The sequence below is a fragment of the Anas acuta genome, chromosome 12 (assembly GCF_963932015.1).
Source record: "Anas acuta chromosome 12, bAnaAcu1.1, whole genome shotgun sequence".
In the NCBI taxonomy this organism is placed as follows: Eukaryota; Metazoa; Chordata; class Aves; order Anseriformes; family Anatidae; genus Anas; species Anas acuta.
In genome coordinates, this window is record NC_088990.1 from 20773823 (window position 1) to 20918001 (window position 144179).

General features: G+C 38.9%; 5 protein-coding genes and 1 long non-coding RNA gene across 19 annotated transcripts in view; 2 read left to right on the top strand and 4 right to left on the bottom strand.

The window, feature by feature from the left end:
* Positions 1–22915: 22915 nt before the first annotated feature.
* DUT (deoxyuridine triphosphatase) lies at positions 22916–34724 on the bottom strand. 3 transcript variants are annotated; one of them, XM_068696011.1, is made up of 7 exons: positions 34585–34724; positions 34142–34292; positions 31219–31310; positions 30105–30149; positions 24655–24729; positions 23714–23784; positions 22916–23268 (listed from the first exon to the last, which is right to left on the bottom strand). In XM_068696011.1, the coding sequence occupies exons 1-7, from the start codon at positions 34589–34591 to the stop codon at positions 23212–23214; spliced, it is 498 nt and encodes a 165-aa protein (XP_068552112.1). In that variant the 5' UTR covers positions 34592–34724; the 3' UTR covers positions 22916–23211. The 3 variants fall into 3 exon arrangements, with proteins under 3 accessions (XP_068552112.1, XP_068552113.1, XP_068552111.1); XM_068696012.1 differs by having other exon boundaries at positions 34452–34639; XM_068696010.1 differs by having other exon boundaries at positions 34433–34608.
* On the top strand, positions 34701–78430 carry LOC137863113 (uncharacterized). Its single transcript, XR_011100696.1, has 8 exons — positions 34701–36292; positions 36823–36951; positions 51603–51812; positions 52322–52422; positions 71291–71364; positions 73593–73741; positions 75097–75376; positions 75734–78430. It is a non-coding gene; the product is annotated as an uncharacterized lncRNA (long non-coding RNA).
* Positions 41489–93266, bottom strand: SLC12A1 (solute carrier family 12 member 1). 7 transcript variants are annotated; one of them, XM_068695985.1, is made up of 28 exons: positions 93127–93265; positions 89936–90534; positions 84135–84269; positions 83841–83916; positions 79188–79283; positions 78439–78534; positions 77643–77782; positions 77105–77215; positions 76365–76476; positions 75771–75898; positions 72462–72546; positions 70590–70741; positions 68857–68964; positions 67950–68073; positions 66936–67037; positions 64936–65091; positions 63150–63249; positions 62952–63063; positions 58925–59065; positions 57141–57247; positions 55697–55779; positions 53022–53165; positions 50563–50694; positions 50228–50339; positions 47899–47985; positions 45192–45327; positions 42826–42893; positions 41489–41736 (listed from the first exon to the last, which is right to left on the bottom strand). In XM_068695985.1, exons 2-28 carry the CDS (start codon positions 90344–90346, stop codon positions 41601–41603), a joined length of 3390 nt encoding a protein of 1129 aa, XP_068552086.1. In that variant the 5' UTR covers positions 90347–90534; positions 93127–93265; the 3' UTR covers positions 41489–41600. The 7 variants fall into 7 exon arrangements, with proteins under 7 accessions (XP_068552086.1, XP_068552089.1, XP_068552090.1 ...); XM_068695983.1 differs by lacking the exon at positions 42826–42893 and adding an exon at positions 42956–43115 and having other exon boundaries at positions 41528–41736; positions 93127–93266; XM_068695984.1 differs by lacking the exons at positions 42826–42893; positions 93127–93265 and adding exons at positions 42956–43115; positions 92950–93120 and having other exon boundaries at positions 41528–41736.
* A 2255-nt stretch (positions 93267–95521) lies between these two features.
* CTXN2 (cortexin 2) lies at positions 95522–111096 on the bottom strand. Of its 5 annotated transcripts, none has more exons than XM_068696015.1 (3): positions 110813–111096; positions 109565–109800; positions 95522–95970 (listed from the first exon to the last, which is right to left on the bottom strand). In XM_068696015.1, the coding sequence occupies exon 3, from the start codon at positions 95914–95916 to the stop codon at positions 95668–95670; it is 249 nt and encodes an 82-aa protein (XP_068552116.1). In that variant the 5' UTR covers positions 95917–95970; positions 109565–109800; positions 110813–111096; the 3' UTR covers positions 95522–95667. The 5 variants fall into 5 exon arrangements, with proteins under 5 accessions (XP_068552116.1, XP_068552117.1, XP_068552115.1 ...); XM_068696016.1 differs by having other exon boundaries at positions 109637–109780; positions 110813–111088; XM_068696014.1 differs by having other exon boundaries at positions 109637–109796; positions 110813–111088.
* Positions 111097–120426: 9330 nt separating this feature from the next.
* On the top strand, positions 120427–138349 carry MYEF2 (myelin expression factor 2). 2 transcript variants are annotated; one of them, XM_068696019.1, is made up of 17 exons: positions 120427–120754; positions 124462–124691; positions 125904–125956; positions 127213–127220; positions 127331–127424; positions 128279–128470; positions 129106–129259; positions 129699–129748; positions 129835–129898; positions 130045–130146; positions 130340–130390; positions 130469–130537; positions 130806–130904; positions 133972–134043; positions 135254–135462; positions 135578–135629; positions 137816–138349. In XM_068696019.1, exons 1-17 carry the CDS (start codon positions 120528–120530, stop codon positions 137977–137979), a joined length of 1890 nt encoding a protein of 629 aa, XP_068552120.1. In that variant the 5' UTR covers positions 120427–120527; the 3' UTR covers positions 137980–138349. The 2 variants fall into 2 exon arrangements, with proteins under 2 accessions (XP_068552120.1, XP_068552121.1); XM_068696020.1 differs by lacking the exon at positions 133972–134043.
* Positions 138185–144179, bottom strand: part of SLC24A5 (solute carrier family 24 member 5) — a 9095-nt gene continuing 3100 nt past the window's right edge. The window contains exons 6-9 of the mRNA XM_068695996.1: positions 143456–143736; positions 142532–142738; positions 139557–139658; positions 138185–139016 (exon numbers count right to left, since the gene is read on the bottom strand). Coding sequence (XP_068552097.1) covers positions 138694–139016; positions 139557–139658; positions 142532–142738; positions 143456–143736 — 913 coding nt within the window. The 3' untranslated portion in view covers positions 138185–138693. The remainder of the gene's footprint in view (positions 139017–139556; positions 139659–142531; positions 142739–143455; positions 143737–144179) is intronic.

The following is a 144179-nucleotide window of genomic DNA, read 5'->3' on the forward strand; positions in this document are numbered from 1 at the left end:
AGATGGTTTCTTACTGTACATATCAAATCATTCTTGTTGTGTATTGTAACTGTATCTTGTAAATTTGACAGCTGACGTGTATTTTGGCAGAACATGACTATTGCTACAGTCTCCCTTTTAACACTGACTTTCAAAGGACCCAAAGTGTTTGCTTTCTTACAGCAGGTCCCAGCGGGTCACACTCAGGTTTTCTCTGAAATAAATTATCTGCATGGTGATTCAAGTTCAGCTTTGTGCTTTGGAAGAGCTAATCTGGGCAAGACTCCTGAGCACAGACAGTTGTCAGCTGTTTGGGGAGCAAGGCACTACGACTGTCACCTAACAGCTGCCTACAACTCCTGGGACCCTGTTGGGGCACCTCTGGTCTCTGCCAGCAGCATTGCGACAGGTAAGTGCAGCACAAGGCAGCCTGCAGCTGCTCTAAACCAAGCTGGAGGGGGAGGCGTTGGCATTCTAAAAGCCTTCTTACCACCTTTAAAAATTCATGTTAGCTGTGAAAGAATCATTAGGATTCCCCATTTAAACTGATGCTGTACTGGAATCATCAAAACCTCACAGTACTCTTATGGGTCTGATGGCTTCTGCCAAAATGAGTCTGGTCATGAATGGTTATAAATGAGCAAGGTTAACAGCTTATGTTGCAGTGTGGTACTGCTACTTCCTGAGTAGGTATGGGAGGGGAAGGAGAAAGCTTCCCTCCTCTGAACTTCACCATTGTGACAAGATAATCCTGCATTTTGAGTTGCAAAGAGGAAGCCAGAGTTCAGCAGCTGTTGAGGCCACGGCTGCCTGTGGAGCCACAGGAGCTGCGTACCCATTTTGCAGTGGTCCTGCAGCTGACCTGCATAAGGTAGCACAGAAGGTAACAGGACAGACACACGTCTCAAAGCTGGGACGTCTGAGCCCAGGATCTTGCCTACTTCACCCTCTCTCTGGAGCAAGTCTTTAAGCTCAGTCTGCTTTGGTTGGCTTCATGCTTGTGGGAGTGGCCAGCAGCTAAGGCTAAGATAGAATGTACAGTGGGCTAATCCAGTAAATCCAGGTTGGCAGTGTCCTGCTGGAACATTTGCCCAGAATAAGCCCTCGTTTTTTCATGATGTTGGAGGATAATGCTTAGCTAAAACCGTTCAGAAAAACCCCAGGGATTCTAATTGTTGACAGCGGCCTGTGTTGGATGGCTGCAGAAACCCACGCAGCCCCTCTGGGAGCTCCTGCAGTTACACGTTACACGTTGTTGTGGAGGGGGCTCTGCCTGCAAGCCTGTGTGTTGACATCACTGGTCTGGGCATCATGTTTGATTCCAAGTGCCCACAGTCACACTTGCTCTGGGTGCTGTGAGAGCTAAAGAGGGAAACTTTCAGAGAGGGTGAGCATACAGCTCTATTTGAGGGAAGAATATGGCATCACTTATGCTAATGTAAATGGCAAATGATTGCAGTGAGTGCAGTAGTAACAAGAGGGAGGAGAATGCAGCAGTTATTCAGTTGCCCAAAACACCCCAATGCACGTGGCTTTTGCTTCCCCCACAGACTGGACCTGTGCTGTCCCTGTTACCTTGGAGGTGTTCAGAGGCAGGACCTCATGGTGCTGCTGCTGTGTTCAGGGAATGCCTTGCTGAGACCCTGGTGCCCCCAGAGAGACCGAGAACAATGGCTGGTCTCTCTCAAGTGGGTCATGCAGTTTGGTTTGCCTAAAGATGAGACCATCTCTTTTGCAGCAAAATCTTGAAGATGTTGATGACTTCAGCTCTGACAAATTCCAGCCATCTACTTCTGCTGTCCTTAAAACTTGCCAAATACTTCACACCCTTGTAACAAATGCTTTTGAGGAATACTGTGCCCAAGCCAACTCCTCAGTTCAGAGCAGCATTTAGGCTGGAGAGGTCACTGCAGTGTTGTTTAATGTCAGGCTCCCCCTTCCATTTCTAACGGAGCAGAGGCTGAGGCTGCTCGGGCACTGGGAGCGTGCTGGTGAAGCTGGGTCAAAGCCTTGCACTGGTGCAGGCAGGCCCACTGGGTGCTCTTGCTGCTTGTTAGCACACAGCCAAGTCTTAAACCTGCTCAGACACATGCTTACAGGAGTATGTAAAAATGTATATTTTTATTTCTAAAGAGTCTAGAGGGAAAACTTTCTCTCAGTGCTTCCAGTCTGAATTCACACTTGTGCTAACCTTTTGTTAAGTACCCAGGAAAGGGTTTTTCTCCTTCCCTCTCTTGGGCTGGACCCTTCCCTCCTGCGTGGCAGCAGCACGGGTCCAGCCCTCGCCCTGGCTCGGTGCTCACATCTGTGGGTTTGTTTGTTTATGAGCTTCTCTATGGCTCCCAGGGCTCTAGGATATGAGTGCCTCAGACATGCGTGTTGATCCTCACTACACTCTTGTGAGGTTAGGATGTGTTTGTCATCGTCTTTTACAGGGCAGAAACCAAGAACCAGATGTTTCAGTTTGGAAGAGCCTATAGGCCGTGGCTGTCCTGCCTGGAGCAGCTCTGAAGTGCTGGAGTGTCCTCAGAGCAGAGAACATGGAGCCACATGGGCTCATCTGCTGTGACAGCCCTGGCATGCATGAAGCCATGGGAATTGTCCAGCTGCAAAAAATGTCCCAGCACCAGTCCTCTGGGTTGGCCATTACCCCACAGAGCTCCACATGGGATGCTGCCATTGCAGGTGCTGCAGCACTGGTTAGAAAAATTCAGAATGGTGGTTCCTGGTAGTTTTCTGCTGGAAAAAGGATTCTGGATGAGCACCCAGGTCAGCAGAGTGCATAGAGGTAATCAGAAGTGACACTGTTGGTGAGCAGGGCCTGGCTCTGCCAGCTTCCCCTTTTCATCGCTAAAGCTGCTGGATGAACCAGCCAGGAAAACAGGGCTACTGCTGAGTTTTCTTTGGAGGTTGATTCTTTATTCCTATCATTCCTATGTGAGGTGCTTCAGGGTGATTCTTTTTTTCCCTGTGACAACCAAGAAGAATTTTAGTCTATTTTTTTAAGCGTCTGTGTGGAGCTCGATTTGATTATAGATGTAGCAGCACACTGTGTTATTCAGCTTAGACAGGTAGGAAAGCTGTCTGAACTCTAATGTTGTATGTATGCTTGCAGTTTTGTATAAATGCATTGTTATGTTAATCATACTAAATATTAGAGCCGTGAGAAACATCTATAACCAAACACAAAACAGGTGAAACTCCCCTGGTTTTGGGTTTCATTACATACTCAAGGCTCAGGCCAGGTTTGTTGAGGTTCATGAACCTCTCTGAAGCTGGGCTCAATTTCAAGCAATCCTGGGCCGAGTTTCAGGCAAATCTGGTCCAAGCTTTGAGTAAATTTGGAACAAATTTTAGGTGAATAAGAGATGATTTATGATTTTAGGTTGAAACCATACAAACTGTGAAGTCTTTGCTTCGTTTCAATCTGTAACCAGGAAACCTTGGCATTTTGGCTGAGTTTCACTTTGATTTTGAATTTTGGCTGAGTTTCACTTTGATTTTGAATTTTGACCCTAAAAGCAAAACAGCTGGGACAAGGAGGTGCGTCTTGAGAATAAACAGTGCAGAAACTGGTTCACTGGGTGGGAACCCAAAGCCCTGCACCACGCTGAGCACACACCTGTGATGGTCCACCAGCCGCGGGGCTGTTCCCACCCTGAAGGTGCTTGTCCCTGTGCATGTCCACTGTGCATGTCCGTCCAGCAGTCTGACACAGCCAGTCCTGCTCATGTATGTCCTCCAAATAACTTAGCCTTCCCCAACCTCTGAATGTGAGGTTGTATGTACAACTCCTAAGTCTGGAGTGTACTGACTTCAGGTTTGACTTGTGCAACAATGATCCAATCTATACTGCATGTTTGTGTTTTAAGGGGTAAATTCGGCTAAGAAATCTACACAGGGGAACAAGGCCCAGGGTCATCATCCCCATGCTGTGTTAAAACATGGCTTGCAACCAAGCTTATGGGGAAACAGACTTTCTACCTGTTGCTTCAATGAGCTCCTGAGATTCAGAGCACTGCAGCACTGGTTCTCCAGCCTGGAGATGTCCAGAGGGTCTAAGAAGTCTCAGCTTGCCAGTCCTGCCAGGTGGTCCACAGCACAGATACCTTTAACAAGAAAAAGAGATGAAAACTCTCTTATGCAGTTTTCTTCAGATTCATTCAGGCATTTTAAAGGGATCTCCAGACATAAACGTGTCTTTTTAAATAAAAAAGTATGTATCATCATTAAACCCCTTGATCATGAGATCCTTTTTGCGCCAAACATAAACTGTAGCTGGAAAATATTTGCGCAGGACCTGGCTTCAACTGTCAGGCAAAATATGAACAGCTGAACTGGGAATGTAAGTGCTGAGTCCAGAGTAGAAGGTGATAGCACAACTTGCTGCTTTGAGAAACACATGACTGGAGGGATGGGCAGGAAGGGAGAAAGAAAGTGCCAGTGCGGAGCAGACAAGGAACCGCACTGTCAGTCTATATCCACATCAGTGCAAAGCTGAAACAACAGGGAACTGGGAGAAGGGAGAAAGGGAAAGAGCGACTCAGCAGCGCTGGCTCTGCCAGCTGAGGGCCAGCTCTTCAAAGGATTTTTTGAGATGAATCCACAGCCACCTGCCCTTGTGGTAGCCAGCTCCACAAGGCTACCAGCTTTAATGTAAAGCCTTCCCCATTGTTTGGCACTCCGAAACCAACGAGCACTTGGAAGGACTGTAGAGCTAGTCACAGGGCTTTTTGTACCATGTCTGCACTAAAATGGATCCAGTGCGGAGAGCAGGGGCACTGTCCCATCAGTGACTGGAGGTGGAGCCTAGTGGGGAGCTCTGGAACTGCCTGGCTGTGGGCCCCTGGCAGTGACAGGGATGTCACTGGCCTAGGTTGTCCACTGGCAAAAGGGCGATGAGGATACTTCTCAGGCAAAAAGCATACTAAGGAAGACTGTTGAAATGCCCAGAGAGGAACATGGCTTTCTTTGCCTTGTTGTTTGTATAGCTGTATATGGCCAGGTTTCTTTTTGTGCTCAGTCCTGAAAACAATTTTCCTTCTTTGCTGCCTTCCTGCTGTGCTCATTCTTTTATGGATGAGGAAAGACTCAGGCTCACCCACCTTATCTGAATCCTGAGGCAGAGGTCATTGTTCTGGGACAGAAATCTCTTGCCTACTTACCAACTCCTCTCTGCACTAGCAAAGACACCGGAGAAGATAGAAGTAAAAATACATAGTCTCTTACTTAGCTGGGAAAGTTACAGATATTTCAGCTTGTCCAAGCACAGAGATGTAATCCAGGCATGACTGGGTTGATGTGTAAGGCAAAGTCCTTAAGAAGAGCTAAACTTGGTGCACATCCTTCCAGTGCAAAATTTGTCCTTCTGGGGGTAGTTATATTTGTGATATTGTGAGCAGAACTGGAAAATGTATTCTAGAAAGCATTTTCATATCAAGCAACTGCTTATGTGCAATAGCAGGAAAAAGGCTTTTTTTTTTTTTTTTTTTTTTTTTTTTTTATCTGCCTGTTGTGGTTTTGGGGCTGTGGGACTGTGGCTCCCCTTTGGAGGGTGTAGTCCATCTGTGGGGTGGTAAGAATTTACCAAATGAGCCAGACAGAAAAATCCCCAAAGCCTGTCAGGACCAGATCACTATGTGACCTTCCCAAGTACTTAGTATAGATTATTAAGTCCTTAAATACAATTTCTCATTTACTGAATTCAAAAGAAGGGTAACCAAGCAAGAAAGAATTTAACAGATTTCCCATTCCCCTTGTTGAAATGGTACTTGCCAAAGGCATAAATCCCCTTCACTGAAAGCTTTTCACTATCATTATTTTAATGCAGTTTTCAAATCTGCCACTGTAAAAGATGTCTCAATACTTTCTCAAGTGTTCTCACAGCACTTGGAAGAAGTAGCCACAATAAAAGATGTGAAGCGCTTTCCCTGAAGCTCTAATGTCAAATCACCATGGAGGCAAGAGGTTGCCACGTGTTCAACCAGTGACTGTTTCAACTCCTGGGGTGCAGCTGTGGAGTGAGACAATGTGAGGCCAGAGCTGGAGAATCCCGACTGGAGACTCAGGCCGAGAAAGCTGCTGTACAACACAGCACAGTTTGGGTGAGGGATGGACAGAAGTGTGAGAAAAGACTCCTGGGGTGACATATTCTTTATTTTCAAGCACCATATCACGTCCACCTTGCATGGATTAAGACTGAAAGAGGCACCCAGCAATGAAGGGGAAGAGAGGGGGAAAAAAAGGCTGAAAAATGTCCATGGTGCATGTTCTCAGAGCAAGGACAAGATGCTTCCTATTAGGAAATAGAACTGTATTACAGCTAAGTCAGATCTGCGTGAACTTGCCCATTGTTTGTTTGTCCCTGTAATTTGATTGCATAACTTATGAGGCTGAATTCACCAAAGATCATACTGTGATCTATACATAGGCCTACTACATACTCCTATATCCCTAAATATGCTGGGAACGAGAACATTTTCTTCTCCACAATGACAGCACAGATAAAACCATGGAAGGAAATTGTGGGGTCTCAACATGACCACTGGGCCCAGGTTGAAGGCCAAGTCTGGCAGGAGTTGCACAACCCTCTGGTGATAAAGGCCAATTAATTGTGTTGGGCTCATTCATGCTAACAAATAGCACAGTTCTGGGTTCCCCACAGACCAGCCTAGAATTCATTTAAAAAATAGAGAATTGGTAAAGGCTTTACTCAAGGGAATCTCTCCAGCAGGCCCCTAAGCATTAAACACCTCATGTCCCTTATGATCTCTAACCAGTCCTGTGAGAGAAGCAGCTCATTGCTTTGAGCAGCAGACAGGAAGGCGGGATGAAAGAGAGAAATCCTGGCTTTACTGGTAACAGAGCCAAACCTCCAGCCCTGCAAAATCTGCAAGAAACTGAGCACTCCATTTGCTGTGGGTTTTAGCGATGCCATCAGCTTGTCTCAGCCAGGCAGTAGGACACTGTTCAAACCTAATTCAAGAACAAAGTCCAGAAAAAATAGTTGTTATCCGAGTTGCTGTGGTTGTGCTAGAGTTGCAGCTTTATAGCACAGGCTGGTTCAGCATGGTCACATGCTGATACCTGCCTGCTACTTGTGCAGGAGCGATGTACCATGAGGGTCTCGTGCATCCACTCCAGAGATAGAGCTCACATGGCAGAGATTAGCTATGGGTGCAGAGACAGCTGTTTCATTAATGCAGAAATGGCATTTTCAAGGCATCGTTAGTCTAAAGGCGAGTGAGGTGCCTCCACCTGCCATAAAGAAAATGCATGTGAATGTACAGAATTCTGTTATATGTGGATGTGGATCCTGATACTAGTTGTTCCCCTTTTTTGTTTCCTTGGAAATGAGAATAAAAGTGAAGGGCAACAGTTATTTTGGGTACTCTTAGCATAGGTTTGTCCAGATCTGCTCTTCTTGGGTAGATTCCTGTAATGGCAGGTAGGTTTGATTGTGGGTCACTCTGTGCATGCTTCACAGCTCCAAAAATGTGTCAGCAAACAGATCGCTTGTGACCCAGTGTCCTGTTCAGAATAGCTGGATTATGTTTATAAAGTGAGTAAGAAAGATGATGGTTGATCAGTATAACATAAACTATGGCATGGAAAATGAATTTTGAATGAAATGCACAGATAAATCATTTATCCTCACCAATACCCTCTCTATCCTGGTAATTGAGACCATGTGTTGTGCTGCAAACAATAACTATGGGAAATTACTCATGATTCTTCTTTCATAAACTTGGGAAATGAAAGTGATGGGAAGTATGATCATCTTTTTTTTTTTTTTTTTTTTTTTTTTTTTTTTTTTATGTTAACAGCTCTAAATTATTGGGGTGGGAAGAAAATGTCAATAGAACATAAAAGTGCTTTGTATAATGTTCATATTTGCTCATACTTTCAAATCCACTGTGGCTTATTAGTTCATGGGAAAAATGACAAAAAGGAATAAAACCCAGAAAATGAATCCAGTATCAACATCTTGCCTCTATAGTAACAGAGAAATTGTAACTTTTGGGTAAAAAGTGACAATATTAGGAAATGTGTGTTGGGCAATTGTGGTGATTAACCCTCTGCATCCCCTGGCAGCTCCACCTTCCTGCTAGCCTAACACATTGCTGTGGATTAAAGAGTGCACATTGCTCTGTGCTGCTCCTTGTGTTAGAAGCCTGGAGCTAGTGAGGCCCTTAACCTCTGTTTCAAGAGTTTATTGCTCAGCTGTAAAAATTCTCCCAAGGCTGAAACTTGACAGAAAAATGTCTCCGCCTGGGAGGAGTTTCTGTTCTGAGTTTGGTTTGAATTAATTCAGCTCTTTTCCACTTGCAGAAGGACAATAGAGCAGGATTCCCTCTCTCTGCTTTTTTCTTTTTAAATCCTGCCAGGGCAGTATATGACAGGCGACTCAGACCACAGTCCTCTCTGCAGCTGTGGCACAGGGTCAGTGCTGGCCGCTGCAGCAGTTTCCCTGCCCTGTAACAGGGCAGACTCCATCCCTTTGCTTGCACTGATGCTGGCTCATACGGTGACTTATGCCTTCTCTGAGCCAAGGTTGCTGAAGGCCATCTTGGCTATGGTGCAAGCTGAGGAAGTCCACCCTTGCTGCTATTCCTCAAGGGACTGTCTTGCTGCAATGCAGAACCACTGGGGCCACACCTCCATGGGGCTTCTGACTTCTCCCAGAGCAGGCTGGTGTGCCAGCAGGAGCCTGTCCTCCTGTGGTGGAGGTGCCCTGGTCAGCTCTGGGCTTTCTGTGGGGTACTGGGTGGTCAATTTCCTGGATAAAGGGCTTGGCCCAGAGGAAGCAGCTCTCTGCAGACCTCTGTCCAAGCCAGGCAATTTGTTTAGAGAAGCAAGAGTGCTAAATCTATTACCCTTCTTGCACGAGCTGCCTGTGGGGCTGATAAATCTATCATAACAGTCAACTCTCTATGAATGAAGTCAGGCCCCACCAAAGTCAGTAGCTGAACTACCATTGATTTCACTGGAACAAGGTTTTACCCCGATCCTTGAAGTGCCCCTGGGAGCTCACCCATGCTCAGCGCAGCCATCCACAGCTCCAGCGAGGGAAAAGATGGCAGAGAGCAGAGAAGAGTCCTGGTGCTGGCTCAGCTGAGCCTGGGTCCTGCTCAGCCAGCTGTGCTGAGAATACTGCTTTGGTAATACCAATGGCCTGGGTGTGAGATAGGTGTCATGCATCTGAAGTTGCTGACGGAGACACCTTGGCACATAAGCAGAATTTTATAGGTTAGTGGAGTTTTGCCCTGAGCTCTCAGAGGGCCAGAGCATAAGTAACAAACAAATAAAAATTTCTATGGATGGAGAGATATCACACCCTCAGCTCTGTTCCAGTAACCCAGCATCCATAGAGACTTCTCTGTGTTTGACTGACTGAACAGCTACTTGATATCATCCAAAACAGCTTATAAATGTTATTAAACATAAGGGCAGACCCATAATACTTGCCAACATTTATTTTAATAATGATGCTATGTTTGCCACTTCACAGATCTGACCTGTCACTTGAGAACTCAAATGACCTATAACTTTAGCTTTATCCTCCTATAAACCCAGGCAGGTGTGTTTGCTGGACTTGGTGCATTATGTCATATTGTATACAACTTTTTTACAACCATTTGCTTCCTGCTCATACACTTTCTCATCACCTCAGCACGTGTGACCCCTCGTGACAATATTTTCCCACCTACACAAGTAAATGTCCAAGCAAGGACAACATCTTATTGCAGAAAATGGAGCTAAGGTAGTTAATTGCTATTACTTAAGTTATTTCACTGGTTTCTTTTTGGTTTGCTGACTTTCTCATGCCTTTTCATTTGCTAAGTTGACCATAAGGTTTTCTCCATATTGTATTCGAGTGACTTTTTTTCTTTGACAGATGCTTTAGAGTTGCCCTCCCACTGATCACAGGTGAGCTCATATATAAATTGTGCTGTGGGATTTCTGATAAGTGGAGGTCTATCAACACTGATACTGGGTGGAGATTTCAAATCTGAAATAAAAACAGCCTATTCTCATAAAGGCATGGCTTATACATGAACTTTTTGATGTCTAGAAAGACCCAAGGTTCAGTCAAGTTCAGTCCCTGCACAGGCAGAGCATCAGTAGCAGCTCCTTCCCAATCGCTGTGGTCTAATAAAGGTAAAGCTCACACCACATCCTTTCATTTGGGTGGCTACTAGTCCAGCTTGTCATTCACTGCCTGCTTTCCTAAAAGGCTTATATGAGCGTAGCAGATGTTACATTTACCACTTGGTTCAGTTTGGCTCAATTTGACCAGTGGCTTTGCACTTTTACAAGGAAACGTTTAGGCACTAATACAGAGAAAGCAACTCTGAGTACTGAAGTTGGCTCATGGATTATAGTCACCTTGAAAGAGTTCAACTGTCCAACATTTGCCACAGTTTTGATCACTATCCTAGAAGGGGTTCCTTTCCACTCCTCCTCCTCATTATAGAGACTAATCAGGAAAGTGTTTCTTGCTCTTTTTTCTTTGAATCTAAAGTGCTGCAAATGCCTTTTTTTTTTTTGGGGGGGGGGGGGGGGGGGGGGGGTTGGGAAGAGTCCTTTGACTACCTTGTGATGGGATACCACAGAGGTTTTTACTTAAAGCTAAATATATATCAGGATGGACTATGAAAATCCTCCCATTGTTTTTATTTTCCCTTTTGCTCTTTTGAATGCACTGTTTCTTTCCGCTTTTTATGGTCACTTCAAATGTTGTTTTCCAGTGTTGTATGGCTTCAGAATCACTGTTCATGGAATGAAAGCGTCCAAAAGCACAACATCTAGTCTAACACAAGAACTCTTTCAGCCTTTTCAGTGGAATCTATGGTATCTGGCCCCTTCTGGTCAGAAGAAGCAGGTGGCATAAAGTCATATTTATTTTTAGGAAGAATAGAAACAAGTAAAAACTGATCTTTAACAACTCTTAATACACTGTGGTCTAATATGAGTAGCAAACAAGAGGCACCTCCTTCTCCTTTGCAGAGCTGGCAGGAAGAGACCCTGTGTCTGCAGTTTGCTCTGGGACCTGATACATGTATGACTTTTTAGTTCCACCTGATCTTCATGACATTAATGTAGAAAACAGTCAGCATCTATGGATGCCACATGCATGAGTGGATAAGGATGGCCTGTGCTTACTGCACTTAGAGCTTAAGGCGCTCAAATAACTAAGCAGTCTATTTTAAGCAGCTGTTTGAAATGGCTCCTGCTCTGAAGTCTGGAGGTAAATGCAAAGTAGGAGAGCATGATGGGTTAAGCAGAAGGAAACGTATTCTATGTAGTCTAGAGGAAGTACACACAACTCTTGTGGCCCTGTCATCTATGCCTGATTTGAGAAACCGAATATACTTACTTGGCCATCTTGAGCAATGAAATTCCCTTTGACTTCCCTTGGAGTGGTCCACAATCCAGTGGTATTAAAAATTACCTTTTCCAAAATTAATTCCTTTTCTTACGGATGCCACTAGAGTGAGTTGTAGTTATAGACTGAATAAAGTCACTCTAGAAGGACTTCATTGATTAATATGTAAATCAAATGCTAAGGAAAACTTGCTGGTATTGCAATATCCAGAGAATGATCTACTTCAAAATAACTTGCTCAGATTTTATGGTTTAACATTTGGAAAAAATCTTTCAGGCAGTAGATTGTTATAGAGATGATTAGCAGCCCTAACAGAGAGGTAGGCACACATTTAACGAACCTGCCCTGCAATTTTCAATCAATGAGCTTAGGTCGTCATTTATTTTGTAGAAGTTTGTTTTGTATATTCAGCATGATACCTAAAGACTGTGGTTTTTAAAATTTTTGTAGAGTGAATCTTTCCTGCTATAGCATGGGAAGATGCATAAGCAAGAAATGGCTGTTAACAGCTGCAAATATTTATGAAGGTCTCCTGTGCTGGAGGATGCTGGCAATTGAAGGTAGCTAGCAGGAGGCTACCTGGTGTAAACATCTGCAGCCAATAATTGTAGCTTGTTCTCTCCCATTTGCTTTCTGAAGACTTGTAGGATTGTTGAGCTGATCTGGTGAGGAAAGCACTATCAGTACTATCAGGATTTTGCCCTGGTGAATATGTAAGTAGGTCTTGTTTCCTTCAAATGTAAGGTGTTGTTATAGCTGGAGCAAACTCTATCCTTGCAGATTATAAATCAGTTTGGTTACCAAAGACTGAGAAATACACAATGAATGATGTGAAGCCTTGGTTCAAGGAGCACTTCAAAAGACTATTCTAGATCAGGAAAAGATTTATTTGATTTTCTAGGACTGATATCCTTTTTTAGGGAAAACTTTTATTTACTGGTGAAGCATGCAAGGGGAAAATTAATTGCTCTTGATAGCTGTCACTGTCTAGTTTGTGGGCTGAAAACACAAAGTGAGAAGGCATGGTAGCCAACCTGAGAATGATGTTCCCCAGTCACAGTAAGGCAAACAATGCTCTGCAGTGCTAAGTCCCAGCTGCTTTCCTGTCCTTGGCCTGTTCCCCACAGCTGAGGTGGCACTAGCATTACAAATCTTGCTAAGAGATTTCAGAAGACCCTAATGTCTAGGTACATCAGAGCAAGATAAAGGTTGTGAATCCCCACCAGTACAGATTCCCTTTTTGTATTGTGCCTGGCTGCTAGATAGAGACTTAGTGTGCATTTGTGTGTTAATAATTAAAGTGTTTATGATGTTAAAGGACAAATCACCCTCTCCTGGAAATTAAAGACTCATGCTACAACCTCCTGATCCTCAGTGAGTATTGCATTAGTCAATTTGTGGCCAACCCAGTAACTCGATAGCAGCAAATTATGTAGTTATGTGGGAATTCTGGTTTTTGGAACAGGCTGAGGTTCCCAAGCTCAGGCCCAGCACTGCTAGGGTGTGTCATCTGTATGAGGCACTTAGTGGGAAGAAAAAGCTGTGATGCCACACTCTCTAGTGCTTTCTGGAGGACAAAATATAGCAGCAATATTACATTAAGGTAAGAATGGGAACAGACAGAACTATTTCTCCACCGAAAACTTTTCTCTACAGTGAGGGACAAGTTGGCTAAACGGGTTTTCGGCTGATATGTTCAGTTACCTGTTTTACTTATGACTATTTTAGGCTTCAAGATGATGAATCTGAGAGTGGATTTGGGCCAATTAAATGTCCTGTCTGTACCTTCAATTCCATGCTTAAAAGTTTTAGAGGACCCACAGTATAGGTCGCTGGAAAAGACTGCTGTGAGATGATGAGTGAAAGAAACTAATCCTGATTTGTGGTAGAAGCAAGTCTTACTCCTGGTGTCCACTTACACTTGTGCTGTATTTAGTCTACAGCTAGAATAAGAGTAACTACCAGAATTTTAGCCCAACATCCCCACCTCAATCCAGACTGAAGGAAGAAGGATAACAGGTGAGGGCTTAAGACTCAAAATATTTCTCTTTCAAAAGAATTTCTCTTTTATTCATTTTAAAAATAGTTCTGTGGTTAAATCCCAGCCTAAATGCCACTGATTTCAGCAAAGTCAGGATTTCTCCTACTGAAAATAATCAAGGCTACCATCAATACTATCGTAACAGTCTAGTCCTTCTTCGTGCTTTCTAATGCACTCCAGACTTCAAATTTATTCTGCCATTAGCAGGAACTTAGAGAACTGGATTATGATAGAGCCAACTAATAATTTACTGAAGTAATAAAACAGTCAAAAAAATACTGATATAGCTTTTAAAAATAGCATTTATTTTTTTATTTTTTTTTTTGTTACCAAGTGGCAGATTCCACTCTCCCTCAACTATCTGCACAGCTTGCTTTGCTAAGTATTGGGGATGCCTTTGTGGACCACCCCCTGCTTTCAGCTTTGGAGAAGGCTTCTCAACACAGCTGTTCTGCAGCAGATGGGAAGGTGTAAAATCTAAGATACCTTCTTAAATCACACAGTGGGGTGTGTTTGTGTGTGGTGGGGTTGAGTGGGGAATTCCAAGAGATATAACTCCTGAATTCTAAAAGCGATATCAGTATGTTGTGGGGCTTTTTATTATACTATACAATAGCAAAAGAGATGGCTTTCATTTTATGCTTAATGATGTAACTAAATATATACAGTATTTCAGACATTTCTTATAAAAGAGCAGTATGGCTGTTTCCAAGGCTGTCATAGCAAATGTTTTTTTGGAGCCAAGATTGTTATCCAAGAACCCACCCAAAAATTTACTGTATGAGATATGAAGCAATAATGGAACCCACTGATTCATCATTTGATGAAACCAGGAGTGCCCAGTATTGCCCAACAGAAGGTTACACAGGGTCCTAATGAAGCTTTTCTCTTGCATAAAAGGGAACAGATGTAGCCAACCTCATGAGAAACAGAGCTGTGACCTGCTGTGAGCTCCCATTGGGCAAGATTTCTTTCAGATCTGAGAAACTGTTCTAGCTGAGTCAGAATATTACTCTGGTACCACCATGCTTCTGCAGGCTACATTTCCAGATTCAGATCTGGGTTGCGGTAGGCTGTGTTCTACCATTTTTCACTCAGTTTCTGTATTGGCAGACTATCTTTAGACCTTGCCAGGCTATTGAATAGCTGACTGCTGGCTGAGGAGCTCTGCTCTATGTGCAGAAACACTGCACAAAGTTGTCTTGCTCTAGAGGCTAGAGGTGTATTTCACACTGAGAATCAAGCCTTGTCACCTTCCCAAGTTCTCAGCGACAAGAGAGATCACAAATCTTCCTGCTGTACTTTGAGATATAACTGTAATAGTGTTGGGCCCAGAAGTAACTCCCATGGCAACAGGGTAGACTATAAAATCTTGTCTTTCAACTAAGGAACAAACGTGATAAAATGGCTCTTGTAAGCTTGTACCAGTTTTTACATAAAGATGTGCTATAGCGAAAAGGAGGTAAGGCCTCTTATATTAACTTAGGTGGGCAGAGAACAGGAAAGAAATACCGACACTGCTGCTGGATTGAGGAGTTGTAGATGGATACCTGCATCTCCTAATGAACTGAGGACTTCAGTCTAGACTAGAAATGCTTATAAATCCAAAAAAAATCTTGGTTAAATAGTACAATAAGTGATTGCATGCTGCATTTCTTCTGCACTGAAGTAAGCAGAACACTGACATCCATTACAATTACTATACACTGATGCAAGTGTTTCAGGGCATCCTGGTATTAAGGCCCAGGATAAACCCAACTACCATGATGAGGCATGTTTCCATTGGCATTCTTGTTGCCTGTCACTTCATACTAGAGTTAGTTGCTCAGTAGTGTTAGCTATTCCAAGTTCAAAACCAGATCTTGATTAAAGCTTCCAGGAAAGCACTGTGGATGTCAACAGGGCCTTCAGCATCAAAAGCACAGAATAAAATTATAGCTGAAAAAGACCCGTTAGGTCATCTATGCGGCCCATCTGCCAAAGCAGGATTGTTTTCTGCAATGTGCTTTTTCCCTTCTTTGTCTGTATCAAGCCAAAGGGGTTTCCACAGCTTCCCTTGGGAGACTATGGCATAGCAGATTAGCTCTTGCCTTTAGGAGTAACTTTGAGTTTGTGAAATAACAGAGGCATTCTAAGTTTCATTTTGATGGAGGAAAGGAACTCTGAGAGAAGGTCCCTGAGTCTTAACGACTATACCGTATCTCAAATGTAATCCTATATTAATCACTACTTGTGTACAGATCATATGAGGCTAACAGTGTCCCACCCTACAGCTGTCTTTTTCAGTAATTATTCCTTAGACAGATTTTTGTCATCTTTCAGTAGTAACTAGTGCACAAACCCTAACAATTGCATTTCTCTTGGCAAAAGTTCACAATTTGCCCTAACTAGTGTTTGAAGCGTTCTGTCTGCCTCTTGCTCCTTTCAATTGTGCCAAAGTTCTTTGGCAATTAGTGATGTGATGTTCCAGAAACCCATGAAGTTATTCCAGCATATTTTCTTTAGGTGAATTAAAACCACTCAATAGATACTTACTAAAAACAACTACATTTATAGATAGAGGACTTTTGACAGCTATTGGTTTAAGACTCCTAAATGTTTTCATTCAAATTCCCTGGGTGCCTGCTGTTGATCAATCATAACTTTCTGACATCTTGATCTCTTCCTAGGAAATGCTTCTGGCCAAATATATGAAAGTGCTTTTTGACCTTGGGTATTGGGCATTAAGAAAACATGAATCAATTCTTTTTCTAAGGGAATAAAATACTTCCATGACTATTAAAACAAGCAACGCTCTGACTTTTTTTGAAGATCTATGTATGTATAGACTATTGAAGTTGACTATGGACATAGCTCTAAAGGAATGCCACTACCCTTAACATTTTGATGAGGGCTGTATTTTGGCAGTTCGTAGCCACTGAAAATCCTATTCAGTATGCAGGACAGCTATCAGAGTATAGCTGCAAAGCTACAGAAGGCTATGATTAGTATCCTTTTGTGATTGTTTGAGTTGTACTCTGCAAAATGAACAAGGATTCAGAAGAAGTGTTTGTCTGACTGGAACTTTGGGTATGAAGGAGGGGAAAAAATTTGAATACCCAAAATGTCTTTGTTAGCAGTTGGATATAATTTCTTTTTGTTTAGCATTTGCAGATGGCTTTGTGTAATGCAGTAATATAATAAGAAAGCTTTGTCAGCAACAGACCAGGAACTTGTGCAGGCTACTGAGACTACATAATGTACTTCACTGTAGAGCAGCCCTAGAAGAGGCAGTAACGAAAGGTTGTAACGAAAAGGTTTTCCTTGGGCTGTTGGCACATTCTTTAGAGTACTAAACCAGGAGTTTGCTCTTAGACCTAATTTTATTTCTAATGCCTAATTTGTGTGCACTCTTCCTTTGTATTGGTTAAATAGAACTTCCTCTACTGTTCATTAGAAGTGAGTCTCACATGAATCTTTCAATGAGCTATTCAAACACCCCTTATACTGCTTGCTAGCTAATAGCACACCTGGAAATTCAAAGTTTGCCAAACCAGAACATAGAAACCAATGAGCAAAGAGATAAGGGGGAAAGCTGCTATCCAGGGAGACCCAAGGAATCATGTCGTGCTGAGCAATCTTACCACAGTCAGACAGCTCCGGTTTCAGCATTGCATCAGGTTTTGCTGACCTGTAGCTCTAGTGGCACTTGGTATTCCCTTACAGTTCAAATATAAGGGAAGCTGGTGGAATAACTTATTTGTCAGGTAGATATCGCTAGCAAACAGCTTTATCAGTGTGCATTGTTGTGTACTAGCCCAACGCTGTGATAAAGGTAACAGACAGCTATGGGTATTGCTTCGTATGAATTTGAGTGCCAGCTTAGGCGGACCCTATTCCTCTCCTCATCCAGCTGTTCTAGTATTTTGGCAGCTACTCAAAATGTCTTGGAGTAATTGTAAATAAGTAATAATTTTTAATTAGCTTGTATGCAATCCTGGTACCACTGATCATTTGCATGCTTTCTTAATACATACACAGCTATGGCTTCAGTATATGTTCTGAACTTCTGAAGGTTAAAGAGTTGGAGTCCAATTCATTATTATTATTAAAGTCCATTAATTAATAGTAATTATTAAATAATAATTAATCAAAGTATTTAATGTGAAGTCCAATTCATTATTATTATTAATGTGGGCCGGTAACTTTTAAAGTCAACTGTATTAGTGGGAAATGGTAATGAAAAAATGAATAGGTCCTGTTGGTAAGCAGGTGCCCAGAATGCTCTTGTAGGAACCAAACAAGAACATGAGATGTGTTTTTCTGCTTGGTCTGGGTTGTTCCATAAATGGTAAGTATCTCAAAGGCCTTCCAAATAAAACCAGATGGCTAACTCTCCCACGCATCAGACTTCCAGCCTGCTCAAAATACAGTGGTGAAAGGTTGCCTAGATTTGCCTGTTGCATAAGTCAATCTTACTCAGCTGGCATTTGGGAAAGCTACGAACAGGAGGCTGAAAGCTCTGTGCAGGTGGCCTGGGGGCAGGACACAATCTATGTTATGGTTCCAAAAATAATAGAAATGTGAAGACTTCATTGCAGCTTCTCTTAGCAAGAAACTGAGAAAAAGATGCAGAGGGCTGCACTTGGGTGAGGACTAAAACTCTGACAAAAGTCCCAGTACCTTGTTGCCTCCCCTGAGCAGTGTTTTGGTTTTTCATTTGGCAGCACTCTTCCAGGCAGTGGGTTTTATCCACTTTTATAAGTGACATTAATATGGTTAATATTAAACAAAGAGCCTCACCAAGCTGACAAATGGGAGCCTTCACACCATTCTTACACAGCTGTTTCTTCCTCTTCACATCAAGGGAGGGCAATGAATTCTTTGTTGCTGGAGCCATGATTTCCCGGCTTTTTCACAACTCCTTTTTCAGTTTTCCCACATTGTTAATGTTTTAAGGCAAGTTGAGAAGAAAGGTAAGAATATGATTATTTCTTATTTTTTCCCCCAAACATAATACCTTCTTTTCTTTGACCGCTGCCAGCCTATATTGCTATGATACACTGTTATAGGATAGGATGGACAAAAAAAAAGCCATATTCTTGCAGATTGTGAATGGCCTGAATTAGCTGTAATAGCCCTGACAGTTTGGACTCACTGCCAGCAATAACTTCTACGTGGAATTATAGGAAAGTGATGCTTACATCACACAGGGGTTTTAGCAAGGCAGCACTAGATACATGCTGCCTTGCTCTCTAGACATGGTACACACAATCAGGCTTAGTTGCAAATGAAAGGGAGAAGTTTTCTTCCAACTAGGACACACAGTTATTTTGTCTTGTCGACTTGAGACGACCTCTCGGACTAGCTAGGAATCCATAAACCACAAAATACTCACGCTAAAAAAATCTGGCTAAAGACAATACTTTCATGACTATTTGTTTTTTCTTTTTCCTTTTACAAAACAAATTCCTTTGCAATAATCAGAAGTGATCAAAAGAACCTTCTTCAGTTCAAGGACACCAGCTTTAAATGTTAAGGCTACAAGCAATATTAATTGATACAAAACTCTAGTATCTGTTACAAAATTTACTATACAAATATCTTCTAAAAAGTCATCATTTTTTTTGATGTCACAGAACAGTAATATTAAAGTCTATGGTGAAACAAGCAAATGTGCATACACAGCTCACATTTGTTTAACTAAGCATAGTTTTGTATATTAAAAACAGTAGTTGCTTTCTGGATGAGGGCTCTTGAATTATAAAATTAATTTGTCAGGTTTTCAGACTTGGCAGGGCAAAAGGTTTTCTTGCTGTGTTCTAACAGAGAAGGGGAAAAACACCACTTCAGTAGTAAAGGGCCAAACAGCCACATAGTTAATGGAGGGAAAAATTAGGAAAATAATTACGTTAATTCACTTCAGACCTGATCCTGCAACCTTTAACCATGGAATGACATTCTTTGCCCAGCAGCAGATCCAAATTTACACTTTACGCTTTACAGAATAACATCCTTACTGAGGTAGAGATTGCCAAATAGCTGTTAGTGAGGGAAGTGCCCTGTGTGCCAATTCTAGAAATCAGTAAGTCAGTACAGTCTGCCCTATATTTCCAGACTTTTGGTACCTTACATAACTAGGTACAAAATACTCATTTTTATTGCAGATTCTTTTCTTTGGAAGTGCAGTCATGTGCAATCAGGTGGAATAAGTGTGCTGATAATTTTCCTTCAGAAACTGTAATGACTAGCGATGTGGACTCTTTTTCTCTTCAGGCAGAAACCATGAGGCACTGAAGCAAGCATTCACTTTTCTTGCACTTGAGGTCACAAATTTATGCAAGTCAAAAATGTTGGACCTGCCAAAAACATCATGCTACACTCCACCAAATAAAAGGACACTGTTATTCTTACAAGGAAAGGTTTGACAGGACAGGAAATAGGCAGGGTCATAGAAGTTTACTTAATACTGAAACTTATTTAACCATCTTTAAGCCAAAATACAATGATAGTTATAAAAATATATATGGGGGGGGGGGAATACAAGAGTAGTGGACTGAGCTATTGTAAGAGTAGCAACCAACACAAACTAGGGAATTTTAATAAAATTTCCCTTAATTCATGTTACTGTATGTTACTTGCCTTTACTGGGTTAACATGCATTAACTAAGTTTTAATTTGTCCTGAAGTTGCGGCAATAAGCATCTGATTTGGAGAATCCCAATACAGTTTATCAAGCTATACGCTACTTCTATTACAATGCAATCCTTAAGTAAACTGCATTCTACTTAAAGGAATGGAGGAAGGGGGAATAAGAGAATGAACATTAAAGATAGGAAAAATGTTGCTGTTCATTACAATTTTCCATTTTTGTTGAAACACAGCAGGAGAGCAAAGCCACAGGCTTCTCTACTGCTCTTGCATGCCAGGAGGGATTATGCAAACACTGCAACCACCCAAATCTTATTTAAATTACAGTCATTGTTCCCCCTTTAATGGTTATACTTTTGCCTGCTTTCACTCAAATATTGCTGCATCTTGCTTTCCGCCAACTTAGTCCCAATGGGAGTCATCACCTCTTAATTACAGATGAATAGATCTCTGAAAAATACCTCTAGAAAAAAAAAAAAAAGTAGAAAAGAAAGCAAACTTTAAGTGCCATCTAGTGGCTGATTTATCGAAAAACATTAGATAGATCCAAAAACTTCTGAGTGTGACACAGAGAGTAATATAACTGTAGCTGAACTGAGGAAGCAGTGCTTGAATTCACAGCCACCAAAGACCAGGTTAATACTTTGGGGAAACAAGAAAAGGACTAGAAATAAATGGTGTTATTTCCATAATTTTTCTTTTAAGCTTTTAGCCTTAAGTGGAGAGCTCAAATGGTAGGAATCATTTAGTGATCATCTGTTTCCTTAAAGACTCTCATCAGCTTATTGGAATGTGTAACCTTCCAAGTTGTCGTATGTATTTCAGTTCAAACTGGAAAACTGAACCCTCTCACATCTCAATGGTGCCTAAACGATGGTGGTGAAGCTGGACCCAAGAATCTGAATTCAAAGGTTAGCCTTCTCCACCAAATTCATCTGGAGTTGAAGGTCAGATCTACCTCTATTTTTAACAAGTCAAATTCATTTCTAACAGAAAGAAGGCAGACTGTTAGCAGCAATATCCTTTTCCTTTCCCTGCAGGAAAAAGCCACTTTCTGCAGTAGACAAGAATTCCCCCTCCCCCAAATTATTTCCCATTGTAAAAGGTCCACATTCCTTTTACACAATGAGATTCTGCAGTATCATTCCTCAAGCTTTGCCACTTCTACAAATAGCCGGTAGTTAACAGTGTAAACTTTAAACAGGTTCAGACAAAGCTATTTATTTGTGAGACAATGGAGAGCAGTCCAATAGCATTTTAATTTAATTTAATTTTCTTCCTTTTTTTTTTTTTTTTTTTTTTCCCAAATAGCATTTTACTTCTAAGTTGCTTCAGAGCTTTCCATCTCTTTGGTCTCATACAGTGAGCCTTGGGAACCACTCCTCAGTGACAGATTTTGGAGAAGAATCTGTCTATATATCTTTGATGTAAGACTTGCACATTAGTTTCTGGCTTCTTGTGAGGTGATTTAATCACACATGTCATTCAGTCAAAGACAAACCTAGCCAGCTTTTCACTGAATTACAGAACTAATTTATAACTAGTTGTTATATAGGCTAGTACTGAGCGAGATCAACAAGGTTAGTAGTCCTCTCTTCCTTTTGCTAATATAACAATTCTTAAACATTTTATTTTATTTTTTATTTTTATTAAAACAGGATCAAATGTGCTAATTAAAGCTTAAAATTATGAAGTTTAAACTTTGCTGAAAAATTACCAGTCTATCTTCTCCCTGCTTATAGGAAAGGGTAAGTCGTATGAGTAAAAGACAGGGGAATTTTAAAGAAAAATAAAATAAATAATAATAAAAAAATAAACTGCTCTAACAAGTACTCACAAGGAAACATTAAAATAATCTGGAGGGCATTGCTTTCCATGTTTATTGTAAATTAAAGTCTGCAGGACTCTTAAAAATAAGTATCAATTTCAGAACATTCAATATGCTGGTATGCAACTTGGTACCTTGTAGGAAGTATTTATCTTCTACAGCTTCGCTACTCATATTGAAGCAAGACCCCAACTCTATTAAAGGAATTATCAGAATGTTATCTAGTGCAGTGGTTTGATGCATACAGGGAGGAGTCTGGTGTAGAGATGAGCTTGAAAGCATTTCCAGTGCTTCAGTTACTTCCCTCTTCCCCCCTCCCTTCCCTCTTCCCTCCCCCCCCCCCCCCCCCCCAAGAAACCCTACTGACAATTACCTTGCAGTCATCTTAAACTTGTTACATGCTTCACGCTTCTCTAGATAACGACTGAGGAGACTGATGAAAGGGAACTCAACTATATACTAGTTTTCAAAATAAGTGAGCCTTTTTTGGTAAAGAAACCTACTGCAACAAGTATGCCCACTGGAAAAATGAAAAAAAAAGGTAGTTTATGGAGTGCTGCAGTAATTCAGAATCATTCTTTCATACAGTACCTTATTCATGTTGTACCTTATTCAGTACCTATTCATGTATTCATATCAACAAGCAGCATATTTCATAGCATTTATTTATTATAGAGAAATAATTTCCAGATGAGTTGTGTTACTTAGATCTTAGATGCCTGCTCTATTAATAGAAAGCTGAAAAAATGACTGAGGACGAGCTAAGGATCAAAGCCATAACATTAGCTTTGAGCAGAAACATGCATTTTTGACAGGTAGAAGATGCAATAGTATTTATCTTCACCTTATTCTGATTTAGGTCAGAGCAGGAAGTCATACCAGTAGCTGTATTCTATATTATCACTGATTCTTTATGAAATGAGCTCTCAGCATGAAATACTGAGATACATGAAAACTGGATTTCAGAAGATTAATATAAACTGACAAGGTAACAATCAGCAATTTCTGTTTAGGTAATTTAACCAAAGATGCGTAAAATAAAATCACATTGTTAAATTATTTTTAGATTTATTGCAGTATAATCAGCACAAACAAGTACTTATTACTGAGGACCAAAAAGCTACAAAAAATAAATCATCAACCAATCGATCAAGTCATTCATGCACATTTCCCCCATAATGCGGCTGAATTAACTGCCTATAAACCTAGAAAGGAGAACAAGTACAAAAATGCTGTATAAAACTTGAGATTATTTTTATGTACATCTAAATCCCACTCCTACCTCAAATGAATATTTAGGAGTAACAAAAAAGCAACAACACAGAAAGCATATTACAGTAACTTTCAGTTCTTTCCTGTAGAACCAAAGCCACCTTCGCCACGTTCTGTATCATCTAGAGCCTGAAAGACATCAATGATGATAAGCTGGTTTAGTGTTTTAACTTGCCTTTAATTTTTACACAGCAGATATCATCTACCATAGAGGAGGATATATTTACTCAGCTTCTTGCTAGCTATAACTCAAACTAAAATAAAACATTTTAAGAGAGAGTTTTGAATACTTTCTGTGCAAGTTTAAACAAATACCAAATGAAAATATTTCTCATGTGCCTTCTACCTCTGAAGACTTAAAATAAAAAAAAAAACAAAAAGAAAACAAAAAAACCACCCTCCAGGTAAATGCATAAAGATTTTTATTCAAAAGAGCATGATAGCGTTGCTGCCGAACACTGAAAGTAGTTTTAATACAAAGTATTTACATAAACCATGAATTTCAGCTTATATACAACTATCTTAAGCTACTGATTCTTGAAGATAGCAGAAATATTTCCTTCTGTCAACTTACTTGAACTTCTTCTAGCTCAGGATAGAAAATGCGTTCGCAGATGAGCTGGGCAATCCTATCCCCTTTCTTAACTGCAACAAAGTTAAATTATAATAAATTTCCTTTTCAAAAAAAAGCAAACAACCAATACATAGTTTAGACAATCCCTTTCTAAGAGTATGAGAATGTATTTAAGTTTAAATACTTATCTGAAGCTTAGTTACATTAATAGTCCCAGAAATATACAGGATGTGATAACTTGTGCTTGTGCCTCACAAATGAAGTTTCAACAGCAATACTAGCTCAAGAGATCTCCCCTCATTCCTGCTGCTACACCGTGGCATCTTAAGTGTTATTATGCATAAATACTGTAGATGCTGTAAGCAAGTTCCACGATGTAGCTCCCTTGTGAACTAGATACAGGAATTAATTTCCCTGGGGGAAAAAAAAAAAACAACCCGAACTGATAAAAGGAAAACAAAAACTCTGATTAGTACCAATTTGATTCAGAGAACTTCCGTAAGAATCTTGTAGCCTTTTCTGCCACTTCACAGCACAAATCACTAGCAATATGTTAACTGGGTCCTGAGGCTTAAAACTGCATTTGCAAAAGGAGAGCACGATTAAGGGAAAATTCTATCTTTATTACTCATACTTCCCAGAATCACAGACTTTTTATCTCAAATCTTTTTTGCTAAGCAAGGAAGAAACCAAAATACAAAGTTGTATTTCAGTAAAGCTCATGAATCTACAGGTTAGCTAAGTAGTTCTTTTCTGCACGTCACCTAATTTAATAGTAGAAACTTTTCAGGTTTCCTTAACAGGACATTAAGTTTACATGTTTTTGTTAATTGTAAAAATGTTCTCAGATAACTTTATCTCTGTGTAGACTTTTAAACAAAATTAGTTTCTCATTTCCCATCCGATGGCTGAAAACAGGCTTTGTCTAGCTCAACACGTACCTTCAAAAGTCTCCTTGCCAAAGTTGAAGAGTACCACAGCAACATTTCCCCTGTAATCTTCATCAATAACACCAGCTGACAAAGAATTAAGGAAGATACTCTGTTAATAAATGTTGTCAGTATTTTAAATAATGCTTGTTTAGATTAGTTCGGTGAATGCCATATCTCATAATGACATCCTTTATACTACTCATGCAATTAAACAATATATATGAAAACACTGACACAACTAAAACTGCTAGTTAATCTTACAAAAAGAACTGAAAAGCACCATCATGTATTAAGAAGTGTTTTGCCACTGTACTACTAATTTTAGTTGCAATACCCTATCTGAAATCAAGACAGCTGTACCAATTTTAGCCTCCATTTATTCTGCTAACTACAGCTCCTAGAGTGTCAAGCACAAATTTGTTTTCTTAACTCTAATACTTTATTTAGGAACTTACGGATTTACATGGATTCCAGTCCCTTATCTCAGGCAAGCTACAAGAACTAAAGCTTTAAGGAACTGAGGGCTTTCTCATGGATTAAAAGCACAAAGCAAAGCACAAAGGCTGGGAAGAACTGAGTTCTTGTTCTTCTGCTGTGAAAGGCTGAGGGTAAGGTGCATACCAGGGCAGATTCCTTCGTTTCAGAAGCAATGGGAGCATCCAGGGGAGGAAAATCCAGCTACATTCAAGTGTAAATACTGTATAAAAAGCTTACTATTGTATATAAACTATTAACTCTATATTCTGTAATCTTTAGAAAGGTAGTTCAGCAGATTATTTATCAATATATAAAAATTATCATTCAGTTTCTCTTTTCCCCTCTCAGATACAGTAAGTATGTTTCTAATATAAAAAATTGAAATTAGATTTCCCTGTGGACCAAAGTATGTATTTTGCATAATACCTGCAGAAATAGTAAAATGAATGTCCTTCCCAGGCATTCAAGGAATCGTACATACAAAATGCTACCCGTAGATCACAGATGTCAAAATAAATTGTACTATGACTATACTTTACTTTGAATTATTATTGCTGAAGCTCAACCTATACACATAAGAATAGAAACTGAACGTTTTTTTCTGTTTCTTCAGCTGTGTGAAAGCACTGCATTATATACTGTACGTAATGTTATTGTGTGATCTCTGCACTTGTTCTGGTATGAATGGTATTTATGGAGCTCTATTTCCCATGTAATATTTTGGATTAATCCAACCACATTTCTGAAAAGTAGCCTAATTAAGCTGCTAGTAAGACCAGGAGTATCCCTGAGTTCTGGAAAATCAGCAAAACATGCAGGTTTTTTTTTTGTTAGGTCACTGATATTTGTGTGCAATTGTTTAAAGGGATCCTACCTACAGAGTACTGTCAGAAGTAAGAGTCAACAAATTTTAGGGGTTGCTATGTATGAACGTTTTCCAGAATCAAAGTTTTTTGAAAAAATAAATAAATCCTGAATATAGCATTTGGTTTGGTTGATTCAAAGAGCCTGATGTACTGAAGCTACAGGTACAAGTCCTCCACTGTTTGTTTTAGGTCAGACCAACTTTCTGAAAGTCATCAGCTAAATTGAGCATCGCAATGCATCACTTACATTGGTCATCACATCTAAGAGGTTTCTTGCACAATTTCTACCACAGTTCAGTATTACAAATCAATATTTAAAACCTTTAAAAACTGAACCCTGCAAGCCTGTGTCAGTGCATAAGCAGCTGAACTATAAAACACCGTGAAAACTGCTTCTAACTTCTAGAAATGTAGTCTACCTTCCTCCTTTTAAAACACAAAATAATCTATAATCCTCACATAATCCCTAAACTAGGGGTGACACAAAGTGTTAGTAAGAGTGCTACACATATAATTTATACATACTACATATATGCATGACAAAGGGAGATTCAACCAATTGTTAATACCAGTCCAAACTGTTTTAAGCATCACTCAAGTTCTGTGGTCAGTTGCCCATTAATTTGGTGCCTTTGTTGATGTGCATCAATCAGCTGAGGAGCTGAAAGTCAGAGTTTACACTTGGCAGATAAAATTGTGTACGTATGCTCATAAATGCCCATTAAAAGATCATTAGCTCTTTGGATATATCCTTAATTTGACAAGCCATTCTCAAACATTTCTGTGCAGCTAAGAAAACATTTTTCTAGACTATACGCTGGGACAGATAATGTAATTAGAGACTGATAATGGAATTTGCTAGTTTAACATATCAAGGGCTAGTTTTATTTGTTATAATATAATCTGTTCTGATGTAACACAATACTCTAAAGTGATTATTAAAGTCTAATTCTATTTAAATAGATACGCTTTTGTAGGTACAGAATGTATCAATTGAAGCAATACCCTTAAATTTATACAGGCAAGAAAATACTGTCACATTTCTGCTGGGATTATCTAAAGAAAGTTTGTAGAACAATTGGTGCAACTTAAAGGCATTTTAATTTAACTTTTCTACCTCTGTATCTAACAGAAAACAAGTTTATTTCTACATAATGACAAAAATCACACTTGATGCATTGGTTAGTGCTTAACTGCTAATGATGCTTCTTGGTCTACCTGTCATTCTTAGTATTTTCTGGAGGGGGAAAAAAAAGAACTGTATCTAAAACTTAGCTTGTGTTGGAGTATCTGGAGCTTAACTGCATGTTAGTATTCTATCTTTTCTCAAACTTCAAACCTTTTTTTTTTTTTTGAAAGGAGTGATACTGACTATAATGGATATACAAATCTATAATCCATCTAGTCAGATGTGTTCCCTGACTTTTAAACAATGGCATTAGCAGAATCTCAGCTTTATGTATAGGCACTAAAATTTATTTTACAAGTATTGGCTGAAAAGCTTGTCATGAGCAGACACCAATTTCTTTTGACCACCTACTTGAGTACTACTAAAGAGACTGGCAATGAGTTTTGGGGTAATAATATGGAGCTATTATTTAAAAGCATACAGATAACACTGAGTTTTTTTTTATTTCTACACCTATCTTAACATTATTACTTTTAGAAATCAGGCTGCCATAACTCCTTCCTGCATTCATCGTAGCTTTCAGACTGGCTATCCAAGGGCCATACCCTCCCCACAAATATGTAATTTTAGATCAAGTTGAATATGTTTGTAAGAGAATCCTGCCCTTCAATGAATATCTATCATGTTCTAACACCACTCACTACAAGTTTGCCATGTGTTTAACCACTGTTGGCACGGTAAGCGAGTAAAATTCTTCTGAAAATTGTTCAAGCTTAAACATTAGGTAGTTTCTCTTAAAAGTGGCTTTTCAGCAGTGGCCACTTTAATTTGAGAAAACTGAAATTTGTAAATATCACTTTAAAATTCAGGCTTCCTTCTTTGTTTCAGCAAGCTTACCCCTGGAGAGGATGACCCAGCCCAAAGAAATGAAATAGCGTGTAAAAACAAAGACAGGTGAGCTCTCCAGGAATTGAAAACAGTCTGGTAATTCAATGCGGAAGACTGATGAATATTTCTGTGTCTGAACTGGTCAGCAACATAAGTTACTTACAGTATTCAGTCAACCGGAAAAAAACACTCACTGAAGCACTTAACATTTGTAAGCTTAGCTATGAAGTAAAGAATCTAGAAAGCTTCAGACTTACTTTCTAGGTGAGAACTGTGCTTCCCACACACTTCTGAGGATGAAAGCTTTTCAGCAGAAGCAAAGTAAGGACTTTTTTTTTCCCTCAAAAGCATGCATGATACAAACAAAACTTGCAATCAGAGTTGAAGGTATGTATTAAGAATATTTTGTGGCCAAACCCCCAGTCTAATGCTGTGCTGAATAACTGTAATACTTTCAAAGCCACAATAACTTCAAATTCCATGAAGTAACTCCATTTTGTATAAAGTTTCTGTAAAATTAATTGCCTTCCAATCCTTTTCTCTTTAAATGTATTATACCTCCATTCACATAGTCTGAGCTTAGCTACCACCTGAGTTCAAACTATACTATTTGTATCAGAAAATATATGATCCTTGGAAGATACAAGAAGGTATAATCCAGGAGGACCTGACAGTCCTCCTTCTGCATGGGGTCAGAAACAAATTGTACGTACTAGGCATACTGGGGAAAAAAGTTACCAATAAGTTTTCTGCCTTGGCATTCTGTTATTCCACAACACCATGCTGCAATAATTATACACACTGCTGCGCACTAAGACTCTCTTCTAAATTATGTTTATTGGGTAGAAATCATCTAAATCATTTTTGGAAAAATTGTGCATTAGAATTGGCAGTCTGACATACTGTCTTACTCTGTCAGAACTTTGGCACATCGTTTTTTTGGAAAGCAGCCACACCTAGCAGATGTGAATTCTGAACGTGTTCTTACATGATCCCATTTTTTCCTCCTTGACTTGCAGGACTTCTTACAATGTATTTTTTACTTAAATGGGTAATGGCTTTCACTGTCAGAAATGTACCTAGTCAGAACAAATTAAAATGATACAGCAATTGTTGTTGTTTTTGTTTTTTTCTCCATAAAAGGTCCTCTACTAACTGTTAGTAATCATTAACTTGTGTTTTTTAAACGCTTGTTTTTTGAAAAACTGAACAGGTCATCCTTTTAAGCACTTTTTATTTCCTTTGAGTACCTCCTAGTTTAACTTTCAGATCAAAAAGTGTTAGTGTATATATATATTTATAATGTGTGATTCTGAGACTTTCATAAAGGTTTCTGGTTTTATGTATATACACCTATAATAATTGTTTTTAGAGATCTGTTAATTTCTAATTAAGATTAAGGAAAAGTTCAAAGTATATTAAAAAGACAACCTGTTTAAAACACGTGTTGCTAAAACTGATAAAAAAGGAAAGACCTGTAGAAAGTGGGATTTGCTTTACTTGTTTCAAAAGATTTTCAGATTTTAAATCAATAAACATACAAAGTTAGTTTAAATTGTATTTGCTTTATATTTGTTGTATTTTGATCACTAAGAGTAAACTACAGTTTTAGGTTCTTTGTAACCTAATGAAAAATTTTCTCTAAGTGAAGAACTGCCCACAGTAATGGTGTATTCCAGTGGTTTTTTATCATTTTATTTGTTTACAATGACTGTGTCTTCTGTATAAAAGAAAATCTATATGCTTTAATTTAATTCACTTAGATCTTACACTATGCTGAAAAGAATCACACACAGGTATTTCATGAAAATGAAGAAAGCATACTGTAAAAAATCACTTTAATGTCTAAACCCCAAAATAACAGCTATGCCACGCACTGCTTATATGAATGCTCTGTGGTTAGTATAGGAAAATTAGTAATAAACCATAAAGTTTTAAAGTAAGTGTGATTTACTGGTCATTGGGGTATTACCCAATTATCTCCTTTTGACAGACAACTAATGAAGCCAGGATTATTTATTTACACATATTACAATGTTAAATTAAGGCACTTATAACAATCAAGATTTACGAAGTTATAGTAAAAATAAAAATCTTACCACCAACATCTATGAAGTGCTTTGCAGCTAAACCAGAACGTGGTGCTAGAAAACAATAATTTTAAGTGTATTAATTTTGTTTTTAAACTCTTACAAAACATTTATAGGTTAGTGTGTTTGCTTAAAGTTGTGTCAGCAAGAACTGTTTCCATGGTCTTTCTAAAATAAATGTGATTTTACGGGAACTACTGTACGTGTTATTGTATATATTTAAAAAGCAGTTGCTACAAGCTACATTAAGATTGAAATCTTTAAATGATGCAAGTATATCCTTGTTTAGACCATCAACTGCAGAGCAGGTTTCTCCATGCTGTAGCAGACAATGACTATCTAGTGTTGGTTTATTTTTTAGCTGTTTCCACTATTCTGGAATAATCTCAGAAGATTATTAGGTCAATCCATTTTAGTTATGATGGAAAACAATATCTGACAAGCAATTTACTAAGACTATTATACACATTAAATGATGTGCAATTGTTTTTTTAATATATATCTTGGCGTACTTTAATGAGGTGCTAAAAATTACTCTCTCCAGAATTTTTTGTTTGGATTAAAATAAATGCACGTGCACTCTCTTTTTAGATGAAAGGAAACAGCAAACTCTGAGCATGTTCTTCCACTGAGGTAGCTGTTTTTCTGTTTGTTTTTACTTAAGGATTTATATGTAATTCAGAAGAAGAATGAACAAAACGTAACATAATACCTTGTACACATTCTCTCAATTATTTTGTCACTAAAAGTAGTAAAAATACTACCATACTCTCCTATCTCAGAGTTAGTTTTTAAATAGTCAAGGGTGCATTTTCCATTTATCCATTATTTATTGGTCTTTGTCATTTGAATTCTGAAACTGCAGAGAAATAATTAACTATTGCATAGCCTATGACATTGTATACAGGTTATGAACATTTTTACTAGCAAACTTCAAAAATGTCTACTATTGTTAGATCTACTAAATGTTTTTCACAAACGTCTACTATTAGGCTCAAACAAACACATAGATGTGAGATTTATTCTGCACACATAAAATATATGAAAACAAGAATATTAATGTAAAAATCATGTCAAACCTGTTCTGCAGTGACTGCAGTTTTCTCATGGCCTGCTTACTTACCTACTCGTCCATAGCAACCAGAAGGAAGAGCAATTTGAATGTCTGTTTTCACTACAGCCTTTTCCATAGGTGGTATCACACAGTCGTAGGCACTGCATTACAGAAATAAACACTAGTTTGTATAGAATATGGAAAAAAGACACCTCTGTATTTTAAGGTACAAAATTACCCAGAATTCCTCCTGCTGGGATGTAGGAGAACATGACCTACCGTGGAATTTATACAAGAAAGTTACAGATCGACAATATTTGTATAAAATACAAGATGCTCCCATTTTCACAGTGCTATCTTTCAGTAGCATCATTTGAACAGCATAATTGTGAGATTGTTTCCTAACTGTTTTTAACTAGTAAGGGAGAGACAAAACATAGACGTTAACTTGAAATTAACCAGGTCAACAAGGATGTGCAATAAAGCAGAAACTTTAAGGAGTTTCTCTTCTGATTAAGCTTCCTACATCAGGTGAGCTAACTATAACCTAAAAATCTGCTAAAAGGTATCAATTGAAACATAAACATGGCAAAGTTTTAAAAGGCAAGTCTTTAACAAACAATCCTTTAAGTCTACTACTACTAATGTCCATGACTGGGGGAGCATAGTTGGAGTTGGGAATCCTGGTTGAAGTGCTCCCGTGTCTTCCATGGCTTCGTTAATTTTTCTCAGCTCACTTAAGTCTCCATTTTCCATTCCTTTTCTTGATTACAAACACCGGAGAATTCCAGGGCTAGTTGTGGGAACAATGTCTCGCTTTAAGTTCTCAAGCAACTCATCCTTCGGGCCTTATGTATCCTGTTCTTCACGGATCGAAGGGAAACAAACATTTCCGCCTCCTTTTCAAGGCCAATAGGGCCTGGGTCAAAAGGCACGTCCAGGTCAACAGGGGGCATAACAGCAAAGGCCTGCGATGGCAGCAGCGGTGGGGGGGCAGTGGCGTAGCTGTCTGTATGAGCCCGCAGCTTCCTCACTCCCTGGCAAACCACACGTGTCTGACTGTGGCCTCATACAGCTCTTTAAGGCCTCAGAGATTGCTCACCAGGTGCCGAGCAATCCCACTGCAACCTTTGTCATTTTTAGTTGTAGAGTCCCACACCTTGACCTCAGTAGAGAGAGGGAGTAAGGAGAATCTTATCAAGTAGCGATAGAGCACTGACAGCATTAAATTAGGATGCTACTTAATGTCTTTGCCAACTACGGTGCATTGTGCAAATTAACTAAAGCAAGAAGCCTTGGGCGCCTTACCAAGGTCAGTCTCCTAATAAGAGTGTGAGCCTATCTTAACAAAGTGGCAGAAACTGGTTCTGCGAATGCGCAAGAGCCAAGGAGCAACTGAGTCTGCACAAAGACAAGAGGTCAACAAGCAGTGACAAGGAAGAGTCATCAATCTTCATCCCCATGACCCCTGATGACCACCGCCAGAATACACTGCACAAGCGCAGATGGGAAGAGTTGTGGAAATAACTCCTTGGAACTAATTTTAATATGAAGTGGGGACGGGTTTTGAATATGTATAGGTATATTGTGAAACTTCATGCATATGTAACTCTTTATGGCATAAAACCAAGGCAAGTTGCCGCATCAGGTGCGCCCAACTTTGGTGGGACTACCCTCCATGCTGCCCAGTGCTGAATAAATATACCTACTTTGAAAACGGACTCTACAATGAGTAAGATTGTAGAGTCCGTTTTCAACAAGTCACAATTTGGTCCCATATTTCAGGATCATAAACTGTCTGATTGTTAATAAAGAGAATAAGCTGTAAGGTTACCAGGACACTCCTTGTTTCTAAGGATGCACAACTGCTTACCAGTGAGGGGCAGTTGTGTGTGCGGCTCCACTTCTCTCAGCTGTAGCTTCTTTCCAGCTCCAATGCCTACTTCCAGTGGCTTTCTGTACGAGCTTCTTTGAGTGGTTTGCTGAGCTTGGCTGAACCTATCTTCATGAGGTGATCAGTGTCCCTGTTCCCATCCTGGTCTCCATCCTGCTAGCCTGTCCCTATTCATTCCTTTTTCCTGCTTCTTGATTGATGACATAACTCTATTATATCATGTTACCTTTTTTCATCTCGAGGACCGGTTCCCCTCTTATACCCTTTGCCCCACAGCAGTCCTTTTCAAACACCTTTTCATGACCCCCATGGCCACACTCCCACATCTCCCCCTTCTTTATTAATATCAACCATCTTCTTGACATGAATTATTACTCCATATATCACAGGAAGAACTTATTTTAACATGTGGAAGCATCAAAAAGTTTTCTGTAAAGCTGTCTTTTTCCAGGTGTACAGTACACCACTGGACAAGACAAAAACAAACCTAGAAAAGCGGAATACAATATAAAGCATTGAGCATGGTAGAGCACAGAGACGCGTAAAGCCTCTGAGAGGAAGTCTGATGGTTAAGGGGAAAGAAAAAGACAGGATGGATATTTAAGCGATACTACAAAAGGAAATTGGAAGAAGGCAGAGCAGAGCGCTGATACAGCTAGGGATTGTATCTTATCACTGAGCAATGCAAACAACCACGTGCAGACATTCCTAGACATAACACATGCCTCTGAACAACACTTACCAGTTTAACAAACCTAGCCCTGCACAGCCGTGACCAGGGCTCCTGCTGGGCTGCCACAACGTCCCTGGCCACAGCACCCAGAGGCCAAGAGGAGAGTGGCAAAGCAACGAGCTCTGGCAGACCAAACCCACGAGTGCTGACTTTTTTTTTTTATTATTATTATTATTTCACAGGAAAGCGCCCAGTGCTGGTGCCAGCAGGAGCTCGTGCTGCCGTGCCAACCCTGACAGCGCTCCTGCCCGATGACCTGGAGGCTGCGGCACGGCCGGAGCTCTGGAAATGCGGGGAGGGGGCCGGGCACAAGGGAGCCGAGGCGCAGGGCGGCTGCTCGCCGCTCCCCAGGGGAGGGCCCTCACCTGTACAAGTCGTAGCCCGCGGCTCGCGCGGAGCCCCTGGAGGGAGCGAAGGCGTTCTCGGAGAGCCTGGTGAAGCGGAGCCTGGCGGAGGGCTCCCCGGGCACCGAGCTCGCGTGCCTCTTGCTGGGGGCCGGCTGGGAGCAGGGCATGGCTGCGGGGGGCGACACGAGCTGCTCGCGAGGCGGGGCAAAAAGCGCGCGAAAACGCCCGGCGGGAACCGCTCAGTCCCCGCCTCTTCCCCCCCCCCTCCCCCCTGCAGTCCCCCTCCCTTCCCCTCCGTCCTCTCCTTACGGAGCCGCAGGAGCCGCACCAGACGAGCCGCCATGGCGGCGGCGCAACGCCTCAGGGCTCCCGGCGCTCCCCGCCGCTGGCCGGGGGGCTGCGGGCTGCGGGCTGGGGGGCAGCGACACCCCCCGCTGGCTCCGGCACGGCACGGCCCGTACCTGCCATGCGGCACAGAGCAGCCCTGGGGCACGGCGGCGGCGGCGCCCCCGAGGGGCGGGCGGACCCCGCGGGGGTTGCAGGGTTGCCGGGGAAGGCGATGGCGGGTGCGCGGCAGGCGGGGCTCGGCTGCGTCGCTGCCCCCTGCAGGAACCGTGGTACCAGTTCTCCGCCTCCTCCTCCTCCTCCTCCTCAAGCCAAGCGAACTCCCCCCGTAGGCTGACATCGGAACCTGCCGCCTTGCGGCTGCACGACTCGTGCTTCCCCTCGCGGATGGATGTGTTTTTCTCTCCGCACGTCGCTGCGGGCTGTAGGAGTTCTCTCTGCTCCTCCAAATTTTGTCCCAAACCCTCTCCTAATGACATTTTTTTGAAAGATTTTTTGTGTATGCGAGTTTCTCCTGGCTGTGTCACGTTCTGAAGTGCAGGCAGGTGGCAGTGAAACCATTGCTGCATGTTGCACTCTGAAAAACAGTGTTTTGAAAAACATCCCAATTTGGGGTTTCGTTGTTTCTGTCCAGCACTTCTAGTCTTAATAATCACCATTTGAATGAGAATGCATATATACTGAGATACATGGGGTAATAATTTGCGTCAAGAAGATATTAATAAAGAAGGGAGAGATGTGGGAGTGTGGCCATGGGGGTCGGCAAGCCCCATGGTTGGTGATAACATCAGACACTTACCGATGAGGCCATCAGGAATGTAAAAGAGTTCAGAGGGAACAAAGAAGGGTGGTTCAGGAGATGCCACGCCGTCTGGGGTTGCTTGTTCTCCAGCCCTTATACATGGAAGATTCTGGGTGTTTGTCGTCACCAGGCAAAAATGTGTGACCAATGAAAAAGTCATGGAAGGTATGGGAGCACTTCAACCAGGATTCCCAACTCCAGCTATGCTCCCCCAGTCACGGACATTAATAGTAATAGACTTAAAGCATTGTTTGTTAAACACTTGCCGGAATTCGGAAAACTTTGCCATGTTTATGTTTCAGTTGATACCTTTTCCGATTGTACGTATGTATAGGCATACTCGGGTTTCTTATGAATATGTAAAAGCAATGTTCTGTATATTTAGAAAGTTCGATGTTCGTGTGTGCGTTTTGGTAGAGCGTAGACTCCCCTTGCACCCGGCGCTGTTTACTTGCCTTTTATAAATATTACTAAATTCAGATTGAGTTGTATCTTCAGTTATAACAGTACCATAGACCTGTGTAGGAAAAAAAGTAATAGTTAATGACTTCTGATATAACCCATTCACAAATTGAGAGTTGATTTTTTATTATATATTTTTTTGAAGTTACATCACATTAATGTCTGATCATAACTGGTTATTTATACAGCCAGCACTTCATAATGGTTACAATTGCATCCTACATCGTAGTGCAGAAAAGGACTGATTTTGTGAGCGGCCTGGCTCCTCTGTGAGGCGGGCTTGGTTCTATGCTACATGTAAGGTAGTCAGGAAGCCTCTGCATAGCAGGTAAGAGAACTCGTCAAAACATCTTGTCATCAAGGAAAAAGGCCTCAGCTGACCAACACTTCCCCCTGTCAGGTTTTTAGAAAAGACAGAAGTATCAGCAAGTTTGCCTTGGTGCTGGGAATGTGTTGTTTGATCTGGAGATAAGCAGTTATTTGGTCAACATTTCTGCATTCTTGACTGCTGACTATTGCTGTTCTCCATTGGGCGTATCTGCTGGCTTTGAAAAATAATAGTGAGATAAACTGAAATTATCTGCCTTTTTGCTAAAGTGAGAATAAGAGTGGCAGCTGCTGGTCCATGGAAAGAAATATAGAGCTTCTTTTAGGGGTGCTAATCCATAAAATTCTCTGCACTGAAGTTTTGGTGATAGAATGAGTGTTTTTATTAGGAGAAAAATGTGGCTTTAAAATAGAGCTTTCCCTGCTGACACCCCAGCCTGACTTAGAACAGCTGTCTCTCTCACAGTGATTAAGATGTGTAATTTTAAAGGCTGCTGTGGGGGTGTTTATTTGCAATTAAGTTTTATTTTTGATCTTGTGTTTTGCTGTACTGTGTGGAGACTGTAGAATTTTGTCATTGCTTTTTACTCTGTTACAGAACAACTTTAATGCTTTATTTTTGCTTGAAACTGAATTTCCTCTGATGAAATTCCAGCAATGGCATAGCTGTGGGTTATTGTCGTTATTTGTAGAGCGTGCGAGCTGAAATGTATTGGGTTTGGCCATGGGTTGCAACGGTACAGAATGTTTTCTGCTCTCACAGCAGTTGAGGTCAGCACCAAGAGGGATGCTGCTGAGCTTTGAGCTGAAGAGGTTGAGGGTTCCTTGAACTCTGTTCTCCCAGCTTTGCTGATGAGATGGGGACCTCTGACAGACGGGAGGTGACAAACAGGTATGGTTAAATGAGTCCATAATAGCTAAAATGGTGTTGCTGTTTACACCGTATCTTGGACTTAGTGTTAATTCATGCTATCTGTTGCCGTGTCTGTTACTTGCAGACTACCAGTCAGTTGCCAAAACTGTTTTTGCCTGAAGGAAGAACTTGAAATACTATACAGAATTTTAGAAAAAGAGGGAAAGGATGAGGGACATCCAGGGTTTCTGAGAATGAAGGACAGCCATCATTTTGCCTTGCCAGGATGGCTTCTGGTAGGGCTTTTTGAAGGTGCAATGAAAATTGCTCAGTAAGTTACCCCAGTCTTAAACCTCTGTGGGTGGCTGGGGCCTTGCACTGTGACCATGATCAGAAAATGGAGAATCCTTTTGGGTGTGAAGTAGGACACTGGCATGCTCTTTGCCCAATGTGGCTTGACCAGGTGCAGTATTGTCTTCAGAATACAATGAATTTTTGGTTATGGTCTTCTACTTGCACTGTTGGATTAAAAAAACAACAAACTAAACTCTGTTGGGGACTGAAAATCTAGTCAAAGGCCTGTTGGAAGAATACTGATCTGGAACACTAGACAGGGATTACAGTTACTGAGCATCCTGTCTTATGGGTGTACGATCAGGATGGGCAATTTGCAAGTGGTTGTAAAGAGATTTAAAGAACTACAATACAATGCCTTCTGTGATACCTGTTTGAGCTCCACTAACATGAGGAGGAAAAGGTGAGATTCACTGATGAGACGAGCAGTAGTGGATCCTTTGGATCCTTTTAAAAGGCCCTTAGGCCTTAAGCGTAGCTGTATGAACTGTGGTAGGCTGAGGCCATTGTAGAATTCTCAAAATATTATTTACTTCTTCAAGAGTGGTTATTTTCTCATTTGTACATCTTTGGTCAACTTATCTATGCTTGCCTTTGTCATGTCTGATCAAATCAACCCTAGCCTATTTAAACCCATGGTGTGATATATGCTCAAAAAGTGTTAGACAGCTTTAGAGCCATGTTTTTTTCTAGAGATGTCAAATGTGTAATTAGAATTCAGTTACTAACATGGTGATTAAAATTCAGCAGTTGTTTTATGCATAATATATGTAAAAAAGGAAGTGTCTTTTACAGAGTGGGAAAGGAGGTAGGTGGACTAATAAAATTTTGCAACTGAAGTTGCAATTCAAGAGTTTATAATTAGGATGCTCTCCAAATTAGTCGTGCAGACGTGTTAAAGTTGTGGTGAAGAAGAAGCTCTTTGGAAACTGTTGTGTTGAAATTACTTGTGGATTTGTGAAAAAAGCACTTCACTTTCAGGTAGTTATGTGTAGAATTTGTGTAGCTGGTTATAAATCCCATAGCACTGTTGTGCTAATTATTTAATCTCTGTAGTCTGAGCAAGGAGATTTCCATTGATGTGTATGTTAGTGCTTAGTTTTTGTATGGCTGTTCATTTAGAAATTTAATTCTTGGGGATTCACTGTTGGAATGCCTACAGTGATGTCTGTGAAAAAAGCAGGAGTAGTATTGAAAGTGCCATTACTAACGCATATCATGCTCTTCCTTTTTTGATCTGCTTAGTTCCCTTATATCAGTTTGGGGCAATGTTCCCTGTGGACTGAGAATTGTCGTGGTTCCGCTCGAGTGGGCAGCCGAGCTCCACCACAGCCACTCTCTCACTCCCCCTCCTCAAAGAGGAATGGGGAGAAAATATGTGAAAGGGGCTCATGGATTGAGATAAGGACGAGAAAATCACGCAATAATTAGTGTAACAGGCAAACCAGACTCAGCATAAGAAGACAAATAGTAAGATTTATTGCTCATTACTAACAAGCTAGAGAAGTGAGAAACAAAGGAAAGAAACCAAAAGCACCTCCCCCCCCATCCACCCTCTTCCACCTCCTCCCCCCGAGCGGCGCAGGGGAATGGGGGAATGGGGGTTATGGTCAGTCTACAGCACTTCTTCTCTGCCGCTCCTTCTTGGTCACTCTCGTCCCCTGTGCTGTGGGGTCCCACCCACGGGATACAGTCCTTGATGAACTGATCCGGCGTGGGCTTCCCACAGGCAGCAGCTCTTCCAGAACTGCTCCAGATATGGGTCCGTACCACGGGGTCCATCCCTCAGGAGAAAACTGCTCCAACCTGGCTCCCCTACGGGCAGCAGCTCCTGCCAGGTCACCTGCTCCTGCGTGGTCTCCTCTCCACGGGCTACAGGTCCGGCCCGGAATCTGCTCCGGCAGGGGTCTTCCACAGGCGGCAGCCTCCATCGGTGCAGGGCCACCTGCTCCACTGTGGTCTCCTCCACGGGCTGCAGCATGGAACTCTGCTCCACCGTGGTACTCCATGGGCTGCAGGGGGACATCCTGCTTCACCATGGGCCTCACCACAGGCCGCAGGGGACTTCTGCTCCAGCGCCTGGAGCACCTCTTCCCCTCCTTCTACACTGACCTTAGCACCTGCAAGGCTGTTTCTCACTCCCTTGACTCTCCCGGCTGCTGTGTGGCGCAGCGTTTTTTCCCTGTCTTAAATATGCTCTCACAGAGGCGCAAAACAACATCGCTTATTGGCTCAGATCTGGAAAACAATGGGGCCCTTCCCAAACATGGGGCGGCTTCTAGATCTTTCTCACAGAAACCACCCCTATGGCCCCCTGCTACCAAAACCTTGCCACGTAAACCCACTACAAGAATTTACAGGAGTTGAAAATATTTAGGAAACTACCTTCACTCATGTACATAACTGAAGGTCTTAATGCAGATGCATAATTGTCCCTAGTCCTTCCGTATCTTGTGATACAAAACACACTTACAGAAGGCCTAATTAGAGCTTACCCAGAGGCTCTTTCTCTTTCCATTGACTACTTGGGTACCTCACAAAGATAATATCTTTATGATATTTTGTTTTGTACATGTTGATATAATATGTATATATTTTGATATATTGTTTGTTGTCTGCGGTAAGAGGAAAGGGTGGTGGCTGCCGCAATTCTACCAAGGTGGAAGGACTTGACAGCATGTAACAAACTCCTTTATTGTTGCTCACCTCACTGTGAAGGATCAGAATAATTTCCATGTTTTGCAGGTACAGAATTTGAGGTTTGGTTTGCTCAGAGTTGTGGGGGAAGTCTGTCATATCTAGGAAACTCGTATATCTCTGTCATGCAGTTAAACTGCAAAGTGATCTTTCAGCCTCATTGTAAATGTGTAAGAAGGAGTGTTAAGAGAGAATACCAATATTTCATATCTGCCTTTAATAGATGGAGAAAATAAACCATGGATTATTGGGCTACATTACCATGTTCTGCTGAATTGCTTCTGCTGAACTTGAAAAATATGAATATCAAATATTTGACATTTTTGGAGATAGAGTGCTAGATCTTCCACAAGTTACATTCTCATAATTCAAGCAAAGATGGAATCTGAGGCCTGCTTTGAGATAAGCATTTAATGAAAATCAGGGTCCACCGACTTTCCTGGGGCTTAGATTTCTCGTAATCTATCCAAAGAAGTTGCAGGACAGCAGTAATTAAATTAGCTGTGCTCCTCAATGGTCTTTAATTTAAATAATGCTTAGACATAGGATATAGCTTTCCCCATTAAAAAGAGAAACTGCTTTTATTGACAGCTGAAATGATAAAGTACTATAATGTTGCAGAATTGAAAATAGAAAAACAGCATAGCTTAATGGATTTCCTTTATTTCAACTTAATGTATAACAAGTATTATTTAGAAAGTCTAAAAAGTAACATAAATTTATATAAATAAAAAATAAGGCATTCAACTCAGCTAATCATTTGCTTTCTAATCACTTACATGAATCACTGTATATTACATTCCAAAGTATAATCTCAAATTATATTAACTCATAACAGTCATGGCAAAAATTGTCAGAATATTTAGTCTTTGACTAATTTCTTTGTGAAATTTACTTACCATCTTTAATTATTGAAATCATACAGGTCCATTCCAGGTCAAAGCTTGAAAATTCATTATCAGCTCTTGCCATACAGAATCCATCTCTATGTATCTTTTTTGTTTGCAAGTTAACTAAAAGCATTTGAATAAGCATTACAATTTAGGTAAAAGAATCTGCTGTAGGCATAGGTTTTAATTTTAATGTAATATAATTAAACAGCATCACAGGTATTCTGTTGTTTCTGTTCTGTTGACCTCATGGGTACTGTACAGTTGTTTTTTTTTCTCTCCCACATCGATGCATTTGATTTTAATCCTCCTCTGTGTTTAGTAGCAATTATGACAGTGCAATTTAAAAGTATTCATTTATAGATTTAATACTTTTTACACTTAGCTGATAAGTTTGGCTCTCTAGAATGAATATCACAAGCATTTTAGCTACCATATAAATAAAATTAGTGGAGTTTCTTCATTGTATTCTCAAAATATTTGCTGTCTCATGTTATACAGGTGGATTTTCCTGCTTTTGCCTGCACTGGAGTGTGACACCACTAGGGAGCATTTGCATTTTCTTGTCCTACTCTCCACTATGTTGCTTTGAATTCTGATAATAAGTGAATATTATCAGAATAATATTCTGATATCAATAAGTGAAGTTTTAGGTCTGTATTAAATAAGTGTGTCTTTAATAAAGCACTGCCATTAAAATTGTGGGGTTGAAATCAAGCATGGGATGTTCTAGGCACTGAAGTCTTTCTAAGAATAGAAAGTCAGTACATTTTTGTGGTTGCCCCTGACCATTAAAGTTGGAGGAAGGTTCTTTGAGAGAATTTCTAGCCAAGCCATATACAGGTAATCAGACACCACTCCTTTTCTTGCCACTGGGAGACTCCTGTTCAGATAGACAGAAAAGTAAAAATAACATTATTAAGAAAGAGAGGAGACCTGAGAACATGCATCACACAAAATATTAAGTAGAAAACTTCAGCTGTTCATATGCAACTCTGAATGTTCATAATTAGACTATATGATTGTTTTAATCATATAAAGTACATATAAAGTACATATAAAGTACATATAAAGTACATATAAAGTACATATAAAGTACAAAGCTACCATCAAGTCTTAATGTTGCAAATTCTTTGTCACCTAGTTAATGCCATTAACATGGCTATTTGTTGTGAGCATGAACTGCTTGTGAATATCTTTACCTTGAATAGATAAAGAAATATTTTCATCAACAATGATTTTTTTAAAGGATAAAAATACATTACATGCACATTTTTGCAGTCCATCAGTTTATTTCCTGATGTGTAGCTATTGTGAGATGTGAGTTTTGACATATGAGTCAATTTAAACATTACACATTCACCCCTATTTTGGAGACTGAATTAATGGGGCTAAAGAGCTTTATCTGTGCATCATAAATACTAAGTGATTGTTTGAGTATCTTTATGAAAAAAAAAAATGATTCTATCTAGATGTTGATCTGAAAATGATTTTATTTTGTGTTTTTATTGGTGACATCCTTTATGCAGTTAATCATTCTTATTCAGTTTCATGTAATTTCAAGTAGATCTTGGCAAATGATCTCCATTGATTATGTGCAAATCAAAAGAGTTCTTTCTACAACTTTGAGTTCTTAATATCTTGGGATGGAAGGGGGGAAGAAAGGAAAACAGTTATTTTGTGCAGGTGGGTAAGCAGGTGTAACATTCAATGTGTAGAGTGGGATGTGAAGATTATGTTTTTGACACATTCATGAGTACAGCTTTGCTTTAAGCTATGAAGAAATATGAGGAGAGATTCATATTTAGTGTAGTCCCAGAGAATCATCAGTGCAGATTTAAGACCTTTAAAAGGTACTTTAAAAGGCTATTTTTGCCCTCAATGAGTTAACACAAGTGTTTCTGTTGATCTAGTCTACAATCTCTATGCACATAATATTATTCTCTAAGTTAAACAAAACCACGCAACTCACAGGACAATGAGGTTAGCTGCCCTCGAATGCTCTTGTAAGAGTTCATTCAAACGGACTTGGCGGTAACTCTGTTTAAACCAAAACATGGGAGAAATAAAAAGATCGTTAGGTCAATGGTCTGCAGTCCTACCTATTGCCCAAAAGATTTTCTGCGTTGGCAGCACTGGAAGCCAAGTGTATTCTGTGATCCAACGTGACAGAGATGGCAAAATACAAGGCTGTCTAGGATGGGTTTCTTGGTTGGTATTGATGCCCAGAGGCCAGACTTCTTCACATCTGTTTATGGTTTCCTGGGGATGGAGATTGTTCTTGTACTGGCACAGTACCATAGCCAGATCAGGCATAGTTTTTAGGTATTGGTTTGGCTATGTAGCATAGCTGTTTTGGAGCTGTGAAAAGACTTGTGATATTGTTTGCTGATGGTTAATACATTAATTCATCTATTTTTGCAGTGTTGAGCTGCCATGCCAGTAAGGCTAAACATCAGCATGTAAACGATCACCTTGCCACCCTATAAAAATTATCTTCTCCAAAAGACCAGGGCTCTAGAGTAAGACTGTTAACTGCTTTATGTGTTGTGTATTTGTATGGATGGTTTTTGCATTGCATAAATGGCTATTATTTTGAGATTCAGCCAACCTTACTTTGGTCAGGTTCTCAAACTTTTTAACACATAACAAAAGTCATAGAGAATAAGAGGGTAGAGCAGGGACATTGCAGCATGGGAGACAGATGTATCTTCAGTGGTGTCATAAAATAACCTTTCTATTTCAGTAGAGAAGGTAAAAGGTAATTTTTTTTTTCTCCATTCAGACCTTAAATTTTCTTTCTCTATGGAAATTTCACTGTTGTTTTACCTGTGTTACGTAAATAAGAGTACTCGTAATTTAGAAAGTTATCTCACCAGAGTCATCCTGTAACATCATCCTTTATCTGTGGTGCTGCCAGGCTTTTTTCTCTTGAATTTTAAATGTGTTCTAATGTCCTCCATAAAATTTCCAGAACTGCCTTACTGATAAAGATAAGAGGCATGTCTTTCCAGGTGTGCAAGCTAAATATTTTGTTGCTGTTATTTTAGAGAGACTTGGCACTTTCATATTGCTGACTGCTTTAAACATAGAGGTGGGGTTTTTTTGGTTCTTTAGTTACGGACCTAGATGAGACCAAGCTTAACCATTGTGTGTGTGTGTGTGTATATATGTATTTTTCCTCCTCTTGTATCCTCATTGTTTGCGTACAAAAGTGTGTATATTTGGGAGTATATTTCTGTTGACTTTTTTATGGAGATTAAGGACTGACTCAGGTTTTGATTATTTATTCTGAGAGTGTTTTAAAAGTTTTCTTCCTGCAGCTGACTACCATCATTTTATGCTGGCTATCAAATCTATGAAAAGGGTAATACAGTGAGCAGTCAGTCTGCTTCCCAGCTGCTGCAGTCAGCAGTATAGTGTGTTATCTGAAATCGCCATTGATTTCAGCTTATGTTAATACATCCAGCTGTGACCCTTGGCATCTTTGATCTCATACTCACAGTCCTTGCTTCACTGAGGAAGTTACCAGCATCATAAAGTGGAGACAACTAAACTCCAAATGTGCTCAGGTTAATCCAACAGGAACTGTAAAGAAGATTGCTGGATTCATTCCCTGAGAGTTGCAGCAGAACTTGTGTCTTAAGAATGCAACAGTTCTAGGTGATCTGTTAGCACTGGGCAGATGAAGCCTGTCAGTTCACTGCTAAAAAGATACATTCCAACAATATTCAAGAGCATCCCAGTCTCTAATTTACCTAGTGGATCAGTCAGCATCAGCCTTAAAATAGTTTCAAACTGGGGGAGAGTTCCTATGTTGTAGGCAGGTTTAGACAGCTCTGCCACTGAAGTAAAAATCCATGCTAAATTTTGCCTTTTGCACAAATTTCAGCAGCTAGCTGTGAGGACTGGATTCACCTCTAAATTTGCCAAAGCGGTGAATGTTTGGAACTGTTCTCTTCTTAAGAGATTCAGGCACTTAACAGTGGAACCCCTTAATAAACCTCAGCAGATGTTATTAGCTTGGGCTTAGCACAGTTCTCTGGCTTCTGGCTTAGACGTGGCTTTCATCTGGCTAGCTTTGAATGTAGGCAGAGCTTAGCCTGGAAAATACTTTGTAAAGCATACCAAGGTCTTACACAGTGCTGAATAATGTAATCATAACACACCCGCAGTGTTTATAACACAAATGAAAATTATAAATATCAAATACAGGTTTGTACATGTTATGTTTGTAATTCCATATCTGGTATTTCACATTTTCTTACTAATAACTTCAAGCATCTGGTCTACAGTGTAAGAATAGGTACAAATGTAAAAAGGTAGTGAAGGCTTTACCTTCTCTTTGAATGCTTCCAGCTCAGCATCTGTAATTTTCCACGGAGTCTCTTGCTTTAATTTCTCAGCAGTTGTTATATCTTTGCAGCTTTCATGGAGGCGATATGGTTCAATCATCTCTTCAAAGAATTTCCAACTGAAACAGGAATTGCAAAGGATGTCTTGCTGCAGGATATGAACTTACTTACTTGTAGACACTGTGTATGGTAGACCCCACTGACTATAACTGTAGCTGAAAAACATGCAAAATCTTTAACTGTTCTGTGCGGCATTGTGCCCCTCGTTTTATCTATACCAGATCAATATGTTGAGGCTATTTGAGGATAACTAAAAGATTATTTGAGGATAGGATGATGAAAACACTGCATTTGGCCTGTTGTGGTTGCAGAGAATTTGTTGCATTTTCCTGGCTATAGCAAAAATACTAAAAGGAGTTGTGCTGTAACTCCGAACCGCAATATACTGGTTACTGACATTAATAATGAATATGGGTCTCCTCATAAATAATAAGCTTTTATTCACATTGTTTTACCATTAACTTGAGAAATCACCTGACTGGTACAAGTTTTCTGTCACAGCTTTCATGAAATAAAAAAACAGGCTTTATAAATCGCCTGTAGCAAGGGGCTGAGGGAAACACTGTGGATTTTTGCTGGAGATTAGATTTGTGATCATTTCCCATCTTTTCCATGGTTTTTCTCTCTTTCAGTTTGTTTCTTGAAGCTTGTGACTCTCATCATCTGGAGAAGCTTATCCTGCCATGCTTCCCTGCTTGTCCCTTTATTGGGTAGTTCTATCGTCCCCCAGAGATCTCAAGGAGTGTACTTTATGTTAATGCAAGTGCGTTTCTATTTGTGTTAATGCGAGTGTGTTTTCCCCTTTATGCAGACAGGCCTAGAAATAAGTGAAATGGGAGCCTGGGCACAGGTTGGACTTTTCAATATGGCCAGGAGGTCAAGAGCTGGCTTAAAGGCAATGCAGCGTTTAACGTTGCCATGGCTGAGTTCCCAGCGAGCTCGTCAACATCCTTAGTGTCTGTTTCAGTATGTAAAAAAGTGATAATCCTTTTCATTATTAGTGAAATAATTGGGATATCAGCTGGGGGAGAGATGCAGTGATCTAGAAAGCATCTGGCACTGTATTCACTTACTCTGTTCAGATAGTGCTGTTGCAGCAAATGTATGTGAATTTTATGTTAACACCAGATTCAAATTCCTTTTGATAGTTTTTATTTCTTTAAAATCATTGCTTAGTAATGGGGAAAAATATTCTGCACAGTTCTTTATATAATTAAAACGATATTAACTTGAGGGATCAAGAGAGTACTAATAAGTGACTTCAGCAATTTGTAGGTATCTAGTAATAATATTTTTATGTTCTTCAATTGTACCTCCCAAGTAAAAAATTCCAGTGTGTTGTAGAAACACTGGTGAATCTAGTACTGTTTTGGAGTTATGTGTGTAGGGAGAAATGGGGCCTAGAAGGATTAAGAGACTAACCTGAGGTTCACCTCAACTCAGTGGAAAGGCTCTGCATGGTAAAGATGAGCCCTTTGACTATGAAGTCTCTGTAGGCTATTGAGTAAGGGGTGGGATAGAAGGGAGCATAGCAAAGTGAGAATGCTTCAGAGGATCCTTAATACCAAGAGCAATATTGTGAATTGAACTAGGATTCAGCTGTTCCCTGAGGAAGGTACTATATACTTCTGTCTACATATAGCAGAAGAAATAGGGTGTTTCAATACAGAGATGTTTTATAAGGCAGGGACTCGAAGATTTTGGTTGACCTCCAATACGTGGAAAAGGAAATCCATAGCTAACATGAGTAAGTGGAGTTCCCCTTAGCAAAAGAGAGATGTGTTCACCCTCCATCTGGCCTTGTCTACAACAGGTTCTGAACTAAGTACCTGCTGTAACATGTATATGGAAGGTATCACTATATAAAGTGTCAATGCAAGCCTAAACAGGAGGAAAATGTTAAGGTCAGATTTTTATGTTTTAACTTGCTGTGGAGCACAAGAAGTTTAATAGTGGCATGGAACTGAAAACAACTGGACCTAATAGTTGGAGGTGGAGCTTCCTGAGTGCTGTCTTACCAACTTCCTAACCCTTGTCTGAGAAAATGAAGTCTGTAGATAAGTTAATTTTTAAAAATATGCATTTCAGTACATTATACATGTATTTATTATACTTGAGCGATGGAGGTGTGTTATAATATTGTACCTGTGGGCAAAGAAGTATGCTTATGCTTGGCCAGAAAGATACTAAGTTCATAAATGCATGATAAAACCCAGTAGAGTGAGTTGGCAGAGAGGTGTACAAGAGAACTGTGGCTGACTGAATGATATGGTGAAGTGTATTGCAAACTAATAGATATGGAAATACATTATCAAATGCTTGTTAAATTTAGTGTCTCATAAGTTCTTAAGTACGGTGTCTGGTTAGGCTTTATTAAAATTATCTTGTAATTGCAACATAAAGAAAAAGGCTGCCTATGGTTTTGACACTTTGGATTGCGATTGTTAAAAGGTTCTTCTTTTTCCTCCTGTAGGTTCTTAGGAAATGATTGCAATAAAGCGACATTTATTCTTTGTGGGGCTTTTTTCTTTTTTTTTTTTTTTTTTTTATTGTTAAATGCTCAGCATAAAAGAAACAAGCTCATGATAAAGGCCTGCTGCTAAGTAATGGATTTTGGTAATGTTTCTTACCTCTCTTTGTTGGGTTTCATATTGATATCACAAATGATATTAATGTCAGCGAATTTTATTCTGAATTTGCTTAGAAGTGAAGCCATCCTGAAAACAAAAGAGAAAATTTTATCACTATATTTCTGAGTGCTTTGCATCAAAGAGCACTCATAATGAGTTAAGATATCAAATGCATTTGTCTCGTTGTCTTTATATGACAAAGTACTTTAAATGCTTTAATATTTCAGTTTCCAATTACAGAACTGGATTGATGTGATTGCTGCAGTATAGTGCATTTAACTGGTGATCTATGAAAATAAAATAAATAAATAAATAATGGAAACAAGTAGTGGACAGAGGGGAAGGGTGTTTGTTTTGGAAAAATGCATGGAATACATACAACATGGGTCGTGTATGTATTGGTGAAAATTTGGTCCAGAAGGTTGATGTGCAATACGTAATGTATGCATTTATATTGATCTACTCATATGTTTTCTTTACATATTTTCATAAAAGGAAATACAGTGCTCTTCTGCACCAGTTGGCAGGAGGAATAGTTTACAGCTCTGTGTGTTTGTGCTGAGATTACAGAGGGACAGTTAAGAAGTTAAGTCAGTTTTGTCTTTGGTTGAAGTATGGTTGGGAATTTCATCTTTTATTTTATTTTATTCACCCCCACCCCCACCCCACCTCCTCCACCCCTTTTCTGGTATGCAAGCTCTGGAATTTGAAAAAGTTCCTAGGAGTAAACCATTATAGAAAACCATACTTGCCTATGACCTCAGAATATACTTGTGATTTTCCTATGTAAGAAGAACATACTGCTTACACAAATCTTTTGAACACCAAAAATAACCAAGTCTCAACTTCTGTGGAAAGGTTTTAATGTTTGGGGAATTACACATTAGAAAAAGTCCAGATTAGTTTTCTTTCTGAACTGAGAAGTACAATGTGTGAAACTGTACTTGGACATCATTGTGTTAGATCTTCCTAGAGAACAGAGCCAGCCTGCCTCTGGTGCATCTGTCTGAGGTTTTTGCGTGTGATGGGTGGATTATGCTGCTGAGGACAGCTGATGTTTATGTAGGAATGTATACACGCATTCTTTTCTTGAAACCAAGTCGTCAGTTATACCGACCGCCATGTTCACTCTGGCTTTTGTAGCACCAGTGGTGTGCACAGGTATTGAGCTACCTCTATGTATGTCTGTCATATTTCCACAAATCCTGTTTGATGTCAAAACCTATTTCCACTCTCGGTGGAGCTTGGTGCCTTGTGTGCAAGGCCTGGACCAGGCACCCGCTGTGCTCCCAAACAGCTGAGCTCCAGCAGGCTCCTGACAGGGAGCAGAGCTCTCCCTCACAGACCCCAATCAACTGGAAGGCTGCTTTTAGCCAGTGGTATGAACAGTTTACACAAACACTCGTGCACCTGTTCTACCTAAGTGTGTCGACTTCAGGGCAGTTCTTACTGCTGACAGTACCCCAGCGGTGAGGAGAGAGCCTCCTTCATAAAGTTTCCTTTATGTGAAGGGAAAATCTTAGCAGTGTCCCTGTGGCAGCTGTCTTTTTGTAAGGCATGGCGTCGTAATCCTAGTGGTGCTGGCAGGCTTCTAACTCCTGTTCTTGCATCTATCCTGACTGCTTTCTGATGGAGTTTTGAATGGATGTGTTACTAGCTCACTACATAGTGCTACTGCTTTTTAAGAAGTAGCATCTGTTGCAAATTTCCAGCCCAAATTGCCTGCTTCACCTGCTGATGAAATGGCAGTACTTCTAGTGTGTAAAGTGCCTCGGAAGGAAAGGTCCTGTATACAGTGAGGCTGGTAATAGGAGTGTATTAGTTTCTTTCATTTGCTTGAAAGCAAATGATTATGAAATCTAGACTTTTAAAAAGAGCTAAGTCAAATTAAGTTGGTTTTAAAGTTGATTAATACGGTCTTTACCTTCCTTAACTTTTGCTATGTCTAATCACATTCAAATGGACTGCCTATGGTATTTGCATATGAGGAGCTTCATGTGTAATTTCACATAGCATTAACTAGACAATCTTATGTAAATCCCATAAAACTAATGATATTCTCATTACAAAGTGCAGTGTCCTTCTCAGAGAAGGCAATATGAAATGTTAATGGGAAAAATATCTGGATGAGTTTCCTCACACCATCACCATTTACACCAAGCCCTGAGTGCTATGCCATAAGCTCAACACCTTTCTATGAGGTACTTGTTTTGGTACAGCTGACAATTTTTTAAACAAAAAGTTTTGCTGGCTAATTCCCAGCTTTCTGCTGTATATATATTATATTTATCAAAATCCTTAAGCAGTGAGGCAAAATAGTTATATTTACACTAGTTTTTCTTCTTCAATCCTATTGGCTTTTCCTCCAGTGAAGATCCTTAATTTGCAATTTTTCCACTTCTTCCTGATAGTTAGAATGTAAGGAATTAGGATTGTTAGACCTGGAAGAACATATAAAATTGCAGGAAAATCAAATTAGTGCATTGTGTGGGAGAACTGCCATGCTTAATATAGGCAATGTTGGACATACTCTTCTGTCTGTTTAAACTATTTTAAAATGAACTTATCTATGTAATCTTAAAACAGTTTTGTACAAGTTCCTGAGTATGTTTTTGTTTGGTAACACAGAAATCTCTCCCTGTGGTTCTCACTTGAATTCCTTACCTCCATCATCGAACAGCCACCAAATGTCAATTGTACCTTTTCCTTGCTTCTTTTTAAATTGAGTGCTGGATTCTAGCAGCTTCTGATTGAATTCACCCATATGCATTGACTGTATTGTGTTAATGGTGCTCTCTGAAATGAGAAAGAAAATGTGGAAAGATTTCTGACGAGTTAAGCAACATGTAGCTGTAGGGAGCCAAATGGAGAAAAAGCTTCAGGATTCCTCCCCCCCCCTCCCCCCCCGTAAAAAAGAACTGTAGTTCTTTTTCAATTCCTTTGTACAAAATAAAGGATTAAAAAGATTAGTGAAATTGTGCCTATCCTTACTATGAGTTTGCCCTTTACTTAGGAACAAATGATACGTTGGAGTTTATCCATATAACATTCAGAAACAATGGATTATTTCCATAACCTAGCATGTTTATATGAAACCATCAGATGTTAAAGGCATTAAACTGGTATCTTAAATCTGTGAACACTTCTATATTTGTTTAAACTTATTTATGTAAGCCAAACTGGCTGATATCCTTATAAGCAACAAGAACATATCCCCCCGAAACAGGTGATGGTATTTTGTTGCCTGAATCAAGATGAGGAACTAGAGAAATACCTGTTTGCTGTCACATGGATTTGCTTTCTTTCATTAGACTGTCTTGTTAAAAATTCAGCAAACATGTAAATATTTGTTTGAAGTTCATTATTTTTGATATACTTTTCAGTAAGGACACGAAGGTACGGAGGTTGACTTGTTTCTGCTCTAAATTATATAAATCTACAAAAATGTAGATTTTTGAGTCTTTGATAAGAGTCCAAAGCATACATGCTATGGACTCTTAGTTGACCAGTACACAGAGGAAACAAAGCTTGTGTAATAAATACTGTGTCACTACACTGTAACATCTTCAAAAGGATTATCTGGTTTTGTTCTCTGGATCTTGTTAACTACCCTAGACTTCACCAGGGTCTTCAAAAGCAATTAGGAAATATTTGATAGATTTTAGAAAGAAATGGTTATTATCTTTTGTTTGCATTGTTTACAGGCTCATCTTGCTGTTGTAAAATACAGAACATCATAAAATGAACAATAAAGAAGGACAAAGAGCTAACTGGGCACAGCAAGAACACAAGTGAAGCTAAGACTGGAAGGCAGAAAACATAAGCATATATGGCAACTTCCCTATGCATGAGAGGGTCATTGTTAATTGAAAATAAACTTTGCTTCTTGCTGTTTGCTTGACTGCTTTTAAAAGGTACAGTCTTGTCTATGCACTAACAGTATCTCTCATTCCATCTTTTGAAGCCTGTGGCTTTATTACTGCTTCAATGATTTAAAAAAGACAGTGTCAGAGCAGTATTATAAATGGAGCAGACAGGCTTCTTTAGAGCTTTTACTCTGATCTGTCAGGTTCTGAAAATGCTTTGTTCTATTTTCCTGTATTTCTGGAGTCTGGATGCAACTGTTCCCAAGCAGCTATTGGCTTTCCTTTACATTTCTAGCATCTATGCAGGAAGATGCAGCAGCTCTGGGGAGTATGAAAGAATAAGCAAAATGGAGACATAGGAATGTTTATTAACATAATTATATTATATTGAGACCCAAAGTATATAATATGTATTTTTTTATTCTTTTCTGAATAAAATTGAAAAGGGTATTTGAAGCAGGAAGGTGCATTTTTTTTTAAAATTTAATTTTATATATATATGTTTTACTAAAGCCTGCAAGTAAAGAATAATTTCATTTTGTGTTTTCTGTCTGTAGGTCTTCTCGATACCTGTGGGAGTTGCATGCACAGACAGATGTAATAAGCTCTGCAGGTGAAAATTCTGAAAATAGTTGTCCGCATACAAGCGTGGCTTCAGGTGGGTCATTATCATCACAGCCTGGCAATTGCAATATCAGACCTTTAATTTTTTTCTCTACTTCTGTGTCATTTTACTGTATCTGAAATGTAATTTTGATTTTAACACCTCTACATTTAAGTTATGTGTTAATTAGTTATTTCACTGCATGCTGTACATGTATATGTACTTTCAATACTTGTACCACCTTCATTTGTGCCTTTTTACAAAATGATGCTTAGAATATAAAGCAGTGGTACTGTTTTTACCTATTTTCCATCTGGATACTGGGTGCTTGCGTGTATGTGCGTATTGTGAATGTTGAATAAAGCAAGATTGCTTCTTCCCTGAATATTGCTCGTAATTACTTTAGAGGAGGAAGAAAACACCTCTGTTTAAAAACTGAAAATGTCTTCTAAAAATAAGACTTTTTCTGTGTTCCTCAAACATTGATGCTATTTTTCTATGGCCACCAAGGCCTGTTTGCGCGGGGCAGGCCTTGTTCCAAGACACTCTGTGTGGCTCAGGAGCTTTGGCCTTACAGCCAAAGTCCAGCTTGCATATTGGTGAGAGTATAATGAACTGAAGGGTCAGGAAGAAGTTCTCATTTCAGAACTTACCCTTTTTTGTTTCATGCTTTGAGATATTGAGCTTTCTGGCTTTTCTGAAGAATCCACAGATCCCACTTTTTTCTTCTTCAAAGTCATTTTCTTTAATGGTAGCTTCCAGTGCCAACCTCTCCTGCTCCAGCTTCTCTAATTCCTCTGTATTTGAGAAAAAGTAGGCAAACTGGTAACACATCATTTTCTATTTCAAATAAAAACACTTACTGAAGTAACAGTGATGTTGTAATTGCTGTTGTGGTTCTTAGTACACAATGTAAAGCTGCTGGGAGAAAAAGTCTTTAAATACTTTCTCCTTGAAAACCAATAGGGAGGAGGAGGCTAAATTCACCTCTAGAAGCCCTAATTTAGGGTGCCCATGCCTATCACAGCAGTGAATATTAAAGTGCTAGTTAACCATTCTCAGACTTCCTTTTCAAGATCAAATTCAGTATTACTGTATTTTATGGTTACATAAGATACTATACATTTAGTTATGTTTGTGGGTTGTTTTCATTCTTAAGAATTCAAAAACAGATCAGGAAAGCCATTTTCTTAAAGTGAGAAAGCTGGTATATTGAGTTCAAGCTCTTGGGCCTCTACTCTGAGAGCAAGGCTACATCAATTTGGACTTGAGATTCTCAGAAATATGTAAGGATACTGAATATGTGATCAGTTTCTAAGCTGAAGTATTTCTGATGTTTTTTTTTTTTTTTCAATTTAGCAGAAAAATTCAGATTTAGCTAAAAAATTTTGTAAATTCAATAATATAAAAGAACAATTCCACCTTAGCAATATTAGACTTCTGGTGAGGAAAAAGTACAATGTGTTATTGTGGTATATATTATGATGAGGCACTAATTTTATGGTGATACAGGCATTTACCTGCTGAAAGCTTTTTTTCAAAAGGAAGACTTCTATTTATGTAGAGTGAGGTACATTTATTTAATAAAGTTTTTTTTAAAAAACAAACAAACAAACAAAACCTCACCAGCTGGATATCATAAGCACTTTTGACACTCTCAATTGCCAGTGTAAATGAATGCCATTTCTTTTACTTTAGAATCCATGACAACCTTGTGCTTCTGGTTATTAGACGTGATGATAACCACCAACTTAATGGTTATTCAGAAGTAGAATTTCAGTTTCTCTCTTAAACAGACTTCCATAGCAAATAGAACAGAATACAACCTTTTTTTTTTTTCTCCATTTTGGAGACTGCGTCTGCTTCAAAACATTTCTGCATATGAGAGGGGTTTTATTTTATTTGCTCTACTGTTTCTAATTCTTTCTCATTCCTAGTGTTTTAAAACTTGGTTTGTAAGAATGCAAAGTTGGTAGTTGCTGAAATTTCACTGGTGTTCTAATGCCTCTATCTTCTGAGCAGTCATTTTCTGACTCTCAGTATGCAGAGGCGGGCAGTTTTACTGGAGGTATCTACAGGTCTGGGGAAGCATAAATCTATTTTTAGTATTTTAAGTTCTTGTCATGTTGCACTGTAGCTCTCCATGCACATCAGACTACCAGAGATTCTCCTGGGTGAATATTTGTCTACTGTTTTTTTTTTTTTTTTTTTTTGTTTGTTTGTTTTTAAAGGTGTCTCTGGTGCCTTTTAATTCGTAGGTGATTTGCTTTTGGGAGCTGCCTCATCCCTAGAATCCATCCTCTTTAGTGGATAAATATTTTTTTTTGTTTTAATTAGCTGAGTTAAGGTACTTATGTTCTTTCTGGGTGTTCTTTCAGTCCTGAGCACGGTCTGTCAGCGGGTCTCTAAAATGCTGTGGGGAGAAGCTGGAGGCAGATTTACAGCAGGCGGCAGCAAAGAGTCACCACCATTCTTCTTTTCCTGTGTACATGTACCTTCCTTGTCTACAGATTTTATCTAATTTGTATCACAAAAACTTTCTCTGGTGAGGTCTACATGGGACACTGGGAGTAATTTCCGGGTTTAGGTTGGATCTGTCTGCTCAAGTGAACAAGCTTACAGGAAATGGAAAAGTTCTCGTATTGAAAACCTGGAGAATTGTTCTAATAGGGTGTTTATATGGAGCCATTCCCTCCCCAAGTTACATGAGGAACCAGTAGAACTCTGGTGCCCTAAAGAGGAAAGGGAAAACAAAGGCCACCGTTAAACATAGCTCTTGAAAGTCCTTTTGCAACTGCTGCTGCTAATCTAAGGAAGAATGAACAAAAAGGTGAAAAGGAGAATTGATATTTCCTGCAGTTTTGAGATTTTTGCAGCTTTCTGGGCCACAGCGTCCTACAGAGGTGATACTGAAAGCACAGCTTCCTGATTCCCATCAGCCCCAGAGATCTCAGGTAGGCAGAGTGAGGAAGATGTGCTGAGAGCTGGAAGGAACCGTGCTGGAGGAACTGGTTGCTCCATGCATGATTTTACAGCTTTAGCCTGTGCCTGTGCTACGAGTGCTTTGGGAGTTCAGTTCCCTGTTGTGCAGAATTCATTAGCATGTGAGGGTTGGCCTCCTGTAACTACCAGTGGACATCTGCTTCAGCAAGGATTTTGGGAAGTATTGAAACTGCAGAAGCAATGAGGAACTGTAGAAATTACAGGTGTAGGAACTATTTCCAAAACCAGATAATGATGCTAAAAGTATTGGTCTGAATCTTCCCTGTGCTGAGCATGTAACTACCATAGATGTGAAGTATAATTTGACTACTGAGTCACCACATACCTTGAACCTGGAGGACCTGAGTTATATCAAATCCTTGGCTAATTCTGACGATAATCATGCCAAGCTCAAAATCAAAGGCATCACTGAAAAAAAAAAAAAAAAAAAAAGAGCATATATCATTTCATATCATGCATGTCATTGAGGAAAGCTGCCTTGAGCTGATGAGTGAATCAAGTACAGTTCTAATTTTTTTCCTTCATTTGAGGGGAGGGGGAAAAAAGTACCATTGGGTATGTGAACAGATAGGCTATTCCTAATATAGCAGGTGTTTCATAGAATCCTAGAATATACCGAGTTGGAAGGGACCCCTAAGGATTATCAAGTCCAATTCCTGGCATCGCACAGGTCTGCCCAAAAGTTCAGACCATGTGACTAAGTGCACAGTCCAATCGCTTCTCAAATTCAGACAGGCTTGGTGCAGTGGCTACTTCACTGGGGAGCCTGTTCCAGTGTGCAACCGCCCTCTCGGTGAAAAACCTCTTCCTGATGTCCAGCCTAAACTTCCCCTGCCTCAGCTTGACAGCATTCCCTCGGGTCTTATCACTGGTGATTAAGGAGAATAGGTCACCTGCCTCTCCACTCCCCCTCGCTTGTAGACTGCAATGAGGTTCCCCCTCAGCCTCCTCTTCTCTAGGCTGAACAGGCCCAGTGACCTCAGCTGCTCCTCATACGTCTTCCCCTGTAGGCCCTTCACCATCTTCGTCGCCCTCCTCTGGACACTCTCCAACAGTTTAATGTACTTTTTGTACTGTGGTGCCCAGAACTGCACATAGAACTTCACACAGCACTTTTTAGGAGCTAGGTTGCCATGAGCTATTTTTTTCTCCCTTCTCTGAGGAAATAACAAAGCTGGGGTGGGTTTTGTATTTCTTTGACTTGCTGCAGGTTTGCAGGTGAGTTTTGAGCAAGAATCTGAGTAGCCTGTTTCTAAATGACTGTTTCTGTCTAAATCCCAATCCACAGAGCTGCTGAGCCTTAGGCACACAAGAGATTTGAAGCAAGGCTTTTCCTTTGTCTCCTAGGCTTAAAAGAAGAATTCCATGATGGTCTCTTATTCCCTAAGTGTGTACATTAGGGTTGTTTTTCTCTGAGCTCCTGCCTACAAAAAAAAAAAAAAAGAGAGAACATATAGTTCTGCAAAAGCACTGCTGACAACAGTGCAGGTTCTTTATGTAGCATTGTCAAGCCACATAATCTCCGACTGTGCCAGACGTTTTCTAAGCAGATCTTGCAAGGTGAGTGAAGCCATGGAGTGTTACAGAGATAGCATGTGTGAACCCAGATTTCTAGGTTTATTCTTACATTTTTCTGCATGTTAAGTTCTGTATAGAATCATTAAGGTTGTAAAAGACCTCCAAGATCATCTGGTCCAACTGTTGTATGGAAATGCCATATTAATCTAGACTAGAGGGAGTGAAAAAGGTGATGCTGAACTGTGACTTACTGTATAACACCCACATAGTTTTCAACTTGCGAGGCAGCAGCATTTCTCCAGTCCTTCTTAAATCCAATCACCAAGGTATTTGGTTTCATTCTACCCAAGCCTGACGCCTATCAATATTAAAACACTGCTTGAGAATACACACACACATGCTCTTACTGTAAATGAGAAGTAATGGTGAAAGATAACTGAAGTAATAATGTTCTGGACACGCTTATGACTAGATTGCATTTCATGAATGTCCTTCATGCTCCTACCCATGCAAAAAGATTAGCTCTAAATCACTCCAACTATAAATGATTTTTAGATGACAGAAATGTAATTTTTCTAAATTTGCTAAAGTATTCATTTACATCTCTTCTGACATGCTCTCATTAAAATGGTTCAAAAACTTGTAATCAAAAGAGAGTTCAAGCACTGTTTGTATGCTCATTCTAAGACAATAACACAAAGCTTTTATCAGATTTGGAATACCCAATAGATTAACTGGGTCTGAAGTCTTTTTGAACACCTCAGATATGTAGAGAAGGCATATCCTCTTAAGAATATTTTTTTTTTGCCTTGAGCTTAGAAACTTGCTGTTCTATTCTGTTTCTTCTGTATTCATTCCAAAAGGTTATTTATCCAGAAGCAGCTAAGCATGCTCTGTAGATAAAATTACAGTTTATAAACAGGAAGAACAAATGGATTGTCAATATATTGCTTTGCCTCCAAAACTGGAACTGGATGCTAAAACATGGAAAAGTAAGGGCTATCAGTTCTAGTTTAAGCTAACTTAATTCTTATAGAAATCTGAATACTCGGAGTATGGGGAACCTTTTACCTCAACAAAAAACTGTTGAAATCTTGGTATGTTTTTTGTTGTTGTTTCTTTCTTTGTTGTTATTGGTTGTCCGTATGTGTGTGTGTTTTGTTTTTTTGTTTTGTTTTGTTTGGCTTTGGGGTAACACTGTTAGATTTGCATTGTTTACATTCAAATGAATAAGTGCTTGGCAAACCAATACATTTATTCTTAGGTTATTACAGTGGTTATACGGTTATTCTGGTGTGCTGGGAATTATTTGTGGTTTAGGTAGTAATGAAAAGGAAGAGATCTTTAGACTATGATTGTTCTCAAAAATATTAGAAGGATCTCCTTCTGAGACAATGCTTAAACCAAAGGTGAAGTACCCATGTCAAGTTTTGATAGAACAAATTTTCTCTACATTTTGTCTCAGTACTTTTGCGTTTAAATACAGGTGAGAGAGAGAAATTGAAAACATAAAAAGTGCCTCTGTTGTTAAGGCCATTTAAAAATGGACTTTTGGAAAACGTCTGCTTTATTCTTAGGGTAATAGAAAAATATTGCCCACTATTTTAGATGGCCTTCTCTGCAAAAATGTATGTTTATTACACTATGTTTTCAATAAATGCAAAAAAAAAAAAAATCTTAGCAACTTATTATGCTGCATAATACCAAGCAATAGAATTGATTTGAAGTGTATCAAGTGTCAGCTGCACAGACATTCATATGATGCCCTGTAGAGGCCTCTGTTTTTGTTTTTAGGAAGTATCTTGTTCATTTAGGAAAGAATCAGCCTGCCTTGTCTCATAATTCCATAGCTCAGAACTAGATCTGTTTATGAAATAACCTGTAATATAAATACATGTACCCCTAGAATGCTCTCTCTGTTTATAACATTTTCCATACATACACGGGACTTCTTAACAAGTAAACAGAAATGCTTTCTATAAAGGGATGCTTTGATGTAGCACTCTTCTCTGTGTTCTGTAAACAAAAAGCTTACTTGAAGGAGACTTTTGACTCCATCTCTGAAGCTGTCAGCTGCCACTGCTGCATAAAAGGCTTTTCTTTTGTTCTTTGTAAGCCAGGCCTGCTTTTTTGCCATGCCACTGTTCATTTCCTTAACGCACAGCTTGCGTGGTCCCTGCATGATACAATAAAATATTATTAAGAAGGCTTGTATTATGCAACACAGAGTGATTTTGAAGGAGTTACCTAGTCTGCTGTGGGAGCAAATGGAGAGAGTCAGAAAAATACATTTCCCAAAAGAGTCTGCAGAGATTCAACCCTTTGAAAAGAACTAGGCTGCTAACATAATTCACGTTCTGCTCAAGAAGGCTGAGTCTGTTAATGCTACTTAAATATAGCGATTCTGACAGAAAGGATTCCTACTCTGGGCTGTAACATCTTAGAAAAATATCTAAGGTATGATGAAACATCTCAGAGTGAATAAACTCCTTTCCTGACATGATTTCATAAATAAGGCTGAGCAGATCTAAATACACGTTGTTAAACTACTATCTACTAATAAGAAGAGAAAGATATGTTGCCATACAATTAAACATGTAACTGCCTTTGTTACCAGGTCCTCCCAGCGGTCATCTGGTAATTTAATGAGGCAAAATCCATGTCTATATCCAAGTCATAAGACCTGGTACATTCTCAGCTTGGCAATCAGTCCCCAGAAAGATTTGGCCCAGGGGAGACATCAAGGCTGCCAGCAGGGAATTTAGACAGATAAGATAAGTTTGGGGAGCATATATCTGGAATTCAACTGATTTCAAAAATCTGTGCTCTTGAGGTGTGAGGTTAAGGTTTGTGAGGCCTTGTTTATTCCTTTTTATACTGATTTTTAGAAATCTGTAACAGTAATCTAGCTCTTCTGCAGTGAAGATGAAACACAGAGACAGATGCTCAAGATGCTGGCTTTGGAGTGTTACTGGCTGTACAGGTAGTTTTTGCTTTCTGAGGAAGAATAGAAAGTGGAATTGTAAACTGTGGGAGTGTGTTCAGCAACATCAGAGACAGAAGTAATAATTAAATGTGTCAGAAAGATGCAGATAACTTGGAAGTGCTTGAAATCAAGTGAGTGTGTTTGCTTGTTCCTAAGGAGGGAAGTGGTACCAGACTGGTTTGTTAGAAACAGATAATTTAGAACTTGAGTTGGCTACGGAGTTGAGTTCCATGCAGTCTTCAGTCACCACTTTACTATTTTATAATTTCTAGTAGTTTTGAGGGTGCAAGCTGCCATTTTGGTTACAAAGGGACAGGAAACTAATAGAACTCAATAAAACTTTATACAACAAACTAGAAAGGCTTGGTAAACTCATGCTCAGGAGGTTGTATTTCAAAATTCATATTTAAATCTTTCATACTTAAAGTAAGTTAGTATCTGGTAGCTTCTCCTGATAAGCTAGGAAATTGGTTAAAATTGAGTAGAGGAAGAATTAGATATATTTATTTTTTTTAGCCATAACATATACTATAGGCTCAAAATTTCCCAATCGAGAACAGCATAAAACTGAAACTGAAAGATATTCACTCTGAAATGAAGCGTACAGGAAGAATCACTTAATTTAAAAACAATTTTAAATGGGTGATATGGATTGTAAACTCAAAATTTCTTTGTCTCAGAGCTTTCCAGCCTTGCTGAAATACCTTTTTTTTTTTTTTTTTTTTTTTTTTTTTTTCTGGAAGGAAGGAAATTGGATGTACTGTATGTTTATAGAGATGTAGAAATAACTGCAATACATTTACTTTCACTTAGTTGGTATTGGCTGATAGAAAAAGGAGAGAAGGGGATAGAAAAGGAGAAAATTTTCAGCAAGTTCCATGTATAAAGCAGCATTGAAAAAGAAAATGATCTGGCAGAGTTTGTGTGTCATGTTTTATCTGCACATTTTTCATTGTTTCAAATAATAATGTGAATTTTGATCTGATCAAAAGCAGGCTGGATTGATGCTTACTCAGGCATCATCCCTCACATAGTTCTGTTAATGAATGACTTTTTGGAAAGTACAGGAGGAGGGAGGTAAATGCACATGATCTTTCAGAGACGATGCTGCACTCTTGTGTGACACTAAGCTTACTGGAGTATTTCTTAACATGTAACTCGAGAAGAGTTTGCTGCATTATTAATGAACTTGTGAATTCGTGAAAAGGAAAAAAAATAAAACATTTACAAATATCTTGCACAGAGATGCTTCTGCTGTCCAAGGGGACAGTCCCACTTCATCAGATAGCCTATCTGTCCTCCCCTGCTCCTCCTTTGTATCACTGTTCATGTTTTGCAATTGTGCAGTGAATTTCGGTACAGATGAAGATTAACCTTGCAAAAATATTTGTGAAAACAGGGAGAAAAGCAGAATAGCCCTTTTCACTGGAAAATCACTGTTCAAGCCCACACGCAGCCACAACCTTAAAGATGGTTTAGAAGCTGTCTGTCTGTATGTTAAATTCCTATATTTATTTTACCCATTTGTGAACATTATCATGTTCCCAGGAAGTTTATTGCCCTCATTTGGGATAGGGAATGGAAGATGTTCCCTTTGGCATAGTCTCAAAACTTTAGCATAGCTAGCAGCATATCAGCCTTTGAGGCAAAATATGTTGGATATTACATTTGTGGGTAAATGGTCTTGCTGTTTTTGTTATGATATGTATTGTATCTTCAGTACAGTGCCTGGATTTCCAGTCATAGCTCTCTCTGGAGTACTGCAAGCTTATGTGACAGTAAGACACCTCACAGTCTTGTACTATGGCAGCAAACTTATTCTAAATACATTATGACATTCCCACTCCCAGGAGACAGGAATTTTATCATCCGGTTGTTGCCATAGTTTTGCAAATTGCTAAGGTTCATCGTGTCACACTTTTATTACCAATCAAATTAAATTTAGCTTTTGTTACTGGAGAAATAATAGGGGAAAAAATGCTTACACTGACAAAATAGACATAGTTGGTTTTTTTTGTAGACTAAAATGAAATTTCAGTTCTACATAGAAAGTGGTAATATCAGAGAAATGTGCCTAAATAAATCAGAAAACATGCTGGAAATCAACCTTATGAATCTGCCTAATCTCAGGATCTTCTTGAGTTTGATTCTGTGCTTACTGAATGCAGTGGGAAAGCTACCAATAATTACAATAGAAAAGGATTTGGGCCATTCACTCTTTATAGATTCATTCAGTTTGGAAAAAATCACATGTAGCTTCTCTATACTTTCATTCTTCAAAGTGACAGCATCAAAGGAATTATTCTTATGCTCATGTGGAAGAATACATTATCTTGTCTGGAGTGACTCTATTAGTTAGATTCTGCAGTCCCTTTTAGTGTCATGGACCTTTTATTTCCTCTCAAAAGGTTGTTGTAATATTTAAAATGCGTTTTCTCTTCTATAATACAAACCCATCTATTTTTGTCATTTCCTAATTAAAGTCTAATGTTCATCCTTTTAAAATACACAACTTCCTGTCTACTTATAGCTAGAAATATATTTTGCTTCTTTCTTTAGAAGATCTTGGAAAACTATGTTTATACTCAAAATTAGCAGTGTTACAATTCTGGAGAAAGCACTGCACAGAGATCTGAATTACTTGCCAACCCCCTGCAAATGAGTGGCAAAGCTGGAAACAGAGCTTAGGTAATTGTCTCTAGTGCTAGATTCCTGAGAGAACTCTGCCTCCCTCTTTTTTTTTTTTCTTTTTTTTTTTAAACCTTACTGTGTCAATTTAAAAAAAAAATTGCAATGCTTTATTTTTTAAAACTTTTATAATTTTTTTGGTCCATCTACTATGAGCTCTGAAATGCATCACAATGAGGCATTTACCAACAGGCTCTACATCAGCCAATAGCTTTCTTGTCAAGACTTATGACAAAATTCATTCTCAGTGTGAATCTTTTTCATGGTCTGCACAGAAGCTTGTCAGCACCAGTGGGAACATTGTGTGCCAACTGAAAGTGGAATGTGTAATGGGGATATGCAGCACCCATCAGTGCTGAACTTTTGTATTTATGCGAGTTGACCTTACCGTATACACTTCACAGCAGATACACAGCCCATTGTTTTTTGTGAAAGTATGTGTGATGTCTAGCAGAGCAGGCCTGATCATAGGAGCTCCTGTTAATACTATGCACTGGGGTCTGTTAGGAGGAAAAAACAGATTGTATTTAATTGGGTAATGTACTTATTCAGAGTAAGCCATTCAGCTGTTCACTGGAAATCTTACCTGAAGTTTTTCACGTGATCTTCCACTGCAGTTAAAGCCAGAGCACTGTCCAAGGCATTAATATAATAAAGAGCTTGTGTAGAAGAGCCCCAATTTACTTCTGCATATAATAAAGATAAATAATGCATATTAAACCATGGGCTCTTCTCTGTGTTCTATTACAAAGGTCAGAAATCATGTTATCTATGAGCCAAAGCAGTGTATATTCTACAATGCTTAGATATAGATCTACCCTTCTTTATGCTTCATAAGAAAAGTTAGTTTGTGTGATGCAAAAACAACGTGCAAATGAATTGTCTCATTATTTTTATAAAAAGCATAAGCAAAGTTATTTCTTCTGCTTGGGAAATGTTTTCTTACATGTTTCATTAACTTTGTACCCTTTCCCCATGTATAAAATGGACAGCCCTGAGCAATCCATTCGGTGTGGAATTTGAGGAAGTTCAAATTAATCCATTAGCAGGGAATATCACAAGCTCTGGTTAGTTCTGTTCTTCTGTATGGGGCAAAAATTGTTCTCCCAAACTAATTTTGGCATATAGATTGTCTTCTCTGTTCTTTGGTGGAAGGAGGCAGATAAGAAACAACTTTCCACACTGAGGTCAACGTGAATGCAGATCAAGTCCAGTTATGTCAAGGTACAGAGCTAATGCTTAGTGAAAGTAAGTAGAAGGATGTCTAGAGGCCTTCTTTTCTGAGGAATATTAGGCTTTTTGAACCACTCCATTGTTGGTAGGTAAGTGCTGAACAAAAGTCACTATCTTGGAGAGTTGGAGATGGATAGATTTTTGCTTGGTGTCTTCAGTGAATGTAACCAGGCTTTAAGCTGCTACTTTCCAGCAAGGACGTTCATTGGTAATATACTAGGAAAAGGGCAACAATCTTCAAATGTGTTTCTGACACCCCATCTTTTCACAGCTGCATTCGTGGTGTACAGGGAAAGAGCCACAGACCATCCCAGTAGGTATGAGAGCACAAATAGGGAGGACACACAACGATGAACTAATATACACAGAAAAGAGTAACACAGGCTCAGACCAGATGCTGCTGTATCAACCTAGCTGCAATGAAAGCACATTATGCTGGGAGATTTGCCTTTTTTCTTTGTATTATTTGTTTCACTGAACAAGGTATTCAGATGGTTAGCACTAAAATCTGGACCTGGGTTAGTTTAGTCTTGGCTATGAATAACCAGACTAAGTTGTCTCATACTGGTGCTGTATTGCAATAGTGCACTGATTTCTAAGGACAGCTCCTGTGATTTGCTGAGCTACTAAGCAATCTTTTCCAGCAGTAAAATGTGCCTATATTTCATGATTTACTGAGGAATTATATGAAGGTAGTGGAGGAAGATCGGTTCACAATGCAGCTTGTGTTTTTATTGTACAGTGGCAGCAGGTTTCACTTTTTTGAGTGAGGATGCCAGACGAGACAGCTAAGAACACAGCAAAATTCAAGCAAGGTTTTGTGTATGGATGGAAAAATGTTATGAGTGAAACTCAAGTGAAAGCCCAGATTAACTCTTTAATAATGATGTGGGAAAAAACTGGTGTGCTGGACCATTTATACAAAGCCCTGAACCTGAAGTGCTTGTTAAAAAGGCAAAAGTCCAGAAAACTATTGTCTTAATCTATTTTATATAAAGTGGGATATGATGGTTCAAACTTCCCTGTAAGGAAAGGTGTTTAAGAAGAAGGAATGGGTGCTTCTATAAGCAGAATTAATTCCAGTAAAGTCTGCTGAGGCTGCATAACATATACATAAAATAAGTGTCTTGTGGCCTTACCTGGTTTCTTATATGTCACATAAATATATAGAAAGAGTTCAATGGCATAAGTGATGAGAGCTGCCCACCAGTTGATGACAAACATGACGCCACAGCACAACAGGGCTCCAAAGAGTGATACCCACATGTTATAATATCTGAATGCAGGTCTCCAACCTGTTTAAAGAGAATTGAGGAAATTGGAAGAGCAGAAAAATATACAAAGCAAATGGCAATCCACTGGTCTTGCACATACAGACTCACATGCAGTTTTTTTCAGGCTCTGTCAGAAGGGTTGGGAGGGGTATGTGCAAGTTCTCAGGCAACAGGTACTTCCAGGGTATTGGCTGGTTTAGATTTCTATACATACCAAATACTGGGGCTTGCAAACCTTTCACTATAAACTGCTTCCTGCTGCTTTGTCCAGCCTCGCTTTGAATGGCTTTTATGTGTTTTTGCCAAAATAAAGTTCACTAGTTCAGAACTGAAAATAGGCTTTCCCGTAACTCCAAGTAATAGGTTATTACGTCCTTCTGATGCATACGCATAGAACTTTTTAATAGAAGCTAAATGCTTGCTGAGAGGACAGTTTGTCCCAATGCTCTAAGTACATGTGTCTTTCAAATTTGTAAATTGCCTGGCCTTGCTGCATAAAAATAAAATCATTGACAATTGACTTAAAAAAGATATTATTCCTACTGCTCTTCAGCTGCAGTACTGAATCCTTCCCCTGCTAGCAATGAAAATGAAGCAAGCAGCGAGCCTCCATGGTTTGCAGGTCTCTGCTAGGTGTTCTACAGAGCAGACTCTTTGGAGAGGAGAAAAACACTGAAGATATGAGGAGAGGTTGAGCAACCCTATTTTGGATCATCTTTGTAATGAGGGAATGGGAAGGTCCTGCTGTGAAGAAATTTGCTATCCTGCAGCCTTGCAATTATGATAATCTATCATTGTGAATTGGCAGAAATTAACTGGAGGAAATTAGAAAAAAAAAAAAAGGGTACGGTTTTGTCAGGAAATGTTAAGTAGTGGCAGAGTTGAATCAGATGCACGTATGTGAAATATGTAGGGGTAATTTTTACTCAGCTCTAAGGCCATGTAAAGCAGATCTGCATTTGTTCAGCTATGCAGGTAATTAGCAGAAGTGTTCATCTTTTCTGCCCTCTGAACAAATGGCACCATGCAGATCTGTTGGAGGGAAGCTGATGTAGGCATTTTTGCTACCACTGCAGGTTTCTTCATGCTGGAAATCAAAAATGTGTTCTCTGCTTCTTGAATTGAATAATTTATTCATATCAGCAGGAACATGTCTTTCCTGTGTGCCCTAAATGGTGCTGCTCAGCTGATTGACTTTAGTCTTTAAAGTGTCACCCCTCCGTTAATGATGATGAGGAGGACTGTTCATCTGTGGTGATGCATATGCCTGCAAGCCTGTATTTTCCCTTGCTGTACAAGTGTAAAGAGTAACTCCCAAGTTACCCTTGTAGAGGCCCTCATTGTGTTCTACCCTACATTTCTGCTACTAGCCACTGCAGAGCTGATGCTGTTCTGGGGACCTGTTCTTGTTCTGTGTGTTCCCTCCAAGGCTGTATTACTACTAGCACAGTTACTGCTCATGAACCTTCTGCAAATTTCACCATAGTTCTGGCAGAGACAGGCATAATGATACCCCAGTATACCTTGCTTACTTTATGTGGTCAGAGGTAGCATAGCTTTTTATTCATCCATGTTGAGTGATAGTGAGGAGAAATACACCCTAAGGAAGAGCTTTTCTGCTCCAGTGGGATTCACCAAAGTCTTTTTCATCTTGTACAACTGCAGGGAATGTAAGGGCTAGAGCCATTATTTTTGTCTCTTGCAGATAAATAAAATGTCATCATATTCAATGGGAGCAGTAAAACCTCAGATCACATAGCTTAGATGTTTTACAGGTACTGCAGCTTTCTCTGACATACAGTTGAAAACTTGCAGAGATAAGTCTGTGTAGCCCACCCTTAAATCACTGGTGAATGACGACTCACCTGGAGATTTTGCATATGAGGCATGAAAGCAGGAGAAATTAATCAAAGCATATGAAGCCAGGAAGAAATTGGAGATGATGGGAGCAATGGTATTCAGTTCAGCTGCAAGACACACACACAAGCATCAGTTTCCTAGGTTGTGGATAGCTTTCTTCTGACTGCATTAAATCTGGATACTGTCTGAATTTTTTATTCAGGGAGTTTTGCTATTTTCCTGTGGCACTAATTTAAGGCCACCTTGATATACCCTCATTTATATTAGTGTGTCTGCTCATTTTAATAATATATATGCCACGTAAGGTTATACTTGATGCTCCAGTCCTGCAGACTGCCTCTTAATGATGTGGATCTGGTATGAATTTCAGAGCTTTAAATATGTTATTCAGAGGACACGTGTTTCTTGAAAGGCTTTTAGTCAAAATGTATTGTTTTGCTTTTTAAATGGTGATCTGAATTCTCTTTACTAAACTTCCTATTTGTTGAGAGTGTCACAAAATTTGAAATTGAAATCTCAGAAAAAATAATTTAAAAGATCCAACTCCCCAAAATTACTGATAATAGTGATAGCACACTCAATATGGTAGCTAAGTTTTTCTGCCACCAGTGCTGGCAATTTGGGCTGTGCCTTTGAGCTGATTGTGGGAAAGGCTTGACAGAGTAGGCCTCCTAATTATCTCAAAATTATTTCACATCCATACGCAATATGAACTGGAAATACATTTTCAAAGTTGGATATTGCCTTATTTGATATAGTTCTAAGCGCTGCCCTCTTACAGTGAAATGAACAGGAGCTGCACCCGCTTAGTATCTTTGGCAATGAGGCTCTGGTGGTACTGTGCTATTACCAGAGTCCCTGTTTGTTTCTCTTTGCTTTAAGAGTAATGAAATTGCTGCCAGAGCTTTGAGTGTGCTTACCTGACTGGAAGTTTTCCTAACCATAGCTAATCATTGTATTAAAATGTCAGTTTATATACTTTCAAAACATATATTGCAGTTATGTAATTATATACAAACCAATCAATATGAACGCCATAGCAATCACAAAAGTGAGAACGTATCCTCTGATTGGCTCATTGTTTTTTCCATATCCTTTGGCAAAGAAGTGGAGCCCTTTATAGACGTTGTCCTTGCAAAGAGCCTGGTAGACAAATCAGAATTCAATTCTGCTGAGCAGTGATCTCTTTCAGAAGAAATTCACCATATGTGAGTGACAGCTTGTGCTAGGTTTTTGCTAAACAAAAATTAAATCTATCTTAGTACTTCAAGTTCATCTATTGCTACGGCATGTAAACGTTCAAATAAGGTGATAAGCCAATATCCTGCTAAATTATAGCAGAAAAAAAAATCACAGTCATTTGACACTTATCCAGTACTTTAAAAAGACATGAACAGAATTAAATACAGTCTAAACTGGAGGAAACTGTTGAAGAAATCAGAGCTTTGCTGTAAGGGTGCAAGCTATCGTTCTGTCCCGTGCCCCGTGTTCCCATTCACATTGCTGGGAAACACATAGCTGGTGCCCTGGTGGAGTGTGGAGAGAGCCTGTCTGAGCACCCTGCCAGTACAGGAATGAGGGCTGCTGCATGTTCCTGGCATTACTGAGCTATGGGCTGGCTTTCTGTCAGGAGATAGAAGTGGTCCTGAAAATAGCCTTGAAGCTATCGAAAACCAGCACCTGTTTCTGCCACCAAGCTGAGTTCCGACCAAAGGAACATTACCATCCTAAATGCTCCCCCCTCTGTGAGGCTGCCAAGACCTGTCTGTTTCTGTAGAAAAACATTCTATGTACTGTTTCCCTTGGTTTGTCCTCCTACATATATTACTGTTGTTTAAATACCTATCACTTTTGGCACAGAGCTCAACTAAATTGTTCGTCTTTGAAGTAAAATAGAGTATAAGGAAATGGATATTTTGATTTTACCTGGAAAACTTTTGGTGCACTGACAAGAGATGCCAGAGCTGATGACAGAGTAGCAGAAAAGATGCCAGCTGTGATGAGAGGACCAAAGCCAGACACCATGCTCATCACCTTAAAAAAAAAAAAAAATCAGACTTGCATTTGGATACATTTTTGATCACAGATCCATTTAAGTACTCTATGTACAGCTTTTCATGGTCCTAAATTCAATACACTACAAACCAGCTGTGAGGTAGGGGAGTAGTGTTATTCCTGTTTCAGTGAAAAGCAACTGAGGCACAGCTGAATTTTTATAAAAACCTGCAGCTATCTGCTGAGGTAAATGATATCTGTGAGATTTCCTTACCTCCCGTACTGACTGGCTACTACAAGTCACAGTCTCTGCTTGATGGGTAAATAGTCAGTGGTAGTAAAAAGGGAAAGTGGAAACAGCAGGAAAGAGCCCCAAAGTGCTAAATGTGGTCAGAGGGTCTGAGATTTGTTTTATGTTGTTATTGTTTGTTTGTTTGTTTGTTTGTTTTAATTATTATTGTTTAATATGGCTAAAAAAGCAAGAGAAGAATACGTGACTGTGCTGGCACAACAGCCACACCACAAACTGTGATGCTGGGCACCGTCAGGCCTCCTTCAGCCCTTCCAAAGGGGCCTTTCCTGGCCTTTACCACCGTTACAATAAAAGGGCTGCTAAGTTCAGAAGCACCAGAGAAGGAAGAAAAAGATGAAGTGGATGGATGTGGTTGCCAGATGCTTTTCAGTGTGTAGGAAGTACTCCAGGAAAGAGAGCAGTTAATTTTGGAGATTTGTCAGATGAAGACATAATTCTTTCTGACTTCACTCTGGCAAGGATAAATGCGAGAAATGAAGCTCTGTGCATGGCATGAGTGAAGTCACTGCTTTTAAGGGTTCCCCTGAGTCTGGGCAGCTGAACTGAGGTGGGAATGAGGAAGGAAGGAAAACAGTCTGCGAAGGAATGAAAAGTAGTCTGCGACAGGAACAGTATATCCCTTTCAAGGTGGTTACCCAGCCCTGTCATTTAGCAGAACCAGCTGGGAAGAAAAAAAAAAAAAAAAAAAAAAAAGCAAGTGTCTTTAAAAGCATGTGCGGGTAGGTGGTGAGCTCCTCTTGGGGCTGTGAAGCTGAGGGGCTGAACAGACATCTGGGAGCTGTGGTTGTGGTGCTGCAGAAGAACTGCTTTTCTTTGATCTTTTGCCTAAGCTCTATTTTGAAGGATAAAAATGGCAGACAGTATCTCTAGCCTAGGAGAAAGATTGCATTACTTCCCACTTGACTATTTTTGGATACTTTTTTTTATAAGAAGTCGGAGCTCTGGCTTTCGTGCAGTGGCACAAGCCTCTAACAGCGGCCACAGCACCCCTGAGGTAAAAATCACATTCTTGTGTAAAGAGCAGTGAGATGAGCTGCTCATCTGACAGGAGTTCCCGAGGTCTTTGTTAAGTCTAGGCTTTGAGTTTGAAGGTGTTGGAGTAGATAGCGTTGCATGGTACTTCTTGAAAGGGGAGATGAAGACCTTAGCAGAGTACTGGGAAGGCTAGTGATGGCAGTGTGAAGGTAATAAGGAATGCAAGAATGTTTTGCTTTGATTATTCCTACAGTTTTAGACTTTTTTAGATGAAAGTGGATGTTCTGTTGCAGTCAGTTGTTAGTAAATAATATTTTCGCATGTTTGTACTTATGTATTCATGCATTGCTTATGATTATACATATTTCATTAAAACCTGAAAATTATTCATCAGCCCATAATCACATGGCTGATTTCTGCATCTGGAAAAATCGTAGCCTAAGTTGCAGGCAGATGATCCATTGCAGCTCATTCCAGATACAACTGTATCATTGATGTTCCCAGTAGCATCTCGGACAACACAGGAGGCTGTGGACACAACAGCATATTATTATTTTCCTTCCTCATGATGCCACAAGAATGTTCTTGCCATACGTTGACACAGTCTGCATATATTTTGTACAGTCACTGCCTTAGTGTCATGCCAAAGAGTAGTGTTTTCATGTCAGGCAGAGATTACTTCCCTGTACTTTGGCTAAGTTTCTTATGTTATCTTTAAGCAACTCTTTATTTCTGTTACTCTTAAAATAGTCAAATAGTTGACTAATGAAGACTAGCATTTTTCTGAAAGTAGAGAACCAGACACTGGAGATCAATAATAAATTAACTGAGAAGTAGATTGTCAGTCTGTGACAAATTTTACAAGTGTCAGTATTCAAAGGTAACATGTCAATGCGGGTCCTAGATCCAGACACACTTTTTTTTTTTTTGGTTTAACAAGGACACACAGTTGCTTTAGAGACCCAGATCCTCATCTGTTTAAATTGTCACAGATCAGTACAGTAAGAAAAACCTTGAAGAGGATAAATTGCTTGTAGTCTTTGTGTTTAATGATAATGTTTCTGCTGTTTTTTCTAGTTTGCTGCTAGAATGGGAAGAAATATATGGAGTTAATGTAGAAAGCTGATCTCTATGTCTTTAACAGCCAAAGTGTAAGTTCATATTGTATTTTCAAACATGTCAAAAATGTTATTGAGAATCGAAAGTAACCGTTATCTATTTAGCAAATCAGTATATAAATAAATAAATATTACACTGAATAGTAGACAGCTCTGAAGTCGAAATACAGCTATTGCTTATGAGAACAGAACAATGTATTAACAAAAATTTATAGCAAAATGAAAAATGACTGCTTCAATTGTAATTGAAAGTGAAATGTAGATCCAAATCATGTGATATCTGAGCTGAAATTTGACTCGAGTATTCCGTCTTTTGTATAAAGTACAAGGATTGTTAAAGTCAGGAAGACTTGAGATTCATCTCCCAGGAAAGTGAGTACCCTGCAGGACTTTCATACAATGCTGGGATATTTGGTCATAGAGAGGGGTGTCATTTACAACACTCATTATTACTGTACTGTTCAAATAGAAGAAAAAAAATATTTCTTGATCAGAAATTTAGTATACCCTTGTAATGAGAACTTTATTGCATGTTTATCCAACACAGTACCTAGCCTCCTTTTTATACTTGTGTTCATTTTTGTTACCTCACATTCCAATATTGTAGAGCAGTTAGTAATATAGGGCATCTTCTTGAAGAGAGGCAATTGATTTGTCTTTGATACACAACATATAAAATAAGTGTATTGCCATGACACTGATGAGTGCTTACTAAGACTAATGAGTGTAAATAGAAGCCATATGAAACTTCAAAGTGAATGAGAAAGAAAAGATGAGCAGATTGATTTGAAGTTGTTGAATCTTTACTACACTCATGGATACTATAGGCTAGTAGTCTGTCACTGAATCAAATGCAAAAGTAATTGTATAAGTTCAATGAAAATCATTTTTCTATTCTTGTGTAAACTCAAACAAGGCAAATGTCATCCAGCTGCCAAACAGGGACTTTGCTTTTGCTGATTATTTATTTTTATTCGCTGTTTTTACATTCAATAAAATCAAAGCAACTGTTTCTACATAATAAATTCACAGGATGAAAAGGTGTTGAGTTTAATCACTCATTTGCATACTAGGCTTTCAGACTTCATATCTGTGTAAATTAAGACATGAAACAGAGGCTTTATACTTACCTGCACATATTGCAACGCCTATGTAAGCAACTGTTGTTATCAGAATGGCCAGCATTGTTCCTTTGGGTATTGCACCTTGTGGATCCTTAAAATAAAGCAGTGACCAAAACACAGTGAGTTCACGTGCTGTGTTTTGATTGCATTTGCATACCAGTGAGTCCTACCACACTGCAACATGAAGATACTTTTAGAAGGTACAATTTTATCACTTACAGCTGCACCAACATCTCCTGTCCCAGCACATTGATAGCCATGAAACAGTCTGTGGTGCCATGCTCCTATCCCTGTTCATAGAGAAACATAGTCTGCAGGAGCAGAGCTAATGCTTACAGCAGCAGAAGAGTCCTAAACTCTGCATTTCTGGGTGCTCTAAACTCCCCTTACATTGCTGCAATGGCCTTTATTTTAATGTCTTAATGATAAAGTGGATAAATAGTTCCTGAACTAAACATCTAGTTGCTTGAATCACTAGAGCGGGTCCAGATGATTGTTGGATGGTCACATCCAGGCTACGAGACTATTCCGTTCAACATGACATCTTTTTCTCTAGCAGTAGGTAATAGATGTGCAGGCAGCCTCTTAAAGACCTGAATACAGCTCATGTTCTCACTAACCCTTCTGTGCCTTTGTAATTGGATCAGGCTTTTGCTGTAAGCAATTGTTTAAGCAAGTGTAACACACGTCTGCATCAATGCAGTTTATGAGGTTGTCATCATGCTTGTGCAGATGACAAGATTGGACCATTTTTGGTTAATCAGTAAGAGAGCTGCGTATAGTCACCCTGAATGGAATACAGTACTTTTGTGATCCGCAACTAGTAATTGTTGGTACTTGTATCTTGATAACAAACTACTCCTCACTATTTTGATGTTTAATTTAGATGTTTTAATAAGGTTGGGTTATAATGTTTATAGACTGTCTCACAATAATATCAGCTTCATTCATGCAACTTACTTACTTTACTTTCATGTAAGTAAAAAAAATGCAATGACCTGCATTATACATTGTAATTTTAAAGTGGCGTTCAATACCAACCAACCTTATAATCTACTGTGTGTTTGTTTCTGGTAGGAAGCACTCTATGAATTGCCTTGTTAAGTTCCTTTGGTGATTTTTTTTTTTTTGTCATAGATGCCTGGAATACGTTTAAGCCACAAATTTATATACTTTTACAACTACACTAATTGCATGGAAAAATATGTATATAGATTTGGTGACTTGTGTGAAACACGGATGAATGACTTAACTGCATAAATAATTACTATATATTTTTAAATGAGGTAAGGGCCTATTGAACTGAAAAATAACTTCAAAGTCATTTCAGCTCCATAAGACCTTTTGCCCTGACATCCTGGTAACTTTAATTTATACACTTTTGGTGTGCCTCTGGTCACTGTTTCTGTAGAGTTTTATGCTGCAGTCTTAATCACTGTAATCTTAAATCTTAGAGTTAAAGCTTCTTGCTGCTTTGCAACTTTTAAAATATATTAATAATTAAACACATTTAGTATGCCATTAGCATTTTGAGGCCTGCTCCAAAATCCTCTGAAGTCACTAGGAAGATGAGCTCTTTCCATAAGCAGACTCTGGAGTAGCTTACTACTTAGTAGCCTACTAAGTGTGTAGTGGCTACAGAAGCATGTACACAGGTGTTTGTAACAAATTCTAAACAAAGTTTGTCAATCTTACAATTTAAATACTCAGCTTGTCTTTTGGATTTCTGTGGAGGCTGGTTAATTTAATTAGACCTAATGCGTCTAAACATGCTCAGTGGGGAATCTGCAGCCTGGAGGAGCTGGTCATAGACTTTTACTTATTGCCAGACTGAAACAGCTGCAGGGAGCCAACAGGAGACCTGGTTCTCTTGGTCTGTTCAGACTCTTTCAAATAGCTTATGAAAGAAGTGCTGCTGCTTTGGGAGTTTGCCATAGATAGAGAGTACCATGTATAGCAAAAGAATTATTTTTGCTTGATAAAAGGATGGAGATTGTGTGAGGCTGATTCAGTCCCAGTGGACAGAAGTACAATGATTTTTTTTTTTTTTAATTAAAAATGGAATCTCATAAATGTTATTAGTGGCTCAGTTTCTATGTATTTCTCTCTGTGCTTGACTTCAAAAGGAGTCCTCTGAAAACAAAGGAGATGAGGCATAGAGTCAGCGTAAGGGAGGGAAACAAAACCGGCTATCAGGGTTGATAGGATCCTGGTGAACTTGTGATATGCAGAACTAACAGACCTTTGGTCAAATCCTTAAGGTACTAAAGACAGTGAGTCTATATGATAAAATCAAATAATATCATTTGACATGCTGGGGCAATCTAGGTGTAAGCCTGTTCTCTTCGGTGCCTTTTTAGCATTTTATTTATGGTGTTTTTGTTGTTTGTTTTAAGTATAAGATTCCAAAGCTTGAGTTATAGATACCCTGCTGCCTACCCTGTTGCATTTTGGTTTTCTTGTAATGCTGCAAAGTATTGCATTGCCGTATATTTGCTAGAGATATTTTACAAAATGTTTCTGAGCTTTGAATTAGTTAATCTTTGTGTTTAGCTTTAAACACTCTTCATGTTAAACACACTGTGCAGAGTCGAGAAAACTAGAGGGCACTCAAAACTAAATTCTTGTCTCTAATTTACAGTTAGAGTTTAGATGCTGGAGGTAGCATCTTGTGCAACTGCTGTACTGCAAAAGGAGCGAGGACTTCACAGAACAGCCCCAGCAAGATATTTAGGCACCCTTGGACCTCCTTTCCTTTTCTCCTCAGACACCTTTCTTTTGCCACAGCTGCAAACCTGCATCTTTTCCTTTGAGCAGCCATAGTGACAAGGGATTGGGACACATTTGCTTTCATTAAATGCTCTGTTTACTCTGCCATTGCTATGACCCTGAACAGACAAAGCTGGTCTCCACTTATTCTTGTGAGTACAAACATGAGCTTGACAGGTCTGTTTTTTGGGATGATGTTATAGGAAATTTTGCAAAAGAGCACCAGGAGATACACACATACTTTCTCTATGTAATGTTCTGCAAACAGGCCATTGTGGCTACATTACTGCGGCTTATTGAAATATGCCTTTAAATGATATAGCAACCCAAATCTGATTGCAGTAATTTGTGTAAATACCCATAATGTATTACAATAGAAAATGTGAAATGGTATTTTTAAATAATAAAACAGGTACTTAAAAGTGAGAATTTTGCTTCCTAAAATCAGACATGATTTAAAACTGAATACAGTGCTGATTCATAATCATTTTTCTTGTTCTTTTTTTCAGCCTACAGCTAGTATTATGAAGTTAACAAAATACGTACTTTCAAATCTCCTGAGATATTGGCTCCTGCAAGAATGCCAGTGGCAGCTGGGAAAAAAATGGCAAACACCGAGAAAAATCCTTCTCCACCTCTGAAATCTGGTCCAAAGTTTTCTGCAAATATTGATGCTGCAAATATAGGTGAAAATGAAACACGTTAACGGGATTTGATTCCAGAGTTCATCAAGTCTTTCACATCTGGATGTCTGGGTTTGAATCTGTCTCATAAGCGAAGTGAATTTGATTTCCTCAGTCTGGTCCCCAGTACGATGTGCTTGTCTGCATCTCAAAGCCACAGAGCCATATTGAAGTGACAGGAGTGTCACTGCAGCACTTGCACTTAGCTCTGTTTAAAGGTCTGTCTGTGCTCTGCTGATACACAAATGACTCAAACTGTAGCTAACTATGCTGTCAGATTCAGCAGCAGAGAGACATACTCAAAATTAAAGATGAAAGAAAAAGCTTTGGTTGCAAGCTTATTTAAATTTGAGCCAAAGATCCTTATCCTGTGACCTTTTTCAGTGGAATCCTCAACTCAGTATGAAGCCACAAAGAATGCAAAGTTACTTTTCTGTGATAGATGAACAGTACTTGCCTTGGTAATTAAAAAAGCCTCTTGCCTTCTTTTCATTGTTAGTAGGAATGACTGTTCCAATAAAGAAGTTTGCAATGGCAATAAGGAGAACAACTAGAAGAATAACTTGAGCCTGTTAATAGAAATAAAAAGATATGAACTTAGAACTTTACAAGTAGTTCTAAGTTTACATCACAGCGGAATATGAAAATAAGGGTCCAATTATGGACCTGATTTCTACACTCTGAAGTATTTCAAATTTTAACTTTTTTTTTTTTTTTTTTTTTTTTTTTTTTTTTTTTTTGAGGGTGAAGGAATAACAGATATCATCAGAGATTAAGGAATGGCTAGCAAATAGAGCTCAACTGCTGATCAGAGCTTGAGAGATTACAGTGATAAAACCATATATTGTTTTAACTACTGTTTATTCTGTCAAACTGCATCAGAAATAAGGGTAAAAGAAGCACTTACCCAAGGCTATAAATGATGCCATGAATTATAAAAATCAATATAATCAAGCTGTCTGTGAAACATAAACTTCCTTTTCCTTCCTAATTGAATGTTCGAGGAAGAGCACAGAGTAATAGTGCTTTCAATGAATGTAATGGTTAAACTGTTATTGTTTTTAGAAAGGCTAAGCATAAACTGAAGCTGAGTGCTTTTGAAAATCCCACCTGTTGTATAGCATCCCTCATGCACAAACCCTCTAGAGTGCAGTACTCTAATATACTGCTTGCTTGTATGTTCTTTTAAAACTTTACCTTTGCTTCCCATTCCATACCAGCAACAGAGATGCCAAGGAGACATACAACAGTTATGGTACCTATGATTCTGATGTCATTGGACTCATCTACCATTATTGTATCACTCTCCTGGAAACAGTAAAAAAAAAAAAGAAAAAAAAGTTGTTAGGACCAGTCCTTATTGGCCCAGCTGGTGGGATTAGGTAATACGGTGAAATAGAAAGGAATGAGTTGTCATAGTTCAATCAGTTTCAATGTTTTGTGAGGCCAAATGTTTGTATTTCATGGTCCAGCTGGCTCTTCATAGCTGGGATTATTTGGCTGTTTAATTAAGTGTCTACCCCCTTTTCTGATGCTTGAGGCTCTTGTTGAGAAATGTATGACATATTCATAAAGTAGAAATAATGGAAAAGCACTACATGGCATGGCTAGAAAGACCAGCATCTTTCCTGCTAAAGTTGTCCCTAAGCCACAGCTGAAAAGTGTCACCATTAAAACAAATATGTATATATAAAAGGTCCCAATTTAACAATATATATGAAACATTTACATTTACCTTAAGAAGCTCTACAACTGTTTCAGCAAATCCAACCACATACATAGCAACTGCCACAGCATTTGCAAAAGCAAAGATAAGTCCTATAGATCCACCAAACTCTGGACCTAGACTTCTTGAGATAAGATAGTATGCTCCACCTGCAGACAGAAATTACTGTTATTTCAGCACAACTAAATACTCAGATTTTGCTCATTTTTTCTCACGTATATCACAGGAATCTCTACTTTAAGTCTAACAAACATAATAAAGATTTGCCTGTATTAATATATTAACTGAAAACCAAGAAATGTGCTTTGTAGTGGTTCTGACTTCTGACTCTTCTGAATGCCTTTCTACTGCAAGAATCCTAGTATGCAAAAGTGAACCTTCAAACAATTTTTCATGATCCATAATGCAGTAACACAGAGCAGAGAAAACCTCACCTCTAGGCAGGTTCTGCTTTACTTGGATCCATGAAGCATAAAAAATCATATACTGTGACACATTTTTAAAGCTCCCAAAGAGTGATGCAATGAGTCATTAATCTTTTTTTTTTTTTTTTTTTTCATATCACCATAAATGGCGCTTATTACTCTGTCAGTTAATTATTTCATCTCATCTCACTTAATATTTATCGTCAGAAAACGTTGAAGATTACATATGTTTTAATTTGCTGTTTGATCTATTAAGAGAGATCACCCCAAATATATTTATTTATTCTTATTTTGCTTATAACACAGTTATCTCAATTCCCGCTTTTTTCTAGTTCAAGTCTGAAGATTTTTGTACTTTTCATGAGATGATATTCACTTACCTCCTCTTACTACTCCATTAGTGCAAATGGCAGACATGGAGATACCTGTTAATGTTGTTACTACTACACTCAGAGCAATAACTATGATTCCAAGACCTGAAAGATTTGAAAAAGAAAGTATATACAGGTGTATTCAAATACCTTTTCTGCTTAAATGATGCAGTAAGAACTTGCTGTTTTCCTCAGACGCAGCTCAGTTACAACTTTTAAAGGATCTGAAATGTACTAAAACTTTGTATCATAAAATACCTGATATGCTCTTTAATTTTCCAGTGATAATATGTGCTCATCTTTGAAGAAGTAGCTGAAATGTAAGGAGTATTATAAAGAATTATACAAGAAAGTATTAAATTGAAGATACCGCTGATCTGCATCAGTCTTCACAATAAGAGGAAGAGTGCTTTGTGTTCAGTTTGTCCAAGGATGTCCAACCTGGAAGGCTCTGAACATTAAAGACCTGTTGCAAGGTAAGAATGGAAAAATTCCATGAAAATTCAGATGCCGTTTCTCACTCAGCATTAGGCAGGAACATCTGAAATGTACTTCACAGACTGAACTGAAATCTGGAATTGATGAAAAATGACAATTCAAATATGCCATAGATGGTGATTAGAGTTGGCTAGAGTTGTTACCTTCTGGTTCCTGCTGATGTACTATTTGTTTTATCATCCTGCTGGTTTGCATCGTATGAAAATAATACATAAAGATCTTTCAGGGCTTGAAAGCATTAGTAACCCTAAAGATTTTACCTCCACGGACAAACCCATTAGTTGCTATTGCAGAAGTTGACAACCCAGTAATTGAGGTTACCATCGTGGCGAGAAGAATTATGATTACTCCAAGACCTGTCAGTAATAAGAAGATAAAATATTTTACTTATGTTCCACAATTCCTACAAATTATTCTTTCTTTAAATGGAATTTACAGCCCAGAATCAGAGCAATAAACTGAAAGATGGTTTGTTGACCACTTGGAATGTTTCCAAGGATTCCATGTCGCAGTAGTAAATTACTCCCATCAGTCTTCAAGCGATGATGCTTTTTGATAGGAGTACCCTAGCCAAAATCTCTCTTATGATTGTCAAAGGTTTTCTTCATTAGCTGAATGAAGCAAGCAAGCGTTTCTTATATCAGCCTTTAATATACATCCCGACTGTTTAAGAAAAGAGATTAACCAGAAGAATTTAAGAATTCTTCTGTCTTTCATCAGTTAAATACTGAGTTGGATAGTGACTGTATAGTTTCACAGTGCACCAGGACAAAGAATCTATCAAGGAGAGAAACAAGATCTGAATGTGATCCTTCTATATCTTTGCTTGCCAGGCTGTCAAGTGCAATGCTTCCCCACTTTCTCCTAATCTCCTTCTACCCTGCAAAAAGTAGTTTTAATTTAACACAAAATCAACATTTAAAAATGGAAATGTTATTTTTTAGATGCTGTGTACTTTGACAAGTAACCAGTGATGGGTAATCTTAGATAACTTAGCATCCTTTTTTAGCTGATATAAAAAAATAAACAAACGATCAAAAAAAACCCAAACAAACAAACAAAAAAAAAAACACATTAAATGTAAGCAAACATCTGAAGATCAGTATTAGTGATAGGTGAACTCAGTTTCGGTAAGACTGATTTTGGAGTATGTTTACAATCATGGGCTCTAAAGTCAAGTTTCTGTTAACTTTGTGAAACTGTGCAAGAAACTGTGTAAGTAAAAGGCACCTAGTATGATTTAGAATCATAGAAACATTAGCTGGAAGTGATTTCTGAAGGTGTGTATCTTAGCCTCCCAGTCAGATCTGAGCTATCACCAGAACAGCATTAAATCTGTGATGGCCTTGGCTAGGTGGGTCTTGAAAACCTCCATTAACAAAGATCTCTCAGCCTCCTTGGGTTACATGTTTGAGTGGTAGACTACCCTCCCAGTGAAAAAGTTTCTTTGTGTCCTGTTGGGATCTCCTGAGATACAATTGTGGCTATTGCTTATATTTTCTGGTATTACGAATAAAAGTTTGGCCCTGTAGTTCAAGAAAACTTCCTTGTTTCAAGTCATTTGATGAAATACAACATTTTATCTCAGTTTTATTGTTTCTATTCCCATTTCTGTCTTTGAGAGAAAAAAGCAAAACAACAACAACAGCAACATAGTTTGGTACAAAAACATGGAATCAGTTCTTATTGTATCTGAATTTGCTAGTGCTTATGCAGTAGCTCTCTTGTTTCTGTAAGGTACAAGGGCCTTCAGTGTGGAACTGAAGATTATACATTGCCTGTAACAATATTTATTGACCAAGGCTCCTCCAAATTGAAACTTGTATTCAACAACTGACATCCAACTAGAACTACAAACATACTGATTTATCTGCTGTATTTTTATCCCCTAGCTTCCAGATCAGAGCCCTGACTTCAGTTCATACTGGAGCCAGCCTCTGAATAAATGTTTTTTGCTGCTTGAATTAGAACCATGTTATCACAATCCTTTAAGAACAACATAATGCAAGAGATATAAATGATATATAATGTAGCATAGGATATTTAAAGTGATTTGAGCCTATAATAAATAATGTTTATCCTATTAATTTCTGAACTGTTTCCATAACAAGTCATGTATTTATTTTGTACATGGTCCGCATAAAACAAAAATAAAAGTGTAAATGGTCATTCTTTCTGGTTAGCTACGATTACATGCTGCATAGAAGGGCCTTGTTGAACTCTAAATTTTATGCCCCAAAAGTGGCTGAATAGGGCTTTTAATCAGCTGTTAATTCTTAACTTGAATGTCAGACACATTATTCTTAAACCTGTTTTAAAATTATTTGTCAAGTACACATGTATCCTGAGGAGTGTTTTTCTGGAATTTTCTATTAGATTTCACAAGTCATATTGTAAATACGTATATGCTAAGTAAGGTCAGATATTTTGCTAATTTGATGAGTAATATCTGCTAGGGGAGGCCTTAATGTTATTTAAAAACAACAACAACAACAAACATTTAAGAAGAAAAGTGCATAAAGTAAATCAAGTAATCCAACCAAAACATGATTGTAATATATAACCTAGTATAACATAATTGTAATATATGGAGCCAAATTTTCAGTTAACATAAACTTGGTGTTTTTCCCTGCCATTGATTAACCACTCCATGTATAGGTACAAATACTGACTTTGGAGAGAGTCCCCAAATGTTAGGTCAAAATGCCAGACTGGTTTTGGACCTCAAACCTTATCAAAACCAGCCTGTCCTTTTTATCCGGGTTGTTGATAAACACTGTACCTTGTTTTTTTATCCTCTCAGAGTTTTTGCCCAAGACAGCAGGATTTGGAAATATATATATATTTTTTTTTCCTCTCTTTGGCCCTCTAATGATGGGGATATAAATGGTGTGCAAATGGTGGTTTAACTCATTTGATTTCCACATTAGTAGCAGTACCAAGTGAAATCCCAAAGCTTTCATGATGATGAACTTCCATCACTGTTCTCTTTAGGCAACTTGACTAGAGACTTAAACTCATTGTTTACAAGACATTCAGAAAATACATTGAGAAATTATTGAAATGGAATTCGATGTCTCGTTTTCAGAAGAAAGGCTAACCTCCTTACATAAGACATGCAATTTTAAAAAGCAATAGCAAAGCAATAAAGCCTAAGAAAGGAGGATCTGCTTATCAATGAATTAAAATGGTAAAATCAAATGTGAAAGCAGAAAGGTTGTTACTGATCTTGGTGCAAATTAATGCTAAAATCTGATTAAAGTTTAGATTGAAACCTAGGCATATGGCTGCTAAGAAAGTTGTTCTAAAATGAATTACTCTTGCCTATGGCTATTCTCACACCTCAAAACAAAGTAATACTTCTTGATGATCTCAATAAGTTACTAAACTGCCCTTAAAAACTAATTTTGCATGAAACCCTAGAGCAAAGCCTTGGCAATATTAAGATGCAGAATTTTCATGGCAAGGCATATACTTATGAGTGCCCTGGGCTGTACGCTCTTATTTGGTATGCATCATAAAGTCAGCAAGCACCCCTTTGTCAGGCACAGTGCTAGAGCCATGCATAGAGTGCTGCAAAAGTAGCTCAAGTTCTTCCGCTTAGTTGTGGAACATTTATTGTTTGGTGGTGTTTTGTGTGTTTGGTTTTTTTCCTACCTGTGCCTGTAATTTTGTGGCTGATTTTTTTTTTTTATTAATGAGCATTTTATTTGTATCTGTTTTTTTAAAGCTCAGTCTTGCTCAAGAAGAACTTCTGTGAAGTTACTGTATTTTGCTGGAAATTACACTTCAGCCATGCAAAATTTTGGAGATGTTTCTACTCAGTGTTTCATTTCAGCCATTAACAAGGCTGTGAATTATATTGATATTCAGTCTGAATTTGGGCACTGAGTTTTATCCAAGATGGGGAGAGTAGAGGCCCAGAGATCAGAGTTTGGACTCCAGCTCATGTCTACCTAGTATTTCTGTTCTGTGAGAATACAAAGTGAAATATTTGTCAACAACCTTTTGAATTGCTGCTTTTCGTGATGTCTGGGTGCCAGTTAAAGCTTATGGACCCATTTTACTTATGAACATGTAACACAGTGACACTGCCGTTGCAGTTCACATTTCTGTTTCTCTACAGCAGCAGCGAAAAAAAATGAACTTGGACCACACAACAGCTACTGATATGTTACACCTTCCTGAGGTGCTTCCAGCTGCTAGAGGTCCATGTAGTGTGAGCCTTGGTTTCACTGAATGCTTAACAACATGCTGCATGGAGTGTGTGGGGCCCAGCATCCCAGGGACTGGGATTTAAGAATTGGATTAATGAAAATACACAGTGAAGAGGCAAAAACACAATACACTATGAAATATGCTTACTTATATGAAAGCTGTAGCAGAGTTTTAATAACTTAGTGTTTCATCGTACACTAGTATGTAGTGCTTTGCTATAGTTAAAATTGTGATGAAATGAGACCTCCTTCCAGTTCTGTTTTCATCTTTGCAGAGAAGTGTGAAGAAGTGTTGTTTTTAATATGCAGACGACAAGGTTTGGGATTCACAGATAAGCAAAGTGCAAACTCTTAAAGGTTAACTCTCTACACACATATTAGAAATTGGCCCAAGTCACATAGTTTACATCTGTTACAGGATCTAAATACAAATTTTACCAAAGCTCAGAATTATTCAAATGTGATGATCATATGCACAGTTAACAGATCTGTGCCTCTAAGCAGTAATTTGGCTGGAAGTCTGGAAAATTCCAATAGTTTGGAGGATTAACATATTTTACCTTGGCAAGCATTTGAAAACACGATTTAGTGCAACATGCAAATGCACATCTCAGATTATATATTAATTGTGATTGTGTATAGTTTATCCTCTTTATCCCTTTCACTGTTGAAAATGATATTAAATACGATACATACCAATTCCTGCTTGACCTACAATCCAGGAAAGTCGAATAAAAAGCATCACACCCCAGATATTGAGCATACATCTTACCTAGGTTTTAAACAAACAATTCTGCATTAGCGTAACACTGAAAATAGTGCTAATCAGAAGCATGATAGTGTGCTTTGTGGGATTCTTGAAAGCACCCCAAACATCCCTCAAGTCCATCTCCCTCTCTTACTTCTTAACAAAGCTTAGTATTGCAGAACTAATCTTAAATTTTATTCTTCTCTTTTCTTTTTTTTTTGAAATGTAGATAAGTTTCTCACCAGCACACCCTTCACCCATCCAAACTTGACAAGTCCTGTTTTGTTTTCTTCTTCCTTGCTAGCTGTTGTCTCATCTCCAGCAGTGCTTTCTCCATTAGCCACTCTTTCCACTGAGCTGGTGCTCACGGCTATGTTCTGAAGGATCACACAGAAAACAAACACATTATTGTATCAAGCAGAGGACACCTGGTTGTATAAGAGGGACATGGAAGAAGGAATTCCAAAGAAGATCAAGTTTTACTGTTTCTAGAGTAGAGTGCAATACTCTTCTGACACCAAGCATCAACAGGTGGGCTTGCTAGCAGCAAGAAAAAATGAAAGAATCAAAGAATCACTTAAACAGAGTAAATACATTGTTATCTGATACTTTTCTTTTTTTATTTTTAGCCTAAACTGTATTCAACATATATGTTGTGTTGATATGTTGGTAGAGCACCTAAAGTAATGAGGGCCTCATGATTGGCCTCCATGTGCTGCTGCAACAATTTACGAATCATCATAATTATATAGAGAGAATTGCTTACTGGTGAAGAGACCTAGTTGAGTGCAGCATGGCAAATAAGTTATGTGATGAACTCTGGTATTTTTCATTGGCTAATGTACAAACGTAATTCCAACAGCAAATATTCTTGAGACACTGGCATATTCTTGAAAGCAGTCAGAAAAATACTTGTGAAATTCAATAAATAATGCAGTAAATTAATAACCCTTTCTGTGGTTTATTCAGCTCTAGCTTAACTGTAGTAGATAAGATTAAGAATTGGCATACTTGTTATGTAATTATAATAAATAGCCCAGAATTTTGGATCATTCCCATCCAGTTACAGACCTGTATCTGTATTTTATCTCTTCAGTTCAGTTTAGCACCACAATATGTTTCCTGTGGTTTTAATGGGAATTAATCACAGTGCTGAGGTTTACACTTGCTGTCATTGCTGGTTTGTTTGTTTTAATTTTTTTATACAAAGTTCTGACTGATTTTGCACTGAGTTGGAATTTGGTTAACTGTTGCCAAGTGTTGTCTGGGTCCTGTGCAAAATGACTCAGGAGGGGGTATGTACATTATCTTAGCTAGGCAGAGGGTCAGGAGTGTGTGTCCCTTCAGGAGAGGAATCAGATGTTTAGGGTTTGGAGGAGGGTGAAGAGGTTTCCACATTAACTAAACAAGTCAAGGAGGGAAAACATCTGTGATTCTGTGAAACATATGAGGTTTCTAGATACTGCTTAAGCTTCAAATCTCTTTCTGTTTTTTGTCCACATACTCAGAAAATAGAATACAATATCGGCATAACAACTAATTGTATATGATAATTACAATAATGTTTGATCTCCCTTCTCATGGAAGGGGTCTCTAGCTCCTGTGATGTAAAATTTTAGAATGCCTTTGACACAATAAATTTAGGATTATGTTCACAATTGAAATAAGTGACTGGATAATGCATTTTGGCATAACTTCAAGTTGGTGCCTGTGATGGGAATACAAAAGCTATTGAAAACCTGTGACTTTGAGCTCCTGAAATGCTTAGATATGTTTAACAATTCTCACCCGAAAATAATAATGGCTCTGTTTGCTCTAAATACAAAAAAAACAATTAAAATGAGTTAAGGAAGATTATCAGAATACCTTTTTTTTTTTTTTTTTTTTTTTTTTTTTTGCTTATTTGCATGTACAGTGGTTAGAGCTTCAAAGGCAAAAAATTAAAGGGTTCAGTGTTTGTACTTGAAACAAGTTGTTTCATTAATACTTTGAATTAATTTGAGCTATCACATGCCATTTTCATAAATTATGGTCTTAAACCTTCCATAAATGCATTTTAAATGCATTTTAAATTGGTGTGCTCTAGTCAATGATTTGTTATTTACCAAGCAGCTGTACCTGCGCTACTCATGCATTAAGGATGTGGAGTAAAAGTGACAGAATAGTTTAAAAAGCTACCAAAATCAGAATTTAACCCCTTTAAAAAAATTTATTAAATTTTAAAATTTTATTTAAAATAAAATAAAAATTTCCTCTCTTTTTTCAGAAGTCTAGCCTTTGTCTCTCCTGGAGATAAAGATGATGAGGTCATCAAGTCTTCATAACAAATGTGTTGAATAGCCAAGAGGAAGAAAGGTTACATGATTTCTTATGTAAGGTAAATACTAAGCCCAAGTAATTATCACCAGCTATAAGCTGTGAAATAGCACTTAGACTATTTTTTAGGGATTTAATTGGTGTTTTGTGGCTTAATGTGTGCAAAGCCTGACACATCTTGCTAAAAGATGACACACATTTGACTCCAGCAGCGTGGGAACTGGATATTTGAAGTTCCTTTCAGCCTGGCTTACATTCTGACATTTGAAAAATTGCATATTAAAAATGTATTAAATATTAATACTTATCTTCTGATGTTAAGCCAGCATCAAAGCACAGTGGGAAAACTTATGTGATGTTTAGAAATCTGAAGACAAATATATGTCATTTCTTATCAGAATCTGGCAATGGGCTTTGAAAAGGCAGTTGTCTTCAGCAATTTGAGTTACAAAAAATCTGTGGAGGGAGGAGATTGCCTTGGATTATAGTGTGGTAAATCCAGATTTTAGTGTTTAAAAAAAAGGAATAAAACATCTTCTGCAGATTTGTATCTTGGGATATCAGTCTATCCCCCTCACACACACACACTGGGGCATTACATCCCTAACTTAAGGGTGGCTAGAGAGCCTGCTGCACATGGGTTCTGCTGCACATACTGCTTTCACCTGCAGATAGGAGCTCAGCTTTTTCATACTATCTTAATGCCTTCTCTACTAATCTACTACTTGCTGTTCTCGCATTTGTTTATTCTTTGGAATGTCTAAATTGCATTTGATTGCATCTTTCAGTGGTGCTTTTCAACTCCTAGCGCATGTCAGAAAATTGGGTTTTATGGAATCTGTCTGGAAATTTAAGGCAGGACTGTATGAAAGACCACAAAGCACTTGGATATGCAAAAGCTAGGGTGGTACTTCTAGATAGTACCTACTAGTTCTGGCACTGTTTTCAGAAGCTGAGACAGTATCCCTGTACTTTTTAGCCTGGCAGCTGCTGAATTTATTCTAATTTGGGAACTATCCTGTTCAGAACTAGCTTGAAAACATGGTGAAGGTGTGTAGATAGAAGTAATTAGTCCAAGGTCACAGAGTAAGTCCAGGGGACAGCCAGGAGTGGACTCCAGCCATGCTAATGATGGAGTGCTGTGGGCAGTGGTTCCCAGACCAGGGCCACAACACATGTAAGGGCACAGCAGGTTGCCAGCATAACAAAAATCCCATTACCTCTGACATTCCCTTTTATAGTTGGAGAGGCACAAGATTAGGCTCTTTTCTCTTCCCTAACAGTCAGCAATTTTCCCTTCATTGTATTCTGGGATGGAAGTTGATGCCTTTTTAGTCTTCACTAAATCTTAACAAATCTCAAGCAATTTATCTAATTGTGTTTAAAACAAACAAATCAATCTTCTTGACCAAATGAGATATGCAACAGAAAAAAAAAAAAAAAAAAAAAAAGTAATGGTCAAAACTGAAAATTCCTTAATATGCTAATGTTTAGTATATGTTCATTTAGCATTATGTTCAAAGCCAAAATACACTAGTTTTCTTCTCTCTGACCACCATCAATGTAAATTATTTCTATAATAGGAATTTTCTTTGGAACATGGAAATATGTTTAGTCCCTTGAGTAGCAGCTTACACATCTGAAAAGGAGTAGGGCTACCAAATTCATATTCTCCCCTTTTCACATCTACTTTGCAGTCATGGAAATATAAACAATTACTCAGGTAACCTGCTTCTCTTTTCTATGTGAACCATTTTAAGCAGGTATGTGGAGACCTTCATTTAAAGTTTAAAGTTATAATATAAATTTAAGTCAGGCCCAAACTAGGAAGATGTTCTGATCAGATACTAAAGAATCAGGTCTTAATTTTCCTAATGGCTTTTTTTTTTTTTTTTTGCTTGACTTCTTTACTTTCTATTGATCCTTCTTAGGACAGGTGTATCTACAGAGAACTGGAGTTTGAACAACATCTTGAACAAAAATCAGATGTTAGTCTGATCCTCAGAATTATGTAAAACAGTGCAATGGCAATGACAGCATGTTTTCTCTATTTTTTGTTTGTTTGTCTGTTTGTTTTTCCTGCACTTAACACTTTCAGTCTGAATTTGAATACAAAGGTGATCTCTCTCTTTCCAGCCCTGCCTCACAAGTGTACAAAACAAACTCAAAAAAGGATTGATTTTAGTTCAGTAAGTGGGTGTACCCTGTGTCTCTCCTTTGCTTTTTATGGAGAACTTTGCTTATTATGGAGAACTTGTTATTGTGGATAAGGTGAAAGAGGCTATAACTTTACCAAAGTCAGTTCAGTACTGTATTATTCCAGTAATGTTTTGCAGTAGTTTTTTTAACAGTTTAATTGTTTCAAACTGCTTAATCTAGTTGTTCTTATCATCCAAAAGTTTTCATTGCATTTTTCCACATTATTTTGCATTATTATTTTGCATGGAGATCATTCCTCCACGTACAAAAGTCAAGCATTAAAAGGTCTATAAATAGGTGAATTTTGCTGAGGCAGTAACACACAAGTTAGTGAAAATCTGATATTTGATACTTAAGGTTGTTAGCTTACCAAATTATTTGCAGTGGAAGTTTTAAATGTGCAAACCATGAAGATTATACCTGACCAATGTGTTTTCTTTGGGTATATAGATATAGAGGGTGACAAAAGTGAGGTTTATCACACTAAATTGCATGTTTTTGGTATTCCATTATTCATTTACTGTAGTGTCTATGTGGAAGAAATAGCACAAGCAGGCAGAGTCCTCTAAGGGGGAGGTTCTTTTTTTCCCCATTAAATCCATTGGGCATATGTATCAGTAATAAACTCCTGTATTGTAGAACCACTCAGAAGGGGAGAGAAGAAACTGAGCCCTAGAAAATTCTTCAAAGACAAATTAGGTAGTTGTTTTCCTGTTCAGTAATTTTCTCTGTGTGTTTTGTAAGTGTATTTTACATGGATATGAGAAAAGTCTAAACATCTCTTCTGCATGATATATTAGAAGCAATTCAGCCACCTTATTCTTCCATAAATACTTTAAGCATGGTCATTCAAAAGACTCTTCAGATTCTTTCCAAACTCATTGTTATAATGAGCATGAAGGACTAAATTCACTGAATCAATACCTGGAAATTGTTGTCTCCTGTCCCTCTTCAGGGCAAACACTTTCAACCCCAACACTCTTGTTCTCTTTCTTGCTATTTGAATGGTTTGTTACTGCAATAAACAGGTAGTGCTTTGATTTCTGATTATTTGAAATTGCTTTTATTGCACGCAATACTTTTTATAATAGCTATTGATATATAGATATATTTTGATGAATACAGCAGGAATCTGTGAAACTTAGTTTTGAATTGATGTTAAATTTAAATTTGGAATAAATGTGTTTTGTGTAATTTGGTTAAATTATGAGTTGATATTTATCATCTACCGCCCTAACTCCTAAATGAAACAGAAGTAATTCAGTAGTTTTATACTTCTAGGTAAGATTAAGCTATGATGTTCTGATAATCAAGTACATTACTATCATCTTTTAATGAAAATCTTTGCTTTGAGCAGGATACAGGGCAGAAAACATACTGTAGCTACTGAAGAAAATATGGAAAGTGATTAGTTGTATTTTCTCTCTTGGGCAAGGTCCATGAATTTAAGGACTTTCTCATATTAATAAACAGAATTAACAGCCTGGAAATGGAACAGAGAAAAATTGTATCTTTCCTTTCCACTTACCTTTGCAAGTTGTTCATGAATTTCTAATAAGCTTGGTCTGTTGAGCTTATTCCCACTGACACTGCCAGTGTTTCTATAATAATCAATTTTAGGAACTGGATCCATTGTGTTATGGCCAAAAGTTTGTAGATAATACATTTTATTGTGAGTATCATAGGGATGTAAACTAGCTTCTGTTTTTTCCCCTCTTTGAAGGAAGTTGTCATATAATTCTCTTTTTCCTGGTCTGTAACTGATTCTCAGTTTGTTGTGTGCTTCGTCAGTAAAAGATGTTTCTTCATAATGTGGTGGGTCGGAGCCCACATCCTCTTGGGATGCTTCGTTGTTGTCACGACTTTCATTAATTATGTTAACTTGAAACCGATTAGCATTTGTATCCAAGAATACATTTGGAGAATTATTCATTGACATCTTCAGGGATGATACAGTCTTAAGTCACTGATCCTTTTGGTCTTCTGGGGCTGCAGCTAGTGCTACTGTAGCTACAGCAAAGGTTCTAGTGCTGTTGCATATGAAGTCTTTGCTCCTAAATTAATGAAGTTCTGAGAAATATTTCTTGAACTCCCTAAGCAGTCTTCCTAAATTTGTCTTCTATGGCTCTGCCATAAAATAATAATAATAAAAAAGATATAATAGTAATAATAAAAAAAATGTTAACTTGCACAGTTAAATAAATTTTCTGACAATAGCTCCCCACTCCCTGCCCTGCCAAATATCTGTGAGACAGTCATCCTATGACATGTTGAATAACAAGTAATTAAGTGAAAGACTGAGTTTGTGAGGATTTTTCTGTCTAAATAAAATGGGCTATAGATCAGCTTTTAAGTACCTACAACTGTATTTCAAATATGATATTTCTCTTAATAACTCTACATTTAAATGAAGGCAATGAAGGTGTGGGTAATATGAGGGATGCACAGGACTCCATGACATCCATTTACTGTTTATGTTCCACTTAAGTACTAAGTTATCTTGTATATTTCTACCCTAGCCTAGAAGTAAATTGTCCTGAAAAGCTTGAATGAAATATATGATTTGAAATTAATTGCAAAAGTTAGCCTTCAAGTTTTCAGTAGTTCCAGGACAGTGACAGTTTATGAGCAGGCAATTAATGTATAGCAAAACATTACTGTTTTATGTAAATAAAATTAATGTCATATAAAGGAATAAATCAACAACGGAACATATCCAAAAATAACATTGGGTTTTCTAAACTAAATGGATGAAATAAAAGTCTATGGTGAAGTATTAATTATTGAGAAATATCAGTAGTCATAGGCATTGAAAGCTTCCTAGAATTTTACACTGTTTTAGACTTTACTCTTGAATCACCCTTTAAGACAATGTGAATGAAGCTGTAGCAAGTCATAAAATCATGCATATTGGATGGAAGCTTAGGAGTTTATCTAGTCCAACCTCCTGCTCAAAGCAGATTGAACACTGAATACAAATCAGGTTGCTTAGGACTTTCATCAGTCAGGTCTCTCAGTTCTGTCCTCCAAGGACAGATTCCACAACCTGTCATGGCAGATATTCTAATATTTAATTGTCCTTGCAGTGATTGTTTTCATGTATACCCAGTTAGAACCATCCACCTGTTGCTTTATGGCCATCATCTCTCACCTCAGTAAAGAGCCTGGGTCTTTCCAGGTGTAATCTGATGGGTGCTGAACAGAGGGTAATGATCACTTTGGTCTATTAGTTATGGTCCTGCTAATATTGCCCAGGACACTGCTTTCATTGCTCCCAGAGCATGTTGCTGACTCCTCTGTAGTGTATGGCTCAGCAGGTCCCTTCCAGGAGAGCTGCTGCCTGCCAGTGAGGCCCCATCCTGTATGTTGCAGGAGGCTGGTCTGTCCCAGGTGCAGGATTCACATTTGTCCTTGTCGAATGCCATGAAATTCCTGTGAGCCTGTTTGTCTAGGTCACTCTGAATGGCAGCCCATAACATATGATAGATGTACTATCTGCTTCCCACCTCTACTTTTCCAGACAGACCCCTCAAAAAACAAACAAGCAAATAAAAACCCCAGGAATGAAAGGGGTACTTAAATATAGGGCTTAAATATAGGCCTTTGAAGGGTTAAGTATCTCTGCAGCAACTTGTGGGATGGCCTACATGGCACTGGAATGGCATGCATCGCATTTTGAGATATTGAAATGATATTGGAAACAATGGCAATGCATATGTCTAGTAAAATTCTTCTGAAGAAATACAGAGGTGTAACTTTATAGACCTGTATAATTCAATAGGAGTCCAGGTCTGCTGAAATGGACTAAAACTGACTAAAAGCATGCTTAGACAGACATGGAAAATTTGCAAGTGTACATAATAGCAGAAAGTTTTAGAAGCAAAATATATCAGTATAAAGGAATATGTGAACTGAAAATCAGGGTAATAAGCCTATTAGAAGAATTTTCTTTAAATATTGTGCTTTCAGCAAGATCTTGGACTAGATGACCTCAAGAGATTTCTTCCAATCTATGATTTTGTAAAATACATTTGGCACTAGCACTGAAAGATAAAATACTGCATCAATATTTACAACTTGGCAAGGTACATTTTGTCTAAAAAACACATATCAAAACTATAATTTGAAGAGCTGATAATCAGATGTCCTCCGGCTTCAGTATGAGATATAGCTAAGGCATATTTCCTCCCTTCTTCCATCAGCTATAGACGATATTCTGCTGTAACCTGATAAATGATACCACTTTATAACCCCTTCATATTTATGTTGGTTTTCCTATTTAATGCTTTATAAAACCCACAGCAATGTTACATTAATTTAAGTTCTGTTACTTCTGCTGTTTTTGGATTATCTGTATTATTATTGTTATCATTATTATACATTTCTCATCACAGTGTTCTGCTTCCTTCAGCTTTTTAAAATTGTAAGGAAGTATTTCATCTTCAGGCATGAAGGAGCAAAACCAAATCTTTTGTCACCTGTAATTTCAGTGTCCTATTTCCTTAATAGTATTGCTTGGCTAGAAAAAGAAAAGTCTCTTACCTTTCTGCTGTTCTTGAAAACAATACCTTTTTTTTTTCTTTTTTTTTTTTTTTTTTTTTTTTTCACAGTTCATTTCCAGGAGTGTCTCGACTGTTATTTACCATAAATTTTGCATTTAGCATTCTATCATTACACATAAATTATCAAATTTACCTTATTCAAGATAATTTAACTTACCACTCAGTCCTGTGTTTTTAGAGAAGGACAGTCTTCCTCTTTTATTCATGCATGTAGTCTCTCTTTGAGGCATTACAGACTCTGCCTTATTGGCCAGATTTTTCTCCTGCTTAACATATTAAATAAACTGTCCAATCCCTCACTTTCAAAACGTTTCTGGATGGTGATTTAGAGAAGCATTCTAGCTTGTTAACTATTAACCAGCAAATGTAGCTATCCATTTCAATTACAGGGTTTATGGTATTGCAAAATTTCCAAGGAGGCCCCAAAATACTTTTGTTATCTCCATTTCCCTCCCAGCTATGTCTGATTCTCTGCACAGATCATAATCTCCCTATTTTTCAGTTCTGCATATGTAGCAGTGGAGATAACAAGAGTTTATAAAATGCACAGATTTAATTTATGAAGAACAGACTCCAATGAAGCCAGTGGGATCACTTGGGTACCACCCCCATTGGTGGGTCTCCTTGTCCCACATGTTTTTGAACCATTTTTATCTAAATCCTGTTTAAAGTTTTACTCTGTAAATTTAAGGAAAATCTTTGAAGAAATAGGTTTTGTTCATTCATTCTGGGAAGATTGTTGTCTTTTGGGGGTACGAGAAGGGCAGGAAGAAATTATGAAGCTTTTTAATCATAAGGGAATTTGATAATTGCTTCCAGCAATAGATTGGGTCAAAACCTAAAGAAGTAGTGAGGTTCTTGAGGTATGTTTGCTGTGCTTGCCATGTAGTTTAGAGATAACTGAACTATATTTATCCCAGATAACTTAAGTACCTTCAGCAATCTAACCTGACAGTACAGGGCTCAGATGTGCTGATTAGGTGTACATAAAAAGAATGATGGTGTCAGGTCTCTGCAGTGGATGATCCTATTACGTGACTCAGTATATGGATATCTGCCTTTGATTCTGTGGTTAAATTAACTGGGATAAATGCAACATGCTGAATATGTGTGGATCTGACAATTTTTCTTACACAGAGTCTGAAGCAGTTTAAAAGTTCTTATATTCACATAATTGTTTATTCTATTTAGGTGAACCAGTATAGATGAGTGTTAGCTGCAGCTCTCATTCTTCAGATGGAAGATCATGTCCTTCCCTGTACGATCCAGTATTCCATGTTCCAAATGGCATTTGAGGTCCAGTGTTCCACTGGCTGTGTCTGTCTGCTATGTACAGCAAAAGGGTTAGTAAGGATTTTTCCAAACAAATGCAAAAGAAACCAGCCGTTGTAACTGATCTTTTTGTCTTTGCTCTTTGTTGCAAACAGAGCTGTTTAGCAGAAGTGACAGTGCTTAAAATTCTGATGCCAACTTTCTTAAAAACTGAATTGAATTTCTGTCAAGTACTGTCACACTTTTTCTAAACACCTGTGTTTGAGGGTGACCTTGTGGTTTTAGTCTCTGCTTTCACTGTCTGTTCTTCTCTCTTGATAAGATCTCCTCTGACCAGTTCCTCAGTTTGACAGTCAAGATCATACACTGTGCACAGAGGTAGGAACACAGAAGAAACAGCTGTGGAGATGAGCTGGAGAGTTCAAAGATTTTCAGCCAGCTCATGGACCCCTCTGCCTTCTGGGGGCTGGGCACAAACGAGTATGCAGTGTGAGTGTCTGCTTTGGCCTTGACAAGCCGGTGAAATTACTGCTAGGAGCTGTTAACCAGACAGAACAGGTTGCAGCTAACAGTGCAACAAGTGAAGTTCCAGTTTAAACTCAATCATCCTCTTTAACTAGGGGGAGTAAAAATTGACATGGCGTGACCAGTTCAGTTAGATTGTCAGGTTGGTTATGTAATGTTTACTTATTCTCTTTCACCTTAAGATTTTAACTGCATGGGAGGCACAAGTAGAATGGGACTGTGGTGTTCTTGGTTTGTGATGGACTTTTGAGCAGGTAATGGACTTTTGAGCAGGTAATTAATATATTTTGTATTGCTGAATGTTTTTAGAATCTAAAATATCTTTATCAATGTTTGTTTCCCTTCCACTAGTTCTGTTTAGCTTTCTGTAGCTGTAGAGCTAGTAGGGAGACCTAATCTATCAAAAACACATTCTCAGCAGCAAGAAATAGAAGTATGCATTGTTTGCAGAGGACCACTTAGATGTTTCACACAGGAGAAACAACGTTCAGTTTCCTTATAAACAGTCATTCATACAGCACCTCCTCTTCCTGAAAGGTGAGAGTTGAACTAGCAATTAATGTTATTAATTATGATTATATTATTAATTGTTAGCTTTCCCATTAGTTCCTTATAGTATGATATTGTGTGAACCAACCATTTTTTTTTTTCCATGTTAACTTTATAGTAAATTGTTCATTTTAGTATTTCTTTGCTGTTAACCATTTCTTATCCACCATTCCACTGTTCCTCATAGAAAAACCATGTGAAGTGCCTTTTGAATTTGCAACAAATATTTATTTAACAAAAATGGATGCCACCAACATACCTTCAAAACGTATGTATGTATAACAAGTGTACTAACAGTTGGTTTCCAAAATGAGATCATCATCAAATTTAAGGCAGGATATTCTATGAATTTTCATGCAAGAGCGTATTCAAATGTCCCTTTATCCAACCCCTCAACTTCATCTTCCCACGTAGAAGAAGGCATACTACTGTAGGGGTCCAGCAAGATTTTGAAGCATCTGATAATTAGGAGTCCCAAGAAAACACACAGAATTCCTACAAAAGCAAAACCAGTTTTTTGCTCTAAAGTCAGAGGGAAGGCAGACATTTCGTTGACACTCATGCTCGTTGAAGTGTTGCTGCAGTAATTACTGCTCATCATTGGCCATCACATCCTGGTGCCTCTGTGGGATTTCCACCTCTATTGCTTCTTTGCCTGCATAGAAAAGTGGAATCAATTTGGTTAGGTCTAAATGAGTTGTGTATGTCTGAGCTGTAGCATATGAACAGCTGGAAATGAAAAACATCTTGGATTTTTGTAGTGTCCTGTTGTTTTTTTCACATTTAAGTTAATGTAATAATATTGCAACTTTTAGCCCCTACACACCATCCACTTACTGGCAGCAAACTCAATTTTCTGGCTTTCTACCTCCTCAAAACAGTAACCTTGGCATGTGGCTGTTTTAAACAGCATTTTGTCAGACTGGGCATAAGCCTACAGGTTTTGATTAGGCAATACTCACAAGGTCTCAACCTGGATAAACAAGTATGCTTTCTGACATGGCTTTACCTGAGTTCTTAAACTAGTTAAGCTCAAACTGATCTCAAGGGGAGTTTCGGCCAAATACTGTGGATTTTGTTCATGTAATTGTGAGAAACACTCTGTAGCCAATAACTTAGGCTCAGGCGAGGATCTCAGTGAAGTAGTAATTTATTCGCGATTGCAATGGCGGGCGCCCCACAAGCAGGAGAGAGCGCATCTACTAGTTCCAAAACACAGTTTATATACCTTTTGATGGCAGGACCCTCCCCTGTTTCCCCACTGAGTGGGTAATCCAGGTTCACAATCTATCTGATGCTTCACAAACAATGCATGGCCTTCAGTTGCCGGCCTGTTAAATTTCAAATTTCTTTTGACATTTTTACTGTTTGAAGTGGTAATGTTTCTTCACTTATCTGACTTGACTTGACACCGTGATTTTCACCTAATTGTCCTAAGGAGACTGGTTGTCTGCATTTTACTAGGTCGCCTGCTAAACTTTCTTATCACTGTAAGCATATCTCAGTACCACATTCCCTCCTTCTAAACAATGTAACTCTGCAAAAACAACATTTCTATTCCCACAATTCCCCCCTTTTCTTTTTTTATAAACTGTTGATTTTTGCAAAACCTTTCTCTAAGGTGCAATTTGATAGACTTCTTCTTCTTTGCTTTCTTTGCTTTCCATCTCCTCATTATCACCTTATCTGAGTAAGGTGGTGGCTCCATGGTCATTTGTTTCAATAGTGCGGTTTCAGTCAACCACTGTACTGGTCCTCTTACACAGAGGATAATGCAGCAACCAATGGCTGTCAAAACTCCTACAACTACGATCAATGTTGCAAATATGCCTATTTTTTTTATTTATTTATTTATTTTTTTTTTTTTTCTGCCAATTCACTGGCAAGGGTGGTAAGCCCTTGCAATGCTCTTGTTACCGAGCCATCTGGGACACTATTGTTGGGTATAAGAGTGCAACAATGGTTGCTCAGTATTACACACACAAACACACCTCCTTCCTCTGCGAGCATCATATCTAATGCTATCCTGTTTTCCCAAGCCATTTTGCTGATGGCATCTAGTTGTTCAGTGATTCCTCTCATCGCATCCTTGGTATAATTGATGAATCTCTGCTGATTATAATAGAAATAATTAATCCAATCCACATTTTTATTGATTGTTACCCACCAGAACAGTGACTCAAACCCTGCAGCAATTTGATTTCTGGCTTTATGTTCATCTGCAACTCCTCTAGGTACCCCAATAGAATCTATGTATACTCTATCATCAAATGATATTCCTAAGCCTCTTTTACTTCCTCTGGGTATTTGTGATGTTTCTCTTTCAAATGCCAGGGTGAAGGGTATAGCTAATTGAACAAGTGCACAAGTGCCTTCCCAATTAGATGGTAGGGTGGACCGTAAGATCTTCCCTCCACCGTACCACCAGAGATCTGCCCTGGGGATCTCTAGTCTTGAGCAGTTTCCCATCAAGTCCTTGGTAGCACAAGGCAAATTCTCGTAGATGCCAGGTAGCACTCACACCCTGCCGTGAGAGGCAAGCTGTATGGTTACCTATAGCTGTAGAGAATGCAGGGGGAACCGTGATACTGTTATCATGCAAGGAACAGCAAAGAGAGACTTACAGGCCTCATTTCCCCAGGCAGTCTTTTCTTGGTACAATGCAATCATACATCGCATCCCTTGGGAGTCTTTGGTCCACCATCATGGGAAAGGCACTATCTGGGCAATCGGTCATCCCGAAGCACAAGCATAGCAGTAGCTACGGTTGAGACTCTGGACGGTATATTTGACCCATTCTATCCAGGCATTCACATCCCCATACCTTGTTTGAACTGACACATTTCAGAGGGCTTCCTGTTTTCTCTCCTGTTTTCTCCTTGAGTTTCTCCCTTTCTCTGATGGCAATAGAGGATTGTTTCCATACAGCTATTCTCAATCTGGCTGTTGGGTCTCTCCCAGTTATTTGTTCTCTCTGTTCAATTGTCGTTGGGCATTTAGATCTCCACAAGCTAACACCTCACAAACATCAAACGTGACAGAATGTGGTACATAACCCTCTGTCACAGTCACCCATATTTTGATGGGGTATCCCATTTTTGCTATTATCTGGTCATGCCTTTTGCAAGTTGCCAATTGACCAAGGCCTTCTCTGAGGCCTAGAATCACTAAAAACAAAATTAGTAATCAATTTTTTCCCTGTCATTATTTTTAAACCTTAGGTTTCCAAATAATTATCGATACAAAAAAATAAGATGTACACTACTACTATAACAACCCCCCCTTGGGAGCACTGCAATTCACTATAGGTCTGTTCTTTCTTTCAATCACAAGTCACAGTCGTTAGTTACCTGTGAAAATAAAAGGTTAGTTTACAATTGTAAGCTCTTATCCTGCTCAGAGTCCACTATGAGATTTTTCTATTCAATTTCAACTTCCAACAAGTCTTTTGTAGGAACAGCTTCCCAGGTACTAGCGTCGACGGATGCCTTCACTCGAGTATAGTGAGTCCAACCTTTTTCCGCAGTTCTTACGGCTGTTTCAGTGGTTAGTAATTGTCCTTCCCATTCAGGCCAGAGTTGACTCTTTCCAGGTCCGAATCAGGACCCGGTTTCCTGGGTGATGGTGGTGAATGGGGAATTCCAAAGGTGGGGTTTGAGCCAACAACCCACAGGTCCTGAGAAATGACAAAGAAGAGGACAACCCCAGAATACAGTTCTTAAGAAAACTCTCTGGTTTCGAATTGTGGTATCTCATCCCTTCTGCCCAGATAGGGCAACCTGAACAGCATCTCATATGGTGAAATTCCTATGTCCTTTCTTGGTGCTGTTTAAACCTGTAGGAGTAAGCATTTTACCCAAGGAAGTTGGGTTTCTAACACTAGTTTAGTTAATTGCTTCTTTAATGTCTGATTCATTAGCTCCACCTTCCCAGAAGAGGAGGGGTGCCAGGGGCTGTGAAAATCCCACTCAATCGCTAAGGCCCGCTTTAACCCTTGCAGTAAAGCTTTACACCCATCCAGACACATGGTCAATTAGGACAAACAAGTAACTCAGTAAAATTTACCTGTATACTTTGGAAAGGTCAAACCCCTGGCTCCCGTCCCCCTCTAGATGGGTTACAGAAGATCTTTTTATTTACCTTTTGACATATGGTACATCCTCTACATATGTGCTTTGCTAAAGTGTATATTCCTATACAGACATACTTTCGTAGCACAACATCACACGTTGCTTGCACCTCCCAATGACTCTTTTGATGTAAAACAGTTAATATTTGCCTCATTATCACTTTATTCAGCATTTCTCTCCCATCAAGGAGTATCCATTTTCTTTCAGACTTCATAGCTCCTGATTCCTTAAAAAAATCTTTCTTTTAAAACTTTTTAGTTCTTTCTTAATTTTCAACAATTCCCTGAATCCTCTCTGCATTTATCCTGTTTTCCTTCAGACATTAGATGCCTTAAATACCTGACTTCTCTTTCTCCATATTGTAATTTATTTTTCAATACTCCCAAGCCCTGCTTTCCCAGAAAGTTGAATAGCTTGTTAGTAGCTTTCTTCACAACTCTTTTCTCCTGTCCTGACAATAGAAAATGATCCACGTATTTGTTAACATTAATACCTCCTTGGGAGGTTGTAATTGCTCCAAAATCTATTTATTTTTATTTTTATTATTATTATTATTATTATTATTATTATTTTTTTTTTTTTTTTTTTTAGAATTTACCCAAATGGATAGGTGGCCCTGTAAACCCCTGAGGTAAAATTGGATAAATTTGTCCACCTATATTGTTGCTTCCGCCCCCATTTCAGGGTCTTTCCAGTCAGAGGTGAACACACATGTATGTTTGCTCTCAGGGCCTGAGAGCACTCCATTAATAACACTGTTATTCCAGTCTAACAATTTACTATTTGAATGCCCAATTTAATCATCAAATCCCTTCTCAACAAGTTAGTCCCTGCCTTGGGTACATACAATAATTACCCAGTGATCATTTTATCCCCTGGTCTCAGCTTGGTATCCCCCAAAAGTGGTACTGTTATCCCAGTTCCTTCTGCCCCCGTCACTTTTTAGGGTTTCATTAGTTAATTTAATCCCTGATACTTTACAAGTCAGTAATGACCTAGCTGTTCCCCAGTGTATTGGGTTTGATGGCAAGGTTCGGGAGCTGTGAGTGGGGGGCGTGGGAAACTGCAGTGGCAGCCCCCGTGAGAAAAACCCAGAAGCCTCCCCGTGGCAGGTAATTCAATTCAATTTCAAACACTTTCATCCGGCCCCTAAGGGGCTCACTGCCGCCCAGAGCCAAGCCATGAGCAATACAGTCCGTGCCTCTGTGAGAGCACATCCACGAAAACAAACAAAGAAACAAACAAAAACCTGCTGCTCAACAGCAGTTGGGAGAGCGAGAAGCCCCCCCGCAGACACCAAAGTCAGTGCAGAAGGAGGGGGAGGAGGTGCTCCAGGCGCTGGAGCCGAAGCCCCCCTGCGGCCGCTGGAGAGGCTCCTGGTGGAGCAGGCTGTTCCCCCCCACCATCCCCCTCCCCGATGCTTGGGAAACTGACCAAACACCACAGCAAATATACCAAAACTTCTAGACTGTTACTTAGATAATGCCTACATCCCCTTTCCCTGCTCATTCAACTTCAAACAGCTCTGTTAAATACTACATGCCACACCTTTAACCCCTTCAGCAACCCTTTTAACACTTCCTTTATCTTTCTCCAGCCTGTACTTTAATACCAGCACCAAAGGCCCAGTCAGGGTCCAACTTAATTCCATACTTTTTCCCTCCAAGATAAACAACATATCAATATAGCATATTTCATCCCATTTTCCTTCTTCCCTCCTTCTTCCACTCCACATATTCCTATTCGAAGTGGCCAGCCTGGCCACACTTAAAACATCTTATCAAAGCCTGTCCCTGCTAGGACTCAGGCCACAACACAGGCAGCCTTCTTTGCCTGCCATTCCTTCATCTCTCTTCCTCTCCTTTCCATCCTGGCCCTGACTCTCCCTGAAGATTTTCTTCCTCTTTCTCCAACCCTCTGCCTCACTACCCGCTGCACTGTCAATACCATTAGTTTCGCTCTTTTTTTTTTTTTTTTTTTTTTTTTTTTTTTTTCCTTCTTATCTCCCCTTCGGACACACACCTCCAGGGCCTCCCGCAGGAGGGTCCCCCAGTGACTGTTCACTACATCCCCCCACCTTCTGAATCATTTTCTGCGTATTTTGCCAGGCTTTAATCACACAATGAACTTTCAAGAGCCCTTGGGTTACTGGGTCCTCAGGTCTCATCCCCAAGTACTTTCTCATTCTGACCCCAAGTCTCTCATATGATTTCTGTGTTGCACACTATTATTATTCCAGCCAGGATTGGCAAGTGGGTATTTCTGCCCTGCCGGTATTACCCCTGGTCCTGGAGGATGAGCTCTTTCCCATTCTTGTATAGCAGCTCTCCTCCTGATCATTCCCATTTCTTTCCCTGTAAACAACATACTTACAGACATAATTCCCTCCCCCGAGAGTATAAATCAGGTCATAGGAACTGGTCTAATTGTTCAACTAGGCTGTTGGGGTCCTCGAATAAAGACTTCCTCTCCTTCTTAAAAGTCCTAACCTCTCTGCTGGTAAGGAGGAGGGGGTAGTTCACCTAAGAGGATACACATTTAGTGTTAGTACTGTTAGTATCAGGGAAGGCAAAATTCTCAATATCTCTTCTACCTTGTTCTAATTCTTGCCGGAGCCTAGGGTACGATACTTTTTTAGGGACAGTGTTAATTATAGTCCCTGTCTCCCTTCCTGGAGTGACTGCTGCTGCCACCAGTTCAATATTAAGATTATAGGGAGCATAACTTGGCTCCTTCTCTGAAAAAAAGAATCTTCTTGTTTGCACATAAATTTGAAGCCTGAATTTTCATCAGACCCGTATTTTGGCCAAAATACTGCTGTTTCCTTAATTGGTTCTTTTGTCCAGACTGATACACAATATTTAACCTTTTTAAAATTATTTTTCTTTTACAATCCCTCTAATTTTGGGATTATGTTTCCAATTTCTTATCATTCTTCAGGAAGAACTATTAGTAGGCACTCCCCCAGGGATATCTCCCTGTCCCCTGGAACTCATATTTTCCCATTTTTCCTAACCCTCGCCAGTATGTGCTACAGAAATTTCCCTTCTGCAGTGTACCACACACCAACGTACTGAAAAATGGGGGTGTACCGCCAAGCACTTCCCCGTGCCAGCGTTACCGCACACCTGAGTTTACCAGATTCCCTGGTGTACTTCCAAGCACTTCCCCGTGCAAGGATTACCGTACACCAGATTCCCCTGGTGTAGTGCCAGCACTTCCCCGTGCCAGGGCTTACCATACACCAGATACCCGACCCCCAAGGCAATACTTAACATTTCTTACCTTGGTCTGTGCACAGAGTTACCGGATCGATTCTTAAAAACCCCGAGTGCCTACCTTCTTCCTTTCCCCACTACTTCACGGATCCTGCCTCTTTAACCAGTCTCGGGCCCTCTGTCAGCTTTCCGCAGAACCGCCACCGTCGATGCACAGGACCGCTGAAATCAGCGGGGCATGCCTTCCTGCTGCTGCGGCGGTGGAGCTCCCCAGTAGGTGACTGGATCCCGGACGAGCCCCCAAATTGTGAGAAACACTCTGTAGCCAATAACTTAGGCTCAGGCGAGGATCTCAGTGAAGTAGTAATTTATTCGCGATTGCAATGGCGGGCGCCCCACAAGCAGGAGAGAGCGCATCTACTAGTTCCAAAACACAGTTTATATACCTTTTGATGGCAGGACCCTCCCCTGTTTCCCCACTGAGTGGGTAATCCAGGTTCACAATCTATCTGATGCTTCACAAACAATGCATGGCCTTCAGTTGCCGGCCTGTTAAATTTCAAATTTCTTTTGACATTTTTACTGTTTGAAGTGGTAATGTTTCTTCACTTATCTGACTTGACTTGACACCGTGATTTTCACCTAATTGTCCTAAGGAGACTGGTTGTCTGCATTTTACTAGGTCGCCTGCTAAACTTTCTTATCACTGTAAGCATATCTCAGTACCACATTCCCTCCTTCTAAACAATGTAACTCTGCAAAAACAACATTTCTATTCCCACATAATTTAGTTTAGAAATCTAAATAAATAGATACAATTTATGAAATAAAATGGTGTGTGCAATTTTAATGTAGTCTTGGGCTCCATATTCAGAATACTCTTATAAATGAAGTCTCAAATCAATCTGAATTTTGTAATATTTATAAAACAAATATTTATAGAAGGTATAAAAGGCAATTAAACAGCACTGGGTGTGCGGGGAGTCTACGCTCCACCAACAAGCACAAATGAACATCAAACATTCTACATATACAGAACATCACTTTTACATACTAAACCCGAGTATGCCTATACATACGTACAATCAGGAAAGAACAAACAATCCTTTAAGTTCCATGACTTACTAAACTCGAGTACGCCTATACATATTTAAAATCAGAAAAGGTAACAAACAATCCTTTAAGTTCCATGACTTAACAGTCTCCATTTTCCATTCCTTTTCTTGACTACAAACAAGTCTCCATTTTCCAATCCTTTTGAACAATATGTCTCGCTTTAAGTTGTCAAGCAACTCGGTCTTCAGGCCTTATGTATCCCGTTCTTCCCAGATTGAAGAAAAACATATCCATCTCCTTTTCAAGGCCAATAGGGCCTGGGTCAAAAGGCACGTCCAGGTCAACAGGGGGCATAACAGCAAAGGCCTGCGATGGCTGTAGCAGCAGAGGGGCCGATGGCGATGGCATAGTGGTCGGGTCAGTAAAGGAGCCCGCAGCTCCCTCACTATTGGCAAGCCACACGTTTGTGATTGTGGCTCCACATGGCTCTTTAAGGCCTCAGAGATTGCTCGCCAGGTGCTGAGCAGTCCCACTGCAACCTTGTCATTTTTAGTTGCAGAGTCCCACACCTTGACATCAGTTTGGTCCCATGTTTCAGGATCATAAACTGTCTCATTGCTAAGAAGGAGAATAAGCTGTAAGGTTACCAGGACGCTCTTTGTTCCTAAGGACGTATGATTCCCCATAATGCACAACTGCTTACCAGCGAGGAGCAGTTGTCTGCGCAGGTCCGCTTCTCTCAGCTCGAGCTTCTTTCCAGCTCCAGTTCGCCCATTTACAGCAACTTTCTGTACGAGCTTCTCCGAGCAGTTTGCTGAGTTTGGCTGAACCTATCTTCATGAGGCAATCAATGTGCCTGTTCCCGTCCTGGTCTCCGTTCTGCCTCTTCCTTTTCATTCCGTCTCTCTGCTTTTTGTTGATGACATAACATCATCACATCGTGTTGCCTCTTTTTCTTCTTTTTTTTTTTATCTTGAGGGCAGGCTCCCCTCTTATACCTTTCTCTCCACAGCAGTTCTTTTCAAAACAACTTTTCATTGGTCCAACAACAATGATTGTAACAACAGCAGCAAACACCCAGAAACATCCATGCCTTAACGGCTGGGGAACAAGGAACCAGAGGCTGCATGGAGTCTCCTGAATCTCCATTCTTTGTTCCCTTTAAACTCTTTTACATTCCTGATGGCCTCATCGTTAAGAGTCTAATGTTATCTCAACCAGGGGGCTTTCCAACCTCCATGGCCACACTCCCAAATCTCCCCCTTCTTTATTAATATCAACCATTTTCTCGACAGGAATTACCACTCCATATATAACAATACTGTGTTCATTTTTATCTTTGCAAGAATTGGAAGTAAACACATTGGTAAAATTGCCCCTTCACCTTTCTGTCATTCAGTGACAATTCATGTCCATGAGTGGGTGCCATTCAGTATGTAAAATCCAAGTATGCCCAGAAACACAGTGCTGAAAGATGCATTTGAATTTGTGGATTGAGCAACTGTGGTGATGTTACAGCCATGTTCTAGCTCCCAAGGGCACATGGTATATATGTCTTCACTTAAAATAAAAAAAATAGAAATCACTCTTGCATATGAGGAAACATTAGTGGGAGAAGAAACAACACAACCAAATTCCCTTCCTCTAAGTCTTACTCTAATTTGTTTCTTTTCCTTGGACTTCCCCATTAAATACATATTTTTTACAGGCATTCCAAGTACCGGGTATGAACATGCTCCTTGTGGAGCTCAGGGGACTGACCCTGATGTTTGTCCTCCAGAGGTGGCATGCTCCATCCACTCCACTGAACAGCTCCACCCCACCATCGCCACGAGGAGAGTTCTGTGTATTTCCAGCCAGGAGAGACTTTCATTGTATTTGTAAGCTCTTATGTATAGATTTCAGTTGGGGCTGGGAGCTGGTTTGCTTTATTTTAGATTTTCTGTCAGATACTGAAACTCTTTTATGTCTCTCTAGGCAGCTGAAGGATTGGAAAGACTGGGACATCAGAAATACAAGGTAAAGGACAAAGGGATTTTTATGGTAAGGTTGGAGCTTGGGGTTTTTTGCCTCTTGTGTTAACACCTATTTAACTAACGCGCCTCAGGGGAAAACTCTTTTTGTTAACAATTCAACCACCTCTCCCCCCAGGGAATTCCAGGTATCCATTTATTTCTTGGCAGAGTAATTAGGCCACTTGGAGCACTGTGCTGCCATGACTACACTGATACAGGTACCTGCCCTAGCCAGTTCAAAGAGAGCTCCAGTATCTCTATGTGGTAGTGCAGTCGTGACTGAAACTGAACTATAGACATATCCTGAGTCAGTCTAGAATTAACAACAAAAGTAAAAATAAGAATTGGTATTCTTGAGAAGACAGAAACAGACAGAACATTTATCTTGTCTGTGTCTCCTTTCTCACGTTAAAAATCTGTGGGATTTTTGAATATTGTCCCAAGGAATTAAAGATGTAAAACAAAGATTAAAAAGGTGTATATATAGAGTAATAATTCGTGTCAAGAAGATGGTTGATATTAATAAAGAAGGAGGATATGTGGGAGTGTGGCCATGGGGGTCGGCAAGCCCCATGGTTGGTGATAACATCAGACACTTACCGATGAGGCCATCAGGAATGCAGAGTTCAGAGGGAACAAAGAAGGGTGATTCAGGAGACACAATGCCGTCTGGGGTTGCTTGTTCTCCAGCCGTTAAGGCATGGAAGTTTCTGGGTGTTTGCTGTTGCCGGGCAAAGTTGTGTGACCGATGAAAAGGTGTTTGAAAAGGACTGCTGTGGGGTGAAGGGTATAAGAGGGGAGCCTGTCCTCGAAATGAAAAAAAAAAAGACAACACAATATAATGAAATTATGTCATCAATAAAGAAGTAGAAAAAAAGGAAAGAACAGGGACAGGCTGGCAGAACAGAGGCCAGGACGGGAACAGGCACATTGATCGCCCCATGAAGACAGGTTTGGCCAAACTCAGTAAACCGCTCAAAGTCGCTGGAAATAGGCACTGGAACTGGAAAGAAGCTCAAGCTGAGAGAAGTGGACCTGCGCAGACAACTGCTCCTCGCTGGTAAGCAGTTGTGCATTATGGGGAATCATACGTCCTTAGGAACAAAGACTGTCCTGGCAACCTTACAGCTTATTCTCTTTATTAACAATCAGACAGTTGTTTATGATCCTGAAACATGGGACCAAATTGATGTCAAGGTGTGGGACTCTGCAACTGAAAATGACAAGGTTGCAGTGGGATTGTGCGGCACCTGGTGAGCAATCTGAGGCCTTAAAGAGCCATGTGGAGCCACAATCACAAACGTGTGGCTTGCCAGACAGTGAGGGAACTGTGGGCTCCTTTACTGATCCGACTGCTACGCCATTGCCCCCCCCCCCCGCCGCTGCTGCCATCGCAGGCCTTTGCTGTTATGCCCCTGTTGACCTGGACGTGCCTTTTGACCCAGGCCCTATTGGCCTTGAAAAGAAGATGGAAATATTTGTTTCCCTTCGATCCGGGAAGAATAGGATACATAAAGTCCGAAGGCCAAGTTGCTTAACAACTTAAAGTGAGACATTGTTCCCACGACTAGCTCTGGAATTCTCTGGTGTTTGTAATCAAGAAAAGGAATGGAAAATGGAGACAGATGATCTGAGAAAAATTAACGAAGCCATGGAAGACACGGGAGCACTTCAACCAGGATTCCCAACTCCAGCTATGCTCCCCCAGTCATGGACATTAATAGTAATAGACTTAAAGGATTGTTTGCTAAACACTTGCCTTTTAAAACTTTGCCATGCTTATGTTTCAATTGATACCTTTTCTGATTGTACATATGTATAGGCATACTTGGGTTTAGTATGTAAAAGCAATGTTCTGTATATTTAGAAAGTTTGAAGTTAGTGTTGGTAGAGCATAGACTATCCATGCACCCAGCGCTGTTTACTTGCCTTTTATAAATATTACTCAATTCAGATTGAGTTGTATCTTCATTTATAACAAACGCAAGGCACAAGTCTTCTTTTTTTTTTCTTTTGTTTTTTTTTTTTTTTTTTTCCTTTTTTTTCTTTTGTTTGTTTTTGTTTTTGCACTAACCTCCAACCTGATATGTACTAAATAGTATGGTTTTCTATTACATTCTTTACACACTTGCTACAGCACAATAACCAATGATCCGTTTATTCCATAGAGCTTTGTATGAGATCCTTCTTTGTTTTGAATGATATTCTTCTCTTTGGGTCATACTGTTTTAATTCCTGTTATGCTGGGGAGAAGATCTGGATATAGCCTATGGGAAAAGTAATGTCAGCAATAATAAATATTTATTTTCTGAAAATACGTCACAGATGAAGCCACCTGTGGCACAGGTTTGCATTGTGTACCCTTACACTTTTTCTATAAGTCTGACCTTGTGTAGAAAAAAAATCACAACTACGTTCAGTATCACAAATTGGTGTCACAATATAAAAAACCCACCAACAAAAAGCCACCAACAACAATCACCAAAACACTGCTGTCTTCAAAGATGTATAGAAAAAATCATAGATATAGAATTGCCTTGGAGAACTTTACATTGGAGCCAAGTCCATGGAAATATATACATCTTTAACACAGAGCCATATTCCAAGTCTCACTAATTTTAGTGGGACTGAAATTAGTGGGATTTGTTTGCACATTATTTGCTTGTCAGTGGAGATTATGGGACAGATCTCTGTACAAAGCTTAGCTGACACTGAAACATGGAGTGTTAAGAAATGGGTATCTGTCTTATTTGGCAAGAGTTCGGCTGAAACAGCTGTATGAGAAACCAGTGGGCATTGCCACTGTGTGGAACTTGATTCTGGGAAACTAATACACAGCTTTGTGCTCTTCTCTGCCCTGTTCTGAATTGCAGAAATTGTAATTGAAGCCTTAAAGTTCACAGAACATTTTGCATATTTGCATTACATATCCCCAAAACTGTGGTACCAAAATTGACCTTGAGTGCACTTGTATTGTTTTCAGATTTTAGTGCTGCATATACAGGTTAGATGTCCTCTCCCAGTTAGTCAGATATCCTTTCAGTTGCTGCAGAGTATGTGTCAGGTTGTGAATCAGAAGACTCTGAATACTAACTAACATGGCCTACATCCAAAAATTCTTGAAGATAACCTCTAGGGCAATGTGATGGGGACAGGCATTAAGTCAGTTAGAATCTGCAGAGTCATTTTGTAGGGGCTGGTCTCAGACTGATGTCTCTTGACTTTTTTAATAGGTCAGGACTCTACTTATTCTTTGATTCATTGCCTGTATAAAAACACTGCCATAAAGAAAGGCTCCTTAACATCCTGCTGTGAAATAAAAGGTCGTTGGAGACCCTTGTGAGACAAGAAGAAACAGCTAGAGTCCAAGAGAAAACAGGAATGAGGAAAAACATCCGGGGACATAGACCACTGAGGTAAGGAGAATGGAGCTATGAGCTGGGGATGCTGGCTGTACCCACAGAAGATGAAAGGGAGTACCATAGGTAATAAGCATTGAAAGTTAGCTGGAAGAAAGCCATTGAAACTCTTGATATTCCAGAAGCATCACCAGTCTAACTCTGCCAACGTTTAGTGTGGTTTGAAGATCCCAGCCCAAGCTCTTTGTTGGCTCAAGTGTCACTTTTTTCAGACCTAGCTCTCACCCTCATGTTTTCAGAGGTACTGAGAAGATTAAATAATTTGGACTTCCCTGAGAAAGTAGCTGGCAAGTATTAAATACAGATTTTCTAAAGAATCTTCCTTAGACTTCAGGTTTCAGCCATTTCTCCTTAGAACCCCCAACAATTTATTTATTTATTTTTAAATGGCTCAGTACTGTACATGGGTACCTTAAATAGCTGCTCAAACTGGAAACATTCATCCCCTTGGCATGTTTAAGCCTCAGGTCCCTGAAAACTCACTTCATAAACTACAGTGTGTAACAAAATGGACTGAATCAGTTGCCATCTGTTCTCCCCTTGGATGTGCTGCAAGCCCAGCTGCTGATTCGTGAATCTGGTCATTCTGAAGGCTCTTCGAATAGCTTCAGTTCCAGGCTTCTGTTCCTGAGTGACAGCAAACCTGACTTGAAAAGATGTTCATACAGTTAGGGACATCAACAAGCATCCTCTGGGAGTTTCAGAGGCACTGTATTTGCACTCAACTATTTGGTCAAGGAAAATGAATTTCAGGAATACTATTACAGCAATTGGGCATAGGAGTTGTTAGGGTAAAAAGATTAATAACGGAGAAAAAATAATGAAATAGAAACCGGAACGAATTTGGAATTCTCCAAAGGGTCTGAGATGAGTTAACAACACATGGCCAGAAATGCAAAGGCAAAAAGATCTACGTGACCACAGAGCCAACCTGTGATGCTCATGTCCATGCTGCATGCCTGTCTTCCCTAAATTGCTGGGGAGGAAACTGTCTGCTCAGTAGAGGTTTCTAAGACAGCATAGGGGGAGGTAGGTGTAAGGTAGGAAGGCCAGGGCATAGATGCCCAGCAACTGAAGCATGTTGAACTGTTCTGTGAGCATAGCAAAGCCACCCCCTGCTCCCCAACATGCAGTGCTTTTTGCAGTATGGTAACTCAGGGTAGAGGCTGCACTTTTTCACGTAAACTGCATTCCCCTGCAATGAAGCAGCAGCCAGGCAGTGACATTTCCAGCCTTCAGACAAGAGATAAATTGCAGCAAAGAGGTTTTACCCCTAGGAAGTACGCAAGCCTGGAGCCTGTGTGGAAGGACAGACCCCGCGCCGTGCCCCATACTGTGAATTCACGTATGTGGGTAACGGGCAGGAAAACCAAAGGCTCGCTAGCATCACCCTCCGTTTACAGACGTAGAAGAGGGCACCAGTTTCCTGGGGCATGCAGGCTACGCCACTGCCACCCACCGAGCCAACCCGTCGCCAACCCGTCGCCTCCACCAGCTTGGCCCCTGCTCTCCTCGGTCCCGCTCCCTGGGGGCAGGCCCCCAAGCCTCGGGGGCTGCCCCTCGGCGGCTGGGAGCTCCGGGCCGGGCCGGGCCGGGCCCCAAGGTCAGCCCCCGCCGCGCCCCCCTGGCCCGGCCCTGCCGCGCCCCCGCGCTACCGACCCGGCTTCTCCGCGGCCGCGCTGCTCATGGTGGCGGATCGCGGATCTCCCGGCGGCTCTGGGGAGCCAGGGCTGCCGCAGCCCCGACGGCTCGCACGGCTCCAGCTCCGGCCCCGGAGGGGCGTGCGGCGGGGGCGGCTCTCTCGAGCTCCCCTCGCCGCCCGGCGCTGCGCCCCCGCCGGGAGATGCTCAAAGCGCCCTAATTACAAATTGCACGCCGCAGCCGTTTCCTTCTCCTCCTCCCTCTCCCTGCCCGCCCCCTTCCATCGCCGCGCTCCTCTCCAGCCCCCCCGCCTCGGCTTGAAGCGAGGAAAGTTCCCGCAAAACGCTACGTGCGGAGCATCGGTAAGCGGCAGCGGCCCGGAGCCCCTCGGGAGCCTCCCCCGGCCGGGCCCCGCCGCCGGGACCTGTGGAGCTCGGGGAGCTCCGTCCCGCCCAGCTGCTCCTGGGGTAATCGCGATTAAAGCAGGGAACATGTGGCGACATATGGCTGGGAGCCGCTGCTGGGGCGGGAGTCTGGTCCTCGCGTTGCATCTTTTCATTAGCTGTGTTTAGCTGATGCTGATGGTGTATTAAAGAGGCCTCCCTTTGCTACAACAGCAGGTGTTTGCAGTGGATAAGGAAAGAGGAGTTCTTCTTCCAAAGCTGGATCCGTATATTGCACTAATAAACAGCAAATCTGTTTTTAAATGATAGTGATTCAATATTTGCTTGCTGCCCTGGTGAATACAGCCCCGGAAAAACGTACGTGGGTCAGTGAAGCAGTGCCATATCGTAGCACCATGCATGGTGAGATTTGTTTGAAGGTCACTTTAGAGCTACTGTAGAATTTGTTCTGTAGAAAATAATTTTAAAACCTCACATGCTTCTTGGTCCGTGCAATAACATCACAATAGGTTAATATGCTTTCTTCCTAATGCAAACTGGGAAAATAATTTTGGTTTACCAGCCATTTTAACTCCTGTTTCTTCTGCTGTGTCTGCAGTGGGCTTCTAAGTACTGAGTAATCTCAAAACATGCTCCCTCCTGCTGGTAGAACTAATGGTTAAACTAAAAGTTAAAGAGATGCTTGCTAATGGTTATCTGCTTGATCATCTAATGGTGCAGTGTCGGTCATGTGGGAAACAATGTCTGTTGCTGAAATTACAAGCCAAGCTAATTTTTGAAGTGCCTCTCATATTGAAAGACCCATGAAGATTTTATAAATAGATTGTTGGAAATAATATGACTATGCTTTCAGAATATGATAAGGAGCCTCTTCTGTTCCTAAGAAGCTCTAGATTTTATTTATTTTTTTCATTATTATTTATTTTTTTAGCCTTGTCACTGATTTATTTGGAGCCCAATGAAGATCTTTTGCTATGGTTTGGGATTTGGGGATTAGCAAAGACACAAGGACTCGAAGTTTCATGGTGTCACTCTCGCACCTTGCAGAATTGTTTTGGGAGAGTGGCATACATTCAGACTTCTCTTATAATCATTGGGCATTGCTATACTTGGACGACCTTCCTGTAATATTTACAGGATATTTATTTTAGTTGTGGTGTCTTCCTGCTCATAGATAAATTCTTTTTTTCCTCTCATTATTCTTGTAGAAGTGAATGTTAAAAGTTGTTTTGTTTTGTTTTGTTTTTTAATCTTAAAGTAATTGCTCCTTTTGTACTATTGCATGGCAGAGGTTGTTGAAATCATGTGATTATTTTTAGGAACCTGATACTCACTGTTCAGTTTTAAAGAGTTTACAGATGTTTTTGTGTTGGAGATCCACTTTAAATGGACATCAAACTGAAGCAGAAATCAGCAGCCCTCAATAGAGAATCGGTCTCCTTCAGCCACCCGTTGTCAGCAGACAACACTTTTTTGTTGTTGTTGTTCTTATGTTTTTCTGTTCAAGTTGTTATATTTTCAAACGGTAAAGTGAGGAATAACTAAATTTATTCCTGTATTTCATTGCTTTTTCACTTAAAGGTCACTAGTTTTGTTTAGTTAGGTGCAGGATTTTTTTGTAAGGCAGATGGGATAGCAGTGTATGTATGGCTATTCTGGATACAGAGACAAATGGAGCATTCACTGCTCTTCACTTTCCATTTCTTTATCAGGCCTATCTTTGTGTTCAACCTAATAAGAGCTGTCATCAGTTACTTAAATCATATTTGCCATTGATCCTTATTTTAGGGAGTGTTAAGTGTGTCTTCAGTGGAGAGCCCTCGAACAGAAATAGGTATTTTATAGTCATCTGGTAATTTGGTACATTGACCTTGCAAATCGAGCTAGCCTAACTTCAGGCTGGGTGAGACACTTATAGCCAAGTGGGTGCAAATGAGTGAAAGGCAATAGGGAACTCTTAGAGTTCCCTATTATTATAGTCTTATCATCTGGTTAAGACTTCCTAATGTTTAAGGATCCTTTGAGCAATGTGTCAAGAAACGTAACTACATTGAAGGATAACTAGCTCCATTGTAACATGCTTTTCTGTTTAGCTTAGAGGGCTTTTCAAGTGTTCCTACACAAACAAACAAACTCTACCGTCAGCTGCTGGAAATTTAAAATGGGCTTATGAAGGTAGAGTCAGCGAAGAATATTGTGCACAAAAGTATCTTTAGAAACAGATCAACTCAAAAGTTACCTCTAAGCAAATTTAGAGAAGTGAAAACAAATTTATGAGAAGGAAATAATATATGCAGGATATCAAATAGAGTTGGGGGGGGGGGGCACATTACAAAGGAAGGATTATATAAAAATTTGTGTATTGATCACAGTTGCAAGTGGAAATTATTATATATAATTTATTCCAGGGTACTTAATGTTTTAAAATGGATAAACAACTCTGTTCTGTGGTGTTTCTTCTTGCTATAAATGAAGTCTCAACTCAATCTGAATCTAGTAACATTTATACTTATCAAAGCTATAAAAGGTATAAAAGGCAAGTAAACAGCACTGGGTCCACGCTCCAACAACACGCACACACACACGTCAAACATTCTAAATATATAGAACATTGCTTTACATACTAAACCCGAGTATGCCTATACATACGTACAATCGGAAAAGGTAAACAATCCTTTAAGTTCCATGACTTAAGTCTCCATTTTCCGTTCCTTTTGAACAATATGTCTCACTTTAAGTTGTCAAGCAACTCGGTCTTCAGGCCTTATGTATCCTGTTCTTCCCAGATTGAAGAAAAAGCATATCCATCTCCTTTTCAAGGCCAATAGGGCCTGGGTCAAAAGGCACGTCCAGGTCAACAGGGGGCATAACAGCAAAGGCCTGCGATGGCAGCAGCGGCGGGGGGGGCCCATGGCGTAGCAGTCGGGTCAGTAAAGGAGCCCGCAGCTCCCTCACTATTGGCAAGCCACACGTTTGTGATTGTGGCTCCACACGGCTCTTTAAGGCCTCTGAGATTGCTCGCCAGGTGCTGAGCAGTCCCACTGCAACCTTGTAATTTTCGGTTGCAGAGTCCCAAACCTTGACATCAATTTGGTCCCATGTTTCAGGATCATAAACTGTCTCATTGCTAAGAAGGAGAATAAGCTGTAAGGTTAGCAGGACAGTCTTTGTTCCTAAGGACGTATGATTCCCCATAATGCACAACTGCTTACCAGCGAGGAGCAGTTGTCTGCGCAGGTCCACTTCTCTCAGCTCGAGCTTCTTTCCAGCTCCAGTTCGCCCATTTACAGCAACTTTCTGTACGAGCTTCTCCGAGCAGTTTGCTGAGTTTGGCTGAACCTATCTTCATGAGGCAATCAATGTGCCTGTTCCCGTCCTGGTCTCCGTTCTGCTAGCCTCTTCCTTTTCATTCCTTCTCTCTGCTTTTTTATTGATGACATAACATCATCACATCGTGTTGCCTCTTTTTCTTTTTCTTTTTTTTATCTTGAGGGCAGGCTCTACTCTTATACCTTTCTCTCCACAGCAGTTCTTTTCAAAACAACTTTTCATTGGTCAAACAACTTTGAATGTAACAACAGCAGCAAACACCCAGAAACATCCATGCCTTAATGACTGGAGAACAAGGAACCAGAGGCTGCATGGAGTCTCCTGAATCACCATTCTTTGTTCCCTCTAAACTCCTTTACATTCCTGATGGCCTCATCGTTAAGAGTCTAATGTTATCTCAACCACGGGGCTTTCCAACCCCCATGGCCACACTCCCAAATCTCCCCCTTCTTTATTAATATCAACCATTTTCTCGACACGAATTACCACTCCATATATAACATTATGTAGTCTTTAAGTATCCGGATCTTTCTTTGTGCTTGTATTGCCATGCTTTTACCAGGTACTGACTTCATCAGCTGCTTAAATATGTGGTCTACAATCCTGGGGATCCATCCATAGGGTACTCTGGTGAATGCCAAGAACGAGGCAGAGGAATGGCTTCTACGCAGCAATCTCCCTATGTTAAATATCTGAATAGGACCACACCTCCCTAAAAGTTTAGGGATTCAGAAGCTGAAGCTAGTTGAAAACCATGGCTTTTTAGTCCAGCCCAAGTCACTGTTGATGTTGGGGAAGGTGGAAAGTTGCACGGATCCAGTAAAAATGAACAGTGCCACCTGTTGTAAGTGGGCCAGGAGGAGGGCAGCTGTCCCCAAGTGTGTCCCCAGCTCCTCCACCTCAGCTCAGGGAAAGCACCTGGCCAACAGGGAGTGGAAAAAGGTCTTCTAAGGCCTTAGGTGGGATGGGTTCCCTTTAGACATGCAGGAGGTAGGTATTCTCTGCCTCACCATGGACAAGGGAGGTGGTGGGTGTGTTAGGGGCACTCAGTCTGTCCTTAGAGGTTACGTGTTGTGGAAGGAAGGACCAAAATGCAGGTTGCTCAAGTTTTCTTACTTTGTAACTTCAGCAGGTAAAGTAATGACTTGGAGGAAGAAAGGATGATGTGAATTGTTTCAATACAGAACCAGTAACAGTGCTGCTAAGAGTCTAGTGTTGTTACACAGCCTTCTGGGGTAAAAAATAAGTAATTAAGGTTTAGGCACTTAAGTTGTAGTTAAGGGTTGCATAACACTGGAAAAAAAATGTTTAAGAGAGATTTAACCCTTCACTGGGGCGGAAAAGAGGTTAGATCCCTGCAGATCAAGTAGAGCATGTCTCCTCTTTGACTGATCCCACATTCTGGGCATAGGATGCTGCACAGTTTTTCTGGTTATAAATATACAGCACACTGAACTGAAGCCTCAACACACAGTTTAATTCCTGTAGCAGGCATCTGTGCAGTCTTTTATCTGGGGGGTCTGAGGTAGTAAAGTGCTGTTGAACACTTATCTGGGGGAGGGGACAGGAGGAAGAATGTCAGAGAAGTCTAACTGGAAAAAAAAGTTGAACGGCCATGGGAGTGAGAGGAAGGAGCAATCAGCACCACAGCTGCAGGTGGGAAGGTCTGTGCAGTAGGTGGGCTCTAGCTGTGAAACGGCTGTGCTGCGCTGCAGTCTGGAAGGTGCCTGCCGTGAGACAGGCTGTTGCATTTGACAGTTTGCCTTTTTGAATCATAAAATGTTTTGTTTTCCAGAGTTAAAAAAAATAGGTTGCTCTACTTCAGGTCCATTACAGCTATGCAAAAGAGGGTTTCATCTGCAGAGAGAGTTATTTATTTATTTATTTATTTATTATTATTATTATTATTATTATTATTATTATTATTATTATTATTATTATTATTTTATTTTTTTAAGCACGAAGTAAAGCAGTGTAGGTTGGGTGCAGCCTTAGGCAAGGCAGACTGGTTTGGAAATATTTGTGCCTGTGCAGAAAGGAATCTTTAAATGAGTTGCAGAAGTCAAGTGGTTTACAAAGCACATCTGTTGTTAGAGCATGCCTTCTCAAGCTGCACTCAGGGCTTCCTAGAGAAGGGACAATGTTTAGAAATGCTAAGCCCATTTAGGTGCCTTAGCAAACAAAGAAAAACTATGTGCAACACATTCACCATGCAGGCATTGAACAGGTGGGGACAATGTCTGTCTGAAAATGATCATCCATGGAAAACAGTCAACGGATTTACATATGTAAAGCTTAGAAGTCCAGTTCTCTCACATGACATACAAAACTGACTTTGAGGAAGTTAGAACTTTTTCCACATATGCCAAATGCATATGAAAGTGTTGCTGGACTGCTTTTGATCATGACTTAAGTGGAAACAAAAATAAAAACAACATTAAGATAAACTGAAATTTATCTTCAGTTTAAAATGATTCAGTTTAAAATTATCTTCAGTTTAAAATGAGCCTTTCTAAAATGATGCTGAATATATATTTGGTCATAGGCAATTTCAGAGCAATGGCTTCTCAGCTAGGACTTGAGACTTGAATTTGCTGGAAATTCATTGTATTAAAAACAGTGCTTATACTTAGAATGCACAGTTTAATTATTTTAACTCCACAACTACTACTTCTGCAAGAGACTTCTAAGAGTAGTTTCTTTATAGTAGTTTATATTTACATATTATATATAAGAACACTAATAATATTCCATTATCCCTGACTACTTGTGTAAATTAGTGCTGTCAGCTCTCTGCTTGCCAAGAATATATAACCATAAGGCCATACACCCTAAATGAGAAATACTATTTACACTAGGTGACTGAAAAGAATTTGCTAGGACAGCATGGGGGAGAATATGTTGAGCATTTTAGTACCAGATGAGGGATTCCCTTGTAACAGGAACATTGCTCAGAGACCATGTCTGTCTCCTGTAGGGACGGGAACAGAGGTGGCAGAGATGTTGGAAGCCTATTTATCAAAAGATAGTTTTAAAATATTCTCAGGAGGGACTGGTAGTTGGTAGCAGTAGAGACTTTCTTAGCACAAATACAAGCATTGAAAGATACTGGTTTGTTTGTTTGTTTTTTCACTTACTGTGAAAAGTATATTTTATTATTTTTATTTAAATCATTTTATACATTGAAATCTTCCTAGGGAAAAACTTAGACTTTTTCACTTTTTAAACGCAGTTTTGTAGACCAATGAAATGCCACTTTGTAATCCCAGTTCACCCAGTCAGCTCCCAAACAGCTCCTAGTGGCATTGTTCTCCCATTTTTATTATTGTTCTTTGAAGACAGAAATACTGAGTGATTATGTGTGAGACTTCTACAAAAGGATGCAAAAGGCCTATAAAAATCTTGAAAGAGGCAACTGAGATAAACAGAATGCTGTAAATAGGAATCGTGGTGTAAGGCAGACAGGACAAAGCTAGTAGCACTCTTCCAGGCCTTAGGTAAGCTATGCCTCTATGCAATGCTAGAGGCCTCTATACAGAATGCTTCTACATTTATAGGTGTATATCTGTACATAAAACATACATCGGGTGACAACTGGTTTTACTGGCACTAAACCATGTGTATTCTGGTCCAAATAGGCATACAAATTTGAGAAAGTAGCAGTTGAAATACATAGTAGATTATTCAGTGCAAGTAGTCAAAAGTGTACAAGAAAAATCAATGGTTCTTCCTGTTACCAGCATCCATGGCCACAGGAATTCAGTTTCAGCTATATGGTGCCATAATGTCGGGTTAGTGGGTATATAATCCCAACAATTAAGATGCTCTGTGCAAAACACAATTGAACAGAGGTCTTGGTAACAGGGCATAGTAACCTGGACATGTGAATTACTTCCTTTCATCCTGGAGAAGCGAGAGCTGTAAAATGTAATGACAACAATTTAAAGTAAACATTAACTATTTCAGTGATGATAATAATTGCAAATAACCAAGTTATTTATCTAATTAAGGTTAATGTGTGAACAGAAATCATCACACCTCTCATCTGACCTCTACACATGCTTTTTAACTTTCATCTGGGATGTAGGCTATTAGGTTTCTAGGGGTGGTCAGAGTATCTTAGAGCTTTCTACAAAATCTCAGGTGTTAACAACACCTGGTGTGACAGTCATAAGGACAGAGAGACAAAAGAGAGTCCTGGAAGCTAAGAAAATTTATTTCCAAAACCCATGTTTGTCCAGATCAGTGATTCTTAACCATCTCTTGCCAGAAACACATTCCTCCAATAGAGATGTGGAACTTGCACTGGTTGGCTTTTCGTAACTTTCATTTATGGGAACTCTTGAAAGAAGTGCATGGATTTCTGTGGATCAAAAAACAGAAGTCACTGATCTAAACTGGCTGTAGAGGACAGAAAGGTTTTCCTTGTATAACAGATGTTGATATACCATCCATTTGGTTACTCACTTAGAAATACTTTGGTACTTGGAGTTAGCAGAATTAAACTGGAAAGGTATTCCCTCCGCCCCCCCCCCCCACTACCAAAGATTAGAGCAAAATTGGGACTGAAGAAGCCAAGGCAAGCTGAGAGGAAAATGTGACAGATTCTACATGGTAAATAAACAAACAGCTCCCAGGATGAGTGTTAGAGAAGCTGCCATGTTTAGCTGTATGTGTGCAGCATGGACCTATATAATTTTGTATTTTTATAGATGAATTACAATTATATTTAATTCTTATCTATACTTAAGAATAAAATAAATGCCCATCTAGAAGCTTCCATTGTCCTGACTATAATTGTGCTTGCACCTTAATCTACTCAGTATCTTCATTTGTTTATAAACAATGATACAATCAGATACCTATGGTTGGAGGAAATTTTAGGTACAAGATGATAGTTTTTCTACCAATACTGAAAAGGTGCCACAGCACCCCAAGCAGATTAGTGCAAAGGTTTGGTCTGTGAGTTTTCTCACCACAGGTTAAGGGATACACAGAATTCAGGAACCTTCATTTTGCCATAGATGTGGAGGTACTGAAATGTTTGAGGAAAAAACAAACAAACAAACGCACACACACACAAAAACCAACAAGCAAACAAACAAACAAAAAAACAATCTACAATATCTTAAAGGAGGAGTACTTTACTTTTGGCTGCACTGATATATGAAGGAACAAGAAACCTATAAACAGGAAAAATTCAAGGCACATTTTAAGAGATCATCGCCTCAATTCATTAAGTATTCATAGCATAAAATTTAAATAATAAGTTACAGTCTATTTTCTGAAGTAGAGGGAAAGCTGTGACTGTGGCGACTGGCTTTGGAATGTGGATGGTTCCTGAACAACAGGAGTGATGCGCTTCAGTTAAATTAAGGGTCAAGCAGCCATTTGTTGGTGTGAACTGCATTATTAGAAATGTAAAGGTGAAGAACTGGAACTGTGCAACAGCATATTTATTGTTGGCGCAATATGGCTTTGCAGATACCTGTAAGCTTACAGAAATGGTGTTGTGCCTCCTGTGCAGGGCTGGTGGGCCCACGGGAGGTTCCTGTGGGAGTGACAAGGCGCACCCTAAGCAACTGTCTTAGGGGTCAGAGAGCATGAAATGTTCATGCTCATGGGTCAGTGGTGCAGGAGGCAGTTGGCCACAAACCAGGAGGACGTGCACATGGCTGTGGGCGTCGGTGGGGAGTTACGTATCCTATAGGAGTGAGAACACTCAGGACAAGGATGGGGTGCAGGAAGGAATTGGGTCAGCAGAGCCTGGGGCAAGCCGTGCGACGGCTGTGGGGGACGGCTACGGGCGGGCCCGGCGGGCTGGGTCGGGCCCCGCAACCCCCCGCTGTCGCCATGGCAACCCGTAAGCCTCCCGGCGCGTCCCCTCCTCCCGCCGCCATCCCCGTTCTCGCGAGACTCGGCCGGGCCGGCGCGGCGAGGCCGAGGCGCTCCGGGCCCTGCTCGAAGGAGCCGTAGCGGGGCCGCGGCCCGGCCGCGAAATGGCGGAGAGCGACAGGGCGGAGGCCGCGGCTGCCGCGCCGCTGCGGGGGGCCGAGGAGGCCGCCGCCGCCAGCCAGCCGCCGCCTCAGCAGCAGCAGCAGCAACAACAGCAGCAGCCGCTACCACCACCACCACCACAAAAACAGCCGCAGCAGCCGCCGCGGGCTGAGGAGGCAGCGGCGACAGCAGCCGAGAGCGGCGGGGGCAGCGCAAATGGCGTCAAAATGTGTGTGGCGGGGGGCGGCGGGCCCGGGCGGGCCGCGGCGGGAGGGACGCGGCGGGAGGCAGGGAGGGCTGGAGGCAGGCGGCCGGCCCTCTCCTCCCCACCCCCCGGCCCGGCTCCTCCCCCGCCGCGGGCCCGGGCCGCTCCGGCGCCCCGTTACCGGAGGGGGTCCCCAGGGTGTCGGGGGAAGGCTCGCTCCGGTGGGAGGCTGCCGAGCGGCGTTGCCGTTGGGTGAGGGGCAGGAGGCTGCGCTCGGCTCGGGCGGTTGGAGCCGGCGTTGCTGTAACGGGCTCTGGTCTGGCGGGGGGTCGGGGGAGCCGCGTCTACAAGAGCTGTGGGTTGGTGCTGGCCTTGTTCACGTTTCCAGGTCTTACTGTAGTATGTTTTGTTAGCCTTTGAGCCGGTCTTTGTGTATGTGAGAATGGTAAGGGAGCCCTACAGTGGTTTACTTCACAAAGCAGGCAAACAAACCCACAAACTTTTCCAGTAAAATTTTATGGGTTCTCTTCTCCTTGATGTTAGGCTTCAAGGTTTATCCCTCTTCAGATGAGCTAAATTTTAGCCTGGCATCATTGAAATTTCAGCAGTTCTTAGTCTCATTCACATCTTAGAGGGAAAATACATTTTTTAGAAGGCCTTCTACTGGAATACATCAAGGCTGTTGAGAGGTCTGTGAACTTCTAATTTGTTATATGCAGCCCAGGTTTGATACTGTTGTGCTTAAAAATAGATGTGGGATGAGGCATAATATCAAAGTGGAGAATAAAGGAGTAACTTCATGCCTTTATTTGACTCCCAGGGAAATTCATATAGTTTGCAAGTTATAAGCTTCACATTGCAGTAACACGGTATTTTGTATCTATTTTCTTTCCTCTGAACCTGGTCCTAAGCATCCCAACTACACATATTATTGAGTATTGGCCGAAAGACTAACCTTTTTGCATCTTTTAAGGCATACAGTAATTTATTGTCTTTTAATAAATATTATTTATTTATTTATTTATAATATTATAAATATAATATAATATTATATTAATTATAATTAATTAATATATTAATATTAATATAATATTATTTATTAATATATATTTTAATAAATAACAAAGTAGTTTTTCTCTATCACTCCTGTCAGCAACTTTCTTCTTTTCCCTCCAAAAGTAATTGCCAGCAAATGAAAAATCCTGTTATTCTGCAAGATAGAATAGTTTCTGAGGCTGTCTTGCCTGTGTTCTGTGCATGGCTAAAGTCATATTTTTTGAACGTATTTTTTGATTGAAGGTACTTTTCCTGAGAGGGCTATGTGTGAAGAAGAATCTTTGCCTCCAGATTGTTCACTGGCCTACTGATTCTGGCAGATGAGTTTTGCGAGAAAGATCAGTTTTTATTTTTTTAAACTAATTCTCAGGAATTATTTTCAGGAGGAACTATTTTCAGGAGGCTTGCTTTAGTTCCCAGATTAAGTGAAGTGTCTTCTTGTTTCTCGGATTTAAGAGTTTATGCAAGACTTGTGTCCTCTCTGCTCTCTACTGGTTTGTACAGCCAGGTGTTGTAGAATCTGTGGGTTCTGTGTTTGGAGGCCTGGCTCTTCCCGTGCACTGTACTGAGCATGCAGGGGCTGTTTGATAATCCTTTAAGCAGGAAAGAGCTTAAAAGGCTAAAGAGAATTTGTTGGTCTAATCCTAAAACCTAAAGAAGAACTTGGATTTTGTTAAGGGTATCACTGGGAGAAGTTTTGTGTTCACAAATGGAACTGGATTGGAAAAAAACAGATCTGACTGGAAAACTGAAACATTACTATTGCCCTCCTCGCTGTCCTTCCCCCTGGCTTCTGCCAGTTCCCTGCCTTGTTCCACCCATTTTACATCATTACACAGCCACACAAGAATTATATTGCCACAGCAGACAGGATGGTGTGGGGGAGTAATGATACAGAGGAAACTGGAGAATGCTTGAAATAGATAACGCGTTGTTGACTGAATGTTTTAAATAGTAGGAATATTTACCTGAGTAATGTCCATGCATTTCTCAGTTGCTAATTCTTTTTTAATCCGCTTGTAAACAACCCAAGGACTGTGAAATTCATATCATATGAGTACTTCAAAATTTGGGAAAAAGTCATGGGAGAAAAATGTTTGTGTTTGAAGCTACTTCTCCCTGAGAAGTGCTCAAGCTTGAGTAGATAATACATTTAACTTCATGAAAGGCTATTTGCACATGCTCTGAGTGCAAGGCTGTCACTTACTGTTTTGTTAAAAACTATGCAAAGAGAGCTGAAAATAATAATTTCAATAAATCGAAATTTTCAATTTTGCCAGATTACTATTGTAAAACTGAAGCACTTGTTTTGGCAAATTTTACACCAGAAACCACCTACACTGTCAAAACGAGATTAAAAACTAAACCTTCTGAAAAGTGGTACAAATTGAAAGGACAGTGATGTTAACTTGAGAGGATACATGGTCAATCTCTTTGACAGTCTACTATGAGACGCTTCCATATCTTTGTTCTAACTTGAGTGACCGGTGTTGGCTCTTTATTACAAAAAGTACTTTTACACATGATTTTAAAGTTATTGTTAACTGCAGTGAGATTTGAACTAGATGTTGCTCTGTATCTATATAGCAGCTGTTTAGTGGATCATATTTGTGTGGCTTTGTTACTGGAGTCTATTAGTTCAGCGGTCCTACTTTTTAAGTAACAATTCAGGCACTTCGATCCGCTATTGGCATTCTAAGTCTACTTGCAGTATGAACACTTTGAAGAGTGCTGTAGAGGTTTGGCTTTTGGTTTGGATTTTTTTTTTTTAATTCTGTTCAAAGTGTATAGTTTTCACCAAAGCTGAGAAATGTGCTGCATTAAAGGAGAGGAAGTGAGTTGTGCTGCATTCTTCATCTAAAAGTAAAACATTTTTAAAAGGAAAGCAGCTGTTGTTGATAGATTTTTTTTTTTAAAGACTACGGGCCAGAAGTCTTTGTTGTTGTTTTTAATGGATAATTCCTGGTGAATTAATTGGTCTTAGATGCAGAGCATGTTGTAATAGACCTATTTCTTATGCATTTATCATGTTTTCAAAGTATACTGGTGTTAAGCACTAAAAATGAAAAGAGCATTTGTTTTAAATTTAATTTTAATTTCTTTCTAAAATCAGTCTGGCACAATTTGTGAATAAAAATGATTTGTACTGAATAAAAGGTCATTTGCCTATTAAGAGTTGATTTTATGTATTTATTAATACATTGAATGAAGTACACCAAGCTGTTCCAAAAATTAGACCATTTCAACTCTGACTTCTGTGGTGAATAGCGTGCAACTTTGCCAAGTTTGATTTGAAAATTATTGAGGTACTAAAGTACCTCAGATGTTGTAGGTTATTTTTCAGCTGAGTCGTGTTCTGAGAGTAGTAGTAGTTTCATAGCACCGTGTTCCTGAATCTTGACAGACATAATGGAAATGGAATATACCTGAAGTAACAAGATGTGATGTCTGTACTTATAATAGTGAATAAATCTCTTGTAATGTTGATTTTTGTTCTAGGTAAAGCAATGTATTTTGAAATTAAACTGGTAAAATTATTTTATTTTTCCTAATTTGAAAAGTGGGATTTGACATCTTCGGAGGTCTGTTAGTATGGGAGGTATAGACCTACATATGTAGCTGATATAGTAGTCTTATAATCCAAAGTAAGATCCATTTATTTATTTGGAATGTAGGGAGAATGATGAGACAGCAAAAGAAGAGAAAGCACCAGTGAAAGAGAAGTTTGCTGCAAAACCAAAGGCAATCCCTTCTCTTGGAAACAAGAATAGATTCCACCCCTATGCAAAGGAGAAGAATGCGGGCAGTGGAGAGAAGAAGGCTGTTAATCGTAATCGAGTTTTCATTAGCAACATCCCATATGACATGAAATGGCAGGCTATTAAAGATCTTATGAGAGAGAAAGGTAATTTATTCCTTATAATGCACTTCCTATAAAAAGGGGTAAAATGTAATGTAAATGTCCTTTGAGCCACACAGATTTGATTTGACTTTTTTATTATTTTTTTATTTTTTGGCCTTTACTTGGTACATCTATCTTCCTTCCCCCTCTTTCATCTGAGACAATTGCATTGCAGAGTAGGATTGGTAAACGAGGTTTTGTAATCTTCTGCCATTGGAGTGTGACAGTAGAGAGAATATGCATGACCTCATGACTTCTTCAAGAGATTGTTTCATCTAGTTGTAGTCTTTGTAGATTTTTTTAAAGGGCTATTGTATTTAAGCAACACATTTAGTGTATTAACATATGAATATGAAAGGAAGTCTTTCAAAAGTTGTTTTGTATTTCTTTGGTGGAATCTGGCTGTGGAATTAACTTTGTCTGCATTGTCATTACTGCTATGACTGCTTGTCTGGAGACCTATATTAAACTCTTGTTACTGTTGTTGCAGTTCTGATAGAGAAATCTTAATACCCCAAACTTTTATTTTCAGTTTTGGGGAAAAGAATGCTAATGTATGACTTAAGTAAAAAGCTAGTTCTGTGTGTTTTTCTTGAAAAAATAGATTCTTCAAAAGTAATGCAAAGCACACTTGGCTTTTTGGCTGTGAAAAATGCCAGTCCCCCAGTTCTGTAACTGCTGGTGTATCTGTTGTAAGGTGACATGATTATTTGATTGGTTTATTTACTGAAACTTCCAACTTTAGTAAGTGAGTGGCTTGCTGTGAAATATTTGATGTGTAAATTTGGTCATTATTGAAGGCAAACTTATGATTGAAGACATTCAGGTAGAAAGTCACCTTAAAACAGGTGTTGTGAGTAGGATGATAAATGTAACACTTTTCAGTGAATGTTGACGTTTCATTTGTTAGGTTAAGGGACTGTGTATATCTGAATTTGTTCACCAACTGTATCATACTGGCCAAAATATGATCTGTAGTATGAATTAGGTTAAATATAGTTGTTTGTTTTTAGATTCTGAGAATGTGGCTGTTGCATATTTCTGAAAATTAGCTAAATTATATAGCCATTGACAGGAGGTATGTTGGTCTGGTTTTGATTGTTGGTGAATAATAGGAGCTTCTCTGTAGAGTTGTGCACAGGGGCACAGAAAAGAAAGATACTGGTGTTTAAATGCATTGTCTCTTGGTATTTTCCCTTTGTATGTCTTATGTAGTTGGTGAGGTTACATACGTGGAGCTGTTTAAGGATGCTGAAGGAAAATCAAGGGTAAGTGCCGTGGGCAACAATCTGCTAGAGGTTTAAAAGTTCCTCAGCAGTTTTATTTTTGTATAATACCTGTACCAGTTATTGGAAAGTAAGTTTCATTTCCACATTGATTTTCATTAAGATAGCTTTGAGGTTTCTGTATTAGAAATGGTTTGACACTTTCAAGCAGCACAAGCTAGCTGGCTGTAAAGGACAAAATACTTCATAAATTTGGCATTCACTTAATTCTTCTTTTAGCCAACATCTTTGTTTTGGTACAAATCTGTTTTATATAAAGGACTTTCAGTAAATCATTGAGTTTATTTAAATTTTGTTAGTGTAGTATTCTCTTCTTGGGGACATGAAGTATAAAATCTTAGCTAAGAATACACTGTTTGAAGTGCCTGATTTGACAGCTTTACACAGTTGGTACTCTAAACACTGGATTAATGTATTTGCTTTTTTAAAACTAAATGGATGGAGATGGTTGGTAGCCAAAACAGTGCCAGCAATGAGGCATTAACAGTGAAGATTGCTAAAGCTCCTTTGTCTTAAAACTAGTCAAAAGTTTGGCCAATAGTAGCTTCAAACCTGCAGTGAGAACTTGAGAAATGCAGGTTTGAGTCTTAACTGAAGTTGTAAAAGTAGTTGTAAATTATTTTATTCAACGCTTGCTAAAACTAAAACATGCTTTCAGCTTTCATTCACTTAGATCAATCCTAAACTCTTTGTTTTATTAGAAGGATTCTGGTGCAGTCAAAAAGGTTATTTTCTTACACAGTAATCTCTCAAATATGCTAGTAATACTGAAGAGGTTTGCAGGCTCCTTGTTCATTGTACTGGTATATTTGATGTATTTGGATTTGAATTCTGTAGTTGGTGGGCAGATTTTAATGACACGATGAGTGTCTTGATTTTTTTTTTGGTTATGTTTTCGTTTTTTTTTCCTTCTGCCCCTTCCCTTTCTTCCCCCCAGCTGTCCTTACATGGATCTGTGTGGCATTTTTCTGTAGTCCAATTCTGGTTTGGCTCAAAGAGAACAAAATATAATATAATGCATTTTGAATGGTATGTGTGTTTAGAAAGTAGGAGAAATTCAGCTTGGCTACTAGTAAAAAGCATGTATTACGAATTTTGAAGCTGAAAATAACTTGATAAATAGTTATTTAACAGTGAGCTTCGATCTTTAACTGGACTCTTAAATACTCTAGCATATGTGTTGACTGACTTTTTTTTTTTTTCTCTTTACATATGATTACAAATCATCATGGATGTAGGGTTGTGGGTAAGTTTCTTTTTCTATGTGTGTAGAAACACACTGCTATCCAAACGTTCTGTTAAGTTTAATGTTTTAAACTTTATTTTAACACTCCAAATGTTTTTGTTCCCTCTAAGTGTGGTTGAATTCAAAGATGAAGAATTTGTTAAGAAAGCATTAGAAACTATGAACAAGTATGATCTTAATGGAAGACCCCTGAATATTAAAGAGGTATGATTATTACTGTTTTTTTAAATAAACTGTGAAGATAACGTAACTACTGAAATGATGGGTACCATGTTTTAAGTGTCTAGCTGTGTAATTTATTTATTTTTTTTAACGTTTTCTTAACGGGCTAAAGTGCCTGCTGGCTTCCAGAAGGTCTTGATACAATGTCAAGTGAACTGATGAAAATGTGTCCTAAAGCCAAAATAATCTAATACTATTTTTCTTTTACACAACCTTATCTTTAACTTCATATTCTTACCTGTGTAATCTGCTGCTGTTAAAATTTCATATTCCTTACCTGCCATAAAATACCAGTTTGAGCAGAACAAGCTGAGTATCAGACTACTGCATATGTGCAAGGATGGTGTTGGAAGCAGAGAACTTGTACTGATTTGGAAAGTGAAATTAATGTCAACGTTTCTATTGTAGTGTTGTGGCATATAATAGTGTCTGATACAGTTCTTTATGTCCTGTTATAGCTTTAATAATGGTTATTAACATATCAAAAAAAAAACTATTTAAATTAAATCAGTTATTGGAAGAAGGTACTAGACTGACAGTCCTTTAGATTGAAATCTTTTCTACTTGTCCATAGGCTAGGTACAGCATGTGAAGTGGCAGTGCACGCTTCTTCAACAAGTGCTTTGCCAATATGCCTCAACCCTCATCTGAAAGGACCCACCTCTAGAGGTGAGGGAATTAGGTCTCCATGCTAATTCGGTTCTTAATCCCTCTGACATGGACAAGGATATTAGTTGATAATTTTGACGGGCTTATGTAGAATTTCAAATAGTACTTATTTATTGCCAGTCCTGATATTGATGATTAAGTTGGCTTTATTTTTGCACATGTTGCAGGATCCTGAAGGTGAACATGCCCGCAGGGCATTACAGCGTGTAGGAGGACAGTTTCCAGGAGGACAAGGACCTGATATGGCACCTGGATTAATGAATTTACCACCTTCTATTGTCAACAATCCAAACATTCCTCCTGAGGTTATCAGTAACTTGCAGGCAGGCAGGCTTGGCTCCACTATTTTTGTTGCTAATGTAAGTTTTAAAACATATTTTAAAGAAATAATAATTGATCTTTGTAAAATACCTGCATAATACAGTTTTAATATTAAGCAGAAATGTTAATTCACATTTAGGATATTCAACTAAAAACACAAGACACGTATCCAGATTTTGGATGTGAAAAATGTGTTCCACTCCTAAAGCTGTCTTGCAGTTTTAATTATTGTACAGTCAAATTTGAAAAAAAATAAATAATTTTTTTTTTTTTGCATTTTTCATTTCTTCTATTTTTAATACAATATACTTTTTTTCTTGATAGTTACTTTATACAAACTTAAACTTTTATGTTTGGGTGTACTTCATCAGTTCTTTATTTGCACAAATTTAAGAAACAGGCATTGGAGTACAGCTGGTTTACAAGAACCCATCCATTTCTCAGCATTAGTATGTTAATTAAAAAATTACAATAGATATATGTGCTATAACTTGTTGCTTTTAGTAACATTCATGTTAGACTTGGTTGCAGCCTGTGTATGTTACAAAATTGTCTGTTTACGTGTATAAAGCATTTTGTGAATCAAAGTTTTACTGCAGTGTAGACAAGCTTTGAAAATTAATGGCAGAACAGAAATGTGCAGTGAAATCACTTACATATTTCTCTGTGTAAGCTTGACTTTAAAGTTGGCTGGAAGAAACTAAAGGAAGTATTCAGCATTGCTGGAACTGTAAAGCGTGCAGACATCAAGGAGGATAAAGATGGCAAGAGTCGAGGAATGGGAACAGTTACTTTTGAACAAGCAATTGAAGCTGTTCAAGCAATATGTATCCTTGGCTTTGGAAAAAAAGGAAAAAAATGCTCAAATATGGCTTAGTCATTTTTAATGGCTCTTTACCATATAGTTTTGCAAATGGTGCTTGTTTGCCTTGTAGCTAGGATAAGGGACTAGAGTGTAGTACTGTGCAGATTGTTTTATTGTTTTTAATAGTGACTGAATTTACTGCTAGAGTGTAAAAAGCTGTTCTTGATGAAGTTAACAGACTTAAAATACATAGGGAAAGTGACACCCATGAAGACAACTTTTATATTCCTAACAACTTATATTGTCTCTTTCTGATCTTTGAAACAGCATTCTGAAGTTTAGTTAAGGAAAGTTAAGACTCCTAAAAGTGGCACAAACATTAGATAAGTTTTTACAGTGATTCTTTTGAAATAGTTAAATTGTCTTCTTTTAGTTAGAGTCCTTGAATAGCGTTTCTTCAGCTATGTTCAATGGACAATTCCTGTTCGATAGACCCATGCATGTAAAAATGGTAAGTTGCTTCTATTTCTTTCTACCTTATGTATCTCTGCCAAAACATTGAAGGGATCATAGCATAGCATCCTTGTTTCTTATCAGGATGACAAATCAGTCCCTCATGAAGATTTCCGTGTTGCAGACAGCAAAGGTCCACAATTACCTCGTGAGTACGCGCTCTTCATTTTTAACTCTTTGCACTTAATACATGTTGATAGTGTCTTGGAACAGTTTAGTAGTACTTTTGCTTACTATGGTCTCCTTATGATGCATAAAGGCTTATGATAATAGTTGTTTTTTCCTTTTTCCAAGGTGGCCTTGGTGGCATTGGTATGGGACTTGGACCAGGTGGACAGCCCATCAGTGCAACACAATTGAACATGGGTGGTGGAATGGGGAACATGGGTCCAGGAGGTAAAGTCATATTCTTTATTTTTAACTTACAGAGCTTAAGTTTACAATTTTCATTTCTGTGTTTAGAAGAATGGCGTGCTGTTGTCAAAGTAAGCCTTGCATTGTGTGTTTTTGAGACACTGTTTTTGCATTTTTGAAATATATTTGGATCTTACCTGTCTTCTAAATGATGTTTGATCTTTTTGGTTTAAAGGTATGGGAATAGATGGTCCTGGCTTTGGTGGAATGAATAGAATGGGAGGCGGTATGTGCAGTCAAATTCTTTGTCTTATGTATTTTTTTTAATATTGGATAGAAAAAAACATTCTTCCTTATTTTACAGGGCTTCCTGGATTTCGTGGAATGGAAGGAATGGCTAATATGGGAGGATTTGGAGTCAGTCGAATGGGAGGTAGGTGAATACTTACTAGTTTGCTAGTACTAGTTTGCTAGTCTGTGAGCCTTATTAAAAGTCCTCTTTACATAAGGGTGGGTAATGTAAATGGGTTCAAAAGAAATGTGGCATGCATGGAAGCATAGGAACTGGAAGGAGAGGTGCCTCTGACTTGTGGATTAAATTTATTTCTGCTTAAACAAGCAGCTGTGAAACAAGTATTGTATGAGCATCAACTTAGTTGAATATGACAGAATATGTCTGTTTTGTGCGTTATTCTCTACAGAAATGTTCCGTGGTGGAATGGGAGGAAACATGGATAGAGATTTTGGTCGTAGTGAGATGCAATTGAACCGTGGTTTTGGAGATTCTTTTGGAAGAATGGGTATGGTAACTGTTAAATTTCCTGTGGCAAATTGCAACGTAGTATTGGGAGAGTTTTACTAGAAGAAAAAACAAGAAGAGGTGTGGTTTCATTTGGTCATCTTCCTCTGTCCCTTCTCCACCAGCTGTTATTGTAAAGGTGTTTATTTAAGGGTGTTCATATGTGTTTGTTATGGCTGTTTCGGAAGGTGGAGGTTAGGATGTTTGTTTTTTTTTTCATCTGCAGAATACAAGCAAAATACAATACAAGCACAGTGATTTTTAGGAATGTATTTTCCTTCATACTGTTAACTTTGCCAGGTATTATGTTCTTTGGATATTAAAACATCTGGTTTTGGCAATCCTGAACAAGATGTCTTTGTACTGCCTTCGTAACTTCCTGGAGCCTGTTTTTGCAAAGACATGCTGGAAAGTTGTTCTTACTGCAAATCAGACAGCATTGGATAGGAATGATGAATTTTGGTTCCCTCAGTTTTCTTCCTGCCTTTTCCCTTGCTGCTTGGAATAGGATTTACTGTCCTCTTCTGAAATTGAGCAAGGTTTGTTATGTTTATAAATGGTGTTCTTCTGACTGAGTTCATTTTAGCTACTTTTGCCCTCCCTCAAATGAGATACTCTTCTGTCTGGATAGAAGTTGAGAGCCTGGAAGTGCTTAACAACAGCTTTCTGTGGCTTTGTTACTATATTCTTACCTGAATGAATACATTATGGAAGACAGGCTTTCTGTTTTTTCCTGTTCCTCCCACCACCACAAATTCCCTACTGTGAAAGTGAAAGTGTTAAGCTCATTTAGTCTAGGAAAAATTTAATTTTCCCTCTTTGGAAGAAAAAATTCTTCCTCTTTGGTGGGTGTTTAATTTGGGCAAGTCACAATTAAGAGTAACTGTTATGTAATGCTCTTCAAGCACTGATAATTGTGTAGCAGTAGTAGATATTTAGTAAGGATGCCAGTTGTCATAAGGTCTTGTAATTTATGTCTTAAAAAGCAGGTGTTATGCTTTCAGTATGTGTACTTCAGCATAGGATAAATATCTGTTTCTTGAGTGAAAATCCAGAGCTGCTTCAGTTATAAATGTTCATACAAGCAAAAAACTTGAGTCTTCTGGTAACGTGCTGGTCTTGAAATATGTGAGTATAGCTGCTGTGAGAAACTGATGCGGGCATTGGTTATTCAGTAGATTTCAGCAAGCTTCAACTTGCTACCTGTTAGCAATCTTGCTGTTAAAATACTGTTCTGGTTTGAGATAATATTCTCCTGGAGCCATGCACCTTTAAAATTTGGGAACTGCAGAAAATGAAGATGAGTTTTAAGTAGCAGAAACAAATAGTATTGTTTTATTATAGTTAAATACAGTGTTTAGTCAGGAAATTTCCTAGTGTACTCTTATTACAGCATTTAGGTTAATAATATATTAAAAGGAAATGCTGTGAGTGCATTTGGCTTCCATACCATGCCAGTGTCAATGAGGGCAACATAAGACAGTCTTTGATTGGACTATGGCATCAATTAGTGAAAATGAGGATGTTTGATTTGCAGTGATTTAATAGCTAAAATTTTAAAGTATCCAAAAAATCAAAGGTTATGTCACAATCTATCTCCAAACTTAGCATTTTTCATTGATGCAAATCCAGTAGGGAAAAATGTACAAGGAGAGGGTGTTACGAAGGATAGAAACAGCTGAATACATGCTTACTATGATATTTCAATTTTGTTTTCGTTTGTTTTAAAACGCTTCCTAGGCTGATAGGGAGACTTTTCCTTTTAAAAGAGAGGGAGTATAACTGGGATACATTCAAAAACTCTTAAAGGTTTCTAGTCTTGAGAAAGTAGGTTTTTTTTCCTCACAATTCTTTTGAAGGTTTTGGCATTTCGTCTTTGGCATAATGAATAAGTATTAAGAGCTTCATCGTATGCGATCTATTGGCTGAAGTACTGTGTGTAATTCTGCTGGTGTTGAACAACTATAGGCTCTTGAATGGGGCAGTCCATTTTTTTGGGGGTCTTCGTATGGCTCTGCATGTTGTCTGAGAGAAATATTTCTCTCAAGAGACTGGCAGGGAACAACTATTGCTGTTTGTAACTGCATGGAGAAAATAAAGTTGATGGAAGACTGCTTGTCTGGAAAGTATCGTCAGTGACCCTTTTTAGATACTGAAACAACAGTGTCTAGCCAAAATGAGCCAGTTGTTGATCTGTTTTACCATAACTAAAAACTGAGCTGTTTCTTTTAGGGATTAAAATCAAGCAAGAAAAATGTAGTAACTGACGGCTCCAGGATTACCTGCAAAATCCTGCTTCCTTGTATACAGGTTAACAACTAAGATGATTATGCTGCCTATATCCTGTAATATTGCCCAGTATTGTAGGAAGCTGTCTTTTGTCAGTCCAACACTTTTGTTTTACCTTTTCTGTCTTTAGAGTGCTCTTTTTGTAGATACTAGGTCTATTTGAATGGATTTGTTTGAGCTGGTTCTCTGGAACAATTGGAAGTGCTTGTTACAGAATCTGCAGAGCCCCTTGCTCCGGTCAGCATTGACAAGAATGCAGTTCTTCAGTTCCTGCAATTCTGGAAGCTCCCTTGGGATTGCTTTCCTGAAGCATAGTGCTTCAAGGAAAACTCTGGTTTTATTTATTTATTTGTTCCATTAAACCCTGCTCTCTAGAATCAGTTTCTTACACTATTCTGGAGCTTTTATGGTTTTGTCAGGTACCCTTTAGTATTGCTTTTCTCTCTCCCTTTTTTTCTGCCAAATTCTATCAGTTCTCTGATACAAGATACGGTTCCTTCAGTTTCAGATGTTTGTGCTGCTGGCAGGTTGTCAGAGGAAAACTGTAGGTAGAAAGGAATCAGAGTAGCTTATATCTTGTAACAGAGGAGGAGGAACTAAAGTTACTTGCAGGGTATTTCCTACCTAGTTTGCATAATAAAGGCACGGGTTGGAGTGTTCTGTAGCAAAAGAATCGCCAGGTAACACTGAGATCAGTGCACTTTATCGTTGTGTGCTTTGCTGTTGTCACTAACCGGCAGTTTCGGTGTATGTCACTATATTATTTTTTTTCTGTTTAGGTGGTGCAATGATTGGTGTTTTTGCAGGAGGAATGGGAGCGCCTAGAATGGGCCCAGTAGGATCTGGAATGAGTAGGTTAATTTGTTTCAATAGAATGTAAATGTGTAGGCAATGTAATGAAGTGGTGTCCGTGTAATTGTTTCAGAGGATGTGCGTGTCAGCTAGGAAGAAGTAGAATTCTGTTGCATTGGATTCCCAGTCTAATAGTTTTTAAGGTTGATTTGTTGAGGTAAAAATTCAGAGGAAAACTTGCTAATACAGTCTTCCCTTTGAGCGTGTAGTTTTGGAATGGTTTGAACTTTTGGTTTGGAGGGAGAAGTGATTCAAGTAAACTTGTGTTCCAGAAAAAAGATAAATAGGCAGAGTTAGTTACTTAAGTTCAGCTTCAAGTTCACGTAGGTACTTCAGTAATCATAATTGAAATAAAAAAAAAAAGTCTTGAATTTCAGATTATCACTCAGTTGAATTTTGTGCAAAGCTCAAACACTGAGTTTGTATTACCAAAAATGTCTCAGTTACTCAAGCTAGAGCAGATAAGAAAGTAAAATCTTGCTAGGGACAATCTTGTGAGGCATAAGGCTTAGAGAAGGTCTGTCATGGATGATCTTGTTTAGTCTTTGTCTAGTCTTGTTTTACATTGTTAATTATGAATCCAGAAAAAATATAATAGAATATAGGATATCTGATATCTGAATATGCCATTGATCTTGGTTCATTATGTAATATACTTTAATATATTCCATTGCATGTATCGGGGAAAGTCCATGCTCTGCATGGGACTTGCAGGAATGGCTGTTCTTTGCAGAATAGGCTTTCTCTGTAAGACTGTCATTAAGTGTGGTATGGCTGCATTTAGTAAAGCCAAATGGTTTTGCTTCCTGCATTCGCAGTTGTGTTGTACCTGGTCCAGTTACCTTTATCTTAATATTTCCACAGTCATTTACTTAATCTCTTTTTGGTGCAGGGTATCATATTCTTATTAATTAAACTAGACGGTCTTTAAATCGTAACTGTTTTACTTCTGGTGTTAAACGTTTTATGTTAGATGATGTGAATAACAGCTTCATGCAATTTGCTTTTTACTTCTATACAATAACTGATACTTTGTTTCTTCTAATGCTCTGATTTTAAATATTAGCCATATTACTAGATAAATCACTTTGCATGTATGCATTGTTTTTCCTGACACAAAAGAATGTAAACTTTTTAACAAGATACTTATTCATTGATTAATAAAAACAAAACAACAAACTTGTTATTCTCCTTTTTCTTCCTCTGTAGGCGGTGGAATGGGTGGTATGAACAATATGGCTGGAGGAATGGGAATAGGCATGGATCGGATGAGTTCTGGTTTTGATCGATTGGGACCAGCTATGGGTGGAGGCCCAGACAGGAACATGGATATAGATCGAGGATTTGTGCCTGGCCCAATGGGAAGTGGAATGAGAGAGAGATTAGGCTCTAAAGGCAACCAGATATTTGTGAGAAATGTAAGCATTTGAAACATAGAAAAGATAAGCCTATGTTGTGTGCGTGTTTTACTACATGCTTTTTCTTTTTGTAATATTTTGTCATTAATAAATACTTTTTTTTTTTTAATTGTAGCTCCCTTTTGATTTGACCTGGCAGAAACTGAAGGAGAAATTCAGTCAGTGTGGTATGTATGTGAATCTTACCTCTGCTTAGCTCCATTGAGTTTGCATTCTGTCTTGTTCTTTAGATAAGGGAAGTTTTATAAATAATTTTAGGTGTGACATAACACATTAGACTATGGTACATATTGGCTGAGAGTGCTCATCTCCTATAAACTTTAACCCATGTCATTAAAATTACCCTTTGAACTTTTTCTTTTTTGAGGTAGGTATTAGTTATCCTCTGGGATATAATGTAGTATTTATTTTGAGATAAATGCATGCATGGATGTGGGCCTGGCCAGGTTTATACATTATTTCCAGTAATGGTGCCATATCAAATCAGAGTTAAGAATTTGCAATCCTGTGCTGTCTCACCTTTTGTCAAGAAATAAAGTCGTCACCCCCCCCCCTTTTTTAAAGTAAGATACAGGATTTCTGTGACTATCCGATAACTATCTCTAAGAAAAGGTTTCTTTTTACAGAAGTGAATTAAAACTGATTCTTGTATGTAGAAACGTGATATTTTTTTTTAAATGCACAGAATGGAATAGATGAATATAACTGAATGTAATATTTCAGAATGAAATAAAAGAATTATGGATGGCTTCACTTACTTTGCAGAGACAGGAAGGAAAAATAACGTTAAACATTCTACTTTTATATAAGACAGTCTTCATACAGCTATTTGCAGAGTGGATATACATTACAACTTGTAGTTCAACTATGAAAATATTTCAGGTGTTCAAATGCATTTAGTGGTTACAGGAACTTAAGGTGTGCTTACATTCCAGGACTCAAAGCTTTTGTTGCTGAATTATAGATAGATCTATCATACCGGGTTTTCAGAGTGAAGTTCTCCCTTCTAGCATTTTCAGGACTATGTTGCCGCTGTTATAATTCTAGAAGCTGCTGGTGAATATCCTAGTTTTATGCTGGATGCCGTGCAGTTAAAGGACTGCCTAAACCCTCTCTGCTTTTAAATACAAAACAAAACATCAAAACAAAGCCCTTCCCCATAATTCAGTATTAAGCTTTAATCAAGTTTCCATAACTGCATAACAAGTTAGTCTGTAAAACCACCACCACCTTTGATTTTGCTTCAGATTTTTTTTAGGGGTTATCCTATGTGTTTTTTTCCTTGCCATCCACCTTTTCCCTTAATATGGACAGACATGAAATAAAGATTCTTGTGCAAATCCATTGAACAATTTTCTACTAAAATCTTTTAAAGTATTTAAAAGAAGTTTTTGAAGAAGTAAAACATCTTGTGCAGATACATCACTTGATACCACGCTTGTATGTTGGGAACATCTGTGCTTTTGTGAAGATACTTCTTGATATCCTGTTATCATCAACTTCTTAGTAATATACTTGCACTTACACTTAGGGATTACATTGTTTTCTACAAACATATAAACAGGATCTCAGTGACTATCAGATATAACAATTATGTTGAATTGTTTTTAAGAATGTTTAGCACAAATATAAACAACAGATTGAACCTGTGGAGCCATGGTCTTTATATTTCCTTATGATACTGACAAGAAAACAATTTATTTCAGTGAAAGGCCAGTCTTTTATTACTAGCCACTTAAAAATAAAAAGTCCTGTGTTTTAGGGGAGAATTTCTTGTTCCTGCTGGCACTTAAAGGCTTGCTACTCTGTGGCATCTACATAGAAATGTTCTCTCATGAGTTGAGTTTCCAACCAATTGGGTAGTGCATTCTATTTGTTTTTTGCTCTGCAACTTTTTTTTTTTTTTTTCAAAATTATATGATTGTTGTGATTAGTTGATAATGTGATTATTGTACTGCAGTGAGCGTGGTGGACTGGATTGAACTGTCATTCAGTTAGAGGATGACAATTAATCATACTTTCGGCAGTGTGGCTCCACCAGTGAAACACAAAACTTTTCCGTAAGCTTATAGGTCACTTCGTTTCAAATTTGATGTCCAGTTCAGGCATGCTTCATTTTATGGTAGTCTGAAGGATCAATTTGAAACAGTGGGACTTAGTGTGGATTCTTTGCTGCTGTTTTTGACCTATCACCTTCCCTGAATAAGTGAATATACTGTAAATCTGATAGTTCTGATATTATATGTCCCTCTAGATTATATTTAGAATTGTTTTTTAATCACTTCTGATTAGTTCTTTAAGTTTTTAGTGCACTGAAGGTGGAAAATAACTACTGTTTAACTTGTTTATTCAGGTCATGTAATGTTTGCAGAAATAAAAATGGAGAATGGAAAATCAAAGGGCTGTGGAACAGTCAGATTTGACTCGCCAGAATCTGCTGAAAAGGCCTGTAGGATAATGAACGGCATAAAAATCAGTGGCAGAGAAATTGATGTACGCTTGGATCGCAATGCATAATTTAAAATTGTGTGTTCAGGAACATTCCTATGTCTGTTTAGCTTCTCTATCCTAGTAAGTCATTTTTAGTAACATTGTATGCTTACAAAAGCTGTAAAAACGAACTTTTAAATCCCACCAGCCTTTAACAGTATAGTGTTTAATATACTGTGATACTTGTTAACTGAATCTTACAATGTTTGGTTTTTAAAGACAATTTGCCTGATTTTTGTTGTTTTTTTTGGAGGCACTGAGCACCTGCAGGTCCCGTTAAACTCTGGGAACTTTGGATGCTCAGCGCCTTTGGAAAATTAGGCCAAGTGTCTCTAGTCATTCAGTTTAAATGAATGGTTATACTGTTTTTAATAAAATAAGCCATTTTCTCTGTTAAGATTGCATAGTGGGATTTGTTTAGTGTTTTCTGATTTTTATTTCCCCCCCCCAGCATGTATCAGCATCGTAATGTAAAAAATAGGTGTCCTTTTTCCAGAGTTTTGGTTTTATATGCTTGTTGTTGTCGTACTGTAATTCTTGACTCTAAAGGAAAGGGCTCCAATTAGGCTGTGATGTTTCTGTTCTACTTAATATTACTTTAATGCCGTGACTTAGTTCTGTAAATAAGATCTAGAGCCCAATGGGAATTTTGGATTTTTTTTTTTTGTAATTTGACTAAATGAAGAAACTGATCTTTCTCTTCTGCTTTTATTTTTTCATCAGTATAATCACTGATTAAAACTAGTTACCACAGACCCTTGTAGGATTGTTCCCTATGATGCCAAGTTCATATAAAATTGATAATATGGTAAATACTAAGTACAGTACAAGACAAATTGCTCCCAATTTTTTATCTATTTTCCAGCCATTCAGGTGAATTGCCAGAAAAATAAAAACAACTGAACAGATGAGAGAAATGGCTGTGTATGTCAAACCACTGCTGTTCACTTCTATGGGTCCTGTTGTATTTATGAAGGCAGTTTTTATAAACCAGGGTATTCCCAAACAGAGCATATCAAATACGTTGGATCCTACGATGTTAGACATAGCCATATCTCCATTTCCTGTAAAACAATAAATCCAAATAAGCCTGCTTAGTTGTGCACTGTGAAATTGCCAAACTGTTTTGGAGGAACAGACTATTGGTCCTCAACCTCAAAGAGTAAAACACTTTTTTCAGTCTTTTTGTTTTAAGAACTATAGATACGATTCCACATACCATAGTTTTGGGTACCACAAACATAAAAATGTCTCCCTAAATCAACAGCACCTGCAAACTTGCACTTAAAATAAGCTAGACAGGTTATTCTAAAATCCACAGTTATCTTTAAAATACCAAGACCTACAGCTGTGTTTTGCAGTAAAACTGCTAACGTGCTTAACAGCAAACCAAACCAATCTAGAATACTTCTCAGAGAGGTTTTTAAATGTCTGAACCACAGCTTCTTTGGGTAAGCTATCTTATTTATTAGTAGCAAACTAAAATCTAGAATTTGGAGCAAAAATTTTAAAGTTACTCCTTGAATTTCCAAAAATGTTAATTTTTTTCCATAGTACCCTTTAAACATATCTATTGAAATGAGCCTGAATACCAAAAGCTTTACCTTTTCGAGCCACCAGAACACTTGCAACTGTATCTGGTAAGCTTGTTCCTGCTGCAAGTAAGGTGAGACCCATTACTGACTCTGGAATTCCCAGTGTTTCACCTGTAGTTGGTAAATAATGGTAGAAAACACAAGTATAGTTTTAGCTTGTTTCATCCAAAAAATTTTCTTTGGACTTTCCTTGCTGGAGAAAAGATTAGTGATCATACAATAATTCCAAGAGGAATCTGCTCACTAGCTTAATGTGACTAAATATAAAGTGACTGAACCATGAAGTATTTAAAAACAAGAACAAAGGAATGTCAACCTGTTCTTGTTCTTCAGTCAAATAAAAAGGAACTGTGATATAGTAACCATCTGATTTTACAACTTTCTCAGAGAATTGAGAGGAAGGTCTCCACTGTTCAAAATGGTATGAATTATGAATTGCTCTTTCAGACACAGCAGAAGTTTGAATACCTAACATTTTTGGTTTTGAGCATCTCATCATTAGTGCTTGAACGTGTTTTGAAGCAATAACTTATAATAAAACATTTACTCTTCAAAGGGGGAGAAAAAAGCACATGACTTTCATAGGGAGGAGGGTCATTAAGATCGTTACTGTAATACTGTCTCAACTACATGACTTCGTTCCAATTAGAAAGCTCAAGTTTTTTAGTTCTTTTGCTGAATTTGGAAGAAGCATAATGAAGAATTGTTACATGACTTAAGTATGAGTAATTCTTTAGAAGCATTTTTTCAGGTAAACACTTTAAATTAAGAATAGTTTTAAATGGTTATTAAAACAGCAGCCTACCTCTCACCCCTGTTTTTAGTACCATTTGTGCTGAAAGAGTATTAGTTTCTCACTTAAAATATAGTGATTCAGGTCTTCAAAACTGTTTTGGTCGCCTTTAGTTCTACGTACCATTCAGAACCATCCACATGCTGAAGTTCTTGATACTTCTGTTCAAACCGTTACATAATTACAGTTTTTCTTAAACTTTTGTTCACTAAACACTTTTTTTTCCGTTGAAATCTGAATTTTTGCTTACAATGTTTTGACACCAATAAGAACAGTTTTCTCAAAATAAGAGGTGGTATGCTGTAAGCTAGGTCAGCAATGATTGCCTAGTACATACCAGCTTAGTTTAGATCAGCTCAGTAAATTTATGTTTGAAACTTATTTTCTGTTCAAAGTGACTAATGTGATCCTGTTGTAAACTTTGTACTGGTATTTTCTTCACTCCTAATGTAAGAGATTTGTAGGATGGAGGGACCAACATGATCAGCTTTTGTAAACTAATCTAAGCAAATGAAGGTGAAATATGAATGAAGCAGCTTTACACACCCAACAGTAGTGTCTAGCCCTCTGAAGGTTATGATAGAATCTAAACTCAGGTGAATCTTTTTTTTTTTTTTTTTTAAAGAATAATCTTCTAGTTAAAATGTAAGGTTGTTTTTTTTTCCTTTTCTGTTCTTTTTCTGGCAATTGACCATAAAGAGAGAGTGGTCTTATTTTTCTAGCCTTTGTTCCATTTTGTGTATCAGTAGCAATATCTTGCTAGAGTAATGAAAATTTCTTTGCTAGTAACAAAAAGGTGTATTAAATTAGGTTTGTTCTTGACCATCAAAATGTAGTCCCCTGCTATGAAACACATTCTCATAGGCCATTTATGCAATGATAGAATATTTTTGAGTCACCTTTCATGAAAAACCTAGATTTGAATATATATATATATACATATGTGTAATTTTTAGAGTTTTAATGTGTAAATAGAGCATATTTGACCTAGAAGTAGTGGGACAAAGACCCCAAAGCTGCTTGTGATGACTTCAATGTGGACTAACACTAACACACTATTTGAAACTCCAGTGTACCTGCTTTCATATGAATTAGTGTTTTGTCTGGAAGAATGGCAATAACTTTCGTTGGATCCTGTTTCAAAGTCTTCTAGCATTCAGACAGTAAACCTTTCTTTTTAGATACAAGTGGAAAAATTTTTGACAAAGAAGTGAACCTGCTGGGTGTTATACCCAGAAATCTGTTAGTAATTTCTCACAGGTCTACCTTTGTGTAGGTCTGTGTCTGCAGTCAACATTTATTGAATTTAATTTGAAGACAATTTAGAATGCTGAACTAGCAGAATACTGAGGTAGGATTGGTGAGCTACAATGCGGAAATGGCAAGCTTTGTGCAATTTCTTTCTTGTTTAGTGGTTTGTTTTCTGCTTGTTCTTAAAATTAAAGACTTTTTCTTAAGCTAACTGGAGAAAGAGTGAAATGAGGAAACTTTTAATACTTCAAGAAATTTTTTAAAAAGTTGCTTTTACACTCTTTCACACCCTTTCCCTCATTTAAAAGCAGTGCTTTTACTGCTTGACTTTATGATGCGGATTTTTAAGAGATACAGACATACCTGCACACCCAAGAATGTTTAATGAATATACAACACTATAGTTAAAATAATACAAAAACTTGGGCATCTTTTTTGGCAGTTCATTTAATGCTGAGTCTCTTATTATAGTGTCCAAGAAAAATATAGGTATAGAAATAGTGGATATTTTTACAAACACCTGAACCTTTAATTCCAGTCTTGGTGGCTTACATGTGTGTCAGACTTCAGCTTGATGAATTTATTGCTGTGTATCTAATTGTTTCACTTCATGAAGCAGTTTAATGAAACTGTCCTTTTAAATACAGGCTGTTTTTTGTAGCTTTGTAAACTAATTCCCTTTCATGTGATGATAAGCAGTCTGAAGCAGCTAAATTCTAAAGTAGTTTTCATTAGATGGAAGGAAGCAAATGAAGCCGTCAAACATTAGGGTTTTTTGTTTTTCTAAGCCAAATATGTGTTGCTAAACTAACTGTTAGTTGTAAAAAAAGAAAACTTTGCAGATAGAAGAATGTGTTGTTTTTTTTTTTTTTGTTTTTGTTTTTTTCCAGTGATTTTTCATTGGCTGCTTCTGTACAGCAGCAGTAGTTAAGGTACCTACCTGCTATTGTTATCATCCATACAAGAACGTAAGTCATTGCAGAAATCCATGCTGCTGACATTAAAAATGTCACCATGAACCAGTTTCTCCAAAACCGTCTTCTGCAATCTGGTGTAGTCAAATAGAGTAGTGTAATAATGGGAAGAGATAACACCCACAAAATTCTCTTCATACCTGCTTCAGGCATGGTGAAGACACTTGGATGATCTGTTGAGGAAGTAACTGTTTTAAACTGTAGCATTATGTTTGAATCATTAGTATACAGTCATACTATTTGCTTCTACTTGTGAGAATACTAGAAAAAGGTTAAAAATAATTCTTTGTGATGTAACTGTTGTCTTCTTAGTACCTATAACACACTTGACTAAACTCTGAAATCAAATATTCTTTATTACCGTGTCACTAGGAGGGAACCAAGGTGGACGAAAAAATTATTTTTTCCATAAGGTTTATGTAAAATGTTTTCCAAGATTTAGTACCAGCTGCTGATTTGCTGAAGTGAAGAGGAAAAGTGATCTGTGGCCCCATTAGAGCTATCGCTTTACTTCTGCTATAATGCATATTTTGGATAACAAACTGACCATTTGTCATAAGAATACAATATAAGTACAGAAGCAGCATGCGTTTCAGCTGATACTGCATTTTACAGGCTGAGTTGCTGGGAAGTTTCAAATATGCACAGCAACAACTGATGTTCTATTACTGACACAAATAAGCAACTCCCCTAGCATTCCTCTAGTAACTAATATAAATATCACAACTATGATTTTACTTAATGTTATATTCTAGGGAAGATTAATGATTTACTTAAGTACTATGCTAGAGTTCTTTTGTGAACAAAATCTGAATAATATCTCAAACCATACTCTTTATTAGAACTGATGCAAACAGGCATATAGCGTTTAAATTTAATAATACTTCTACCTTCAGAGATTTCATCAAGCCCATGCAAGCTTGTTGAACGTTGAGAATAATCCATCTCATCTTGAAAAATTCCACTATCTGTTCTTGACTGTTGACGAATTAGAGGTCCACTCTCTTCCCACCCAGCCAACGGTTGCTGCTCAGCATTCTCTTCCATAGCTTTTGTAAAACACGAACAGCAGGGACTGAACCTTTTCATGAGGCATTGGTTGATTTTAATGTCAAAACATAGTACCAGAATGTAACACCCATATATTAATAATAAGGAAGCACTTTCATACCTAGAGTGAAAAAAAAAAAAGAAAAAAAAAGATTTTACATAACTTGTAATATATATTAATATATAAAAATAAACTCATTAAAATGGCTGGCATAAGAAGAGAAAAAACTTGCATGAATTGTGAAAGGCAAAAACAAAAGCATCTATTTGCACTTGTATGGGCAGTGTCATGGAAGTTTGTGTCTCCATGTCTTTCAGTAGTTTGATTCATTCCACTCCCCTGCAGAATCTTGTCTGTGCGTTGTATAGCTGCATGTTTTCCAGGGGAACTTACTGAACAACTGATGTTTGCAAAATTGAGTCTTATATGGTGGTTATGGAGAGGTATAGAACGTGTTATTCTGAGTAAGAAACTTCAGGAATATAGTGCTGGACCTGACTGTCCTGAGACAACAGGAGTTTCAGTGTTGACTGAAGCGTGTTAGTATCAGAAGCTCATGATTC

Coding starts and splice junctions, on each gene's coding strand:
- CTXN2 (XM_068696015.1), bottom strand. CDS start 95,916: ATGATGAGCAGTAATTACTGCAGCAACACTTCAACGAGCATGAGTGTC.
- DUT (XM_068696010.1), bottom strand. CDS start 34,466: ATGGCGGCTCGTCTGGTGCGGCTCCTGCGGCTCC. Junction 34,293..34,432: donor GGTGCGGCTCCTGCGGCTCC/GTAAGGAGAGGA, acceptor CGCCCCCCGCAG/CCATGCCCTGCTCCCAGCCG. Junction 24,730..30,104: donor GCACTTCATAGATGTTGGTG/GTAAGATTTTTA, acceptor ATTCTTTGTCAG/CTGGTGTTATTGATGAAGAT.
- SLC12A1 (XM_068695983.1), bottom strand. CDS start 90,346: ATGTCAATGAATAATTCTCCAAATGTATTCTTGGATACAAATGCTAAT. Junction 65,092..66,935: donor CTCATATGCAAAATCTCCAG/GTGAGTCGTCAT, acceptor CTCTTTAAACAG/GTTGGAGACCTGCATTCAGA. Junction 55,780..57,140: donor AACTATGTGGGTGTTATACA/GTAAGTCACAGT, acceptor TTTTTTTTTCAG/TGATGCCTTTGATTTTGAGC.
- MYEF2 (XM_068696019.1), top strand. CDS start 120,528: ATGGCGGAGAGCGACAGGGCGGAGGCCGCGGCTGCCGCGCCGCTGCGG. Junction 128,471..129,105: donor CCACTATTTTTGTTGCTAAT/GTAAGTTTTAAA, acceptor TCTCTGTGTAAG/CTTGACTTTAAAGTTGGCTG. Junction 130,147..130,339: donor GGGGAACATGGGTCCAGGAG/GTAAAGTCATAT, acceptor TTTGGTTTAAAG/GTATGGGAATAGATGGTCCT.